The sequence below is a fragment of the Oncorhynchus gorbuscha genome, linkage group LG02 (genome assembly GCF_021184085.1).
Source record: "Oncorhynchus gorbuscha isolate QuinsamMale2020 ecotype Even-year linkage group LG02, OgorEven_v1.0, whole genome shotgun sequence".
NCBI lineage: Eukaryota > Metazoa > Chordata > Actinopteri > Salmoniformes > Salmonidae > Oncorhynchus > Oncorhynchus gorbuscha.
In genome coordinates this window covers 46,862,815-47,006,993 of record NC_060174.1, presented here as the reverse complement: position 1 = coordinate 47,006,993, position 144,179 = coordinate 46,862,815, and the positions used below count along the sequence as shown (strand labels likewise).

Sequence of the window (144,179 nt, the reverse complement as noted above, 5' to 3'; positions counted from 1 at the left end):
TGGACACAGTCAAAGAACCCTTTATGTTCTAGAGGGCACCTGTGTCTCTAAGAGTGTAGAATCTCATTATGGGTTGTTGACAGTGAGGTGTGGAATCTTCTGTGAGACAGGCCCGGTGGAGACAGATACCACTCACTCTTCAAGCTGTAAACAAATTCTCTCAGCACTAGTACTCTGCATTTATCCCCTTAACATTTCTCATCAGACTTAACAAGTATCTGACTTGAGGATGAACAAATCTAAAAAGGAGATAAGAAATACCAATAGGGTATAATAAGATGCCCTTGCTTTGTACCCCCCTCTCTCTCTTTTTAACATGGCTGACCACTGTGGCTGACCACTGTCCATCTCTCCATTGTCAGTGTCCAGAGGTTTTTCTCTTGTGTAATTACTGCTGATGGAACCAATTGATTGTGAAGGACCTTTCTCCCTCGCTCTGATTCTGCTATGGAGTGGGATTCTCTTTGTGCTTCTAATGCCCAATTGTCCCTGCTCCATGGGATTGTGGGAGGCAGCAGAGGGCGCAACACAATGACAGGGCCTGCTGGCTGGACACTCGCTCCAAACCAAAAGGTCAAAAGGTTAAGGGTTTATGACCAGAAAGCATTTTGTAAAACATGGGCCTGTTGTGTGGTTTTGGTGTTAATGAATAGTTCTGAGTGAGCCCAGTGTAGTTAACATTGGAATGGAAATAGCCTGGATTGGGCCCATCCAGCAGTCTTTCCTACATTACCTTAGCATGGTATCTTATACATTTAGATAGGGCAGCCAGTCGATATTCCATTGTGGTAGCCATTCTGGATGACTAATCGATGTCCCGTTCTAACGATTACAACTGACTAATTATACCCCAGCTGGTTGCCTCCCACAGCCCTCTATAGATTAAACTCTGTGTTTCCTACTCTGTGTGGCTGTGGCAGATGGATGGTATTATCCTGCATACGATTCTTGCTCACAGGACACAGAGAACATACGACGGTGGCAGACAGGACACAGAGAACTTACTGTTTTCGGTGTAGCGCATGCAGGTAAATGCCATTCCGCTCCGGATGCCATGGAGTGCTTTGAAGTTTGATTTTCTAAATTAGATTACCACTTTGCCCCTCCACAGTTGGCAATGTAAACAAATAGACCATCTATCAGACGATACACTGCAACACGCTTGGATATGATATACAACATACACTATATATACACACACACACAAAAGTATATGAACACCCCTTCAAATGAGTGGATTCGGCTATTTCAGCCACACCCAATCCTGACAGGTGTATAAAAATCGAGCACGCAGCCATGCAATCTCCATAGGAAAAACGTTGGCAGTAGAATGGCCTTACTGAAGAGCTCAGTGACTTTCAACGTGGCACCGTCACAGGATGCCACCTTTCCAACAAGTCAGTTCGTAAAATTCCTGCCCTGCTTCAGCTTCCCTGGTCAACAGTAAGTGCTGCTATTGTGAAGTGGAAACGTCTAGGAGCCAAGTGGTAGGCCACACAAGCTCACAGAATGGGACTGCATAGTATTGAAGCTCGTAGCTAGTAAAAATCATCTGTCCTCAGTTGCAACACTCACTAGCGAGTTCCAAAGTGCCTCTAAAAACAACGTCAGCACAAGAACAGTTCGTTGGGAGCTTCATGAAATGGGTTTCCATGGCCGAGCAGCCACACACAAGCCTAAGATCCCCATGTGCAATACCAAGCATCGGCTGGAGTGGTGTAAAGCTCGCCGCCATTGGACTCTGGAGCAGTTGAAACGGGTTCTCACCAATGAAGAATCATGCTTCATCATCTGGCAGTCCGACGGATTAATCTGGGTTTGGCGGATGCCAGGAGAACGCTACCTGCCCCAATGCATAGTGCCAACTAAGGTTTGGTTGAGGAGGAATAATGGCCTGGGGGTGTTTTTCATGGTTTGGGCTTGACCCCTTCGTTCCAGTGAAGGGAAATCCTAACCATGCAGCATACAATGACATTCTTGACAATTCTGTGCTTCCAACTTTGTGGCAACAGTTTGGGGAAAATCTTTTTCCTGTTTCAGCATGACAATGCCCCTGTGCACAAAGCAAGGTCCATACAGAAATGGTTTGTCAAGATCGGTGTGGAAGAACTTGACAGTTTGGCACAGAGCCCTGACCTCAACCCCATCGAACACCTTTGGGATGAATTGGAACGCTGACTGCGAACCAGGCCTAATCGCCTAACATCAGTGCCCGACCTCACTAACGCTCGTGGTTGAACGGAAGCAAGTCCCTGCAGCAATGTTCCAACATCTAGTGGAAGCCTTCCCAGAAGAGTGGAGGCTGTTATTAGAGCAAAGGGGGAGCCAACTCCATATTAATGGACATTATTTTGGAATGAGATGTTTGACGAGCAGGTTTCCACATACAGTGCCTTGCGAAAGTATTCGGCCCCCTTGAACTTTGCGACCTTTTGCCACATTTCAGGCTTCAAACATAAAGATATAAAACTCAGTTTTTGATTTGTTAAAAAAGTTTGAAATATCCAATAAATGTCGTTCCACTTCATGATTGTGTCCCACCTGTTGTTGATTCTTCACAAAAAAATACAGTTTTATATCATTATGTTTGAAGCCTGAAATGTGACAAAAGGTCGCAAAGTTCAAGGGGGCCGAATACTTTCGCAAGGCACTGTACCTTTGGTCAGGTAATATACCTGCTATCTACTTGTAGACATGCTCCCTTCAACTACTTTGTTTCAAATGGCAAGAGGCTGTTTCTTGTACTTGTACATTAGAGTACAGTGTGGGAAAAGGGTGAGATATAGGGTGAGAGTGAGACAGATGTGATGCTGAGACATGGGGTGGGAGTGAGACATGGAGAAAGAGGGAGCTATATGGTGACATTGCAGTGTGGGTTGTGTTACCTTGTCAAAGTCCTCCTGCGTGACTCTCATCTCCTTCCAGGTCTTATTGAGCAGCTGGATGCAGATGCAGAAGAGCTCGTCCAGCAGCTGGTCCTGAGCGAAGAAGATGGGGTGGTAGTCTGAACCTGTTTCTGAGGCTAGTGGTGAGTGAGTGAGTGAGTGAGTGAGTGAGTGAGTGAGTGAGTGAGTGAGTGAGTGAGTGAGTGAGTGAGTGAGTGAGTGAGTGAGTGAGTGAGTGAGTGAGAGAGAGAGAGAGAGAGAGAGAGATGAGCAGATAAGCTCACATTTTTCAGCATGTTTCCAAAAATATAGATTTAGAGTCAGATAAACTTGGATTTTTCAGCAAGGACATATACAGGATACTACCCTCCACAACATAACCTTCACTGCAAATCAGAACTCTAAACCCACAACCTGATTTTGGATTCATACTACCAACAATTATTATTTCCAAGCTATACAGCAAATGCTCTGGCAAACAAACAGAAACCTGAAAACACCATCCAACTTGGAACGGAGTAATGTTTATTCTGAAGCTACATTTAAAGCAAAGAAGAAAAATACATTAGAATGATATATTTTACTTTATAAGGACTGAATGCTAAGATAAAGCCTTAGCTAGGACAGAACATATCTGAATGAAACTTCGATTTGCACTGAGGTGTGAAGTGAGATGTGAGCTCAACAATGGCAGGAGAGTATCACAGCCTACCCCACCCAAATGCAGAGGCATCTGAAGCCCCCTCCCGCTATCCAGACCATCCCCTGGAATGGTGCAGAGCTATATTAACCAGACCATCCCCTGGCATGGTGCAGAGCTATATTAACCAGACCATCCCCTGGCATGGTGCAGAGCTATATTAACACACTGTCCCTCTGTTAAGAGGGGGTGGGGTGTTAGCGATGGGTGGAAACTCAGGATTAGACACAGAGGACTCGGAGTCAGCCAACGTCAACCTGTACAAGTCTGGAACAGTAATGGTACAGGGCATTCCCAAACAGTTTCAGCTGGACTTTCACATTATCAGAGAGGTAGCTCAGCAGGGTAAGCTCTCTCTTGAGAAAGATATCCCCACCCTGAGAGTGTCAGACCAGACCTCTTCATTATTCAACCCCACAGATGAGCAACCCCAAGAGGAATGTCAAACCTCCCAGCACAGAGTACTACCCCCTCATTGAAATGAAGGATAAATTCACCCAGCTGAAAGTAAGGCAGGTGGAGCTGGAAAAGCAGGTGAACACACTCCAGTCAGCACAAAAATATATATAAAAAAATAGTCCCTCTGAGCACCCCTCTTGTCAGCCACCCTGATAGCCCTCCTGACAACCCCCCCACACCCACTGAGGACATACATAAGACACAGATCGTACTCCTTATTGACTCAAACAGGACATATATACAAGAAAATGTACTTTTCCCCCAAACAGTGTCCAAACACCCAACGCACCCTAGACCTTCTGTCCAACAAGGTTCTCCTAGCCACATATTAATACACACCTTGCTACCATACAGCAGGTAAACGCAAGTATTTCCTGTTGACTATGCCTCAAAAGCAAATGTACACCTGGCCCAGTCTTTACGACCAGGTCCACCTATACAAGGCAGCAGTGCAAACATTTGTCCATACCCTAAAGGACGTCGCCCTCAACTGCAGCCCCATCACCTCACACAGGAGCAACAGACACCTCCCCCCTGACCTACATCCAGACACCACCCCCCTGACCTACATCCAGACACCACCCCCCTGACCTACATCCAGACACCACCCCCTGACCTACATCCAGACACCTCCCCCTGACCTACATCCAGACACCTCCCCCTGACCTACATCCAGACACCTCCCCCTGACCTACATCCAGACACCTCCCCCAGACACCACCCCCCTGACCTACATCCAGACACCTCCCCCTGACCTACATCCAGACACCTCCCCTGACCATCCAGACATCCAGACACCTCCCCCTGACCTACATCCATCAGACACCTCCCCCTGACCTACATCCAGACACCTCCCCCTGACCTACATCCAGACACCTCCCCCTGACCTACATCCAGACACCTCCCCTGACCTACATCCAGACACCTCCCCCTGACCTACATCCAGACACCTCCCCTGACCTACATCCAGACACCTCCCCCTGACCTACATCCAGACAACTCCCCCTGACCTACATCCAGACACCTCCCCCTGACCTACATCCAGACACCTCCCCCTGACCTACATCCAGACACCTCCCCCTGACCTACATCCAGACACCTCCCCTGACCTACATCCAGACACCACCCCCTGACCTACATCCAGACACCACCCCCAGACACCTGACCTACATCCAGACACCACCCCCCCCTGACCTACATCCAGACACCACCCCCTGACCTACATCCAGACCAACGAGACCTCCCAGACACCTGACCTACATCCAGACCAGCACCTCCCCTACATCCAGACACCACCCCTGAGACACCTCCCCCTGACCTACATCCAGACACCTCCCCCTGACCTACATCCAGACACCACCCCCTGACCTACATCCAGACACCTCCCCCTGACCTACATCCAGACCAGCGAGACACCTCCCCCTGACCTACATCCAGACACCTCCCCCTGACCTACATCCAGACACCTCCCCCTGACCTACATCCAGACACCACCCCCTGACCTACATCCAGACACCACCCCCTGACCTACATCCAGACACCACCCCCTGACCTACATCCAGACCAACGAGACCTCCCCCTGACCTACATCCAGACCAACGAGACCTCCCCACCTGACCTACATCCAGACCAGCGAGACACCTCCCCCTGACCTACATCCAGACACCTCCCCCTGACCTACATCCAGACACCACCCCCTGACCTACATCCAGACACCACCCCCTGACCTACATCCAGAGACACCTCCCCCTGACCTACATCCAGACCAGCGAGACACCTCCCCCCTGACCTACATCCAGACCAACGAGACACCTCCCCCTGACCTACATCCAGACCAGCGAGACACCTCCCCCTGACCTACATCCAGACCAGCGAGACACCTCCCCCTGACCTACATCCAGACCAACGAGACACCTCCCCCTGACCTACATCCAGACCAGCGAGACACCTCCCCCCTGACCTACATCCAGACCAACGAGACACCTCCCCCCTGACCTACATCCAGACCACAGATCAGAACGATACTCAATCATGAGGCATCAAAGCTAAAGGAACTGAATAATATAAAGAAATGCTATAAATGGAATGAAAGTAGTGTGGGAACCTATCAAAAAACAATTAGGCATCAACAAATTCAATCCCTTTTAGACAACTTCCTGGACAAAAAGTTTCACTATAATGGTGAAGGTGTAAACTTGGCAGTAGAAAACCTAAACAGTCTATTTGACCACTCAGCTTCCCTATCAAATCTAAACATTTCAAACAGAAAACTGAAGAAAATTAACAACAATGACAAATGGTTTGATGAAGAATGCAAAAACCTAAGAAAGAAATTGAGAAACCTATCCAACCAAAAACATAGAAACCCACAAAACCTGAGTCTACGCCTTCACTATGGTGAATCACTAAAACAATACAGAAATACACTACGTAAAAAGATGGAACAGCACGTCAGAAATCAGCTCAATGTAATTGAAGAATCCATAGACTAACCACTTCTGGGAAAATTGGAAGACACTAAACAGACAACACGAATAGTTATCTATCCAAAACGGAGACGTATGGGTAAACCACTTCTCCATTCTTTTTAGCCTTATAACAGAGAACAAACAGCAAAAACTAAAACTATTAAAGACTACCAGAACCCACTGTATTCTCCAATTACATTGAATGAACTACAGGACAAAATACAGGCCTGTGGTGTAGATGATCCTCAATGAAATAACAAAATATACAGACCACAACTTCCAATTGGCTATACTTAAACTCCTTAACGTCATCCTTAGCTCTGGCATCTTCCCCAATATTTAGAACCAAGGACTGATCGCCCCAATCCACAAAAGTGGAGACAAATTTGACCCCAATAACTACAGTGGGATATGCGTCAACACCACATGTACTAGCTCAGGTTGACTTACGGGGCTCTCCGATGCTTAGGATCTCACACAGGATGAGAGTCAGCTGGATACTGCTACGGGCGAATGGACACTCGTGCTTATCCTCCCTACTGCTGTTCTCCAGAACAAACTAAGAGACAGAAACAGAGAAGGGAGAGAAAGTGTCATGAAGATGACCTACCTACCTAACCTGCACCCTAACAAAAGACCCATGTTAGTCCCTTTAACTCCCTCCCACACCCTCCATTCCCTTGATTTCTCTTCCCCTCCCTATTTTCACCCTGCTGTAGGCATCGGGGTAGCGGGAGGCAAAGTGGGCCATGGTGTCTAGGGCCAGCAGGCCTGGAGGGGCCCGGAGCAAGTCCTGACCTGGGTTACTGTTGTTCTGGAGAGAGAGAGAGAGGACAGAACAGGGATAAGAACACACACGGTGTATGGTGGGAGACAATGAAGAACGGTATAGATAAGAATAAGACTCGGACAAGTTTAGCAACTGTGAATGATTAATAGTAAGTGATAAGAGTGGAATCACAAAGTCTGATAGCGGGGCAATTATATCAACCAGCAACGGTTGGTATAGATGAGAATACGACTCAGTTGAAAGCGACAGCTTATTGTTGACAGTAAGTGATAGACGAGGTGAGTGAAGAGACACAGAGGCCCAGTGAGTGGGACCGAATGAGGTGGTGGTAAGTGGAATCTCATGGAGTAGACTCACAGAGAAGCCCAGCTTCTTGAACTCCTTGGCGCAGAGAGAGCGTCGTCGCTCATGACTCAAGCTGTTCTCACTCTCCGTCTCAAAGGCCGCCTGCCGCAGGCCATGTAGAATCTCCCTCTGGTCCTGGAGGAGGAAGGGGGAGGACAAGGATGGGGTCGATAACAGTAGAGGGAGACAAAGAGGTAATGAGAAGGAGTATATATATATATATATATAAAAATAATATAAAAATAACTAACTAAGTGGATTTCAAGGATACTGATTCAGCACTTCTCATTAAACTCCTCTCTCCTGGAGTGGGTTAGAGACAGTTGTTTGCTGTGGTTGGTGGGGGGGGGGGTCATCTAACTCACCTGGTTGTAGGAGTCCAGGGGCATCCTCATGCGAGACTCCAGGTGGTTCAAAGTGAGAGACTGGAGGACGTACAGGTAATGGGCCATCTCATCCCCCACGGAGGCAGAACTATGGATGATGTTCTGTGGGTCACAACAAACCACGAGGAACAGGGTCAAAACAGAGCGGTATTTACTATGGATAAAATGACTGAAAGGAGGCAAAAAATAATAATAATTCTGCTATAACGACAATTGTATTTCCTCCAATTTGATATTCGAAAGGGAGCAATGACAGTCAGGTATCATTGCACTTCAATCTAGGAACATTCAAAATGGCTTTACCTTATAGATATACTGTCGAAGATGTTTCTTCCCTAGGAAGACAAACAGCTCCTGAAAAGCAGTAGTGTATGTTATTAATAACTGACAGTACTAGTGGTAATTATGAAATGCAGTTACACTACTTTCCCCACAAGGAGGCAGTAAAAGCTACTCGTTCACAAAACAGGTCAGGGGGAGGGACACAGCGGGTCCTTTGCCCCAGCTGCAGTGACATAATGGTCACATAAATCAGTCTAAAACCCTTTGTTTTGAACAGACTCACTCAGCCTGGTTAAACGGATTAAAGTGACTTGCACCTCACTCTGGAAACCAGGGCAGGCAATGGGGAAAGAAAAGAGAGAGAGATACCATGTTGTACCTGTCTGTCTGCATGTCCAGCTGTCTGTAGCAGAGCCATGAGGAGGGCCATGGCTTTGGTTTGAATCTGCTGGTTTGTCCTGGAATAAAGATAGTATGGGTGGGCGTATGAGTGTTGTTTCGACGATGAGTAGACTTCAGTCACTGGGCAAGCTTAAAATTGCATGTTTCAGAGTTAGATTTAACTGTAAAATGATTTGGAGATGGGGTCTCTATGTTTGTAAGCATTTACAGGAGGAACTGCGCGTCGTTCGTTGCCACCATGCTACCCATGGACAACACACACTTACACCTGCAGTTGTGAGAGCAGTCTCTCTAGAGTGACTTCCTGCTTGACCTGCTGGAAGAGGCTGCTGCTGCTCAGCACCATGCTCTCCAGGATGGCCAGGGACACCTGCTGGATGGATGCATCCAGCACCGTGGCATTGACGAAGCTGGCAATCTGAAAGGTACGATGAGTCAGACACCGGGTGAGATAGATACAGGAGGAGTAGCGTGGGAAAGAAATGGGATAACATGGGAATGGAATCGGTTGAAACTATGCATGATGACTAGTGGTCACCAGAGCTCCTACAGACATTTCTTCATGGTCAAAGATTACACACATGAATATTATGGGTCCAGTTGTCCAGACACAGATTAAGTCTAGTCCTGGCTTTAAATATCACTCTCAGATTATATCTGAAAGACCCTTTTAGTCCAGTACTGGGCTTAATCTATGTATTGGAAACCGAACCTAAATGTATTGTCTAATTCCTTACACATACATACAGTGGGGCAAAAAAGTATTTAGTCAGCCACCAATTGTGCAAATTCTCCCACTTAAAAAGATGAGGCCTGTAATTTTCATCATAGGTACACTTCAACTATGACAGACAGAATGAGAAAACAAAATCCAGAAAATCACATTGTAGGATTTTTAATGAATTTATTTGCAAATTCTGGTGGAAAATAAGTATTTGGTCAATAACAAACGTTTATCTCAATACTTTGTTATATAGCCTTTGTTGGCAATGACAGAGGTCAAACGTTTTCTTTAAGTCTTCACAAGGTTTTCACACACTGTTGCTGGCATTTTGGCCCATTCCTCCATGCAGATATCCTCTAGAGCAGTGATGTTTTGGGGCTGTTGCTGGGCAACACTGACTTTCAACTCCCTCTAAAGATTTTCTATGGGGTTGAGATCTGGAGACTGGCTAGGCCACTCCAGGACCTTGAAATGCTTCTTACGAAGCCAATCCTACATTGCCCGGGCAGTGTGTTTGGGATCATTGTCATGCTGAAAGACCCATCCACGTTTAATCTTCAATGCCCTTACAGCTGTAATCGCAGCAAAAGGTGGCGCTACAAAGTATTAACTTAAGGGGGCTGAATAATTTTGCACGCCCAATTTTTCAGTGTTTGATTTGTTAAAAAAGTTTGAAATATCCAATAAATGTCATTCCACTTCATGATTGTGTCCCACTTGTTGTTGATTCTTCACAAAAAAAAATACAGTTTTACATCTTTATGTTTGAAGCCTGAAATGTGGCAAAAGGTCGCAAAGTTCAAGGGGGCCGAATACTTTCGCAAGGCACTGTATGTATATATATGTATATATATTAGTCCTCCACTTCGTCTATAGGCGCCAATAGTTGAGGAACCTACCTTCTTGATGAAGACCGCAGAGACGTTCTCCCATGATACAATCCCATGATCCATCAGCTCCATGAAGCCTGTCAGTGTGTGGGCCATGATCAGAGGGGCCCTTACAAACAAAACACAGAACAGACACACACACACACACACACAAAACTCTTAGACCAGAACATTAGAACATCATTGAATACAACCTTGACATAGAAAACCATAGACAACACTGAGCATTTACACTGATTGGGTTCCAGGTACAGATAAGAAGACTAAACCAGACTAAACCGTCCCAGGCTGATACGTTTCCCCCATGTTTGGTACGAAGGTAGGCCATCATTGTAAATAAGAATTTGTTCTTAACAGACTTCCCTAGTTAAATAAAAAGATTAACAGAATGTGTTTCAAGTGGTATAATTGATTCGTGGGAAAGTGTGTTTTCTAAACAAGGCATGATGGTACATCGTCAAAAGCATGTCATCTGGCTCATATCCATGGCATCCCATTGGGTCTCTGATAAACATCTTAACCCCATCACTAGCTATGCAACACAAAGCTGAATATTCTTCAGAGCCAATTCTCCATACCAACTTGATGTCCTTTTTTGACTCACATAATGCAATTAAAGAAACCAATTACAGCTTCCTTGAATTCCTCCATAGTAACTATGCTAACAGTGTGAGGAAAAGGCCAGACTCAGCCCATACTTCACCCAGGAATGTGTTCCCACATGTGAGGAAATCACCTCATATCTCTTCACCAGCAACTATCAAAGCACAGCAAATATATGCACTTCCCCCCATCCACTATAGAAGGTTAGTTGGAGAGAGAGTGAAGGATTGTAGTGATATATGTTATTGGGGAAAATAAGACAAACTGAGACAAAGACTCAAAGAAACATTGAGACGCATTGACATATATATAGAGAGACATCGAGAAGGGAACTGACTCGTGAGCGTCCTCTACGATCTTCACCAGCAGAGAGTGGCCATTACGGCTGATAAACTCCTGAGCAAACGTGACATCAGTAGAGACGCAGGCCAGCTGCTTCAGCGAATCACAGCGCACGTCTGAGTCGGAGCTCTGGATGCCCTTGTAGAGGTCCTCGGCACAACGGCCCTACAACACGCACACCATAAAACCCCAGACAAAAGGATGGACGAAGTAGTTACACTGATAATGCAATTGTAATAGGCCTACAGAGCGTGCAGACACACACAGCCATGAGGGGATTATCTCTGTCAGGCTCTTGTTTGCAGACTCACCGGTGCCTTGGTCAGACGGAGAATGCAGCCATTCTTTATGTCCAGACGGTTCTAGAAGACAACGACACACAGTCATACAGGCAATAAAAGACCGACTTAGAAATGGCTTAGACTGATTACTGTTTTCAAACTGTACTAAGGGACATAATTATAAAGTGAGAGAGGGCGAGCGAGAGATAGGAGAGAGAGAGAGAGAGGAGAAAAAAGGGAGAAAAAAAAGAACGAGAGAGAGAGATGGAGTTTATTTAGTTTCAGATGAATAGCCCAGGAAATAGCTCAACATCTCTCCACAGACACCCACAAACGCAAAAATAGACTTGCTTTATAATTTGACACGCTATGACGCCATTGACGCGTGCAGCCCATCTGTTCTCTCATGAACTCCTGTGCGGTCTTATTCCAGTGTGTACACACTGGTTCACGTGCGTAAAAAACACATTTTGTTTGAATTGAGCTTTGGGATCAATATCATGCCAAGTGTATTGTGAACTCACAGCATGCATTTTGTATTTGTGTATCATGTTCTGTACAAATAAGTACCAATCCACAAATGTAAATCACCAATCCACAAACAAACACCTTTTGATTAGTATTTGTAAATCAATAAATTGCATTCGGATATTTTTATAACTGAAAATACGCAGGTCATTTCCAAGGGCCTCAAGTTAAATGACTGCCATAAAGACAAAAAGTTATCACGTGTAGAAAGCGAGTTGTAGTCGTCGTTTCCCTTGCTCTGCAAGGGCCGTGGCTTTTGTGGAGCGATGGGCAACGATGCTTTGAGGGTGACTGTTGTCGATGTGTGCACAGGGTCCCTGGATCAAGCCCAGACTGAGGCGAGGAGAGTGACAGAAGCAATACCATTACAAAGTCTGTGCCCATATCCTACACCTCACCTCTACCTTTTGCATGCCTCTTCTGGGGAAACGGATAGAGGCCTCAGGAGTACTTATGTCTCCATAATGCTCATCGTCTGTGCAACATAAGACAGCGGATGGATTATAATCCCTTACAATGTATGACATATCCTTCACATTTAGTGGTGCTATCATACTGGCCAGCTAATTCAACTAGTTGGGTGATTAAAGGGTGTTGCAAATATAGAGTCCTCTAGGGCTTCGATTATTTACGTTGGACGTACTATGGATACACATATGGTTACCATACTATCATTTATAGAAACTGCTTTCTATGGGTACAAAACTGTTTTATACAAATAACTTTCTACACGTGACAACTTTTTGTATTTCTCTTGTCATCAAATCCCTGACAAGTCAGGTGACCTAAGCGCTTCCAAATATGGAGTTGCAGGTTTGCCATATCTGTCATGTTTGCGCATATCTCTCCTATGTGCACATCGTTATGGCAGGCATTTTACTTTAGGCCCTTGGAAATTACCTGCGTTGCCCCTGGTCGAGGGGTGTGTTTGACCTCTCCAAAGGTCACCAGCATAGTTTAGCTCCAACAGCCACCCACACCCAGGTCACTGGCGTTGATGACATTTCAGACATCACTGGCATGACAGTGACATCTTCTACTATCAAGTTATAGTACGGAAGCTACACACTGAACAGCCAGAGAGACCGGTTTGTTCACAGACAGCCTCCGTGATCACAGTAAAGAAAGATCGATCAACTCACAGATTCAGTGATGTAGGTCTGAACACCGTCGGCATACTGGAGGGCGTAGTTATCAGGGCCCGGAAGATTCCACCTTAAAACAGTCATCATAGCCACTGTAACTACTGCAATAGGACAAAGTAGTTGCTTGAACTCCACAAGAACAGCATTAGACCAAATAGAAGGCGCTTTTTAAACATGAACACACTTACCCGTCACAAACCTCCTTAATTACGGCAGAAAGGGGCTTTTTCTGTCAGAAGACAAGCACAGGTGTGATCAATGAGTAGCTGGAAGTAGGAAGTGATTTAGATATCATGCCTTCATTTTGTAAACCACGGTGGAACTATAGTACACCAGTCCCATGACCCGAGCCTGCTGATCCTAGATAAACTCAAAGCTTTTACTTCCTCTATGCGGCTGACGAATGTATTTGAGGCAGCATGGAAATTCAGTGCATTGAATAAATAAGAGGCAAACTCCTCCAAAGTCTACACATCAATTGCCCTGTAATTTGTGGTATACATGGTGGTCAACCAATCAAATGTTTTGGTGTACTGTGGTAGACCTATCGCTGCTCTGTAATTAGTGATCTGTAGGGGGTCAACCAATCAGAGGTTTTTGGTGAGGTCTGGTAGTCCAATAGGAGTGATTGAAGGGCTTGCGGTTAGTTATTTTCTCCCATGAAATGTCTACAGAACCAGTCTGTTCACAAATCCTGGACATTACATTACAAAGTTAAGGGTCACTCTTTAACTCCAAGAACATTCTGTGGTACTGTTGAAGTACTAAACATCTTAATATCAAGTGTTAAGTACAGTACCAGTCAAAAGTTTGGACACACCTACTCTTTCAAGGGGTTTCCTTTATTTGTACTATTTTCTACATTGTAGAATAATAGTGAAGACATCAAAACTATGAAATAACACATATGGAATCATGTAGTAATAAAAAAAACAGTTAAACAAATCCAACTACTTAAATATTTGAGATTCTTCAGTTGCCTTGATGACGGCTTTGCACACTTGGCATTCTCTCAACCAGCTTCATGAGCTAGTCACCTGGATTTTTAAAAATTGTATCTTTATTTAACTAGGCAAGTCAATTAAGAACAAATTCTTATTTTCAATGACGGCCTTCCGGTTACTAGTCCAACGCTCTAACCACTAGGCCACCCTGCCGACCCTGCATTTCAATTAACAGGTGTGCATTGTTAAAAGGTTCATTTGTGGAATTTCTTTCTTTCTTAATGCCTTTGTACCAATCAGTTGTGTTGTGACAAGGTAGGGGTGGGATACAGAAGATAGCGCTATTTAGTAAGAGACCAAGTCCATATTATGGCAAGAACAGCTCAAATAAGCAAGGAGAAATGGCAGTCCATTATTACTTTAAGGCATGAAGGTCAGTCAATCTGGAAAATTATAAGAACTTTGAATATTTCTTCAAGTGCAGTCCCAAAAACCATCAAGCGCTACAATGAAACCAGCTCACAAAACGACCGTCACAGGAAAGGAAGACCCAAAGTTACCTCTGCTGCAGAGGTTAACAGAGGATACGTTCATTAAGAGTTACCAGCCTCAGAAATTGAACCGCTGTGTCTCTGAGACACAGCGTAAGTGAACGGATGATCTCCGCATGTGTGGTTCCCACCGTGAAGCTTGGAGGAAGAGGTGTGATGGAGTGGGGGTGCTTTGCTGGTGACACTGTCGTGATTTATTAAGAATCATGACACTTAACCAGCCTGGCTACCACAGTGATACGCCATCCCATATGGTGTGCGCTTAGTGGGACAATCATTTGTTTTTCCAACAGGACAATGACCCAAAACACACCTCCAGGTTGTGTAAGGGCTATTTGACCAAGGAGGAGAGTGATGGAGTGCTGCATCAAATGATCTGGCCTCCACAATCACCCAACCGCAACCCAATTGAGATGGTTTGGGATGAGTTGGATCGGAGAGTAAAGGAAAAGCAGCCAACAAGTGCTCAGCATTTGTGGGTACTCCTTCAAAACTGTCAGAAAAGCATTTCTCATGAAGCTGGTTGAGAGAATGCTAAGAGTGTGCAAAGCTGTCATCAAAGCAAAAAGGGTGACCACTTTTTTTGTGCCATTTTTCCTTCCCAATTTGTTGTATCCAAGTGGTAGTTACAGCCTTGTCCCATCGCTGCAACTCCCGTACGGACTCGATAGAGGCAAAGGTCGAGAGCCGTGCGTCCTCTGAAACACAACCCCGCCAAGCTGCACTGCTCTTTGACACACTGCTCGCTTAACCGGGAAACCAGCCACACCAATGTGTCGGAGGAAACACCGTATACCTGGCGACCGTGTCAGCGTGCATGTGCCCGGGCCCACCACAGGGAAGTCAGTTAAGAACAAATTCTTATTTACAAAGACGGCCTTCCAAAAGCCAAAAGGCCTCCTGCGGGGACAGAGGCTAGGATTAAAAATATTAAGAAATATAGGACGATACAAACATCATGACAACACTACATAAAAAGAGACCTAAGACAACATCGCAAGACACCAACAAATCACAACAGAGCATGGTAGCAACACAAAACAATGTACAAACATTATTTCATTCTGGTTTTGTTTCTGTGAACTCGATGTGCAGTTTCTGTAGAGATAAATCAGATCAAGGCTGAACTGTGCGATGTAGTTGGGAGTTGTAGTTTTCCAACAGGCCAATATTCTACACTGTGCTAAACTGAAGTGGTGATTAACTACAATGACCATAATCCACTGTGGGCCCACGTAAAACTTGTCCTGTCTGTGCGGAGACTGAGAGGGATCAAAAGCAGGTGCTTCACAAGCCTGAAAAGACGTGATCTAAGCGGTCATAAAAGTATGCCTTATCTACCTTGAAGAACAAATAAAATAGTGATAGACAGCATGGGCAGCAGTTCTATAGAGAAGTAACTTGGAATTAAATAAAGTCATCAAATATTTTATTAAAGTAAAGCAATATGAAATAGTAAATAAATGGTTAAGTGATACGCAGTAATGGGCAGTCAATACCATCATGGAACGTTTATTAATTGTTTTATTCAGTGTTGTTACAGCATTCAATCCATGATAACAATGACTGAGATTATCTTGAGGGAAGATCAAGGCGGAACTACATTATTGTGGACAGAATTGCAAAATCTCCACGAGACCTGGACGGGGTCTGAGGATAAAGTGAAGGAAATTATCTCTAAGAAATGTAAGACAAACCACAGGAAGATTGAGGTGTTGTGCGCCTACAGGATCGGGAAACCCTCCGCCGGCCCAGGTGACAGGCCCAGGCCGATAGTGGCCAAGTTCAAAGACAAGGTAGCTGTTCTGGAAAAGAGACAAGAATTTGAGAGGAACGTACATCTTCCACAACGAGGACTATCCTGAAGCTGTGCGCCAGAAGAGAAAATAACTTATCCACTATGACAGACACATTGTCCACCCTCCCTACCAACAGCCTGGAAGGGATGCCAGAGCCAAGCCTATGGGTTTGTAGCTTCAACCCCACAGCAAACACACACACTTACACAAACAGTTTATGGACTGCTTAATGTTTTTCTCTTGCTTTATTTGGTCTTTTACATATTAATGTCAATCTCTGAGAAGTACCCAGGAAAGGCCTGAAAACAGCCCATATTATTAATATATGTAGCCTTAGAAATAAGGTTAATGAAATCAATAACTCGCTAACATTCTTATATTAGCCATTTCTGAGACTCCCTTAGATAATTCATTTGATGATACTGCAGTAGCAATACAAGGATAACATCTATAGATGAGACAGCAATGCTTATGGGGGAAGTAAAAGTATTCACACGCTTTACTAAGTACTTTGTTGAAGCACCTTTGGCAACGAGTCTTCTTGGGTATAACGCTACAAGCTTTCCACACATGTATTTGGCTGTGTGCTTAAGGTTGTTGTCCTGTTGGAAAGTGAACCTTCGCCCCCCTCTGAGATCCTGAGCACTCTCTGCACTTTGATCTGTTTCTCTTTCCTTCGATCCTGACTAGACTCCCAGTCCCTGTTGCTGAAAAACATTCCCATAGCATGATGCTGCCACCATGCTTCACCGTAGGGATGGTGACAGGTTTCCTCCAGACGTGACGCTTGGCATTCAGGTCAAAGAGGCATTCAGGCCATCTTAGTTTCATCAGACCAGAGAATCTTGTTTCTTATGGTCAGAGTTCTTTAGGTACCATTGTGCAAACTCCAAGCGGGTTGTCATGTGCATTTTACTGAGGAGTGGCTTCCGCCTGGCCACTCTACCATAAAGGCATGACTGGTGGAATGCTGCAGAGATGGGAGAATCTTCCAGAAGAACAACTATCTCCACAGAGGAACTCTGGAGCTCTGTCAGTCAAACCGATTGCTTAGTTTGGCCAGGCGGCCAGGTCTAGGAAGAATCTTGGTGGTTCCAAACTTCTTAAATTTAAGAATGATGGAGATCACTGTGTTCTTGGGGACCTTCAATGCTGCAGAAATGTTTTGAAACCCTTCCCCAAATCTGTGCCTCGACACAGTCCTGTCTCAGAGCTCTACGGACAATTTCTTCGATAATATATTTTTTTAAAACAGGTCTGTAGGTGTAGGCAAGACCATAAGCAAATATGGATATGAGTAAATAATTAATTAGGGTGATTTTTCCACAAGTAGACAGGTATTTTCCTTTCCATGGTAGAAAGATGACCTATTTTTGCTAACTTTCTATTCAAATGTATTGTAGTGAGATCATTTATTTATTTCAGGATATGAATACAGAGTATGTCCACATCACCGTCAGACCATTTTATTGGTAAACTACCTGGTAATATAAAAGTTAGGGTTAGTATAGCCTTGTATAACCACCATTGAGCTGTAGGCTTAAGAGCGCATCGTGTTTATTCTTTAATACCGTAACTTACTTAGGCCTATATTTCAATACTTATATAGGCTACCGTTGTCACACCCGGATCTTTTTCACCTGTCCTTGTTATCGTCGTCACCCCCTCCAGGTGTTACTTGTTTTCCCCAGTGTATTTATCCCTGTGTTCCCTGTCTCTCTGTGCCAGTTCGTCTTGTATGTTTCAAATCAACCAGCGTTTTTTTCTTGTCCTCCCGGGTTTTGACCCTTGCCTGTTTCTGGACTCTGTACCCACCCGTCTGACCATTCTGCCTGCCTTGACCTCAAGCCTGTCTGCCACTCTGTACCTCCTGGACTTGGAACTGGTTGACCTTTTGGTCACGGACAGGCACTCGCTTGCCTACTCCTTTTTGGATTATTAAACATCTTAGACTCCAACCATCTGCATCTGGGTCTCGCCTTGTGTCATGATAACTGTATCAATCAATCATTCATTCGTTCATGCCATTACACAGCATATGGGTCATGCATGATGTCAAATGCGATCAAGCATACTAGTTTTAAAATCAAATAAAAGTGAATCTTGGAAAATGTGTGTAAACAATAAATAAAGCGTTCACAAATGTGACTGTTTAATGTTTGCTGTAAAAAAGGCTTTACAAAAAAAACACGTTTACAACAGACTCGCTGGTACGCTTCTAATGTTTTTAAGTGTTGTTTACATTGTTCAAATGGTCAGAAAAATGATATTGTAATCTAACAGCATAATATGCCGTGTTTGCTCCTTACCTTCTTTTTCTTGATCTCCAGTATTTTCCACAACTAGTCACATTTATTCCACAAGTCTGACTTCCCCTTTACCTCCTGAGCAACCAGTAAACATTCCCCCGTTTCGAGTTTATTTGTCACGTCCTCTGCATCCATTTTGCTGCCATGTGTTCGGAGTTTGTTATAACCAATTTATTGATGTGATTATGATACGCTATAAGTCAGGCCCAATTGGTCACGTGCATGCGATGCATACATGTGTCACGTAAAGAAAGCAAGGGTTGAGAGAATGTTTGTTATATCTGGAGTACTTCTCCTGTCCTATTCGGTGTCCTATTTAAATATTTAAATATTCTCTCTCTCTCTCTCTCTCGACCTCTCTCTCTCAACCTCTCTCGACCTGAGCGCTAGGACCATAACTCAGGACTACCTGACATGATGACTCCTTGCTGTCCACCTGACCGTGCTGCTGCTCCAGTTTCAACTGTTCTGCCTTATTATTATTCGACCATGCTGGTCATTTATGAACATTTGAACATCTTGGCCATGTTCTGTTATAATCTCCACCCGGCACAGCCAGAAGAGGACTGGCCACCCCACATAGCCTGGTTCCTCTCTAGGTTTTGGCCTTTCTAGGGAGTTTTTCCTAGCCACCGTGCTTCTACACCTGCATTGCTTGCTGTTTCTGTACAGCACTTTGAGATATCAGCTGATGTACGAAGGGCTATATAAATACATTTGATTTGAGTAACAGAACTTCTCAGTCAGAAATGGCTGTAATTATGTTGCAGCTTCAGCAACACGGACAGCGCGATAAACACTTGATGCACTGTGGTGGTTGCTGCGTGGTGGTCGCTGTTTACAGAGAGATTATTTCACTTATAACTTACTCTATCACAATTCCAGTGGGTCAGAAGTTTACATACACTAAGTTGATGGTGCCTTTAAACAGCTTGGAAAATTCCATAAAATAATGTGGCTTTAGAAGCTTCTGATAGGCTAATTAACATCATTTGAGTCGATTAGAGGTGTACCTGTGGATGTATTTCAAGGCCTACCTTCAAACTCAGTGCCTCTTTGCTTGACATCATGAGAAAATCAAAAGAAATCAGCAAAGACCTCAGATAAAAAATTGAAGACCTCCACAAGTCTGGTTCATCCTTTGGAGCAATTTCCAAATGCCTGAAGGTACCACGTTCATCTGTACAAACAATAGTACGCAAGTATCAACACCATGGGACCACAGAGCCGTCATACCGCTCAGGAAGAAGACACGTTCTGTCTCCTAGAGATGAGCATACTTTGGTGCGAAAAGTGCAAATCAATCCCAGAACAACAGCAAAGGACCTTGTAAAGATACTTCTCTACCTGTTTCCTCCAGTATCTATATCCACAGAAAAACTAGTTCTATATTGACATAAACTGAAAGGCAGGAAGAAGCCACTGCTCCAAAACCGCCATAAAAAAGACAGACTACGGTTTGCAACTGCACATGGGGACAAAGATCATACTTTTTGGAGAAATGTCTGATGAAACAAATATTTAACTTTTTGGCCATAATGACCATTGTTATGTTTGGAGGAAAAACGGGGAGACTTGCAATCCGAAGATCACCATCCCAACCGTGAAGCACGGGGGTGGCAGCATCATATTGTGGGGGTGCTTTGCTGCAGGAGCGACTGGTGCACTTCACAAAATAGATGGCATCATGAAGCAGGACAATTATGTGGATATATTGAAGCAACATCAAGAAATCAGTCAGGAAGTTAAAGCTTGGTCGCAAATGGGTCTTCCAAATGGACAATGACCACAAGCATACTTCCAAAGTTGTGGCAAAATGGCTTAAGGACAACAACGTCAAGGTATTGGAGTGGCCATCACAAAGCCCTAATCTCAATCCCATAGAAAATGTGTGGGCAGAACTGAAAAAGCATGTGCAAGTAAGGAGGCCTACAAACCTGACTCCGTTAAACCAGCTCTGTCAGGAGGAATGGGCCAAAATTCACCCAACATATTGTGGGAAGCTTGTGGAAGGCTACCAGAAACTTCTGGCCCAAGTTAAAGAATATAAAGGCAACGCTACCAAATACTAATTGAGCGTATGTAAACTTCTGACCCGCTGGGAATGTGATGAAAGAAATAAAAGCTGAAATAAATCACTCTACTATTATTCTGCCATTTCACATTCTTAAAATAAAGTGGTGATCCTAACTGACCTAAGACAAGACATTTTTACTAAGATTAAATGTCAGGAATTGTGAAAAACTGACTTTAAATGTATTTGGTTAAGGTGTATGTAAACTTCAGACTTCAACTGTAGTGGATTTGATTAAAATACATAGGATGTGTCTGTCTATGGAAAAATACACGTTTAAACAATCAATTGGTCGAAAGAACAGACAACTCTCGGTTTACCAAGGTTTTTTTCCGTCGGGGACAGCCCTAAAAGAAATGCTCTGCCTATATGACACCACACTCCAAAGGTTCTTTCCTTGATTATTGTCCAGTCATGTGGTCAAGTTCTTCAAAGAAAGACCCGGCATCTGGCCCAGAACAGAGCAGCACATCTTGCTCTTCATTGAAATCAGAGGGCTAATATAAATACTATGCATGCCAGTCTCTCTTAGCTAAGAGTTGAGGAGAGACTGACTGCATCACGTCTTCTTTGTAGAACATTAATGTGTTGAAAATTCCAAATTGTTTGCATAATCAACTTACACACAGCTCTGACACACACAGTTAGCCCACCAGACATGCCACCAGGGGTCTTTTCACAGTCCCCAAATCCAGAACAAATTCAAGAAAGCATATAGTATTAAATAGATCCATTATTATGGAACTCCCTTCCATCTCATATTGCTCAAATGAACAGCAAAGCTGGTTTCAAAAAACAGACAGAGCAACACCTCACAGCACATCTCTCCCCTATTCGACCTAGATATTTTGTGTGCATGTATTTATATGTAGGCTGTGTGTGACGTTTTTAAATGCTTGTAGTTCTGTCCTCTAGCTCTTCTTGTCTATTAATGTTCTTCATTATGGTAATGTTTCATGTTTTGTGTGGACCCCAGGAAGAGTAGCTGCTGCTTTCGCAAAAGCTCATGGGGATCCTGATAAAATAATAACTAATAATGCATAGTGCATGTTTAAAAAAAAACACTAAATTGAAAACAGCACTAAATCGCTCAGTATTATTTATTGCTGAAAATTGCAAACGTGTAGTGTATTTTGAGTAACTTTAAACGTTGACTTGATGTGCTCTAACAAAAAATGTATCAAAACAAAATATATCAACCCCTGCTAAAATGGATCAACCCCAACATAAATATATCAACCCCAACATAAATATATCAACCCCAACATAAATATATCAACCCCAACATAAATATATCAACCCCAACATAAATATATCAACCCCAACATAAATATATCAACCCCTGCAAAAATGGACATGAATTATTATCCACATAATAGTGAACATGTCCTGTTGCTGCAGGATTATTTTACTGCTGTAGCAAACTGGCTCAAATTAACATTCTACATTCGAAAATACTTTGTGCCAAAACCGCCATGTTTTCTTTACAGAGCGTGTAATGATCTTACCAGAGCTCCGACAACATACTGCATGACATCAACTTCACAGGCACTCGTATCTAGCGAACACCTTTTACTCAGCTAAGGCCCTGGTCTATTAACTGTTTGACATCATAAACAACCATTACATTAGCACCCTACTTTACTATGATAACTTCTCTATTGATAGGGTGGCATGTTTCTATGGCAGCAGCTGCTTCACAACTCTGAACACACTGCATCCATGCTGAGGTGCACTACCCCTTCATAAACCACATTATTAGCCCGCCCATCTCTGTCTTGCTACATAAACCACAGCTCTAATACAACCCACAGGCTGCAGTGCTGATTTCTACTGTAACTTTCCACTCAGGATTTGATAGTTCAGTAGGTTTTTTTTCTCCTTCAACTCTCTGACTCAGGCTCCTCTCCTGTGTGCTAATGCTTACCTGGTCCAGTTGAATGAGCTGAGGGTATGCCCCTGGCATCTGGATGGCAATTTTCACGATATCCTTCTGTTGCGGCATCTTGAAGTGTGTTTATAGGTCTCCTCCTAAGACGGAGACATAATAACCTTTTACTATCAAAGAATTCACACAGTAAAATAGGGGCTTCTGTAGGTTTCTGACCAGACCAGATCAGATCAGATCAGCATGGTCCTCGAGTCATGAGAGCTTCCATTTTCCAAATGAAACTTTATCTTCCTCTTTTACAAGTAGTATGTCTGTATTTTCTTCAGTGTGTACAGAGAACATGGCCCTTTCTGTGTATAGGACTACACACAATTGAAGGCCAGACAGACAGACATGCATCCAGAGGAAAGGAGACAGGCAAACTCTTTTCATGCTCTCCAGCACATATGGAAACACTAAAGTTTGTTAAACAATTTTGCACATGCTTCACCTGATGAAAAGGAAAATGTGTGTGTGTGTGTGTGTGTCTCCCATCCGCAGGAAATGGAAATAACCTACTTACAATGATCACCACCAGTGTTTTGGCTTTGATGGAAACTAACCTGAAACTTTTCTCACTCACTTCATATACTAATACTCTTGAAGCCTTGTGAGAGACAATGATCTCCTGACCCATAACATTCCTATGCAGTAGCCTAGTAGCCTATCCATACAAGGATAGGGTGAGGTGTCGATAGTGTAGGCCAGTGTTTCCCAAACTCGGTCCTGGGGCCCCCCTGGGTGCACATTTGCTTTTTTCCTCTAGCACTACACAGATGATTCAAATAATCAAAGCTTGAAGATGAGTTGGTTATTTGACTCTGCTATGTGGTGCTAGGGCAAAAACCAAACCGTGCACCCGGGGGGGAGGCATGAGAGTTTGGGAAACCCTGGTATAGGCTACATGACAGGCTGGCAGGGAAGTAGGTGTTTGGGTTTCCAAGGATCTCTCCCCTGCCTGTCCCAGCATGCATTGGGCTTGAGACTAAGTGGCTGTAACAAACATTTCACACCCGCTGAAGTTGCTAAACTGTGTACGCGACCAATAAACTGCTGCTACTGCAAGAGACAGAGGATAGAGACAGACAGAGAGAGAGAATGTGTGACCTCAACCTCATCAAATCAAATGTATTTATATAGCCCTCCGTACATCAGCTGATATCTCAAAGTGCTGTACAGAAACCCAGCCTAAAACCCCAAACAGCAAGCAATGCAGGTGTTGAAGCACGTTGGCTAGGAAAAACTAGAAAGGCCAAAGAAAGAAAGAAAAACTAGAAAGGCCAAAACCTATGAAGAAACCTAGAGAGGAACCAGGCTATGAGGGGTGGCCAGTCCTCTTCTGGCTGTGCCAGGTGGAGATAACAAAACATGGCCAAGATGTTCAAATGTTCATAAATGACCAGCATGGTCAAATAATAAATCTGGGACAGGTAGCACGTCCGGTGAACAGGTCAGGATTCCATAGCCGCAGGCAGAACATCGAGCACCTTTGGGATAAATTAGAACACAGACTGTGAGCCAAGCCTAATCACCCAACATCAGTGCCGACCTCACTAATGCTCTTGTGGCTGAATGGAAGCAAGTCCCCGCAGCAATGTTCCAACATCTAGTGGAAAGCCTTCCCAGAAGAATTGGAGGCCATTACAGCAGAAGAGGGGGGACCAACTCCGTATTAATGCCCATGATTTAGGAATGAGATGACCGACGAGCAGGTGTCCACATACTTTTGGCCATGTCGTGTATTACTGCTGTTCACTGTAACAGTGTTAGTGATGATTATAGTGAAGCACATCGTAATAGCGCCCATGACCATATAGGGCTATGCATTAATGTGTACTTTCGGGTATCCCTTCGGTTAGCCTGCAGAACTAACTGTGTCATGCCCCTTGACCCTCCGCCGGTCCCATTAGGGTGGGGAGGGGCGGGCCTTTAGCTTCTTGGAATTCCAACCCTGACAGACCTCCACCTACAACTGCCACCACACACACACACACACACACACACACTTTGAAGTCTGTTGACATCTGCACCACCAGTTGAGAAGGGCTATTACTGCCTGAGACTTTACATTCTGGGTGCTGGGCAAATGGCAGTTGTCTAAACACTAGTGAAAATTGATCCATGGGTCATGAGCCAGTCATTTCCTGGCGTGACTCATTTAAAATGCATATTGAAAGAGTCAAGCTCCCGAGTGGCGCAGCGGTCTAAGGCACTGTATCTCAGTGCTAGAGGTGTCACCGAAGTCCCTAGTTTGAATCCAGGCTGTATCACATCCGGACGTGATTGGGAGTCCCATAGGGTGGCGCACAATTGGCCCAGCGTCGTCAGGGTTTGGCCGGGGCAGGCCGTCGTTGTAAATAAGAATTTGTTCATAATTGACTTGCCTAGTTAAATACATTTTTTAAATTCAACTGGCGGTGCCGATGACAACAGACTTCAAAGTGTGTGTGTGGTGGCAGTTGTAGGTGGAGGTCTGTCAGGGTTGGAATTCCAAGAAGGCCCTCCTCCTCCTCCCCACCCTAATGGGACAGGCGGAGGGTTTTATGAGTGATCCTAGGAAATCAAATCTACATAATGAATAGTTGAATTCATGGTGGGTATTTTGGAAGTAGTTTTCATTGTATGCCAGCATCTGCTGTGAAATGGCTAATGCAGAGAAATGATTTAACATTCCATCTTTGCGAAATGTTTGGTAAGATAATATACTAATTTCTCTGCATTAGCCATTTCACAGCAGATGCTGGCATACAATGAAAACTACTTCCAAAATACCCACCATGAATTAAACTACTCATTATGTAGATTGATTCGATTTCCTAGGATCACCCATAAAAATTAGGGTGACTGATTAACGTTATATTGATAATGTCAACCCGTTTATTCTAGCTCGCTGTAGACACGGATAATGCTGTACTGGGCCCCCGGAGCTATTCGTACCAGGAATACTAAACATATTTGTTCCTTCTCGTTCGCAAAGTTTAGAGAACAATCAAAAGAAAATCTATATTTGAGTTGAACATTTATTTAGTTCTTACCTTTCTGAAAATAGAAGTTAGTGTCCTCGCGAAAGCCCAGAGTTCGAGAATGAAAGCATTTGCAATCCCTCCCTAGAAAGGACGACAATAATACGTGAGATTTATATTTTGAATTTGCGCAATCTTGGAGAAGGCTCCCCTAGGCGGAGAAATGTCTTTAACAAATTTCAAAAAGTAATTGATTATTTAAAGTTCCGGGTTGAGTCGAGTCACACCCGCCCCCCTGTAGGAAGAAGCGTGTACTGACCATAGATCGACCAGCCCCAACTTTTCCGACATAGTGGGTTTACTGTAAACGGATGTGCATTTAAGGGACAATTATTTGAAAAGCCTATAGAGCGCTCAAAAATGAGTACGGACAGGTTCAGAAACAACTAAAGTATTGTGCGATTTTTTTCTCCACATTGAATATTTCCAAAATGCAATTTATTTTTATTGGACTGATGTGAGATAGTTGTCCGGATTGAAAGATACTGTATATGCCATTTCAATTATATAGGCTACTAATCCCTAAATTATATTAATCTGGTTTCTGATAAACATTGCCTGTTAGATTATATTATATTGTGTTTTATAAGGAACAAAAAATATAAACGCAAAATGTAAAGTGTTGGTCCCATGGGTCAGGAGCTGAAATGAAAGAGCCCAGAAATGTTCCATACACACAAAAAGCTTATTTCACTCAAATGTTGTGCATACATTTGTTTAGATCCCTGTTAGTGAGCATTTCTCCTTCGCCGAGATAATCCATCCAACTGACAGGTGTGGCATATCAAGATGATTAAACAGCATGATCATTACACAGGTGCACCTTGTGCCCAGGACAATAAAAAAGTGCAGTTTTGTCCCACAACACAATGCCACAGATGTCTTATGTTTTAAGGGAGTGTACAATTGGCATGCTGACTGCAAGAATGTCCACCAGAGCTGTTGCCAGAGAATTGAATGTTTGGCAGTACGTCCAACTGGTCTCACAACCGCAGACCACGTGTAACCATTGCCAGTCCAGGACCTCCACATCCAGCTTCTTCACCTGCGGGAGTCTGAGACCAGCCCCCTGGACAGCTGATGAAATAAAGCCATTTTGTGGGGGAAAACTAATTCTGATTGGCTGGGTCTGGTTACCCAGTGGGTGGTGCAATGCTAACTGGTTGGAGTGTTGTAAAGTTCAATGATGTGAGAGCAGTTAGATACAGATTATCGTATTTTGAGAATATATTTTATACACCCAAATCGGTAATATATCTGACAGGTATACAAAATAAATGCTTTAGGGAAGGAAATAAAACAAAAATGAACAGAATGAAATTAAGAACAACTATTCTCTCACACTACATTTCCATAGTCACTGTGAAAGTATGTGGGGGACCAATTCTATTGAACACGGATCAGAGCAACATATACAAAGACAATAGACAACACTCAAAACGCTACCATACTTTATAGGAATTAATGATTGTTTTTCATGTACTTTTTTAACAGCTACAAACATTATTTTACATAGACTAAATAAAATATTTATATACATAATAATTGTAAGACAAACCAAGAGTGCCGCAGATAATGTTGTAAAGTGAGTGAAACGGGTAAGAAAAACAACAACGACAAAGGCAAGGGGACCAAGATGAATGATAGATGTGTTGCAGTTAATTCAATGTGCATTACACCTAAAACCCCTCAAAACCTTCGCTTATCCTGTCTTCGTCTGGAACCCTGGTTCACTATTGCGGTCTCACACATGTAGTTCATTACACATTTAACTCCACAAATGCTGGTAATACAAAATATATATATTCTCTATATACACAGAACAGTGCATATTTGATCAGCTGTGTGTGTACACATTCACACGTACTGTACGAGTGTGTTCAGCTGCCTGGGTGTCTCTGAATCCGTTGACACTGTGTTGATGAGGATCAGAACGCGATGATGACTGCTTTTGCCAGTTTGTAACCTACTTCAAAACATAGATGGAAGGAGGGAATATAGCTCATCACAGACCAGCATGAGAAAGGAATTTCACCAGAGAGATCATCAGTTCAGTTTGGAGAGGACAATATTTCTTTATCCCCCCTTTTCATCTAACCTAGAGCCACTACACCCTGAAACATTTGCTGCCAATGTTAAGTGGAACGATTTGGGTAAGAGAAAGAAGAGCATCAGACTAACACTTGTTTTTTTTTTGTTGTTTTTTTTACACAGAAAAATCTTCTAATACATAGGGATCCAAAAATAAAATCACTCATTTGTTTTTTTCCCATATAAAAATGGTCAACATGTTTTGTTCTTAGATTTCCTTACATAATACACTATTGGGAACTCAGCTCAGAGGTCAAAGATTAAGGATAGGAACATCAAAGAGGTCACAAAGGCCTTCGGTTTCGTCAAGGTTATAGATATAGTCGTGGTCACCCGGCGGGGGAGACAGACGGAGGAGTGGAGAGAACACTGGGAAAGAGAGAGACCGGTACAAAGAGATCAGGGAGGAGGAATGCATTTCTCAACTTGATATGCCAAGTATATCTCTACTGATCCACAAATCCAAATAAGCAGACGTGTATGCATGGCAACTTACCTTCTGAAGACATCAACTCCTCCAACAGGTCTGCACTCATGATCTCTACTCCGAGAGACAGTGTGAGAGGGAGAGATATGGGGGTTAGAATTAAAAAAGGTGCAAAACATATATTCTGGAAGCTATAATCTCAAGTAATTTCCAGCATTGATAACATTTGCCATGGAAAAATAACTCCCAATAGATTTCATCATTTGTGGAGGTGATCTTTACCTTTACTTGGGTCAAACATATCAGAAAGTTCTTTGGGGAAATCCAGCACTACAAACAGAAGACAAAAAACAGTCACTCACTCAATAACGTCAGAAAAGGATTGATAAAGAGTGCACACACTCCCTAAATAAACCTAGAATTTGATGTATATTTTGTAGTTCTGTGGTGTCCCCCTTGTATGATTTTGTACCAGGATAGAGAAGCATTATGCTCTTAAGGAAACAGCAGGTGACAGTTACGTTCTGAGGGGTCAGTCTTGATTGGTCCAAAGATTGCTGAAGATGAGGAAGAGAAGCCATCCAATGAGGCAGAGGACTGGAGAAGCTGGGTGTCCAACAGAGTTGTCGGTTGGGCAGTTGTGTTTGTAGTGGGTGTGGAAACAGTCAGTGTGCTGACGTTTTTGCTAGACACTGTAAAAGTAGGACAATGATATGATAATTACATTTTGCTGTCCTTCCAATGCTCAGATAAAGACAAGCATACTTTAAGAAGTCTGCCCTTTTTCAGACCAAATCGTACCTGCGGTGGTGACTGCCTGGTTGGTAGTAGCTGTGGAAGCAGGTGAGAGTGTGGCAGAACTGGGGTTGGAGGAGGGGGTCAGAGGCTGGTTGGGCTGGGAGGAGGCAGCAGGTGCTGGTTTTGGGTTTGCAGCAGCAGGCACTGTCAGGCTCTGGAGCATGTCCTCTGGTGGGGGGACGGGCAATACCACTGGAGACGGGCTGGACGGGTCCTTGTTTACTAGAAGAACCTCAATGGGTCCTGCTGAGCTCTTGAGACGGATCTGATACTTCTTCTGTCCATTCATTACCTGCCAACAGTCACTCAGAGTCAGACACATGGTAGAGGCACAGGGAACTCCCAACTCAGATTCTGTAGAGCTGCTGCTGGGTGTAAGCCTTTGTTTCATCCCAGTACTGACACTTGATTCATATAATCGTTGTCCAGACTGTGTTTAGTTGATTGCTTTTAAAAAGTATATTAGTGCTAGGCTGGAACAGAAGCCTGCACAACCAGTAGCTCACCAGAATCCAAGTTGGAGATACATGGTCAGAGGACAGTGAGACAAAGGGGAGAGTCATTTTTAAATCCCTTTCATAAACAGACCAAAATCCCACAAATTGATCATGCCTGCTGCTTTTGGTTTATCTGAAAGTAGTAGGGGGCAAAAAAAAGAATATGGAAAAAGAAAAGCCACCTAAACAGTGCCTAAAATGAACCAGCTAAATTCTGGTAGATTTTGGCATTGGCGGTTAAGATGACAATTTCACCTGCCACGTTGGTGGGTGTTCAGGGCGGGAAATTAACACCTGCCAAATACAGGTAGATTGTGATTGGTGGGTAAGAATGTATATTTCACCAGCCATGTTGGCAGGTGGTCAGAGATATTTTCCCCCCCATCCAAAGCACCAATGTAGAAGTTATCGAATTGACAAGAAAGGCTACTGAAGGGTGACTTTATCCTTATGTTCTTGGCCAGTTACATCGTTTTGTTCACATGCTAGGTTATTTTCCCAATGTTTGAGTTTGCTGCAAAGGACTGCTCCTAGGGAAGAGACCTCGCAGTCTGAGATTGTCATGTATTGTATTGTCATTTCTTGTCCCTGTGCTTTCTCTTCTCTTCGTTTCCCCCTGCTGGTCGTATTAGGTTTCTTTCTCTCTCTCTTTCCCTCTCTCTCTCTATCTTCCGTTCCTGCTCCCAGCTGTTCCTCATTCTCCTAACGACCTCGTTTACTCTCTCACACCTGTCCCCTATTTTGCCCTCTGATTAGGTCTCTATTTCTCTCTCTGTTTCTGCTTCTGTCCTTGTCGGATTCTTGTTTGCTTTGCCCTTGTTCCGTCCTGTCGTGTTTTGCCTTTTCTTCAGATGCTGCGTGTGAGCAGGTGTCTCTGTCCTCTACGGCCCGCGCCTACCCGAAGGGACCTGCAGTCTGTTGCCGCTAGTCCTGCAATTCTCCTCTACAACTAGAGGATTTATGTTTTCCCTGTTTGAACATCTCCTGTAAAGATTGAGGATTATGTTTTCCCTGTTTGGACATTAATAAACTCAGTTTCTGTTAAGTCGCTTTTGGGTCCTCACTCACCTGCATAACAGAGATTTTCTCCCCATCACAGACAAGTGCCAAAAGCACTCACAAACTTCTACAGATGCACAATCGAGAGCATCCTGTCGGGCTGTATCACCGCCTGGTACGGCAACTGCTTCGTTTACATACTCATCTCATATGTATATACTGTACTCGATACCATCTACAGCATCTTGCCTATGCCGCTCTGTACCATCACTCATTCATATATCTTTATGTACATATTCTTTATCCCTTTACACTTGTGTGTATAAGGTAGTAGTTTTGGAATTGTTAGCTAGATTACTCGTTGATTATTACTGCATTGTCGGAACTAGAAGCACAAGCATTTCGCTACACTCGCATTAACATCTGTAACCCATGTGTATGTGACAAATAAAATTGGATTTGATTTGAGTTACGACAATAACAGCCCGTCCCTTAAAGGAAGCAGAACATTTGTGTCTCACCTAATGACTCAAATATTAGGGGAACATTCTGCTTGATTAAGCATGAATCACTCCAAAAACCTTAAACTTTTCGTAATTTTCTATTAACCCTATCAGTCCCGAGACTAGGCTTGGGCGGGTATTTGGAAAAAGCCACGGTATGGTTTTTCAATACCAATACTTTCAAAACAATTTATTTTTAAGTTAAAAAAAAATTTAAAATGTAGTTATATGCAGTGTTCCTTCAGAAAAGCAGCATCACAACTTTGTTCATTTGCAGAATTGTTCTCGTTCACTTGTAAATGTCCACACTCACTGAAAATGACATTTGGTAGCTATTAGCAATGCTTAACTTTGAGCTCTCTTTGCAATTAGTTTATGTTCGTTTTCGCTCGTTAGCAAACAGCTTCTATGTGGTTTTGCTATTAATTTGTACTAATTTAATTAACATTCTGGTAATAGAGGCCCAATGGGCTTTCTAATCTTTTTTAGCACCCCCTTGTGTGCTAGGGCAGTAATATGAAAATCCTCCCAAACCTACCCAGACTTTCCTTTATCTGCATTTATCTCCCTTATATTTAGCCTCACAATGAACTGCTTATCCATTTTATTTTCAGGACAACCAGGTCGAAGTATAACACACAACAATTGGACATAAACTATTGCATTCATGAGTTATATTGAAAAATGTCAACAAAAAATAAGGACCGCCAAAGCAAAATCCTGATAAAAATGTATTTATGCAAGTACAGAAATGTGCTAAATGGGAAATTAATATTCACCTAGTCAACAACAACTGTGTGGAGTTGAGTTTGTGACAGCAACTATGTGAGCTTATTACAGTGTTATAGGCACTATATGCTACTTCTATGTCGAGGGAACCCCTTACCTTCTAACGACTCGTGTGGTTTGTGAGCTTTATAGAGCAAAACATGTGTGTTATGAGATTCTCAGCTTTTCATAGATGGTTTGAGCTACAAACTATTTGGACTCTGCAGATGCTTTTGTATAATAAAAAAAAACCCGGCCCAGGCCCCTTCGGGATCCGCCCGTGTCTCACAAACGCCGCTCTAGCTCAGCTCCCATTAAATGAAACAGACTAATGGTTGATATCTAGAGAAGAAATAGACCAATCCAAATGGTACAACCAAAAAAAATACAAATAAACTTCTAAGGGGTTAGATGTCCAAAACGCGCCGGCATTACAGTGGGAACTATTGGGTTATAACACACACAGCATTCAGAAAGTATTCAGACCCCTGGACTTTTCCACACTTTGATACGTTACAGCCTTATTTTACCCTGTACCCTGTACCTGTCCCGCAGGTGAGATGATCGGATGTACCGATCCTGTGCAGGTGGTCTGTACACATGGTCTGCCACTGAGAGGACGATCAGCTGTCCGTCCTGTAGCGCTGTCTTAGGCGTTTCACAGTACGGACATTGCAATGTATTGCCATGGCCACATCTGCAGTCCTCATGCCTCATTGCAGCACGCCTGAGGCACGTTCATGCAGATGAGCAGGGATCCTGGGCATCTTTCATACCATTCAAAGGTTTGGACACGTACTCATTCAAGGGTTTTTCTTTATTTTTTACCATTTTCAACATTATTAGAATAATAGTGAAGACATCAAAACTATGAATTAACACATGGAATCATGTTGTAACCAAAAATGTATTAAAAACAAATATTTTTGAGGTCATAATATTTGAATAACAAATATTTTAGATTACTCAAAAGTAGCCACCCTTTGCCTTGATGACAGTTTTCAACACTCTAGGACATTCTCTCAACCAGCTTCACCTGGAATGCTTTTCCAACAGTCCTGAAGGAGTTCCCACATATGCTGAGCATTTGTTGGAAGCTTTTCCTTCACACTGTGGTCCAACTCATCCCAAACCATCTCAATTGGGTTGAGGTCGGGTGATTGTGGAGGCCAGGTCATCTGATGCAGTACTCCATCACTCTCCTTCTTGGTCAAATAGCCCTTACACGGCCCGGAGGTGTGTTGGGTCATTGTCCTGTTGAAAAACAAATGATAGTCCCGATAAGTGCAAACCAGATGGAATGGCGTATTGCTGCAGAATAACACAGCAAAGACACAGCGGTTGGAATCAAACATCTAAAATTTGGACTCATCAGACCAAAGGACATATTTCCACCGGGTCTTATGTCCATTGCTCGTGTTTCTTGGCCCAAGCAAGTCTCTTCTTATTATTGGTGTCCTTTAGTAGTTGGTTGAATTGCTGCAAAGAAACATGAAGGCCTGATTCATGCAGTCTTCTCTGAACAGTTGATGTTGAGATGTGTCTGTTACTTGAACTCTAAGCATTTATTTGGGGTGCAATCTGAGGTTCTAATGAACTTATCTTCTGCAGCAGAGGTAACTCCAGGTCTTCCTTTCCTGTGGCGGTCCTCATGAGAGCCAGTTTCATCATAGCGCTTGATGGTTTTTGCAACTGCACTTGAAGAAACATTCAAAGTTCTTATAATTTTCCAGATTGACTGACCTTCATGCCTTAAAGTAATGATGGATGATCATTTCTCTTTGCTTATTTGAGCTGTTCTTGCCATAATATGGACTTGCTCTTTTACCAAATAGGGCTATGTTCTGTATACCACCCATAGCTTGTCAAAACACAACTGATTGGCCCAAACACATTAAGGAGAGAAATGCCACAAATGAACTAGTTCAGCCACACCGTTGCTAACAGTTGTATAAATGTTTGTTTTTTTATCAACACAGCAATGGACTCTCCAGTAGAATGGCCTTACTGAAGAACTCAGTGACTTTAAACATGGTACCGTCATAGGATGCCACCTTTCCAACAAGTCAGTTCGTCAAATTTCTTCCCTGCTGGTGCTGCACCGGTTAACTGTAAGTGTGGTTATTGTGAAGTGGAAATGTCTAGGATATTTTTATATATTATGGATCCCCATTACTCTTCCTGGGGTCCAGCCAAAATGAAGGCAGTAATATACATTATAATTCATTTTTTAAACATTAAGTGCGTGCCCTCCGGCACTACAACACACAGTCCAGGTGTACGTGTGTGTATACTGTGTATGTTATGTGTGTTTGAATAAGTGCGTGTGTGAGAGAGAGAGAGACTTCACAGTCCTCGCTGTTCCATAAGGTGTATTTATTTATTTAAATATGATTTTACTGCTTGCGTGAGTTACTTGATGTGGACTAGAGTTCCATGTACTGTGCGCCTCCCATAGTCTGTTCTGGACTTGGGGACTGTGAAGAGACCTCTGGTTGCATGTCTTGTGTGGTATGCATGGGTGTCCGAGCTGTATGCTAGTAGCTCAAACAGACAGCTCATGCTTTCACCATGTCAATACTTCTTACAAAACAAATAGTGATGACAATCTCTCCTCTACTTTGAGCCATGAGAGATTGACATGCATATTATTAATGTTAGCTCTACGTGTATATATAAGGGCAAGCCGTGCTGCCCTGTTATGAGCCAGTTTTAATATTCCCAAGTCCCTCTTTGCGGGACGTGACCACATGACTAGGCAGTAGTCCAGGTGCAAAACTAGGGCCTGTGGGATCTGCCTTGTTGATATTGTTGTTAAAAAGGTAGAGTAGTGCTTTATTATGGACAGACATCACCCCATCTTAACTACTGTTGCAGCAATAGGTTTTGATCATAACAGTTTACAATCCAGGGTTAACCCAAGCAATTAAGTCACCTCAACTTGCTCAATTTCCACATCATTCATTACAAGATTTAGTTTAAGTTTAAGGCTTAGTGAATCATTTGTCCCAAATACAATGCTTTTAGTTTTTGAAATAATTAGGACCAACTTATTTCTTGCCACCCATTCTGAAACTGACTGCAGCACTTTAAGTGTTGCAGTGATTTAATTTGCTGTGGTAGCGGATGTGTATAGTGTTGAGTCATCTGCATACATAGACACACAGGCTTTACTCAGAGCCAGTGTCAGGTCATTAGTAAAGATTGAAAAAAGTAAGGGGCCAAGACAGATGCCCAGGGGAATGCCTGATTCTTCCTGGATTATGTTGGAGGAGCTACCAATAAAGAAACCCTCTGTGTTCTGTTAGACAGGTAAGCTTTGATCCACAACATAGCAGGGGGTGTAAAGCCATAACGTATACGTTTTTCCAGCAGAATACTATGATCGACAAAGTCAAAAGCCGCACTGAAGTCTAACAAAACAGCTCACAATCAATGTCTCTCAGCCAATTCCGTGCATGTTGAATGCCCTTCCCTAATGATTTACTGTAAAATAGCATTGTATCTTGTCAAACACAAAAAGTTTACTAAAGGGGCTGATTGGTCAGCTATTTGTGCCAGAAAAAGGGTGCTTTACCATTCTTGGGTAGCGGAATTACTTTCGATTCCCTCCAGGCCTGAGGGCACACACTTTATAAACTTAGATTGAAGAAATGGCAAATAGGAGTGGCAATATCATCCACTATCATCCTCAGGAATTTTCCATCTAAATTGTCAGACCCAAGTGGCTAGTAATTGTTGATCGACTGATTATGTCACCTCTTCCACACTCACTTTACATAATTCAAAATGACAATGCTTGTCTTTCATCATTTGGCCAGTTATACTTGGATGTGTTTGATAATCTTGCAAACAATTGTTTTTTTAAGTAGTTGGCAATATCAGTGGGTTTTGTGATGAATGAGCCATCTAACTCAATGAATAATGGAACAGTTTTCCCTTCTGTCCAAAATTAAATTGAACTTTTTATGGCTGCAGGGGCAGTATTGAGTAGCATGGATGAAAGGTGCCCATATCAAATGGCCTGCTCCTCAGTCATAGTTGTTAATATTAGCATATTATTATTAGTATTGGATAGAAAACACTGACGCTTCTAAAACTGTTTGAATGATGTCTGTGAGTATAACAGAACTCATATTGGCAGGCAAAATCCTGAGTTGAAATCAAAACAGGAAGTCAGAAATCTGAGCTCCCCATTGAAATCCCCTTGAGATATGAATGATGTTGCACTGCCTAGGGGTTCCACTAGATGTCAACCATCAATTATAATGAGGCTTTTATGTTGTTGTGGGAGTGAATGAGAGCAGAATATATCAGATGTCCATCAAGCAGCCATTTTGTGATTGCGCTTTTTCCTCATGGTAGTTACCTGCGTTCCATTGCTCACGAAGACAAGAAGGAATACTCCGGTTGGAACTTTATTGAAGCTATATGTTAAAAACATCCGAATGATTGATTCTGTACTTAGTTTGAAATGTTTCTTCGACCGGTAATATCACTGAGTTTTTTGTCCGATTTAACACTGACCAGAATTAGCGTTTGAATATGTATACCAAATGCGCTAACAAAAGAAGGTATTTGGAAATAAATAATGGACATTTTTGAACAAAAACATTTATTTTGGATCTGGGATTGCTGGAGTGCTTTCTGATGTAGATCAAAGGTAAGGGAATATTTATCATGTCATTTCTTGTTTATTTTTCGCGCTGTGGTGTTTTTACTTTTGAGCGCCGTCTCAGATTATTGCATTGCGTATCTTTTTCCGTAAAGTTTTTTAAAAATCTGACACAGCGGTTGTATTAATGAGAGGTATATCTATAATTCCATGTGTATAATGTGGCTATGAAAAATCACTTGATTTCTTTTGGATCTAATGAATCTAAATAGCCACTGTAAACTCAATATTTTTTTTATATAAATATGAACTTCATCAAACAAAACATGCATCTATTGTGTAACATGAAGTCCTATGAGTGTCATCTGATGAAGATAAGTCAAGGTTAGTGATTCCTTTTATCTTTATTTCAGTTTTTTGTGAATGCTATATTTTGCTGGAAAATGGCTGTGCTTATTGAGGGTTGGTGGAGACCTAACATAATCGTTTGTAGTGCTTTCGCTGAAAAGCCTATTTGAAATGGGAAACTTTGGTGGGATTAACAACAAGAATAGCTTTAAAATTATATAAAACACATGTATGTTTTAGGAATTGTAATTATGAGATTTCTGTGGTTTGAATTTGGCGCCCTCTATTTTCACTGGTAGTTTGTCATATCGATCCCGGTATCGGGATTGACGCCATAACAGGTTTTGAGGTGCTCCAAAGCTTTTTAATCAGTCTTTATATACAGTTGAAGTTGGAAGTTTACATACACTTATGTTGGATTCATTACCACTCCACAACGACCCCAAGCATACTTAAAGTTGTGGCAAAATGGCTTCAGGACAACAAAGTCAAGGTATTAGTGGCCATCACAAAGCCCTGATCTCAATCCTATAGAAAATTTGTGGGCAGAACTGAAAAAGTGTGTGTGAGCAAGGAGGCCTTACAAACCTGATTCAGTTACACCAGCTCTATCAGGAGGAAGGGGCCAAAAGTCACCCAACTTATTGTGGGAAGCTTGTGGAAGGCTACCTGAAACGTTTGACCCAAGTTAAACAATTTAAAGGCAATGCTACCAAATACCAATTGAGTGTATGTAAACTTCTAACCCACTGGGAATGTGATGAAAGAAATAAAAGCTGAAATAAATCATTCTCTCTATTATTCTGACATATCACATTCTTAAAATAAAGTGGTGATCCTAACTAACCTAAAACAGGGAATTTTTACTGTGAATTTACTGTAAACTTACGACTTCAACTATCTTTCCATCTTTGTTTTACAGTATAGTTTCTTCTTTTTGTTCTGTTTATTCACATTATTTCTCAATTTGCAATAGGTTTGCCAATCAGTTATGCAGCCATACTTATTTATCACTCCTTTTTCCTCATCCCTCTTAACCATAAAATGTTTCAATTCCTCATCAACTCATGAGGATTTAACCGTTTTTACAGCCATTGTCTAAATGGGTGCATGTTAATTAGTAAATGGAGTAAGAAATGTCAAATATGTCAAGTGTAGAAAATACTTGTAACATCGTCATAGGAATCACTACAAAACCAGTTGTAGGACCTCATACACAACATTACATTTACATTTACATTTAAGTCATTTAACAGACGCTCTTATCCAGAGCGACTTACAAATTGGTGCATTCACCTTATGGCATCCAGTGGAACAGTCACTTTACAATAGTGCATCTAAATCTTAAAGGGGGGGGGGGGGTGAGAAGGATTACTTATCCTATCCTAGGTATTCCTTAAAGAGGTGGGGTTTCAGGTGTCTCCGGAAGGTGGTGATTGACTCCGCTGTCCTGGCGTCGTGAGGGAGTTTGTTCCACCATTGGGGGGCCAGAGCAGCGAACAGTTTTGACTGGGCTGAGCGGGAACTGTACTTCCTCAGTGGTAGGGAGGCGAGCAGGCCAGAGGTGGATGAACGCAGTGCCCTTGTTTGGGTGTAGGGCCTGATCAGAGCCTGGAGGTACTGAGGTGCCGTTCCCCTCACAGCTCCGTAGGCAAGCACCATGGTCTTGTAGCGGATGCGAGCTTCAAATGGAAGCCAGTGGAGAGAGCGGAGGAGTGGGGTGACGTGAGAGAACTTGGGAAGGTTGAACACCAATCGGGCTGCGGCGTTCTGGATGAGTTGTAGGGGTTTAATGGCACAGGCAGGGAGCCCAGCCAACAGCGAGTTGCAGTAATCCAGACGGGAGATGACAAGTGCCTGGATTAGGACCTGCGCCGCTTCCTGTGTGAGGCAGGGTCGTACTCTGCGGATGTTGTAGAGCATGGACCTACAGGAACGGGCCGCCGCCTTGATGTTAGTTGAGAACGACAGTGTGTTGTCCAAGATCACGCCAAGGTTCTTAGCGCTCTAGGAGGAGGACACAATGGAGTTGTCAACCGTGATGGCGAGATCATGGAACGGGCAGTCCTTCCCCGGGAGGAAGAGCAGCTCCGTCTTGCCGAGGTTCAGCTTGAGGTGGTGATCAGTCATCCACACTGATATGTCTGCCAGACATGCAGAGATCCGATTCGCCACCTGGTCATCAGAAGGGGGAAAGGAGAAGATTAATTGTGTGTCATCTGCATAGCAATGATAGGAGAGACCATGTGAGGTTATGACAGAGCCAAGTGACTTGGTGTATAGCGAGAATAGGAGAGGGCCTAGAACAGAGCCCTGGGGGACACCAGTGGTGAGAGCGCGTGGTGAGGAGACAGATTCTCGCCACGCCACCTGGTAGGAGCGACCTGTCAGGTAGGACGCAATCCAAGCGTGGGCCGCGCCGGAGATGCCCAACTCGGAGAGGGTGGAGAGGAGGATCTGATGGTTCACAGTATCGAAGGCAGCCGATAGGTCTAAAAGGATGAGAGTAGAGGAGAGAGAGTTAGCTTTAGCAGTGCGGAGCGCCTCCGTGATACAGAGAAGAGCAGTCTCAGTTGAATGACTAGTCTTGAAACCTGACTGATTTGGATCAAAAAGGTCATTCAGAGAGAGATAGCGGGAGAGCTGGCAAAGGACGGCACGTTCAAGAGTTTTGGAGAGAAAAGAAAGAAGGGATACTGGTCTGTAGTTGTTGACATCGGAGGGATCGAGTGTAGGTTTTTTCAGAAGGGGTGCAACTCTCGCTCTCTTGAAGACGGAAGGGACGTAGCCAGCGGTCAGGGATGAGTTGATGAGCGAGGTGAGGTAAGGGAGAAGGTCTCCGGAAATGGTCTGGAGAAGAGAGGAGGGGATAGGGTCAAGCGGGCAGGTTGTTGGGCGGCCGGCCGTCACAAGACGCGAGATTTCATCTGGAGAGAGAGGGGAGAAAGAGGTCAGAGCACAGGGTAGGGCAGTGTGAGCAGAACCAGCGGTGTCGTTTGACTTAGCAAACGAGGATCGGATGTCGTCGACCTTCTTTTCAAAATGGTTGACGAAGTCATCTGCAGAGAGGGAGGAGGGGGGGAGGGGGAGGAGGATTCAGGAGGGAGGAGAAGGTGGCAAAGAGCTTCCTAGGGTTAGAGGCAGATGCTTGGAATTTAGAGTGGTAGAAAGTGGCTTTAGCAGCAGAGACAGAGGAGGAAAATGTAGAGAGGAGGGAGTGAAAGGATGCCAGGTCCGCAGGGAGGCGAGTTTTCCTCCATTTCCGCTCGACTGCCCGGAGCCCTGTTCTGTGAGCTCGCAATGAGTCGTCGAGCCACGGAGCGGGAGGGGAGGACCGAGTCGGCCTGGAGGATAGGGGACATATTGAGTCAAAGGATGCAGAAAGGGAGGAGAGGAGGGTTGAGGAGGCAGAATCAGGAGATAGGTTGGAGAAGGTTTGAGCAGAGGGAAGAGATGATAGGATGGAAGAGGAGAGAGTAGCGGGGGAGAGAGAGCGAAGGTTGGGACGGCGCGATACCATCCGAGTAGGGGCAGTGTGGGAGGTGTTGGATGAGAGCGAGAGGGAAAAGGATACAAGGTAGTGGTCGGAGACTTGGAGGGGAGTTGCAATGAGGTTAGTGGAAGAACAGCATCAGGTAAAGATGAGGTCGAGCGTATTGCCTGCCTTGTGAGTAGGGGGGGAAGGTGAGAGGGTGAGGTCAAAAGAGGAGAGGAGTGGAAAGAAGGAGGCAGAGAGGAATGAGTCAAAGGTAGACGTGGGGAGGTTAAAGTCGCCCAGAACTGTGAGAGGTGAGCCGTCCTCAGGAAAGGAGCTTATCAAGGCATCAAGCTCATTGATGAACTCTCCGAGGGAACCTGGAGGGCGATAAATGATAAGGATGTTAAGCTTGAAAGGGCTGGTAACTGTGACAGCATGGAATTCAAAGGAGGCGATAGACAGATGGGTAAGGGGAGAAAGAGAGAATGACCACTTGGGAGAGATGAGGATCCCGGTGCCACCACCCCGCTGACCAGAAGCTCTCGGGGTGTGCGAGAACACGTGGGCGGACGAAGAGAGAGCAGTAAGAGTAGCAGTGTTGTCTGCGGTGATCCATGTTTCCGTCAGTGCCAAGAAGTCGAGGGACTGGAGGGAGGCATAGGCTGAGATGAACTCTGCCTTGTTGGCCGCGGATCGGCAGTTCCAGAGGCTACCGGAGACCTGGAACTCCACGTGGGTCGTGCGCGCTGGGACCACCAGATTAGGGTGGCCACGGCCACGCGGTGTGGAGCGTTTGTATGGTCTGTGCAGAGAGGAGAGAACAGGGATAGACAGACACATAGTTGACAGGCTACAGAAGAGGCTACGCTAATGCAAAGGAGATTGGAATGACAAGTGGACTACACGTCTCGAATGTTCAGAAATTTAAGCTTATGTAGCAAGAATCTTATTGACTAAAATGATTAAAATGATACAGTACTGCTGAAGTAGGCTAGCTGGCAGTGGCTGCGTTGTTGACTTTGTAGACTAGCTGACAGTGGCTGCGTTGTTGACACTACACTAATCAAGTCGTTCCGTTCAGTGTAATAGTTTCAACAGTGCTGCTATTTGTTTCCGTTACGTTGCGTTAAAAGAACGACAATAGTTGGCTAGCTAACCTAGAAAATCGCTCCAGACTACACAATTATCTTTGATACAAAGACGGCTATGTAGCTAGCTATGTAGCTAGCTACGATCAAACAAATCAAACCGTTGTACTGTAATGACATGAAATGAAAATGTGATACTACCTGTGAATGCGACCGGGTTGTTGAGTTCTATTCAGTAGACGTTGGCTAGCTGTTGGCTAGCTGTTGGCTAGCTAGCAGAGTCTCCTACGTTAAGGATGACAAATTAGGCCCAGCCTTTGGCTACCATATTGTGATCACTACATCCGATGGATTTGGATTCTTCTTTAACTTCACTTGGGTAGGGGGCATCATTCAGAATTTTGGATGAAAAGCATGCCCAAATTAAACTGTATGCTACTCAGTCCAATAATATAGGATATGCATATAGAGATAGCCTGTAGAGTTCTGTCCTACTATCCAGGTCTGTACCCAAACAATTTGAACTTCTACTTATAAAAATCCACCTCTCTGAAAACAAGTCTCTCACTGTTGCCACCTGCTATAGACCACCCTCTGCCCCCAGCTGTGCTCTGGACACCATATGTGAACTGATTGCCCCCCCATCTATCTTCAGAGCTCGTGCTGCTAGGCGACCTAAACTGGAACATGCTTAACACCCCAGCCATCCTACAATCTAAGCTTGATGCCCTCAATTCTCACACAAATTATCAATGAACCTACCAGGTACCACCCCAAAGCCGTAAACACGGGCACCCTCAAAATTATCATCCTAACCAACTTGCCCTCTAAATACACTTCTGCTGTTTTCAACCAAGATTTCAGCAATCACTGCCTCATTGCCTGCATCCGTAATGGGTCAGCGGTCAAACAACCTCCACTCATCACTGTCAAACGCTCCCTGAAACACTTCAGTGAGCAGGCCTTTCTAATCGACCTGGCCGGGGTATCCTGGAAGGTCTGACCTCATCCCGTCAGTAGAGGATGCCTGGTTATTTTAAAAAAATGCCTTCCTCACCATCTTAAATAAGCATGCCCCATTCAAGAAATTTAGAACCAGGAACAGGTATAGCTAGACAATCTGGACCCTTTCTTTCTAAAATGATCTGCCGAAATTGTTGCAACCCCTATTACTAGCCTGTTCAACCTCTCTTTCGTGTCGTCTGAGATTCCCAAAGATTGGAAAGCAGCTGCCGTCATCCCCCTCTTCAAAGGGGGGGACACTCTTGACCCAAACTGCTACAGACCTATATCCTACCCTGCCTTTCTAAGGTCTTCGAAAGCCAAGTCAACAAACAGATTACCGACCATTTCGAATCCCACCATACCTTCTCCGCTATGCAATCTGGTTTCAGAGCTGGTCATGGGTGCACCTTAGCCACGCTCAAGGTCCTAAACGATATCTTAACCGCCATCGATAAGAAACAATACTATGTAGCCGTATTCATTGACCTGGCCAAAGCTTTCGACTCTGTCAATCACCACATCCTCATCGGCAGACTCGATAGCCTTGGTTTCTAAAATGATTGCCTCGCCTGGTTCACCAACTATTTCTCTGATAGAGTTCAGTGTGTCAAATCGGAGGGCCTGTTGTCCGGGCCTCTGGCAGTCTATGGGGGTGCCACAGGGTTCAATTCTTGGACCGACTCTCTTCTCTGTATACATCAATGATGTCGCTCTTGCTGCTGGTGAGTCTCTGATCCACCTCTACGCAGACGACACCATTCTGTATACTTCTGGCCCTTCTTTGGACTCTGTGTTAACAACCCTCCAGACGAGCTTCAATGCCGTACAACTCTCCATCCGTGGCCTCCAATTGCTCTTAAATACAAGTAAAACTAAATGCATGCTCTTTAACTGATCGCTGCCTGCACCTGCCCGCCCGTCCAACATTACTACTCTGGACAGTTGTCTTAGAATATGTGGACAACTACAAATACCTAGGTGTTTGGTTAGACTGTAAACTCTCCTTCCAGACTCACATCAAACATCTCCAATCCCAAGTTAAATCTAGACTTGGCTTCCTATTTTGCAACAAAGCCTCCTTCACTCATGCTGCCAAACATACCCTTGTAAAACGGACCATCCTACCGATCCTCGACGACGTCATTTACAAAATAGCCATCAATACCCTACTCAATAAATTGGATGCAGTCTATCACAGTGCCATCCATTTTGTCACCAAAGCCCCATATACTACCCACCACTGCGACCTGTACGCTCTCGTTGGCTGGCCCTCGCTTCATACTCCTCATCAAACCCACTGGCTCCAGGTCATCTACAAGACCCTGCTAGGTAATGTCCCCCCTTATCTCAGCTTGCTGGTCACCATAGCAGCCCCCACCTGCAGCGCGCGCTCCAGCGGGTATATCTCCCTGGTCACCCCCAAAACCAATTCTTCCTTTGGCCGCCTCTCCTTCCAGTTCTCCTCTGCCAATGACTGGAGCGAACTACAAAAATCTCTCAAACTGGAAACACATCTCCCTCACTAGCTTTACACCAGCTGTCAGAACAGCTCACAGATTACTGCACCTGTACATAGCCCATCTATATTTTAGCCCAAACAGCTCTCTTCCCCTACTGTATTTATTTATTTTGCTCCCCATTATTTCAATTTCTACTTCGCACATTCTTCCACTGCAAATCTACCCGTGTTTTACTTGCTATATTGCATTTACTTCGCCGCCATGGCCTTTTTTTTTAGCCTTTACCTCCCTTATCTCACCTCAATTGCTCACATCATAGACTTATTTTTTCTACTGTATTATTGACTGTATGTTTGTTTTACTCCATGTGTGTTGTTGTATGTGTCGAACTGCTTTGCTTTATCTTGGCCTGGTCGCAATTGTAAATGAGAACTTGTTCCCAACTTGCCTACCTGGTTAAATAAAGGTGAAATACATTTGTTTTTAAATAGCAGCTCTTCACAAGAATGGGCATTTGGTGAGGCAGGTGAACCTGTAGCCATATTACTTCAACGGTAATTGACATGAGATCCTCTCTAAGCTTTACTGGAATGTAGCTCTAAACATAGACAGCAACACTACACCGGTTGGCATTTCTGTGTCTTCTATAGATGTTATAACCATGTATTTCTACCACTATAATCAAAAGGTATAATCCAAGTGAGTTTCAGAGAGTCTGTACATGAATGTCATCTGTTACTAGCAAGCCTTGAGCCTTTTACTTTCAGTTTTGTTCCAACAGCTTCAAAAATTATATTTGTTACTGAAAATATATTTCACAGCGTAAAATGAAATTGAGCAAACAGTGTAGAATTTTTACAACCAGGAAATGCGAAAAGGAAAAGCAAATTGGCAGGTAGGTAATACTGCAAAACCCAATCATACCAGCATCAGATATCTTATGGACATTTTCTGAAATTACAATGCAAAAAAATCCTATGTGTAGCACCTTTAAGAGTCCATGTTACTGCAGAAATGGACTCAACCGCACGAATACCCGGCCGTCCCATCTTCAGTCAGCTGTTCATTCTGCCGCCAACCTCAATTTTTTCGTTGTTGGGCCAATTAGTTTATTTTGACGTCTACAGTCAGTTAAGTCGGTTACACCTCCCTAATTTGAAATGCAAACAGCCCCTATGGTCTTACAACACCCCCCATTTGCCAGTTACCCATAAAAAGGGAAAATTAGCACACAAAAGTGGTTAAAAGGGGGCTGTTTGAAAGGTGATCATAAACATGGTATTTTTTTGTATAGGTAATAAACCATATCTTCTGAAATGGGTATTATAGTGCAAACACTTACAGACTCCGGTATGGGCACCTCCAACTGTGTGCCTGTGGGAGCACGGATTGCTAAGAGGGTGTCACCTGTGGAGACCAAACAGAGATGAGGTGAGTGGGAAGAAAACAAAACAAAACGAGGAAGCAGAATTTAAAAAAGGGGGAAAAAGGACAAACACAAGTATGAGAGAAATGTACCTTTGAATGCACTGCATAGGTCTTCGTGTTTTACATAAGCCATAGTGTGTTTGTGTTAAGGGAAAGAGTTTGTGTATATAATGTAAGAAACCTAGCAAACTCCTCGCTGATTTACCACATTTTTACAAATAGCCCCCACAAGTACTTATGTAGTGGCGTCTTTGCTAATGACATCAGTTATCACGGTTCTATTGCATGTATTAGAGATACCAGACAGAGAAACTTTGATCCTTTATAATTATGAATCTAAATAAACTAAATAATATCCCCAGCCTAAGCTTTCCTTTAAAAGATGCATGCCGGACCTTGAATTATCTCTAGAACTTAATCTATTTTATATATCTCTGGCAGACAAACACACCCAATTTTAATGCCTTGGAGTTAAATACAGAGAAAATCCTTGGTTCTCTATAGTACCTTCAGATCTCTTTGCTTTTTTCTAAAATGCTTTTAAATCAGCATTTTATCTCGACAGTAAGAAATGGTGGTTAAATTGACCCGTCAGTCAGTAAACTGTGCTTCCCTCTCCCAGCCTCCAGTTGGCTCTTTGGAAGATCGATCAACTTCTAGTGAATCTTTTTTTTTAACCTTCTACTTGGGATGTGCTAGATGCCTTGCTTAAGATTAATGCAAAAAATCCACTGGTTTGCCGATTTGCTGCAGATTTCTGCTCCCGATTGCGGAATCAGTAGCTAGGTTTCCATCCACTTGCATAGAAAGGTTGGATGGAAACGTGGTTAGTGACATTTTTAATCTGACCATTATCTCGGCGCTAACCACAAAGGTGGTTACCTCTCCAACCTACAGTGCATTCGTAAAGTACTCAGACCCATTGGCTTTTCCACAGTTAAGTTAGCCATATTCTAAAAATGTAATAACTAAAAAAATCCTCAATCTAAACACAATACATCTTTTTGAAATGTGTATAAAGTTTTTTACATAAGTATCCAGACCCTTTACTTACTACTTTGTTGAAGCACCTTTGGCAGCAATTACAGCCTAGTCTTCTTGGGTATGACGCTATAAGCTTGGCACATCTGTATTTGGGGAGTTTCTCCCATTCTTCTCGGCAGATCCCCTCAAGCTCGGTCAGGTTGGATGGGGAGCGTTGCTGCACAGCTATTTTTCAGGTCTCTCCAGAGATGTTCGAAGGGGTTCAAGTCCGGGCCCTAGCTGGGCCACTCAACTCCTGCGTTGTCTTGTCTGTGTGCTTAGTGATGTTGTCCTGTCGTAAAGTGAACCTTCGCCCCAGTCTGAGGTACTGAGCAGGTTTTCATCAAGGATCTCGGTACTTTGCTCCATTCATCTTTGACTTGATTCTGACTCGTCTCCCAGTCCCTGGTGCTGAAAAACATCCCCACAACATGATGCTGCCACCACCATGCTTCACCGTAGGGATGGTGCCAGGTTTCCTCCAGACATGACGCTTGGCATTCAGGCCAAAGAGTTCAATCTTGGTTTCATCAGAACAGAGAATTTTGTTTCTCATGGTCTGAGAGTCCTTTAGGCAAACTCCAAGCGGGCTTTCACGTGCCTTTTTACTAAGGAGTGGCTTTCGCCTGGCCACTCTACCATAAAGGCATGACTGGTGGAGTGCTGCAGAGACGTTGTCCTTCTGGAAGGTTCTCCCATCTCCACAGAGGAACTCTGGAGCTCTGTCAGTGTGACCATCAAGTTCTTGGTCACCTCCCTGACCAAGGCCCTTCTCCCCTGATTGCTCAGTTTGGCCAGGCAGAAAGCTCTAGGAATAGTCTTGGTGGTTCCAAACCTCTTCCATTTAAGAATGATGGAGGCAGCAGTGTTCTTGGGGACCTTCAACGCTTCAGAAAATATTTGTTACCCTTCCCCAGATCTGTGCCTTAACACAATCCTGTCTCTGACCTCTACGGACAATTCCTTCGACCTCATAGCTTGGTTTTTGCTGTGACATGCACTGTCAAATGTGGGTCTTTATATAGACAGGTGTGTACCTTTCCAAATCATGTCCAATCAATTGAATTTACCACAGGTGGACTCCGATCAAGTTGTAGAAATATCTCAAGGATGATCAATGGAAACGGGATGCACCCGAGCTCAATTTGAGTCTCATAGCAAAGGTTCTGAATAGGTATGTTTTTAATTTGTAATAGTCACTGAAATGTCTAAAAACCTGTTTTCACTTCGTCATTATGGGGTTGTGTGTAAATTGAGGGAAAAAAAATAAGTTGATAAATTATAGAATAAGGCTGTAACGTAACAAAATACAGAATACTTACCGAATGCAGTGTAATTGTTTGAAACATGAACGTTTTAAATACATGTCTTACGTTGCTTTAAAGTAGCCTATTATATCACTCTTTCCACATTTCTAACGGACAGTACCATTCAAAAGTTTGGACACCTACTCATTCAAGGGTTTTTCCTTTACATTTGTACTATTTTCTACATTGTAGAATGACTGTACGTAACCATAAACATCCATGGCTTTCTTAAAATCAATACAGAGAAGTATATATTTTTAAACCTGCATATTTTGCTAAAAGAAATCCAGGTTAGCAGGCAATATTAACCAGGTGAAATAGTGTCACTTCTCTTGCGTTCATTGCACGCAGAGTCAGGGTATATGCAACAGTTTGGGCCGCCTAATTTGCCAGAATTTTACGTAATTATGACATAACATTGAAGGTTGTGCAATGTAACAGCAATATTTAGACTTAGGGATGCCACCCGTTAGATAAAATACGGAACGGTTCCGTATTTCACTGAAAGAATAAACGTCTTGTTTGAGATGATAGTTTCCAGATTCGATCATATCACCAAAGGCTCGTATTTCTGTGTGTTATTATGTTATAATTAAGTATATGATTTGATAGAGCAGTCTGACTGAGCAATGGTAGGCACCAGCAGGCTCGTAAGCATTCATTCGAAAAGCACTTTCATACGTTTTGCCAGCAGCTCGTCGCTGTGCTTCAAACATTGAGCTGTTTATGACTTCAAGCCTATCAACTCTCGAGATTAGGCTGGTGTAACCGATGTGAAATGGCTAGCGATGGATAACGCTGCTTGGAGGGTGGCTGTTGTCGATGTGTTCCTGGTTCGAGCCCAGGTAGGGGCGAGGAGAGGGACGGAAGCTATTCTGTTACACTGGCAATACTAAAGTGCCTATAAGAACATCCAATAGTCAAAGGTATATGAAATACAAATCGTATAGAGAGAAATTATCCTATAATTCCTATAATAACTACATCCTAAAACGTATTACCTGGGAATATTGAAGTCTCATGTTAAAAGGAACCAGCTTTCATATGTTCTCATGTTCTGAGCAAGGAACTGAAACGTTAGCTTTCTTACATGGCACATATTGCACTTTTACTTTCTTCTCCAACACTTTTTTTTTCATTATTTAAACCATGTTTAATTTTATGAGGGTAAATTGATTTTATTGATGTATTATATTAAGTTAAAATAAATGTTAATGCAGTATTGTTGTAATTGTTATTATTACAAATACATTTGTCAATTTTTTAAACGTATTAATTTATTTTAAAAATCGGCCGATTAATCGGCAGCGGCTTTTTTTTGGTCCTCCAATAATCGGTATCGGTGTGGAAAAATCATAATCATTCGACCTCTAGAACAAACATTTGAGCGTAGCCTACTGCTTGTACGCATTGTTGCGCTTATAATGTGAAGAAATAATAGTTGATCAACATTTTAAGCTAAATGTTCTGATCTGTTGCATCAGACTCATTGTTTTTTTACATTGTTATTTTTATGTAGCCTAGGGCCTACCGGTTGTATGAATTTGGGATCCATCTTCCCACAACTTATCCTGAATCGGTTTGGAATAGGCTATTTCGTTCTGAACAAGCTGACCAATACAATAGGTAAACTTTTCTACTATGGGTTGATAATAGATTAACAGAGGCTAGTGATTTTTCAGTTCGTTACTGGTTCGTTCTTGTTGGCTGAGAAAAAGTCAAATGTGGACAGTCATTCTAACATCTTCAAAGTGCACATCAGAATTTGGTAACAAGGACCGCACATCGTTGCATCCTGGACTTGCATATTCTGTTAATATGAACTACCATAATTGAAATGTGATTCTGTCATCCTGAGCACCGTGGGTGGACACCCTAATCAGGTTATGCAGCCAATGTCTGGTAAATTCAAATGTTGCCGGTCAAATGTCCAGCGCCACATTTTCCTAATGGAAACCCTGCTTCCGCTGTGCCTTACTTCATTGTTAACTTACAGATTTTCGTGATATCAGACCCGATTTCAGGGATGGCCAACTCTGGAGATCCCTTTGAGCTCCACTTAGTTAGGTAAATCTGCTTTTAGTTTATTTGCACCTTACTTGTGGAATAGGCTCTCTAAAATTGGATGAATTGGTGCCTCTAGGACAATTCAAAGGGCTGATTGAGGACCTTTTTACTGAAGAATGTGTTTGTTTTCCATAATTGTGTTTTGCTTTTAGTGTATTGATGCGAATATTGATGCCTTTTTTATGTGTATTGATGTGTATGTAGGGCTCATCTGAGAAAGAGAATCTCAGCATGACTCCCTGTTGAAATAAAGGTTAGATAAAAAATAAACTATGAATTAAGAGCTAAGCATTGAGCAAGCAATCTGATCACTACCACATAAAGCAGTGGTCACCAACCTTTTGAGTCAAGATCACTTTGAGTCAAAATGCAAGCCGATATCTATCGCTCAGACTGAAAAATTATGGCTTAAAGAAACCTAAGCCTATTCAACATTAACCAATTAAAAACAGTACTGAATTCCCCTGCCAATGTTGTTCTTCTCAGACCATTTTGAAATTATATATATTTGTATTTATTTTTTATTTTAATTTAGGTATATGATCACACTGATAATCAATCATTTACTTGAGGCACAGCTAAGTGAGCATAAAAATGTGCTTTTTTGTTGTTACTGAACTGATGGCCTGCATCTGATAGTCAGTCGAGAGAAGGGAGCAGCGGTGAGACGGCCTCTCACCCGACTCACTGTCCCTCTGACGAGAAAAGAGGACAGTCTTCCAGCTCATGCTTAAACTCAAGTCGCACTGCATTATTTCTGCCTCAAGCACCAATTCATATTGTTACTCCAATGACTAGACAAAGTGAAATATTCCTTGATATTTAAAAAAAAGATACTGGCGCAGAGGTCTAAGGCACTGCAGATCCTGGTTCGATTCCAGGCTGTGTCGCAGCTGGCCATGACCGGGAGACCCATGAGGCGGCGCACAATTGGCCCAGCGTCGTCTGGGTTAGGGGAGGGTTTGGCCGGGGGGGCTTAATTAACTTGTCTCATCGCGCTATAGCGACTCCTTCTGGCATGCCTGCAGGCTGAATTTAGGTCATTAGTTGATGTATGTCCTCAAACACATTAGTGAGGCTGGTTTCCAGGTTAAGCAAGAGGGTGTTAAGAAGCAAGGTTTGGCGGGTTGTTTCGGAGGACTCATGACTCGACATTCGCCTCTCCCGAGCCCATTGGGGAGTTGTAGCAATGAGAGATAAGATTGTAATGTATATATTTTTAAAGATTCAAAAAGACAACCCGCTAATAACAACAATAATAACAGTACAAGCTTATCGGAACACTTTGCTATTCTCATTCATTGCCGCTGCAGTACTGGATGTAGCGCGTGGAAGTAGGAAGAATGTGCATTTCATGGCTTATAAAAAAAGTGTTGAGAAAGTGTTGACATTTCTAAATAACAATTTAAACATGACTTTACACAAAAACAGCAGCTCTTTGCTGTAGTCGTTGAGTCTCTCTCTAGTCATGTTTCTAAGAGTTTTGAAATCTCAATATCAACATTGCTGTCCTTTCGAGGCTTCTTTTTACAGTCTACGGCTCGAAGAAACTGTGCAGACATGGTGATCTGAGCTAACTGATTGGCCAGTGGTAGGCCTATAGGTACACTTCACCCGCTCTCTGACCGGAGTTCTACCTTCAGATACATGAAATATTTTAAAATGGGAACACTTTGCCTTGCCAGTACTAGGGCTGTTGAATCAAGTGCTACCACCAACAACACACAAAAAATCAATAGGAACACCAGGCTTTATCGGTTTTTACAGAAATGCTTTGGGGATCGACTAGGAATGCCTTGGAGATAGACTGGTTGGTGACCACTGATCTAAAGCATTTTAAGGTGCAGTGCACCTTAACCCATTTAATAAGCTTTGTGATAACTAGATAGAGGGATTGTAGTAAAGGATATGGGCTATTCTGTGAGTCGTCTGTAACGTTCTTGATGCTCTGCTGGACCCAGACCCTCTGCTGATCCAACTCGTGTTCCCTCTTGTCCAGATCATCCAGCTCTGCCTTCAGATCAATGAGCTTATCGGCTATCTCCCGTGTGTTACAGCCAGGACCAACACCCCTGGGGACAGGAAACACAGGTATCACAACGAGATGACACACACAACAACAACTGTCAAGAACTATGCATAGGCAGGAATGCAGAAAACTCCTTATGAGGTTACTTACAGTGCCTTGCGAAATTATTCGGCCCCCTTGAACTTTGCGACCTTTTGCCACATTTCAGGCTTCAAACATAAAGATATAAAACTGTATTTTTTTGTGAAGAATCAACAACAAGTGGGACACAATCATGAACTGGAACGACATTTATTGAATATTTCAAACTTTTTTAACAAATCAAAAACTGAAAAATTGGGCGTGCAAAACAGCTCGAGCTCAGTGAGGTTGGATGGAGAGCATTTGTGAACAGCAGTTTTCAGTTCTTTCCACAGATTCTCGATTGGATTCAGGTCTGGACTTTGACTTGGCCATTCTAACACCGGGATATGTTTATTTTTTAACCATTCCATTGTAGATTTTGCTTTATGTTTTGGATCATTGTCTTGTTGGAAGACAAATCTCCATCCCAGTCTCAGGTCTTTTGCAGACCCCATCAGGTTTTCTTCCAGAATGGTCCTGTATTTGGCTCCATCCATCTTCCCATCAATTTTAACCATCTTCCCTGTCCCTGCTGAAGAAAAGCAGGCCCAAACCATGATGCTGCCACCACCATGTTTGACAGTGGGGATGGTGTGTTCAGGGTGATGGGCTGTGTTGCTTTTACGCCAAACATAACGTTTTGCATTGTTGCCAAAAAGTTCAATTTTGGTTTCATCTGACCAGAGCACCTTCTTCCACATGTTTGATGTGTCTCCCAGGTGGCTTGTGGCAAACTTTAAACAACACTTTTTATGGATATCTTTAAGAAATGGCTTTCTTCTTGCCACTCTTCCATAAAGGCCAGATTTGTGCAATATACGACTGATTGTTGTCCTATGGACAGAGTCTCCCACCTCAGCTGTAGATCTCTGCAGTTCATCCAGAGTGATCATGGGCCTCTTGGCTGCATCTCTGATCAGTCTTCTCCTTGTATGAGCTGAAAGTTTAGAGGGACGGCCAGGTCTTGGTAGATTTGAAGTGGTCTGATACTCCTTCCATTTCAATATTATCGCTTGCACAGTGCTCCTTGGGATGTTTAAAGCTTGGGAAATCTTTTTGTATCCAAATCCGGCTTTAAACTTCTTCACAACAGTATCTCAGACCTGCCTGGTGTGTTCCTTGTTCTTCATGATGCTCTCTGCGCTTTTAACGGACCTCTGAGACTATCACAGTGCAGGTGCATTTATACAGAGACTTAAATACAATCCACCTGTGTGTAATCATCATCATTAGTCATTTAGGTCAACATTGGATCATTCAGAGATCCTCACTGAACTTCTGGAGAGAGTTTGCTGCACTGAAAGTAAAGGGGCTGAATAATTTTGCAAGTCCAATATTTCAGTTTTTGATTTGTTAAAAAAGTTTGAAATATCCAATAAATGTTGTTCCACTTCATGATTGTGTCCCACTTGTTGTTGATTCTTCACAAAAAAATACAGTTTTATATCTTTATGTTTGAAGCCTGAAATGTGGCAAAAGGTCGCAAAGTTTAAGCGGGCTGAATACTTTCGCAAGGCACTATACGTAACAGACCGCCTAAACACACTGATATCTTCAAGGGGAAAGGGTACCACCCAAGATTTACTAACAGAGCTCGTAATGCCATCTTCTGCATGTCCTTGACTTACTTCCACTGAATACTGTTCTTGGACTTCTTCTCGATCAATCCGATGCCTTCGAGCACATTCGTAATGTCGTAGATGCGGCGCTTCTGTCTTACAGCTAAGGTGTCTGCTGCCTGTGGGAGAGAGAGCGGTCAATGTTATTCATACATCAGTGTATAGAGCAATTTGGGGGTCCACTGACCAATTCCAGTGAGAAACAAATGGCATTATACATAGTAGATTCTATAACTAGCAAGGGAGCTTCACTATTTTTGAGCTGCAAAGTCACAAATAGTGGAGTGTCCTTTCATGCTTGTGTTCAACAAGCACTTACAGAAATAAACATATGGCTAGTGCTGATAACTGGTGGTTCATACCCATTGCTGCTGAGGATGACATCTATTCCGTTGTGGTCTGTCACACCCAGCCTAAACTAAACAAAACACATCCAGTGACCTAATAATTGAACCTAAATTAATGGTGACTTGCAGTTTGATTTCTCTTCAACATAGAAGTGTGTGTGTGTGTGTGTGTGTGTGTGTGTGTGTGTGTGTGTGTGTGTGTGTGTGTGTGTGTGTGTGTGTGTGTGTGTGTGTGTGTGTGTGTGTGTGTGTGTGTGTGTGTGTGTGTGTGTGTGTGTGTGTGTGTGTGTGTGTGTGTGTGTGTGTGTGTGTGTGTGTGTGTGTGTGTTCTAGCCCGAAGTACAGCACGCTATCGGCCATTCCGAGACAGTTGTTCTGAGATGAGATGATTCTCTGACGTCATTTCCGGTCACAATTTGCAGACTTGTTTTCGAGTTGCTGTGCGTTTTGTTGCCAACCTATTTTGCTACCTGACAACTTTACGGTTTGTACTTTTTAATTACCGTTTATATATATTTTTTTTCCCTCAACTTTTTCACTCCGGACGCTTTATCTGGACACGATTCGTCAGGACCTCCAACAGCCGAAGCTAAGTAGTAACATTAACATGATGCCTTCTAATTGCAGTCGCTGTACTCGCCTTACGGCGAGGATAGCTGTGCTACAAGCCCAGCTTCAGACGCAATCGTTAGGCAAGGGTAATTTCAGTGTAGGAAAGGATGAAACAGCGTCTGTGCCACCAGTAAGTACAGATAGTAGTATAAATCAGTCCCCGCAGCCGGAAACTTTCTCACGGTTTCTGGAAGGAAATACTGTAGGAACGCTCAACCGGTGTCGCTCATTCAGCCGACAAACTTTCAACCGGTTTTCCCCATTAAGCAGCGGGTCGGAGTCAGAGGCCGAGTCTTCTCTGGTCTCTACTCCTCCCGTTACGGGGTCTGAGACGCCGAAGCTTCCCACCATTAGCTCTGACAAATTGAAAACTCTAGTCATTGGCGACTCCATTACCCGCAGTATTAGACTTAAAACGAATTATCCAGCGATCATACACTGTTTACCAGGGGGCAGGGCTACCGACGTTAAGGCTAATCTGAAGATGGTGCTGGCTAAAGCTAAAACTGGCGAGTGTAGAGAGTATAGAGATATTGTTATCCACGTCGGCACCAACGATGTTAGGATGAAACAGTCAGATCACCAAGCGCAACATAGCTTCTGCGTGTAAATCAGCTAGAAAGATGTGTCGGCATCGAGTAATTATCTCAGGCCCCCTCCCAGGTAGGGGGAGTGATGAGCTCTACAGCAGAGTCTCACAACTCAATTGCTGGTTAAACTGTTTTCTGCCCCTCCCAAAAGATATAATTTGTAGATAATTGGCCCTCTTTCTGGGACTCAACCACAAACAGGACCAAGCCTGACCTGCTGAGGAGTGACGGACTCCATCCTAGCTGGAGTGGTGCTCTCATCTTATCTACCAACATAGACAGGGCTCTAACTCCTCTAGCTCCACAATGAAATAGGGTGCAGGCCAGGCAGCAGGCTGTTAGCCAGCCTGCCAGCATAGTGGAGTCTGCCACTAGCACAGTCAGTGTAGTCAGCTCAGCTATCACCATTGAGACCGTGTCTGTGCCTCGACCTAGGTTGGGCAAAACTAAACATGGCGGCGTTCGCCTTAGCAATCTCACTAGGATAAAGACCACCTCCATTCCTGTCATTGAAAGAGATCATGATACCTCACATCTCAAAATAGGGCTACTTAATGTTAGATCCCTTACTTCAAAGGCAATTAAAGTCAATGAACTAATCACTGATCATAATCTTGATGTGATTGGCCTGACTGAAACATGGCATAAGCCTGATGAATTTACTGTGTTAAATGAGGCCTCACCTACTGGCTACACTAGTGACCATATCCCCCGTGCATCCCGCAAAGGCGGAGGTGTTGCTAACATTTACGATAGCAAATTTCAATTTACAAAAAAAATATGTTTTCGTCTTTTGAGCTTCTAGTCATGAAATCTATGCAGCCTACTCAATCACTTTTTATTGCTACTGTTTACAGGCCTCCTGGGCCATATACAGCGTTCTTCACAGAGTTCCCTGAATTCCTATCGGACCTTGTAGTCATAGCAGATAATATTCTAATCTTTGGTGACTTTAATATTCACATGGAAAAGTCCACAGACCCACTCCAAAAGGCTTTTGGAGCCATCATCGACTGTCCCATGGAATAAATGTTGTGGATCTTAATGTTTTTCCTCATAATCCTGGACTATCGGACCACCATTTTATTACGTTTGCAATTGCAACAAATAATCTGCTCAGACCCCAACCAAGGAACATCAAAAGTCGTGCTATAAATTCACAGACAACACAAAGATTCCTTGATGTCCTTCCAGATTCCCTCTGTCTACCCAAGGACGCCAGAGGACAAAAATCAGTACTCAATTTAACCTTGCGCAATACCCTAGATGCAGTTGCACCCCTAAAAACGAAAAACATTTCTCAGAAGAAACTAGCTCCCTGGTACACAGAAAATACCCGAGCTCTGAAGCAAGCTTCCAGAAAATTGGAACGGAAATGGCGCCACACCAAACTGGAAGTCTTCCGACTAGCTTGGAAAGACAGTACCGTGCAGTACCGAAGAGCCCATACTGCTGTTCGATCATCCTATTTTTCTAACTTAATTGAGGAAAATAAGAACAATCCAAAATTCCTTTTTGATACTGTCGCAAAGCTAACTAAAAAGCAGTATTCCCCAAGAGAGGATGACTTTCACTTTAGCAGTGATAAATTCATGAACTTCTTTGAGGAAAAGATTATGATTATTATAAAGCAAATTACGGACTCCTCTTTAAATCTGCGTATTCCTTCAAAGCTCAGTTGTCCTGAGTCTGCACAACTCTGCCAGGACCTAGGATCAAGAGAGACGCTCAAGTGTTTTAGTACTATATCTCTTGACACAATGATGAAAATAATCATGGCCTCTAAACCTTCAAGCTGCATACTGGACCCTAATCCAACTAAACTACTGAAAGAGCTGCTTCCTGTGCTTGGCCCTGCTATGTTGAACATAATAAACGGCTCTCTATCCACCGGATGTGTACCAAACTCACTAAAAGTGGCAGTAATAAAGCATCTCTTGAAAAAGCCAAACCGTGACCCAGAAAATAAAAAAAAACTATCGGCCTATATCGAATCTTCCATTACTCTCAAAAATGTTAGAAAAGGCTGTTGCGCAGCAACTCACTGCCTTCCTGAAGACAAAAAATGTATACGAAATGCTTCAGTCTGGTTTTAGACCCCATCATAGCACTGAGACGGCACTTGTGAAGGTGGTAAATGAAATTTTAATGGCATCGGACCGAGGCTCTGCATCTGTCCTCGTGCTCCTAGACCTTAGTGCTGCTTTTGATACCATCGATCACCACATTCTTTTGGAGAGATTGGAAACCCAAATTGGTCTACACGGACAAGTTCTGGCCTGGTTTAGATCTTATCTGTCTGAAAGATATCAAATCAAATTTTATTTATATAGCCCTTCGTACATCAGCTAAGATCTCAAAGTGCTGTACAGAAACCCAGCCTAAAACCCCAAACAACACGCAATGCAGGTGTAGAAGCACGGTGGCTAGGAAAAACTCCCTAGAAAGGCCAAAACCTAGGAAGAAACCTAGAGAGGAACCAGGCTATGTGGGGTGGCCAGTCCTCTTCTGGCTGTGCCGGGTGGAGATTATAACAGAACATGGCCAAGATAATGCCCAAGATATCAGTTTGTCTCTCTGAATGGTTTGTCCTCTGACAAATCAACTGTAAATTTCAGTGTTCCTCAAGGTTCCGTTTTAGGACCACTATTGTTTTCACTATATATTTTACCTCTTGGGGATGTTATTCGAAAACATAATGTTAACTTTCACTGCTATGCGGATGACACACAGCTGTACATTTCAATGAAACATGGTGAAGCCCCAAATTGCCCTTGCTAGAAGCATGTGTTTCAGACATAAGGAAGTGGATGGCTGCAAACGTTCTACTTTTAAACTCAGACAAAACAGAGATGCTTGTTCTAGGTCCCAAGACACAAAGAGATCTTCTGTTGAATCTGACAATTAATCTTAATGGTTGTACAGTCGTCTCAAATAAAACTGAAGGACCTCAGCATTACTCTGGACCCTGATCTCTCTTTTGAAGAACATATCAAGACCATTTCAAGGACAGCTTTTTTCCATCTACATAACATTGCAAAAATCTGAAACTTTCTGTTCAAAAATGATACAGAAAAATGTATTCATGCTTTTGTCACTTCTAGGTTAGACTACTGCAATGCTCTACTTTCCGGCGACCCAGATAAAGCACTAAATAAACTTCAGTTAGTGCTAAATACGGCTGCTAGAATCCTGACTAGAACCAAAACATTTGATCATATTACTCCAGTGCTAGCCTCTCTACACTGGCTACCTGTCAAAGCAAGGGCTGATTTCAATGTTTTACTGCTGACCTACAAAGCATTACATGGGCTTGCTCCTACCCATCTCTCTGATTTGGTCCTGCCGTACATACCTACACGTTCGCTACGGTCACAAGACGCAGGCCTCCTAATTGTCCCTAGAATTTCTAAGCAAACAGCTGGAGGCAGGGCTTTCTCCTATAGATCTCCATTTTTATGGAACGGTCTGCCTACCCATGTCAGAGACGCAAACTCTGTCTCAACCTTTAAGTCTTTACTGAAGACTCATCTCTTCAGTGGGTCATATGATTGAGTGTTGTCTGGCCCAGGAGTGGGAAGGTGAACGGAAAGGCTCTGGAGCAATGAACCGCCCTTGCTGTCTCTGCCTGGCCGGTTCCCCTCTTTCCACTGAGATTCTCTGCCTCTAACCCGATTACAGGGGCTGAGTCACTGGCTTACTGGGGCTCTCTCATGCCGTCCCTAGAGGGGGTGCGTCACCTGAGTGGGTTGATTGACTGATGTGGTCATCCTGTCTGGGTTGGCGCTCCCCCCCCCTTGGCTTGTGCCATGGCGGAGTTCTTTGTGGGCTATACTCAGCCTTGTCTCAGGACGGTAAGTTGGTGGTTGAAGATATCCCTCTAGTGGTGTGGGAGCTGTGCTTTGGCAAAGTGGGTGGGGTTATATCCTTCCTGTTTGGCCCTGTCCAGGGGTGTCCTCGGGTGGGGCCACAGTGTCTCCAGACCCCTCCTGTCTCAGCCTCCAGTATTTATGCTGCAGTAGTTTGTGTCGGGGGGCTGGGGTCAGTTTGTTATATCTGGAGTACTTCTGTCCTATTCGGTGTCCTGTGTGAATCTAAGTGTGCGTTCTCTAATTCTCTCCTTCTCTTTCTTTCTCTCTCTCTCGGAGGACCTGAGCCCTAGGACCATGCCCCAAGACTACCTGACATGATGACTCCTTGCTGTCCCCAGTCCACCTGGCCGTGCTGCTGCTCCAGTTAACCGTTCCGCCTTATTATTCGACCATACTGGTCATTTATGAACATTTAGCCATGTTCTGTTATAACCTCCACCCGGCACAGCCAGAAGAGGACTGGCCACCCCACATAGCCTGGTTCCTCTCTAGGTTTCTTCCTAGGTTTTGTCCTTTCTAGGGAGGTTTTCCTAGCCACCGTGCTTCTACACCTGCATTGCTTGTTGTTTGGGGTTTTAGGCTGGGTTTCTGTACAGCACTTTGAGATATCAGCTGATGTACGAAGGGCTATATAAATACATTTGATTTTGATTTGATTTGATTTTGTACGTGTGAGTCTGAAACCGGGTTGTGGTTTCAAAACCCAAGTAACAGGTTGCTGGCTGACCAAATCCAGTTCATAACAATGTGCAGCCTTGCTTACTTAATTGAGTCTGCAGGGGGCAGAATAGAACAAGTAAGCTGGCTAGCCAACTTTTACATGTGTGTTGTGAACAACATTAGCGTGAGCAACAATAGTGGCATGGTAGTTTGCCTTCAAAATAAAAGTCCCCAATGGAAACGGATAAAAATTGTGGATTCATGCCACAATTGGACTCGAAAATGCAACAAAAAAATGGTTGGAATGCTATATAAAAATGGAACAATAGACAATTTGTAAAATGTATGTTGAAATCACACTGTTTGTATTAGATTCCAGAATTGCATTGAGGGGGGTGGCAGGTAGCCTAGTGGTTGGAGCGTTGGGCCAGTAACAAAGGTTGCTGGATCGAATCCGCGAGCTGACAAGGTAAAAATCTGGTGTTCTGCCCCTGAAAAGGGGCCTACTGTTCCCCAGTAGGCCGTCATTGTAAATAAGAATGTATTCTTAACTGACTTGCCTAGTTAAATTAAGGTTCAATTTAAAAAGATGACAAATATATTGCATTGTACAGCCATACCCATGGATCTTGGGTCCTTGTCACCCACAGATTCCAATTCTAAGAAGAGTGTCACACAAATATTAGTGTCGTAGCTCTTATCGTGGGACTTTAACTGTGGGAATCACCTTACTATTTAGACTATTGTGCGTATTGGAAATTCATATTGCAATGTATAGCCTATGGATCTTGGGTTCTTGAAATGGGGTATCAGCCTACCTTATGGTTCATGGACCCAAGATCCATAGGTAAGGCTATACATTGCAATATGAATGTTCAAAACACATAGGTTGACTGGTGAGCTTAATGTTACTCATTTTGCAGTGGTTTCAGAGTCCCGTACCATTTAATGGACCCAAGATCAATATGTAAGGCTGTACATTGCAATATGAATGTCCAATACACACAATAGACTGAATTGTGAGATGATTTCTCACAGTTAAAGTCCCGCAATAAGAGCTACGACGTGGATGTCACTAAGTCGACTGACACCAAATTTCATGAACCTAAGAGCCATAGGTAAGACTGTACATTGGTCCACCCACACAGGCAGCGTTGTGAAGAAGGCGCAGCAGCGTGTCTTCAACCTCAGGAGGCTGATGAAATTCGGCTTGTCACCAAAAGCACTCACAAACTTCTACAGATGCACAATCGAGAGCATCCTATCGGGCTATCAACGCCTGGTACGGCAACTGCTCCACCCACAACGACAAGGCTCTCCAGAGGGTAGTGAGGTCTGCACAACGCATCACCGGGGGCAAACTACCTGCCCTCCAGGACACCTACACCACCTGATATCACAGGAAGGCCATAAAGATCATCAAGGACAACAACCACCCGAGCCACTGCCTGTTCACCCCGCTATCATCCAGAAGGCGAGGTCAGTACAGGTGCATCAAAGCAGAGACCGAGAGACAGAAAAACAGCGATCAAGGCCATCAGACTGTTAAACAGCCACCACTAACAATGAGTGGCTGCTGCCAACATACTGACTCAACTCCAGCCACTTTAATACTGGAAAAATGGATGTAACAAATGTATTACTAGCCATCTTAAACAATGCCACTTAATAATGTTTACATGCCCTACATTACTCTTCTCATATGTATATACTGTACTCTATAGTATCTACTGCATCTTGATGTAATACATGTATCACTACCCACTTTAAACAATGCCACTTAATAATGTTTACATACCCTACATTACTCATCTCATATGTATACACTGTACTCGATACCATCTACTGCATCTTGCCTATGCTGTTCTGTACCATCACTCATTTGCAACTGCGACCTGGCCAAGATAAAGTATAGCAGTGTGAACAGACAGAGTTACACACGGAGTAAACAATAAACAAGTCAATAACACAGCGTAGGCGGCAGCGTAGCCTAGTGGTTAGTGTTGGACTAGTAACCGGAAGGTTGCGAGTTCAAACCCCCGAGCTGACAAGGTACAAATCTGTCGTTCTGCCCCTGAACAGGCAGTTAACCCACTGTATTACATCAAGGCCGTCATTGAAAATAAGAATGTGTTCTTAACTGACTTGCCTGGTTAAAGAAAGGTTAAAAAAAAAAATTAAAAGGGCAGTCTATATACAATGTGTGCAAAAGGCATGAGGAGGTAGGCGAATAATTACAATTTTGCAGATTAACACTGGAGTGATAAATGATCAGATGGTCATGTAGAGATATTGGTGTGCAAAAGAGCAGAAAAGTAAATAAATAAAAACAGTGTGGGGATGAGGTAGGTGAAAATGGGTGGGCTATTTACCAATAGACTATGTACAGCTGCAGCGATCGGTTAGCTGCTCAGATAGCAGATGTTTGAAGTTGGTGAGGGAGATAAGTCTCCAACTTCAGCGATTTTTGCAATTCGTTCCAGTCACAGGCAGCAGAGTACTGGAACGAAAGGCGGCCAAATGAGGTGTTGGCTTTAGGGATGATCAGTGAGATACACCTGCTGGAGCGCGTGTTGCAATCGTGACCAGTGAACTGAGATAAGGCGGAGCTTTACCTAGCATGGACTTGTAGATGACCTGGAGCCAGTGGGTCTGGCGACGAATATGTAGCGAGGGCCAGCAATGGTGGGTGGTATAAGGTGCTTTAGTGACTAAACGGATGGCACTGTGATAAACTGCATCCAGTTTGATGAGTAGGGTGTTGGAAGCAATTTTGTAGATGACATCGCCGAAGTCAAGGATCGGTAGGATAGTCAGTTTTATTAGGGTAAGCTTGGCGGCGTGAGTGAAGGAGGCTTTGTTGCTGAATAGAAAGCCGACTCTTGATTTGATTTTCGATTGGAGATGTTTGATATGAGTCTGGAAGGAGAGTTTGCAGTCTAGCCAGACACCTAGGTACTTATAGATGTCCACATATTCAAGGTCGGAACCATCCAGGGTGGTGATGCTAGTCGGGCATGCGGGTGCAGGCAGCGATCGGTTGAAAAGCATGCATTTGGTTTTTACTAGCGTTTAAGAGCAGTTGGAGGCCACGGAAGGAGTGTTGTATGGCATTGAAGCTCGTTTGGAGGTTAGATAGCACAGTGTCCAATGACGGGCCGAAAGTATATAGAATAGTGTCGTCTGGGTAGAGATGGATCAGGGAATCGCCCGCAGCAAGAGCAACATCATTGATATATACAGAGAAAAGAGTCGGCCCGAGAATTGAACCCTGTGGTACCCCCATAGAGACAGCCAGAGGACCGGACAGCATGCCCTCCGATTTGACACACTGAACTCTGTCTGCAAAGTAATTGGTGAACCAGGCAAGGCAGTCATCCGAAAAACCGAGGCTACTAAGAATATGGTGATTGACAGAGTCGAAAGCCTTGGCAAGGTCGATGAAGACGGCTGCACAGTACTGGCTTTTATCAATGGCGGTTATGATATCGTTTAGTACCTTGAGTGTGGCTGAGGTGCACCCGTGACCGGCTCGGAAACCAGATTGCACAGCAGAGAAGGTACGGTGGGATTCGAGATGGTCAGTGACCTGTTTGTTGACTTGGCTTTCGAAGACCTTAGATAGGCAGGGCAGGATGAATATAGGTCTGTAAGTTTGGGTCCAGGGTGTCTCCCCCTTTGAAGAGGGGGATGACTGCGACAGCTTTCCAGTCCTTGGGGATCTCAGACGATATGAAAGAGGGGTTGAACAGGCTGGTAATAGGGGTTGCGACAATGGCGGCGGATAGTTTCAGAAATAGGGGGTCCACATTGTCAAGCCCAGCTGATATATACGGGTCCAGGTTTTGCAGCTCTTTCAGAACATCTGCTATCTGGATTTGGGTAAAGGAGAACCTGGAGAGGCTTGGGCGAGGAGCTGCGGGGGGGGGGCTGTTGGCAGAGGTTGGAGTAGCCAGGCGAAAGGCATGGCCAGCCGTTGAGAAATGCTTGTTGAAGTTTTCGATAATCATGGATTTATCGGTGGTGACCGTGTTACCTAGCCACAGTGCAGTGGGCAGCTGGGAGGAGGTGCTCTTGTTCTCCATGGACTTCAGTGTCCCAGAACTTTTTGGAGTTGGAGCTACAGGATGCAAACTTCTGCCTGAAGAAGCTGGCCTTAGCTTTCCTGACTGACTGCGTGTATTGGTTCCTAACTTCCCTGAACAGTTGCATATCGCGGGGACTATTCGATGCTATTGCAGTCCGCCACAGGATGTTTTTGTGCTGGTCGAGGGCAGTCAGGTCTGGAGTGAACCAAGGGCTGTATCTGTTCTTAGTTCTGCATTTTTTGAATGGAGCATGCTTATCTAAAATGGTGAGGAAGTTACTTTTAAAGAATGACCAGGCATCCTCAACTGAAGGGATGAGGTCAATGTCCTTCCAGGATACCCTGGCCAGGTCGATTAGAAAGGCCTGCTCACAGAAGTGTTTTAGGGAGCGTTTGACAGTGATGAGGGGTGGTCGTTTGACTGCGGCTCCGTAGCGGATACAGGCAATGAGGCAGTGATCGCTGAGATCCTGGTTGAAGACAGCATATAATAATAATAAATAATAATAATAATAATAAATGCCATTTAGCAGACGCTTTTATCCAAAGCGACTTACAGTCATGTGTGCATACATTCTACGTATGGGTGGTCCCGGGAATCGAACCCACTACCCTGGCGTTACAAGCGCCATGCTCTACCAACTGAGCTACAGAAGGACCAGAAGTAGTAGTTGTGGAATTGTTAGATTACTCGTTGGTTATTACTGCATTGTCAGAACTAGAAGCACAAGCATTTTGCTACACTCGCATTAACATCTGCTAACCATGTGTATGTGACAAAAATTTGATTTGATTTGACATTGCAATATAAGCATGTCCCAATGCAATTCTGAAGTCTAATGCATCCAGTGTGAAAAACGTTTTTTTTTAGTTCAATTGTGGCATGACGACACTATTTGTATCCTTTTGCATCAGTTTCGATTGGGACTTTTATTTTGAAGGCGAACTACATTGTTGCTCACGCTAATGTTGTTCACAACACACACGTCCAACTTTTCGTAAGTTCAGAGGAAGGGCTAGGTAGCTAAAACAAGCTTTGAACTATTCAATGACCTCGTTAGACATACATAGAATAAACACTTGACACAACGTATCACTGATGAGCTGGCAACTAGCAATGCTAGCCACACAAGGTAAATTGACATCCGCGTGTCAACAACAAAGAGTGAAGCATGCTTACTGCTTTCAGATCTAGAACTCCATCCTTGGCCTCTTGTAGCAAAGTTACAAATTTTGTTGTAAGCAATCCTAGACTCTTCTCGTGTCGACTTGGGGTTTGAGGTTGAAGCGAATCTCCCATAGCTCCAAGTTCGGTTCTTCCCGACTCCAGTTCCATCTGATTACGAAGTCTTGTTCAGATCCGTAGCTAGCTGCCTCCCCGTTTAGTCCCGAACTCACTTGCTAGCCAACGTTAGCTAGCTTCAGCAGGTAGCTTCTATCACACGCCGTGTTTTGTTTGACTATATAAGGTGCTTTGCACGGTAATGGTAGGAGAATCCAATGTGGTCCAGACTCTTGACCTGTTAATCCAGAACAGGCCTTCAAAATATTTAAATGAGCATAAAGGCAGAAGCCGTTGCACACGCGAGGTATGCTGGGATGGTTTGGTTGAATTGGTTAGTGAAACTGAAGCTAAGGGGCCGTCTGCAAAATATGAGCTACCTAGAAAAACTACACTATAAAATGTAATCGATGTTTCTATTAAAACAGTTAGCGATATTTAATATTGCCTGATCACATCTGATAAATGAGACTATAATTCTACGCCTTTATGCGCAAATATTGATGCATTGTACAGCGGGCGGGTCCGCATTCCAGCCGGTGTCTATTCCACTCTGTTCCATCAAACTGCACAATCCACTGTCTAATCACATCAGCCCAGACAGACAATTTATAAACTCGATCTCCACAGTAAAATGCATCTAGACATTATCTCCATTTTGTTTTAGACTTGGAGTCGCCATAATAATTATTATGGCGTGTGGGATGCGGTTAATTAGGCTAATAAATTAGGATTAACTTCACAGGGTGGTGAAATTTACGGTGATCTTGATGCTCCTTTCCAATGAATATAGCCGTTTGACAAAGAAAAATATTATCGCTTTTATCCATAATAATCTCATAATGTAGACTAGCCTACCAGCACAGTTTACTTGTACTGTATCTGCAAACTGTTGGCTAGAGCGCACGTGCCAGAGACCAGAGTAGACACATTTGTTATTCATCACAACCGTTTTTGTGACACATATCGGTAGAGTTGAAAATGCCATGGAAACAGGTTGAATTTTAGATTTGTATTCGGTACACGAAAATTGAAGCGAAAAAGTACATGTGTGTATTACGTCATCACGCACTGATTTTTACTGGTGGGAAAACGTGTATATTTTCGAATATTCGCAGGAAAATTGGATGGAAACCTAGCTAGTGACAAGGACAAGTGTGATAATTAGAGTCGTCTATACAACACAACTAGTTTTTAGTGAAAATGTATGTTTAAACTTTGGACGACTGCGCGCATCCGTGTACGCGCATTCGCGCATCCGTGTACGCGCATGTATATAGCTTTGGAGAAGAGCAGAGCAGAGTGCAGTCACTTGCTGTGGTTGGAACTGAACAACAAGCATGTTGGGCTCGTTTGTTCTGCTGTGGATATGCATTTGCCTCCTCTTCTTTTTCTTAAAGGTTAATAGACCCCCAAACTTTCCTCCTGGTCCACAACCCATTCCAATATTTGGGAATCTGCTGCATCTGAGTTTGGGGAATCCTATGAAAGACCTGGAGAAGGTATGCCTTGTATAAAACTCTATTATGCTATTTTAACTCTCCTGAAGAATCAATAAGCATTACTTGGATGTGTCAGGTTAAATTAATATTTCCTTTTTGCAATATGAACATAACATCTATCAAACAATTGCATCTAAGCAACCTTTGCACGTATGTCTATAATTGCGTAATAAGTGGTGCTCTGTATGCTGTTTGTTTCCTGTAATCTTAAATCCATACTTTGATGTCCTTGGTATGACAAAGAACTGATTTTCTAATCACAGTTTTACTCAATTCAGCAATTTCATTAAAGGTACACTATGCAACTTTAATATTCTTAAAGGATTAGTTCACTAAATTTTTCATGTAAATGGCATGTTATATAGACTTTTTTTACATTTATTTATTTTATTTTACCTTTATTTTACTAGACAAGTCAGTTAAGAACAAATAATTATTTACAATGACGGCCTACCGGGGAACAGTGTGTTAACTGCCTTGTTCAGGGACAGAACAGTACCTTGTCAGCTCGGGGATTCGATCCAGCAACCTTTCGGTTACTGTCCCAACACTCTAACCACTAGGCTACCTGCTGCCCCAAAGGGTCTCTAGAAGAGTCCAGAGACTCTCTGGATAAGAGCGTCTGCTAAATGACTTAAATGTAAATGTAATGTAAATGTACTTTCGTTTTTGCGATTTCACTTCCACATCGCTCGTTCTGCAGTATTGGAGTTATGGAAAACATCAACAAAGGCTCCAAATACACCCTTTTAGAAATGACAAACCTCTCAGTAGATGTGGTACACAAGAAATTGTGTAATTCCGAACTTTATCAATTTTCACGACTTGAGCGGTTTCCCCCTACCAGCTGTGCTGCCCTGGTTACACGGAGAAGCAGCTAAGTTGCACAAATGGAATATAACTTTACAGATAATGTTTGGAATTACACAGTTCATGTTTTCCTGTAGCTCCCATACTGCAGAATGAGCAATGATGAAAGTTTATTGTGGTTGGGGATAGTTTGTCAAAACCAAATTAAATTACTAAAAAGGTGTCTGGACCATTCCATAACATGCCATTTACATTTTTTCTTTAAATCAGATTTGGTTTAAAAATAGTGAACAAATCCTTTAATATGTCCCATTCTGTAGTTGGCGAAGCGCTATGGGAATGTTTTCAGCCTTTATATTGGTGGAAGGCCAGCTGTGATTCTCAATGGGCTTGAATCTATGAAGGAGGCCCTGGTTACCAGGGCTGCAGATTTTGCAGGAAGACCCCAAGACCTTATGATCAACCATGTCACAGAAGGAAAAGGTAATATTATCAAAAAATACAGTACAGGACATTATCGATATCAACAAGAAAACATTTGAATCTATTACTGTGAAGAGCTCTATTCTGAAGCAACCTTTTCTTTCTATTTCATTTTCTTGCCCTTTAGAACATAACTATAATTTGATTGATATGTCAAAAAATACTGACCTATTGTAATAAACTATGCCAGGTGTCATTCTTTTGGACTATGGCTCCAGCTGGAAAGAGCATCGTCGCTTCGCCCTAATGACACTGAAAAACTTTGGTCTGGGGAAGCAGTCCATGGAGGAGAGGATTCTGGGGGAGATATCACACCTCATTGCACCCTTGGCGAAAAACGTTGGTATGAAAGTGGGGCATATAAAATTGTGTTTTGTTTTGTAGGAACATGGCCATTTAACAGATGTCCTTATACAGATTACCCTCTTGCTCAACGTTAAAGAGAACAAAGTATCTCTTATCAAAGTAATACTGTTATTTTTCCACAGGAAAATCCATGAACCCACAGGTTCTCTTCCACAATGCTGCATCCAATATCATCTGCCTTGTCCTCTTTGGGTCGCGTTATGACTATAACGATGAGTTTCTTAAGACCTTCGTGAGGCTCTACACTGAGAACGCAAAGATCGCCAATGGACCCTGGGCTATGGTATTATTCATAATTACAGCTTTTTGGTAACTGTATACTTACATAAAACAGCATAGAACTATGTTAATTACATTGCTTCCTGTAAATCACACCTTTTGGTTTGAAAGTAAATATGGATGGTAGATCGTTATGCAGGTTTCTTCTATTGACCCAGGTTTATAAAAACATGTAAAAGTCTCAACAACAAAAAAAATCACATTTTTACCAATCGACAGGTGGATTTTTATTTTGTCTAACTTTATTTATTGCGACAAATGATGATGGAAATGGTGTTTTTGCTAATAAATGATTGCCAAATAATTTTGAAGGTAACACGGGGCACATGCTGTCACCGCGTAACTAAAGCTCCACTCCACATTTAATTCTAAATGCCCACGCCTTGCGATATCAATGTTTTCAACTATACAAATAGCTTTTCTTTCAATAATGTCTCAATTGCTTCACCTTGCTTTTCTGGTTGGCTGGCAAGATTCACCATCCAATTATTTCAGATCTACAGGAGTGCAAGTTTCACCATGGCACGGACCGTGGCAATACATTGGCACATGAAAATTATTATACATGCCGGCTTTCATGGGCTAACTGAGACATTAAATAGATAGGTGGGAGGTCTTAAGGGCTATTGGCAATTTATTAATGTGCAATTTGCCTAACTGGGTAATGGAACTTCAAGTACTGTGTGTGTGTGTGTGTGTGTGTGTGTGTGTGTGTGTGTGTGTGTGTGTGTGTGTGTGTGTGTGTGTGTGTGTGTGTGTGTGTGTGTGTGTGTGTGTGTGTGTGTGTGTGTGTGTGTGTGTGTGTGTGTGTGTGTGTGTGTGTGTGTGTGTGTGTGTGTGTACAGTTGAAGTTGGAAGTTTACATACACTTAGGTTGGTGTCATTAAAACTCGTTTTTCAACCACTCCACAAATTATAGTTTTGTCAAGTCAGTTAGGACATCTACTTTGTGCCTGACACAAGTAATTTTTCCAACAATTGTTTACAGACAGATTATTTCACTTATAATTCACTGTATCACAATTCCAGTGGGTCAGAAGTTTACATACACTAAGTTGACTGTGGCTTTTTAAACAGCTTGGAAAATTCCAGAAAATTATGTCATGGCGTTAGAAGCTTCTGATAGGCTAATTGACATAATTTGAGTCAATTGAAGGTGTACCTGTGGATGTAAGGCCTACCTTCAAACTCAGTGCCTCTTTGCTTGACATCATGGGAAAATCAAAAGAAATCAGCCAAGACCTCAAAAATAATTGTAGACCTACACAAGTCTGGTTCATCCTTGGGAGCAATTTCCAAACACCTGAAGGTACCACGTTCATCTGTACAAACAATAGTACGCAAGTATGAACACCATGGGACCATGCAGCCGTCATACCGTTCAGGAAGGAGTTATACTTGGATGTGTTTGCTAATCGTTGAAGACGTGTTTCCGTCTCCTAGAGATGAATGTACTTTGATGCGAAAAGTGCAAATCAATCCCAGAACAACAGCAAAGGACTTTGTGAAGATGCTGGAGGAAACAGGTACAAAAGTATCTATATCCACAGTAAAACGAGTCATATATTGACATCCCCTGAAAGGCCGCTAAAGGAAGAATTCAACTGCTCCTAAACTGCCATAAAAAAGCCAGACCGGTTCAAAAAAGCCAGACTACAGTTCACATGGTGACAAAGATCGTACTTTTTGGAGAAATGTCCTCTGGTCTGATGAAACAAAAAGAGAACTGTTTGGCCATAATGAACATCATTATGTTTGGAGGGAAAAGGGGGAGGCTTGCAAGTCGAAGAACACCATCCCAACCGTGAAGCGTGAGGCTCCTTTACTGCAGGAGGGACTGGTGCACTTCACAAAATAGATGGCATCATGAGGAATTAATATTATGTTGATATATTGAAGCAACATATCAAGACATCAGTCAGGAAGTTAAAGCTTGGTCGCAAATGGGTCTTCCAAATGGACAATGACCCCAAGCATACTTCCAAAGTTGTGGCAAAATGGCTTAAGGACAACAAAGTCAAGGTATTGGAGTGGCCATCACAAAGCCCTGACCTCAATCCCATAGAAAATGTGTGGGCAGAACTTAAAAAGTGTGTGCGAGCAAGGAGGCCTACAAACCTGACTCTGTTACACCAGGAATGGGCCAAAATTCACCCAACATATTGTGGGAAGCTTGAGGAAGGCTACCCAAAACGTTTGACACAAGTTAAACAATTTAAAGGCAATGCTACCAAATACTAATTGAGTGTATGTAAACTTCTGATCCACTGGGATGAAATAAATAAAAGCTGAAATAAATTATTATCTCTACTATTATTCTGACATTTCACATTCTTAAAATAAAGTGGTGATCCTAACTGACCCAAGACTAGATTTTTACTGGGATTAAATGTCAGGAATTGTGAAAACTGAGTTTAAATGTGTTTGGCTAAGATGTAAACTTCCGACTTCAACTATATATATGTGTGTGTGTGTGTGTGTGTGTGTGTGTGTGTGTGTGTGTGTGTGTGTGTGTGTGTGTGTGTGTGTGTGTGTGTGTGTGTGTGTGTGTGTGTGTGTGTGTGTGTGTGTGTGTGTGTGTGTGTGTGTGTGTGTGTGTGTGTGTGTGTGTGTGTATTTGCGATATATAAGTGTATGTCTGTATGTATTTTAATCATGACGTCATTGCGTCCAGCTGTTTTCATCGACACAAGATAGTTAAATGGAAACGCACCCTAGCAGGCAATTGTCACATCTATTTTTTTATGCACACTTACGAAATGTCGACAAAAAAAATCACAGGAAAAGTTCAGGGAAGCATAGTTAATGGATGGTGCAATAGTAGTTCTGACTCATTACTTGGTCTTTCTCCACAGCTTTACGACACATTGCCCATGCTCCGACACCTTCCCTTGCCATTCCAGAAGGCCTTTCAAAATGCAATTTGTTGCAGACAGATGTCTCTTGGACTCGTCACTCAGCATAAGGAAACCAGGATTCCTGGGGAGCCAAGGGACTTCATTGACTCCTACCTGGATGAACTAGACAAAGTGTGTTCATTTTGTTTATGGGAGTTTAAGTGCTTAGATTAGCGGGTTTGACCACATCATCTATCATTATGACTAGCTGGTGCAGTGCCTTCAAAATCATCACAGTTTTCACCTGACACTGCTGTACTCTCCCCCACCAGAGAGGAGATGACGGATCTTCTTTTTCAGAGGCCCAACTCATAATGTACGTCCTGGACCTGCACTTTGCTGGAACAGACACCACCTCCAACACACTGCTCACTGCTTTCCTCTACCTCATGACCCATCCAGAGATTCAGGGTCTGTTTGCTTTATCTTCTAATGCTGACATTCAGAAAGTGTCTTTCTACTAATAGAGTTGTTGTATCTCATTCCTAAAAAAAAAGGTGTCAAGCAATTTTGATAAGCACTTTTGACTTAAGTCCTTTTGTTGACAAAATCCCTTCTCTTTGGTCTTCTCAGAGAGGTGTCAGCAGGAAATTGACACGGTACTGGAGGGGAAGGAACACGCATCTTTTGAGGACAGGCACAGGATGCCTTACACTCAGGCAGTGACCCACGAGAGTCAGCGCATCGCCAGTACTGTCCCCCTCAGTGTGTTTCATAGCACCACCAGAGACACTGAGGTGATGGGCTACAGGATCCCAAAGGTGAGAAACAGCAATACATCTAAAAATGTCTTGTCTTCTCATTTCAAAATCTCTAACATAATGTTCCTTATTTCTTCTCCACTTGGATATGTCTCATCCTCTCTCTCCATTTCTTACTTGCAGGGCACTTTGATCATTCCAAACCTTACCTCTGTGCTGTCTGAAGAGGGTCAGTGGAAGTTCCCCCATGAGTTCAACCCCTTAAACTTCCTGAACGAGCAGGGCGAGTTTGAGAAGCCCGAGGCCTTTATTCCGTTCTCTGCAGGTGAGGGATCGAGCAAAACAAAGTGCTTCACTGATGTTGTTGACATCATAAGACATAAAGGGCTCATACAGTTTGTTGTTGTTGCAGGGCCCCGATTGTGTCTTGGAGAAGGACTCGCTCGCATGGAGCTCTTCCTGATCATGGTCACTCTGCTGCGACGCTTCAAGTTTGTCTGGCCTGAGGATGCGGGGGAACCTGACTACACCCCTGTGTTTGGTGTAACCATGTCCCCCAAACCCTACAGACTGGGTGTTAGACTGAGAGGGAACTAGTTAGGAGGAAGCTATTCTAGACAGAGATCAAATAGAATTGGTGTAATATAACATGTAATATTATAATTATTCTACTTAATTCAACTATCTATATGTATTTGTGCTTAACACATTGTGCTTAACACTGACCAAGCATTATCACTATTGGAGACAGATTTTAAGACAGATTTTAAGATATTACAAGGGTCTTTTGTACAGCTGGGAAAAAAACACAGTTTATGATTTTTAATAGGTTCAAAAAGTTGTTTGAAAATACACTTGCACTTACGAGCTTAGATGGTTCTCGAATGAATAAGGTCTCTGCATATAAATATACTTACTTTATCATCCAACCATATCCCTGTCTTTTAAAATGCATATTGACGAACTTTGTAAACGGCTAATAATCAAGCTAGGCTTCCTCTAGAAACAGGACATGTTTGTCCTCTATAAATAGAAGACAAATTGTGCAAGCTACTTTTATGTCTGTTATAGATTATGGGGATATTATCAACGTGCATGCTACGGCATCAACACTTAAATCGCTGGATGCTACTTATCATTGCGCATTTAGGATTATTACGGGTGTTAGCTACAGAACTCACCACTGTGTTTTATGTCAAAATGTGCTTTGGACTTCGCTGTCCATGAGACGAGCACAACATGCTCTCGTGTTTGTCTATAAAGCACTTCTGAATAAACTACCTTCTCATCAATATTAGAATTAGAATTCCTAAAAACCAAGTCTCAAGTATGGATTACACTTGAGGCCCATGTGGTTTCCAGAGTTGGGTATGGCTGCCTTTTCCTGTTATGCTCCTTGCCTATGGAATAGCCTGCAGACTCAACTTAAACTTGAGACTCTTGTCCCACTTGCCCATTTTAAACATTTATTGGAGGATTTTTATTTTTGTATTGCCTGTAACAGTTTTGGGTAATGCAAGTTCTTGTGCTGTTAGGGGAATAACCTGTTAGGGGAATAACCTGTTAGGGGAATAACCTGTTAGGGGAATAACCGATGTGTAAATGTAATAATCTGCTAATGTATGTTTTTTGTGTTTTCTGTGATGATTTTGTTTGTCTTGTGCAATTTCTTAATCATTGTACCTGAACTGTATGTGTACACAGGGCTGTAAAAGAGACCTTGGTCTCAGTCTGTGTTCCTTGTTGAAATAAATGTATACTAATAGGCTTTCAGTACCAGTTTTATGGGATGGTACTTTCAAAACTTATTGTGGGAATCTGTGGCTTGATGAATTCTAAATAAAACATGTAATGTGGGATATTTTACTGCAGTGTACTTTATCAACACAGCACCTTTCACATAGTTCATGGACAGTGTATAATAGTACAACTTGCCTAGTTAAATAAAGGTAAAATAAAACTTAAAAGTTAAAGTCAGAAGTTTACATACACCTTAGCCAAGTACATTTAAACTCAGTTTTTCACAATTCCTGATATTTAATCCCAGTAAAAATTCACTGTTTTAGGTCAGTTAGGATCACCACTTTATTTTAAGAATGTGAAATGTCAGAATAATAGCAGAGAGAATGATTTATTTCAGCTTTTATTTCTTTCATCACATTCAGAAGATTACATACACTCAATTAGTATTTGGTCAAATTGCCTTTAAATTGTTTAACTTGGGTCAAAAGTTTCGGGTAGCCTTCCACAGGCTTCACACAATAAGTTGGGTGAATTGTGGCCCATTCCTCCAGACAGAGCTGGTGTAACTGAGTCAGGTTTGTAGGCCTCCTTACTCGCACACGCTTTTTCAGTTCTGCACACACATTTTCTATAGGATTGAGGTCATGTGCAGTTGCAAACGGTAGTCTGGCTTTTTTATGGCGGTTTTGGTGGAGTGGCTTCTTCGTTGCTGAGTGGCCTTTCAGGTTGTGTCGATATACACATGTTTGACTCGTTTTACTGTGGATATAGATACTTTTGTACCTGTTTCCTCCAGCATCTTCACAAGGTCCTTTGCTGTTGTTCTGGGATTGATTTGCACTTTTCACACCAAAGTGCGTTCATCTCTAGGAGACCGAACGTGTCTCCTTACTGACCGGTATGATGGCTGCGTGGTCCTATGGTGTTTATGCTTGCATACTATTGTTTGTACAGATGAATGTGGTACCTTCAGGCGTTTGGAGATTGCTCCCAAGGATGAACCAGACTTGTGGAGGTCTACAATTTTTTTCTGAGGTCTTTTTTTTGATTTCCCCATGATGTCAAGCAAAGAGGCACTGAGTTTGGAGGTAGGCCTTGAAATAGATCCACAGTTACACCTCCAATTGACTCAACTGATGTCAATTAGGCACAGTCAACTTGGTGCATGTAAACTTCTGACCACTGGAATTGTGATGCAGTGAATTAAAAGTGAAATAATGTGTCTGTAAACACTTTTTGGAAAAATGACTTGTGTCATACACAAAGTAGATGTCCTAACCGACTTGCCAAAACTATAGTTTGTTAACAAGACATTTGTGGAGTGGTTGAAAAACAAGTTGTAATGACTCCAACCTAAGTCTATGTAAACTTCAGACTAACTGTAGCTGCCAATAAGCCTGATAGATTTTTTTATCAGACCTGTAAATATTAACATAATGACAATGTTGAAAGTAAGTTAAAACATGACATGATTTCAATATCCAGACGTTGTTCTTCTGTGCGTGACAATAGGTGTTGAATCCTTAATACAGTTGAAAATGTGTAAATGGGGTTGTGTGACAAGGACCACGTTATGCCTTTAACTCAAAACTGGATCAAAATGGCTGCTATTTAATTGAATCAATTTGTGAAGATACAAATTTAATAAAACTATTTATAGAGCACATTTCTTACAAGAGATGCATTTCAAAGTGCTTAACAAATCAAATAAAAAAAGGTGTGAAAATGCAATAGTCCTAAGTTTTCTAAATGAGACAAATTAAAATACAATAACAGTAAACATAAATCTAATGAATTCAAATAAATAAATACATAGAATGAGAAAAAATAGATCACCTTTACTCCACACACAGAGACGCATACAAAGCTCTCCCTCGTCAATTCATTTGGCAAATCGGACCATAATTCTATCCTCCTGAATCCTGCTTACAAGCTAAAATTAAAGCAGGAAGCACCAGTGACTCGGTCAATAAAAAAGTGATCAGATGAAGCAGATGCTAAGCTACAGGACTCTTTTGCTAGCCCAGACTGGAACATGTTCCGGGATTCTTCCGATGGCATTGAGGAGTACACTACATTAGTCACTGGCTTCATCAATAAGTGCATCGATGACGTTGTCCCCACAGTGACCGTATGTACATACCCGAACCAGAAGCCATGGATTACAGGCAACATCAGCACTGAGCCTCCCTCTGCAACTGGATCCTGGACTTCCTGACGGGTTGCCCCCAGGCGGTAAAGGTCGGGGGCAACACATCCTCTGATTCTCAACACAGGGGCCCCTCAGGGGTTCATGCTCAGTCCCCTCTTGTATTCCCTGTTCACTCATGACTGCACGGCCAGGTACAACTCCAGCACCGTCATTAAGTTTGCCGATGACACAACAGTGGTAAGCCTGATCACCAACAGCGATGACGCAGGCTATAGGGAGGAGGTCAGACACCCGGCCGTGTGGTGCCAGGACAACAACCTGTCCCTCAACGTGAACAAGACAAAGGAGATGATTGTGGACAACAGGAAAAGGAGGATCGAGCACGCCCCTATTCTCATCGACGGGGCTGTAGTGGAGTAGGTTGAGAACGTCAAGTTCTTGGTGTCCACATCACCAACAAACTAACATGGTTCAAGCACACCAAGACAGTCGTGAAGAGGACACAACAACACCTACTCCCCCTCAGGAGACTATAAAGATTTGGCATCGGTCCTCAGATCCTCAAAAGGTTCTACAGTCACTGCCTGGTTTGGCAACTGCTCAGCCTCCGACCTCAACACACTACAGAGGGTAGTGCGTACGGCCCAGTACATCACTGGGGCCAAGCTTCCTGCCATTCAGGACCTCTATACCAGGTGGTGTCAGAGGAAGGCCATAAAAATGGTCAAACTCCAGCCACCCTAGTCATAGAGTGTTCTCTCTGCTATCGCATGGCAAGCAGTAACGGAATGCCAAGTCCAGGTCCAATAGGCTTCTAAACAGCTTCTACCCACAAGCCATAAGACTCCTGAACATTTAATCAAATGGCTACCCAGACTATTTACATTGCCCCCCCCCCTCTTTTACACCACTGCTACTCTCTGTTATTATCTATGCATAGTCACTTTAATAACTCTACCCACAGTGCCTTGCGAAAGTATTCGGCCCCCTTGAACTTTGCAAACTTTTGCCACATTTCAGGCTTCAAACATAAAGATATAAAACTGTATTTTTTGTGAAGAATCAACAACAAGTGGGTCACAATCATGAAGTGGAACGACATTTATTGGATATTTCAAACTTTTTTAACAAATCAAAAACTGAAAAATTGGGCGTACAAAATGATTCAGCCCCCTTAAGTTAATACTTTGTAGCGCCACCTTTTGCTGCGATTACAGCTGTAAGTCGCTTGGGGTATGTCTCTATCAGTTTTGCTCATCGAGAGACTGACATTTTTTACCATTCCTCCTTACAAAACAGCTCGAGCTCAGTAAGGTTGGATGGAGAGCATTTGTGAACAGCAGTTTTCAGTTCTTTCAACAGATTATTGATTGGATTCAGGTCTGGACTTTGACTTGGCCATTCTAACACCTGGATATGTTTATTTTTGAACCATTACATTGTAGATTTTGCTTTATGTTTTGGATCATTGTCTTGTTGGAAGACAAATCTCCATCCCAGTCTCAGGTCTTTTGCAGACTCCATCAGGTTTTCTTCCAGAATGGTCCTCTATTTGGCTCCATCCATCTTCCCATCAATTTTAACCATCTTCCCTGTCCATGCTGAAGAAAAGCAGGCCCAAACCATGATGCTGCCACCACCGTGTTTGACAGTGGGGATGGTGTGTTCAGGGTGATGAGCTGTGTTGCTTTTACGCCAAACATAACGTTTTGCATTGTTGCCAAAAAGTTCAATTTTGGTTTCATCTGACCAGAGCACCTTCTTCCACATGTTTGGTGTGTCTCCCAGGTGGCTTGTGGCAAACTTTAAACTACACTTTTTATGGATATCTTTAAGAAATGGCTTTCTTCTTGCCACTCTTCCATAAAGGCCAGATTTGTGCAATATACGACTGATTGTTGTCCTATGGACAGAGTCTCCCACCTCAGCTGTATATCACTGCAGTTCATCCAGAGTGATCATGGGCCTCTTGGCTGCATCTCTGATCAGTCTTCTCCTTGTATGAGCTGAAAGTTTAGAGGAACGGCCAGGTCTTGGTAGATTTGCAGTGGTCTGATACTCCTTCCATTTCAATATTATCGCTTGCACAGTGCTCCTTGGGATGTTTAAAGCTTGGGAAATCTTTTTGTATCCAAATCCGGCTTTAAACTTCTTCACAACAGTATCTCGGACCTGCCTGGTGTGTTCCTTGTTCTTCATGATGCTCTCTGCGCTTTTAACGGATGTCTGAGACTATCACAGTGCAGGTGCATTTATACGGAGACTTGATTACACACAGGTGGATTGTATTTATCATCATTAGTCATTTAGGTCAACATTGGATCATTCAGAGATCTTCACTGAACTTCTGGAGAGAGTTTGCTGCACTGAAAGTAAAGGGGCTGAATAATTTTGCACGTCTAATTTTTCAGTTTTTGATTTGTTAAAAAAGTTTGAAATATCCAATAAATGTCGTTCCACTTCATGATTGTGTCCCACTTGTTGTTGATTCCTCACAAAAAAATACAGTTTTATATCTTTATGTTTGAAGCCTGAAATGTGGCAAAAGGTCGCAAAGTTCAAGGGGGCCGAATACTTTCGCAAGGCACTGTACATGTACATATTACCTCAATTACCTCGACTATCCGGTGCCCCCGCACATTGACTCTGTACCGGTACCCCCCTGTATTTAGTCTCACTATTGTTATTTTGCTTCTGCTCTTTAATTACTTGTTCCTTTTATTTCTTATTCTTATTCATATTTTTTTTTTTTTGCATTTTCCAATTAAGAACATTCAAAACAAAAGTGAAAAGACATTAGACAACGATAGGACAAAGTGACAGTAACAGACGAGCTTAACAAAAATAAAAAATAATTATAATAATACAAACAAACATACAATAAGAAAAAAGAAGAAGAAGAAAAAAGAACGAGACATTGGATCACCTGCCGTAGGCTACATATTATACGTTACGTGTGAAACATTATGTGAGGATTATATATAGATTCAATCAATGAGATGTGGGGGGGAGATTCTCCATATAGTCAATAAAAGGTTTCCAAATTCTGTAAAATGTCTTTAACTTATTCCTCAAGCAGTAAGTGATTTTCTCCAAAGGGATACAACTATTAACTGGCAGGGAGGAATCCAATTTCCATTTCAAGGCAATACTGTCATGTTTTGTCATTTATTATCTTGTCTTGTCCCTGTGCTTCCCATTCTATTCGTTTCCCTCTGCTGGTCTTATTAGGTTCTTTCCCTCTTTCTATCCCTCTCTCTCCCCCTCCCTCTCTCACTCTCTCGCTCTCTCTTCTCTCTATCGTTCCGTTCCTGCTCCCAGCTGTTCCTATTCCCCTAATCAATCATTTAGTCTTCCCACACCTGTTCCCGATCCTTTCCCCTGATTAGAGTCCCTATTTCTTCCTTTGTGTTCCGTTCCTGTCCTGTCGGTTCCTTGTTTAGAATTCACCGTGCTGTGATTGTGTATCGCCCTGTCGTGTCGTGTTTTCCTCAGATGCTGCGTGGTGAGCAGGTGTCTGAGTCTGTCTGGTTCGAGTGCCTTCCCGAGGCAACCTGCTGTTCACCTGCTGTTCAAGATCGAGTCTCCAGTTAGTCCTCGTCATTTCGAGTGAAAGTTGTGTTTTTTGTTTGTATTCACTTTACTGGATTAAAGACTCTGTTTTCGCCAAGTCGCTTTTGGGTCCTCTTTCACCTGCATGACAGAAGGAACCGACCAAGGAATGGACCCAGCGACTTCAGACGCTCGTTACACTGCCGTCGAGATCCAAGGAGCCATGCTCGGCAGACACGAGCAGGAATTGTCTGCTGCTCGCCATGCCGTGGAGAACCTGGCCGCTCAGGTTTCCGACCTCTCTGGACAGTTCCAGAGTCTACGTCTCGTGCCACCTGTTACTTCCTGGCCTGTCGAGCCTCCAGAACCTAGGGTTAATAACCCACCTTGCTACTCCGGGCAGCCCACTGAGTGCCGCTCCTTTCTCACGCAGTGTGAGATTGTGTTCTCTCTCCAACCCAACACATACTCTAGAGAGAGAGCTCGGGTTGCTTACGTCATTTCACTCCTTACTGGCCGGGCTCGAGAATGGGGCACAGCTATCTGGGAGGCAAGGGCTGATTGCTCTAACAAGTTCCAGAACTTTAAAGAGGAGATGATTCGGGTTTTTGACCGTTCAGTTTTTGGTAGGGAGGCTTCTAGGGCCCTGGCTTCCTTATGCCAAGGTGAACGGTCCATAACGGATTATTCTATTGAGTTTCGCACTCTTGCTGCCTCTAGTGAGTGGAACGAGCCGGCGCTGCTCGCTCGTTTTCTGGAGGGACTCCACGCAGTGGTTAAGGATGAGATTCTCTCCCGGGAGGTTCCTTCAGATGTGGACTCTTTGATTGCTCTCGCCATCCGCATAGAACGACGGGTAGATCTTCGTCACCGGGCTCGTGGAAGAGAGCTCGCATCAACGGTGTTTCCCTGCTCCGCATCGCAACCATCTCCCTCCTCTGGCTCAGAGTCTGAGCCCATGCAGCTGGGAGGGATTCGCATCTCGACTAAGGAGAGGGAACGGAGGATCACCAACCGCCTGTGCCTCTATTGCGGAGTTGCTGGACATTTTGTTAATTCATGTCCAGTAAAAGGCCAGAGCTCATCTGTAAGCGGAGGGCTACAGGTGAGCGCAACTACTCAAGTCTCTCCATCAAAATCCTGTACTACTTTGTCGGTCCATCTACGCTGGACCGGTTCGGGTGCTACATGTAGTGCCTTGATAGACTCTGGGGCTGAGGGTTGTTTCATGGACGAAGCATGGGTTCGGAAACATGACATTCCTTTCAGAGAGTTAGATAAGCCTACGCCCATGTTCGCCTTAGATGGTAGTCATCTTCCCAGTATCAGATTTGAGACACTACCTTTAACCCTCACAGTATCTGGTAACCACAGTGAGACTATTTCTTTTTTGATTTTTCGTTCACCGTTTACACCTGTTGTTTTGGGTCATCCCTGGCTAGTATGTCATAATCCTTCTATTAATTGGTCTAGTAATTCTATCCTATCCTGGAACGTTTCTTGTCATGTGAAGTGTTTAATGTCTGCCATCCCTCCCGTTTCTTCTGTCCCTACTTCTCAGGAGGAACCTGGCGATTTGACAGGAGTGCCGGAGGAATATCATGATCTGCGCACGGTCTTCAGTCGGTCCCGAGCCAACTCCCTTCCTCCTCACCGGTCGTATGATTGTAGTATTGATCTCCTTCCGGGGACCACTCCTTCTCGGGGTAGACTATACTCTCTGTCGGCTCCCGAACGTAAGGCTCTCGAGGATTATTTGTCTGTGTCTCTTGACGCCGGTACCATAGTGCCTTCTTCCTCTCCGGCCGGGGCGGGGTTCTTTTTGTTAAGAAGAAGGACGGTACTCTGCGCCCCTGCGTGGATTATCGAGGGCTGAATGACATAACGGTTAAGAATCGTTATCCGCTTCCCCTTATGTCATCAGCCTTCGAGATTCTGCAGGGAGCCAGGTGCTTTACTAAGTTGGACCTTCGTAACGCTTACCATCTCGTGCGCATCAGAGAGGGGACGAGTGGAAAACGGCGTTTAACACTCCGTTAGGGCATTTTGAGTACCGGGTTCTGCCGTTTGGTCTCGCCAATGCGCCAGCTGTTTTTCAGGCATTAGTTAATGATGTTCTGAGAGACATGCTGAACATCTTTGTTTTTGTCTATCTTGACGATATCCTGATTTTTTCTCCGTCACTCGAGATTCATGTTCAGCACGTTCGACGTGTCCTACAGCGCCTTTTAGAGAATTGTCTCTACGTAAAGTCTGAGAAGTGCTCTTTTCATGTCTCCTCCGTTACTTTTCTCGGTTCCGTTATTTCCGCTGAAGGCATTCAGATGGATTCCGCTAAGGTCCAAGCTGTCAGTGATTGGCCCGTTCCAAGGTCACGTGTCGAGTTGCAGCGCTTTTTAGGTTTCGCTAATTTCTATCGGCGTTTCATTCGTAATTTCGGTCAAGTTGCTGCCCCTCTCACAGCTCTTACTTCTGTCAAGACGTGTTTTAAGTGGTCCGGTTCCGCCCAGGGAGCTTTTGATCTTCTAAAAGAACGTTTTACGTCCGCTCCTATCCTCGTTACTCCTGACGTCACTAGACAATTCATTGTCGAGGTTGACGCTTCAGAGGTAGGCGTGGGAGCCATTCTATCCCAGCGCTTCCAGTCTGACGATAAGGTTCATCCTTGCGCTTATTTTTCTCATCGCCTGTCGCCATCTGAGCGCAACTATGATGTGGGTAACCGTGAACTGCTCGCCATCCGCTTAGCCCTAGGCGAATGGCGACAGTGGTTGGAGGGGGCGACCGTTCCTTTTGTCGTTTGGACAGACCATAAGAACCTTGAGTACATCCGTTCTGCCAAACGACTTAATGCCCGTCAAGCTCGTTGGGCGTTGTTTTTCGCTCGTTTCGAGTTTGTGATTTCTTACCGTCCGGGTAGCAAGAACACCAAGCCTGATGCCTTATCCCGTCTGTTTAGTTCTTCTGTGGCTTCTACTGATCCCGAGGGGATTCTTCCTTATGGGCGTGTTGTCGGGTTAACAGTCTGGGGAATTGAAAGACAGGTTAGGCAAGCACTCACGCACACTGCGTCGCCGCGCGCTTGTCCTAGTAACCTCCTTTTCGTTCCTGTTTCCACTCGTCTGGCTGTTCTTCAGTGGGCTCACTCTGCCAAGTTAGCTGGTCATCCCGGTGTTCGAGGCACTCTTGCGTCTATTCGCCAGCGCTTTTGGTGGCCGACTCAGGAGCGTGACACGCGCCGTTTCGTGGCTGCTTGTTCGGACTGCGCGCAGACTAAGTCAGGTAACTCTCCTCCTGCCGGTCGTCTCAGACCGCTCCCCATTCCTTCTCGACCATGGTCTCACATCGCCCTAGACTTCATTACCGGTCTGCCTTTGTCTGCGGGGAAGACTGTGATTCTTACGGTTGTCGATAGGTTCTCTAAGGCGGCACATTTCATTCCCCTCGCTAAACTTCCTTCCGCTAAGGAGACGGCACAAATCATTATCGAGAATGTATTCAGAATTCATGGCCTCCCGTTAGACGCCGTTTCAGACAGAGGCCCGCAATTCACGTCACAGTTTTGGAGGGAGTTCTGTCGTTTGATTGGTGCGTCCGTCAGTCTCTCTTCCGGGTTTCATCCCCAGTCTAACGGTCAAGCAGAGAGGGCCAATCAGACGATTGGTCGCATACTACGCAGCCTTTCTTTCAGAAACCCTGCGTCTTGGGCAGAACAGCTCCCCTGGGCAGAATACGCTCACAATTCGCTTCCTTCGTCTGCTACCGGGTTATCTCCGTTTCAGAGTAGTCTGGGTTACCAGCCTCCTCTGTTCTCATCCCAGCTTGCCGAGTCCAGCGTTCCCTCCGCTCAAGCGTTTGTCCAACGTTGTGAGCGCACCTGGAGGAGGGTGAGGTCTGCACTTTGCCGTTACAGGGCACAGACTGTGAGAGCCGCCAATAAACGCAGGATTAAGAGTCCAAGGTATTGTTGCGGCCAGAGAGTGTGGCTTTCCACTCGCAACCTTCCTCTTACGACAGCTTCTCGTAAGTTGACTCCGCGGTTCATTGGTCCGTTCCGTGTCTCCCAGGTCGTCAATCCTGTCGCTGTGCGACTGCTTCTTCCGCGACATCTTCGTCGCGTCCATCCTGTCTTCCATGTCTCCTGTGTCAAGCCCTTTCTTCGCACCCCCGTTCGTCTTCCCTCCCCCCTCCCGTCCTTGTCGAGAGCGCACCTATTTACAAGGTACATAAGATCATGGACATGCGTTCTCGGGGACGGGGTCACCAATACTTAGTGGATTGGGAGGGTTACGGTCCTGAGGAGAGGAGTTGGGTTCCGTCTCGGGACGTGCTGGACCGTTCACTCATCGATGATTTCCTCCGTTGCCGCCAGGATTCCTCCTCGAGTGCGCCAGGAGGCGCTCGGTGAGTGGGGGGTACTGTCATGTTTTGTCATTTATTATCTTGTCTTGTCCCTGTGCTTCCCATTCTATTCGTTTCCCTCTGCTGGTCTTATTAGGTTCTTTCCCTCTTTCTATCCCTCTCTCTCCCCCTCCCTCTCTCACTCTCTCGCTCTCTCTTCTCTCTATCGTTCCGTTCCTGCTCCCAGCTGTTCCTATTCCCCTAATCAATCATTTAGTCTTCCCACACCTGTTCCCGATCCTTTCCCCTGATTAGAGTCCCTATTTCTTCCTTTGTGTTCCGTTCCTGTCCTGTCGGTTCCTTGTTTAGAATTCACCGTGCTGTGATTGTGTATCGCCCTGTCGTGTCGTGTTTTCCTCAGATGCTGCGTGGTGAGCAGGTGTCTGAGTCTGTCTGGTTCGAGTGCCTTCCCGAGGCAACCTGCTGTTCACCTGCTGTTCAAGATCGAGTCTCCAGTTAGTCCTCGTCATTTCGAGTGAAAGTTGTGTTTTTTTGTTTGTATTCACTTTACTGGATTAAAGACTCTGTTTTCGCCAAGTCGCTTTTGGGTCCTCTTTCACCTGCATGACAAATACATTTCTTGGCAATCGCTAGCAATATTTCTGTTAGCTTTATAGTATGGCTTTGCCTAAGATTGGTGTTAGTAAAGTTACCCAGTAGACAGACCTCCGGGTCTAAAGGGAATGCAACCCCGTGAATTGAGGATATGGTATCGCATACCCCCTGCCAGAAATAGTGTAGTTTTGAACACTGCCAAGTGGAATGGAGGAATGTTCCTTCATCTGAGCCACATCTAAAACATAGGGAGGAGATATCTGGGTTGAACTTGTGCAGTCTAGATGGGGTGATATAGAGCTGATGGAGGAAATTAAACTGGATCAGTCTCTGTCTGGAGTTCAATGTGGATGTAACCCCATCCCTGCATAGGTCACTCCATAGATCCTCATCAAGATCAATACCCAGATCTTTCTCCCATCTAAGTCGGGGTTTATCTAGCCCAGGCAGTGTTAGTCCTGACATAAGAGCATTGTAAACATGGGAAATGGTCTTGAACAGTGGTTGGTCTGCGTGGCAGAGTTGTTCAATAGGTGACATCTTAGGTAGGTTCCATTGTCCCTTGAGAGTCACCCTAATAAAGTTTCGTAGTTGTAGGTAGCTAAAGAAGTCCCTGTTAGGCAAGTGGTATTTCTGTTTCAGCTGATCAAAAGACATAAGAACTCCCTCCCCGTAACAATGTTCCAGAAGAGTGATCCCCTTATCAGACCATGGTCTAAAGTTACTATTCTGGAAAAACATAGGGATCAATCTATTGTTCCATAAAGGGGTTTTAGGGGAAAGGAATCCCCCTCGTCCAAACAGCTCATGCAGTTTGCACCATGCCAGGACAGAATGTATGATTAAAGGGTTGTCTGTGATGGTTTTTATAGATTTTCTGTCCCATTTGTAAAACAAATCAGCTCCAGTGTCATCATTTACCTCAAGTTTTTCAATGTTCAACCATGACGGAGAGGGACCATTGTCACACCTCTGAGCCAGAAACCTAGACTGTGCAGCCCAGTAGTACATTCTAAAATTGGGGAGGTTTAAGCCCCCTTGACTGTAATCAAGGGTCAGTTTATCCAGGCCAACCCTAGGGGTTTTGCCGTGCCAGATAAACCGTCTGGTCAGCTTGTCGAGAGAGGAAAAAAATGCTGCGGGAACAGGGATAGGGAGAGATTGAAACAGATATAGAAACCTGGGCAGGACATTTGTTTTAATTACATTGATTCTACCCAGTAGAGTGAGAGGTAAGTCCATCCATTTACAAAGGTCAACCTCCACCTTTTGCAACAAACTGGCCAGGTTGAGTTTATAGAGGTTGTTCAGATTACCATCCACCATTATGCCCAAATATGTGAAGCCCATAGGCGACCATTTAAAAGGAAACTTGTGCTTGATGGTATGATGGTCAAAGACAGACAACGGTAAGATTTCACTTTTATCAAAATTGACCTTATATCCAGAGAAAGAACTATAACACTGTAGTAGGATCTGCAAGTGAGAGGAAGTGTTCTGGGTTTGTTAGAAATAAGATAAGGTCATCCGCAAAGAGTGATAATTTATGGGTATGGGGGCCCACCTCAAAGCCATGTATGTCAGGGCACGTTCTAATAGCCTCAGCCAACGGTTCGATGGCGAGGGCAAAGAGGTGGGGGCTAATTGGGCAACCTTGTCTGTTCCCCCTATAAAGAGGGAAAGAGGAGGAAGTAATCCCATTGGTAGCAATCCTAGCTTTAGGAGATTTGTAGAGTGATTTTATCAAATTTACAAACACGGTACCTAAACCGAACTTTTCCAAGACGCGAAAGAGGTATGGCCATTCAACCCTATCAAAGGCCTTTTCAGCGTCGAGGGAGACTGCGACACTAGGTATTTTGTTTTTGTTAGCAAGGTGAATTATATCAAAGAACCTTCTGAGATTATTGGAGGACAATCTATTAATTATGAAGCCAGTCTGATCTGGGTTGACCAACAGGGGAAGACATGACTCCAGCCTCTTAGATAGCATCTTGGTGACCAGTTTACAATCTGTGTTAAGGAGAGAGATTGGTCAATAGGAGGCGCACTTTAGCGGGTTTTTCCCTTTCTTGTGGATTACAGTAATCACTGCTTGAGAGAAGGACTCTGGAAAGCAGTTGTCTTCTCTGGCTTTTTTAAGTACCTCCATAACGTAGGGGACCAACAGCTCCCTAAATTCTTTATAGAACTCTGGAGGGAAGCCATCCTCCCCAGGAGATTTATTAGAAGGTAAGGATTTAATGGCCTCCAACAATTCAGGAACTGAGAAGTGTTCACTCAGGTGCTCACTGTCTTCCCCTGACAAGCATGGGAGGTTGAGAGAGGAGAGAAAGGAGTCGATCTCTGATAGATTATCACTTGATTGGGAAGTGTAGAGGTCTTCATAGTATTTCTTAAAAGTATTATTAATTTCAGTAGGGTCGAAAGATATCTCATTAGTAAGAGTTTCTATGGCATTAATTGTCCTCTACTTTCCTCTGCTTTCAATTGACATGCCAATACTTTGTGAGCTTTCTCTCCAAGCTCATAATAACGCTGTTTTGTGATGGCCCTCTCAGCTTGATATGTGTTCAGAATATTATATTTAAGTTTTTTATTTACCAAAAGCCTGTATAGATCTTTAGTCGGGCCTCTTTGGTAGGTTTTCTCTAGCTCGGAGATTTCAGATTCAAGGGCACTCAGTTCCGCACCGTGTTTTTTCTTCAGCCCTTTAGTATAGGAAATAATCTGTCCCCTCAGATAGGCCTTCAATGTGTCCCAAAGAATGAAGCTGTCAGGAGCAGAGGGTTTGTTTGTCAAAGTAAAAATATTGATCTGCTCTTTGATGAATGCACAAAATTCAGGTTGCTTTAGGAGTGTAGAATTTAGTCTCCATCTATATGCTCCATTTACCTTGGTAGGAATGGAGATTGATAATACCAGAGGAGAATGGTCACTAAGCAATCTGGGGAGATACTCGACATCTAACACTCTATGAAACTTATTCATATTTCTTATTCTTATTCATATTTTTATTGTCATTTCTTCATCAAAGGGTGATGTTATCTTGCATCACTTGTAATCACAGTGTTACTGTGTTATATGCAATGTGTCCTCATGTGCCCTTTCCCAAGTAGTTGGCAGATCACTCTGGGAAGGTTTTCAGACTTTATATTGGTCGAAGGCCAGCTGCATATTCTCAATGGACTTAAATCTATGAAGGAGGCCCTGGTTACCAAGGCTGTGGACTTTACAGGAAGATCCCAAAACCTTATGCTCAACCACTCCACAAGGGGAAGGTCATAGCAACAAAAACTCTTCTATTTTTAGAATCAACCAGAAATATATTTAATAATTTAGAAATTATGCATTTTTTATTTACTGTGCAGAGCTCCTGAAACTACCCTCTGATTATAGTTTTTATTTTCTTCAAAATCTTATAATGTAAGCTGCTCGTCAGATTTTTAAAAATCCCCTCCCCAGGTTTCATTCTTTCGAAATAGGGCTCACACTGGTGAGAGCAACGTCTCTTCACCCTGATGACCCTGAGAAACTTTGGTCTGGTAAAGAAGTCAATGGAGGAGAGGATTCTGGAGGAGACATCATATATCATTGCACCCTTGGAGAAAAGTGTTGGTAGGAAAGTAGAACATTTAAAATGGACATGAATCTTTCTTTGTGGTAAACAAAAGTATCATATTAGTAATTTAACTGATTTCATCATTAATAAATACTACTATATATTTGTATTTTGTACAGGGAAAACCATGGACCTTCACACTATCTTCCATAAATCTTAATTCAATATCCTTTATCTTGTACTATTTGGGTCCCGCTATGATTATGGTGACAACTTTCTTAAGTTCTTTATTCTTATCTTCACTGAGAATGTGAAGATCACTAATGGACCCTGGGCTATGGTATTATACCAATTTAATAGGTTTATCACTTCATGTTAGTCAGATCTGGACTTAAAAGGATACTTCACCCAATTTGCATAATGGTTTCCTTGCCCTGTAATTAGTCTATGGACAAGGTAAGATAGCAATCCGTGCTTTGGTTTTGTTTATCTGGCCACTGTCTCCCAAAGTAAACATTTTTGCACATGTGGTACAAATCCAATCCAAACTGAGCATTTGGAGACAGTGGCCAGGTACACAAAACAAAAGTATGGATTCCTGTCTTAACTTGTAGACTCCAGTAAACAGATTGCCGTTGACATGGTCATTGAGCGTAAGAAGATCCGAGTTCCTAGTAAAACCAATGGACTTCGCTGACAGCTACCTGAATGAACTAGACAACGTGTGTGTGATTTTTTTCATGGGAGTTTAGGTAGCTTAAAGTAGCTGTTCACTGTTTCCAGATTTGTATGAAATATTACATATAATTAATTACAATATGAGTAAACTTGTCTTCCTTCCAAAATGTAAAAAATGTATTATGTTAAAAAGCAACTTTGGAAAAAAAAAAGCAACATGAATGGTGTGGCCGTACACAAACAATAAAATGGTGTTGGCAAATACCGGTCTCATTGGCCAACTTAGCCAATGAGACATCTGGCCAAAGTATGTGAGGTCACCTCATACGAGGAAATTGCAAGCAAGTTTTTAAAGTGTTTTTTCCCCCTGTAATTTATGCTTTGGCCACAAACACAAGAAAAGGATGAGTCACGGCCAACATTCCCTAACTAGCCATGCTAACTTAGCCAAGCTAGCATTGTCCAGCATGGTTTGTCATGTGGTTACTAGCAACAAAATAGCATGCTAGGTAGTCAGGGCCAGCTCCAGGCATAAGCAATATAAGCGGTTACTTAGGGCCCCTCTCAACTTACTATTGAGAGTAAGAATACACCAGGTGCAATTTCGAAATTTGGTTGTGCATCAACAGTTTCTCTCGTTATGTCAGTCACACAATTAGCTGACAATAGGCCATGTCAATTTTTTAGACCGGTAGTTAGTCTAGCCAGCTATCATTTGTTTTATATGTGTTTGACACACAGATGTGTTTTAATTTGTCATTTGTCGGGAAACATTTTCTTAAGTAAGTATATTTGAGTTATGTAATATATACACACAACATGAACAAAAGTATGTGGACACCTCCTCGTCGAAAATCTCATTCCAAAATCATGGGCATTAATATGGAGTTGGTCCCCACTTTGCTGCTATAACAGCCTCCACTCTGCTGGGAAGGCTTTCCACTAGATGTTGGAACATCACTGCGTGGCTTTGTATCCATTCAGCCACAAGAGCCTTAGTGAGGACAGGCACTGATGTTGGGCGATTAGGCCTGGCTCGCAGTCGGGTTCCAATTCATCCCAAAGGTGTTTGATGGGGTTGAGGTCAGGGCTCTGTGCAGGCCAGTCAAGTTCTTCCACACCGATCTCAAGAAACTATTTCTGTATGAACCTCGCTTTGTGCACGGGGGCATTGTCATGCTGAAACAGGAAAGGGCCTTCCCCAAACTGTTGCCACAAAGTTGGAATCATAGAATCGTCTAGAATGTCATTATATGCTGTAGCGTTAAAATTTCCCTTAGCTGGAACTAAGGCGCCTAGCTCGACCCATGAAAACAGCCCCAGACCATTATTGCTCCTCCACCAGACTTTACAGTTGGCACTATGCATTGGGACAGGTAGCGTTCTCCTGGCATCCGCCAAACCCAAATTCGTCCGTCGGACTGCCAGATGGAGAAGCGTGATTCATCACTCCAGAGAACGCGTTTCCACTGCACCAGTCTCCAATGGTGGCGAGCTTTACACCACTCCAGCCGATGCTTGGCATTGTGCATGGTGATCTTAAGCTTGTGTGCGGCCATGGAAACCCATTTCATGAAGCTCCCGACGAACAGTTATTGTGCTGATGTTACTTTCATAGGCAGTTTGGAACTCGACAATGTGTCACGCCCTGGTCGAAGTATTTTGTGTTTATCTTTATGTATTGGGTCAGGCCAGGGTGTGGCATGGGGTTTTTGTATTGTGGTGTGTTTTGTCTTGGGGTTTTGGTGTGTATATATTGGGATTGTAGCTAGTGGGGTGATCTAGCAAAGTCTATGGCTGTCTGGAGTGGTTCTCAATCAGAGGCAGGTGTTTATCGTTGTCTCTGATTGGGAACCATATTTAGGCAGCCATATTCTTTGAGTTTGATGTGGGTGATTGTCCTTAGTGTCCTTGTTCCTGTCTGTGTTAGTTTACACTAGTATAGGCTGTTTCGGTTTTCGTTACATTCTTTGTTTTATAGTGTTTGTCTTTTAGAGTCGTGTTACGTTTTTGTTCATTAAACATGGATCGCAATCTACACGCTGCGTTTTGGTCCGACTCTCCTTCACCACACCTAGAAAACCGTTACACAATGAGTGTTGCAACCAAGGACAGATTATTTTTACACGCTACAGCACTCAGCGGTCCCAATCTGTGAGCTTTATGTAGACTACCACTTCCCGGCTGAGCCATTGTTGGCCCTAGACGTTTCCACTTCACAATAACAGCACTTACAGTTGACCGGGGCAGCTCTAGCAGGGCAAAAAGTTGACAAACTGGGTTGTTGGAAAGGTGTCATACGCTTTCCAACAATCCAGTGCTCTCACAGATATTAACCTATTTTCAAAAATTCTGTCGTCCCGTCTCAGGTTTGTTAAAATACAATTATTCTCAGATAACCGCCGTCGTCTATTATATCTTACATGCTTCATCAGAAACCAAAGCTCCTTTGGCAGTTATACATCTTGATGCAGAAAAAGCTTTTGATAATTCTAGTCTATCATATCTTTGATCGGTTTCTGAACATATGGGACTCGGCTCCAATTTAATTAATATGATTAAAATACTATATACCAATCCCTCAGCCATACTAATGTTGTGGAAATGACCACCAGGGACACCAGAAGTCAATCTTAAATGAATCATTCTTTATTAACAGCAAGCTGGAGAGGCCACAGTCAAACTTAGATGCATAAAGTACGGGTCTGCAGTGAGCTTCTATGGGGCATTAGTCCCGTTAGTTCTCTTATATACTGCTTACACAGACAAGATACATAGGCATGGTTCATAGGTTGGTTCCTGCATGTGTCTGGCACCGTCTCCTATCTTAACTTATAGAACATATTCTGGGGGTTCTGCCAAAAGGTCTGAGGAGGGAGTCATGACCGTCTCCCCCAAATACCTCTACCCAGCACCTACAGGAACTCAGGATTTTATGAGACAATATGTACAGTTCAAGGCAGTCTCCAGACGATCCATTTTCCTCCACATTCCCTACTCCCTAAATGTAATGAGAACGACACCTTCAAACCCTTCATTCTGGGTTATACAATCGAATTAGTATGGTAATAGTATCCTAATAAAGGTTGTACTTCTATTGACTGGAGTGAATTTATAAAAAAATTAAAAATACACATACACAGCATGTTAATAACACTAGGCAAACTAAGCATAAAACACATGCTGCAGCGCATTTGGCAATTTGGGATCGCCAACTTCCAGGGATTCCAACCAAGTAGCAGTGGCAATGTATTTGGTGAGATCAGTCATATTAGAAGAGTGATCTGGGACAAAAGTACAACATTAATCGCCAATGATTGCACAAGTGCTCCCCATTGACCTGGCAAAAGATTGCCAAGAGCCTCTCTGTTTTGCAGAGCCAATTTACACAATTATTTTATTTCCCCATTCAATTGTTCCCGGGCATTTCGAGTAGCATTGCCAATTTGATCTAAGTCACGTATTAGGTCATGCAACTCCATACCCAGGGAAAACACACCAAAGTACCTGGAGATATGTGCCTAAGTGTGAGTGGTGTCACTTCTCATTCCAGGAGGTTTGTCGTCTCTTAAACGGATCCTTCAGATCTTCTCATTGTTTGGAACGGTTCTCATAGCTGTCACCACAAACCCAACAGAGCAAGCATTTGGTCCATTAAGATTCATAATACATTGTTGATCATAGTCTTAAAAGGCATTTTTCCTGCCAATGCTCTAGTGAAGTTAACTTCTGGGCCATTCCAGGCTTGCGTTTTGTTCCTTTGGTTCAGGACTCCTTCTACTATTACCATCTTCTAGGCCACTACTCTGGGCCTGCGTAGGTTCCTTTGCCTCGGGACTTACCTCACCCTTATAGAAACATTCTGTCTCAGCAACAGGCCCCCTTTGTACTTTGCCTCCGGCCACATATACACTTGCTCATAAATCATTCCATCTAACCAATTAATTGGTCCACTTATATAGTTATAAACATAGTAAAAACTTGCTCATGTCAATTAGTTAGTTACAAAAAATGTCAGTTTCCAACAATCCCTCATCTGGAACAATGGTCACTCACATGTTCCACACCACCTATAAACCATATTGACTTTCACAGGGAAGAGAGAGAACACATGTTATAACAGTTTCACACCAACCTTGATAACACTGAGATTTGGGCAAGGCTAGCACAAGCTACAATCTAGTGGCGTTCCTCACTGCACTCTGCAATTCCTCTTTTTCAATTGGCAGCGGAGGAAGAACGACAGGGGTAGAACATCAACAGGTGAAAAAGCATAAAGCCTCTGATTGCCCGTGTTGGTATGCCCTCTGTCACCACATTCTTCAAGAAGGTAGATCTTTCCCAAGAAGAATATGATTTAGCTGTGCAGGAAGGTGTCTTTGCATACCACACCATGCGACACAATCATAGTTACGCCATAGTGAGTAACGTGTTAGCAACATGGGCAACTACTTTGGTAACACCCGGACCTAGACCAGGTTGAATTTGTGTCCCTGTCCATTGATGCGTCAGTCATGGACATGTAAAGCTGCTGCCAATAGTAGTCAGATATTGTAAGATCATTTTTACATAATCTAAAAGATTGACATTGTCTCCTTTTAAAAAGGCAACATCAAAGTGAAGAGATCTAGAAGGCAGCAGCCACACTGCAGGAAAAATGCCCCAATGTGACCATCAATGAGGATGCATTGTTTGACAGGGTTACCGGCCTGCAAGAGTTCCTGAAGGGGGAATCGCTTGAAGAATGGAAAACATCTGAGACACAGTGGTTACCCACTTCGAAGAGAATGACATCCCACACACTAACCTGGCTAGATTAGTGTCTGTTGTCATGTGCTTACCTAGAAGTAAGGCACCAGTCAAGAGTGTTCTCCCAAATGAATGATATATGGACAGCAGCAAGAAATAGGTTCACTGTTCCTACCATCAAGGCCATGCTTATTGTGAAGACAAACATCACCCTCCCCTGCCAGGAGTTCATGGAGAAGCTGGCCAAAGACCGAGCAATCCTTAAGAAGATACATTCTTCTGAGAAATATACAGATTAGGTTGGTAGTATATTATGTATTTACCAATCTCATCATCATCTTATTTCTTTATTATGTTGTTATGTATTTCACATATACTATTGTCTCTTATTTCAATTTTGCTCATGTTTTCTTCTGCTCTTATTCTACCCAGACTACCAGGACCACTGAATGGCTGTTCAGATCGGACAGTTCGGTCTTGTCTGTAGTGTTTCTGTGTCACGCCCTGACCATAGAGAGCTGTTTATTCTCTGTGTTGGTTGGGGCGTGATAATGACTAGGGTGGGTCATCTAGGTGATTAATGATTTATGTTGGCCTGGTATGGTTCCCAATCAGACACAGCTGTTTAATGTTGTCTCTGATTGGGGATCATATTTAGGTAGCCATTTTCCCCATTGTGTTTTGTGGGATCTTGTCTACAGTTAGTTGCCTGTGTGCACACCAGTAGCTTCATGTTTCGTTTGGTAGTTTGTTGTTTTTGTTCCGTGTGCATTTATTAAAGGATAATGTACCTTGGTCCAATCATTACGACGATCGGGACATTCTGTAATATGCATTGTCTTGCAAAAGTATTCATCCCCCTTGGTGTTTTCCTATTTTGTTGCATTACAACCTGACATTTAAATGGATTTTATTTAGATTTCATGTAATAGACATACACAAAATAGTCCAAATGGGTGAAGTGAAAAATGACTTGTTTCAACAAACAAAAAAAAACAAAAAATTCAAACGGAAAAGTGGTGCATGCATATGTATTCACCACCTTTGCAATGAAGAGCCTAAATAAGATCTGGTACAACCAATTACCTTCATAAGTCACATAATTAGTTAAATAAATTCCACCTGTGTGCAATCTAAGTGTCACATGATCTGTCACATGATCTCAGTATATATATATATATATATACACACACACACACACACACACACACATATACACACACACACACACACACACACACACACACACACACCTGTTCTGAAAGGCCCCAGAGTCTGCAACATCACTAAGCAAGGGGCATCACCAAGCAAGCGGCACCATGAAAACCAATTAGCTCTCCAAACAGGTCAGGGACAAAGTTATGGAGAAGTACAGATCAGGGTTGGGTTATAAAAACAATCTGAAATTTTGAACATCCCATGGAGCACCATTAAATCCATTATAAAAAATGTAAAGAATATGGCACCACCAAAACTCACGGACCAGGCAAGGAGGACATTAATCAGAGAGGCAACAAAGAGACCAAAGATAACCCTGAAGGAGCTGCAAAGCTCCACAGCAGAGATTGGAGTATCTGTCTATTGAACAGAGAGTGGCCATAAAAAATCCATTGCTTAAAGAAAAAAGGCATGTGGGAGACTCCCCAAACGTATGGAAGAAGGTACTCTGGTCAGATGAGACTAAAATGTTGCTTTTTGGCCATCAAGGAAAACACTGTCTGGTGCAAACCCAACACCTCATCACCCCGAGAATACCATCCCCACAGTGAAGCATGGTGGTGGCAGCATCATGTTGTGGGGATGTTTTTCAATGGCAGGGACTGGGCAACCAGAATTGGGACTGACCAGAATTGAAGGAATGATGGATGGCGCTAAATACAGGGAAATTCTTGAGGGAAACCTGTTTCAGTCTTCCAGAGATTTTAGACTGGGACGGAGGTACACCTTCCAGCAGGACAATGACCCTAAGCATACTGCTAAAGCAACACTCGAGTGGTTTAAGGGGAAACATTTAAAATGTCTTGGAATGGCCTAATCAAAGCCCAGACCTCAATCTAATTGAGAATCTGTGGTATGACTTAAAGATTGCTGTACACCAGCAGGAACACATCCGACTTGAAGGAGCTGGAGCACTTTTGCCGTGAAGAATGGACAAAAACCCCAGCGGCTAGATGTGCCGAGCTTATAGAGGCATACCCCAAGAGACTTGCAGCTGTAATTGCTGCAAAAGGTGGCTCTACAAAGTATTGACTTTTGGGGGGTGAATAGTTATGCATGCTCAAATAAATAAAAAAAATCTTATTTGTTTCACAAAAAAAATATTTTGCATCTTCTAAGTGGTAGGCATGTTGTGTAAATCAAATGATACAACCCCATCTAAAAATCTATTTTAATTACAGGTTGTAATGCGGAGATCATCCGTTCACCTACTCTGCATCTCACAAAGACACGGCGGTTGGAACCAATAATCTCAAATTTGGACTCATCAGACCAAAAGGACAAATTTCCACCGGTCTAATGTCCATTGCTCCTGTTTCTTTGCCCAAGCAAGTGTCGTCTTCTTGTTGGTGTCCTTTAGTAGTGGGTTGTTTGCAGCAATTCAACCACGAAGGCCTGATTCACGACTCCTCTGAACAGTTGATGCTGAGATGTGTCTGTTACTTGAACTCGGCATTTGTAACGATGTTCGTCTGAGGAAGGTGTGGACCAAAGCGCAGCGTGGTAAGTGTTCATGTTACTTTTATTTAAACTGAACACAAAACAAAATAACAACCAAACTAAAATCGAGACATAAAAAAGGAACTAAGATCAGGACATGACAGTACCCCCCCCCCCCCCCCCAAAGGTACGGACTCCAGCCGCAAAACCCCTTAGGGGAGGGTCTGGGTGGGCATCTGGCTGCGGTGGTGGCTCTGGCGCGGGACGTGGACCCCACTCCACCATAGTCTTGGCCCACTTAAGTGGCGCCTTTGGAGCAGCGACTCTCGCCGCAGACCCCAGACTGGGGGCCCTTACAGTGGGCCCCGAATAGGCTGGAGACTCTGGCAGCACCGGACAGGCGGGAGACTCTGGAAGCGCAGGACAGGCGGGAGAACCTGAAGGGAGGAGGTGGAGAGACAGCCTAGTGTGTGGGGCTGCCACAGCACCCACCAGGCTGGGGAGACCTACAGGAGGCCTGGTGCGTGGAGGAGGCACCGGATGGACCGGGCTGTGGGGTAGCACTAGAGTTCTGGTGCGCAGCCTTGGCACCACTCCTCCAGACTGGATGACCCCTTTAGCCCGGACCCTCCAGAGTGCAGGCACAGGTTGAACCGGGCTGTGGGTGAGCACTGGAGATCAGGTGCATACCACTCGCACCTCTCCCTTAGGCTCAATGCCCACATTTGCCCTGCACGGAGACAGCACGCAGAGCCGGCGCAGGATAACCTGGGCCGAAACGGCGTACCGGAGACCAAACACGCTGAGCCGGCACAATACGCCCTGGCTGGATGCCCACTCTCGCATGGCACTTGTGTGCGCTGCCTACCTCTCGCTGCCTCCAGATCTTCCTTGGGGCGGCGATATTCCCCAGCCTGTGTCCTGGGTCCCTTGCCTTCCAGTATTTCCTCCCAAGTCCAGAAGTCCAAAACCCTCTGCTCCTGGTTACCACGCTGCTTGGTCCTTTTTTGGTGGTGGGTAGGTTCTGTAAGGATGTTCGTCTGAGGAAGGTGTGGACCAAAGCGCAGCTTTTATTTAAAACTGAACACAAAACAAAATAACAAAGAGAATGAACGAAAACTAAACAGTCCTGTCAGGTGCAGAAACACAAAACAGAAAACACCTACCCACAAATCATAGTGGGAAAACAGGCTGCCTACGTATGGTTCTCAATCAGAGACAACGATAAACAGCTGCCACTGATTGGGAAACATACCAGGCCTAACACTGAAATACAAAAACAACACATATAATGCCCACCTCAACTCACACCCTGACCAAACTAAAATAGAGACATAAAAAAGGAACTAACGTCAGGACGTGACAGCATTTATTTGGGCTGCAATTTCTGAGCCTGGTAACTCTAATGAACTTATCCTCTGCAGCAGAGGTAACTCTGGGTCTTCCTTTCCTGTAGCAGTCCTCATGAGAGACAGTTTCAATGCAACAGTCAGGTAGCACCCCTGAATGAGATTGGCGACTCAAATGGAAGAAGCTGTTACTTTGTAATAGACAAGCGATATGACATAACACAGCATGACAGAGCATAAACATTGCACAATATTTGCAGGTTCAGGAGTCATCATGATGAACTATGGACCTAGCTGGAGAGATCACTGTTGCTTTGCCCTGATGATCCTGAGAAATGTTGGTCTGGGAAAGCAGTCCAGGGAGGACAGGATTCTAGAGTAGATACATTACATGGCCAAGTATGTGGACACCCCTTCAAATCAGTCAATTCGGCTATTTCAGCCACACCCATTGCTGACAGGTATATAAAATCGAGCACACAGCCATGCAATCTCCATAGACAAACATAGGCAGTAGAACGGCCTTACTGAAGAGCTCAGTGACTTTCAACATGGCACCGTCAAAGAATGCCACATTTCCAATGTGGTAGGCCACAAGCTCACAGAACAGGACCACCGATTGCTGAAGCTCGTAGCGTGTCCGTGGTTGCAACACTTAGTCCGAGTTACAAACTGCCTCTGGAAGCATCGTCAGCACAAGAACTGTTCATCGGGAGCTTCATGAAATTAGTTTCCATGGCCAAGTAGCTGCACATAAGCCTAAGATCACCATGCGCATTGTCAAGCGTTGGTTGGAGTGGTGTAAAGCTTGCCGCCATTTGACTCTGGTGCATTGGAAGCGCATTCTCTGGAGTGATGAATCACACTTCACCATCGAAGTCGGATGAATCTGGGTTTGGCGGATGCCAGGAGAACGCTACCTTGCCCCATGCATAGTGCCAACTGTAAGGTTTGGTGGAGGAGCAATAATGGTCTGGGGCTGTTTTCATGGTTCGGGTTAGGCTCCTTAGTTCCAGTTAAGGGAAATCTTAACCCTACAGCATACAATGACATTCTAGACGACTCTATTCTTCCAACTTTGTGGCAACAGTTTGGGGAAGGCCGTTTCCTGTTTCAGCATGACAATGCCCCCCGTGCACAAAGCAAGGTCCATACAGAAATGGTTTGTCGAGATTGGTGTGGAAGAAATTGACTGGCCTGCACAGAGCCCTTGGTCTCAAGGCATAATCGCCAAACATTAGTGCCTGACCTCACTAATGCTCTTGTTGCTGAATGGAAGCAAGTCCCCGCAGCAATGTTCCAACATCTAGTGGAAAGCCTTCCCAGAAGAGTGGAGGCTATTGTAGCAGCAAAGGGGGGACCAACTCCGTATTAATGCCCATGATTTTGGAATGAGATGTTCGACGAGCAGGTGTCCACATACCTTTGTTCATGTAGCGTACATGTCTCTTCACCCTGGGAGTCAGTGTCCACAAAGCGACGTAGCAGGCTGTCTAGCTCCCGCCTATCCTTTCTTTGGATTGGTGTATACATCCCCTTATTGTAATCCTTTTTTAAATATTTGATGAGTGTTGTTGATGTCAACCGCCTGTATTCAATGGAGAGATGCTATGCTACTATAGCATCATGTCATGAATATGCATAGCCATCTCGAGACCACTCCGATATATATATTTTTAAAGTAAAATCGCATTTTATTGGTCACATACACATGTTTAGCAGATGTTAATACGAGTGTAGCGAAATGCTTGTGCTTCTAGTTCAGACAGTGCAGTAATATCTAAGTAATTTAACAATTCCACAACAACTACCCAATACACACAAATCTAAGTAAAGGAATATGAATATGTACATATAAATATATGGAGGAGCGATGACCAAGCGGCATAGGCAAGATGCAATAGATGGTATAGAATACAGTATATACATACTGTATGAGGGGCGGCAGGTAGGCTAGTAGTTAGAGCATTGGGCCAGTAACTGAAAGGTTGCTAGATCGAATCCCTGAGCTGACAATCTGTTGTTCTGCCCCTGAACAAGGCAGTTAACCCACTGTTCCTAGGCTGTCATTGTAAATAATAATTTGTTCTTAACTGACTTGCCTAGCTAAATAAATTAGTAATGCAAGATATGTACGCATTATTAAAGTGACTAGTGATCCATTTATTAAGTGGCCAATGATTTTGAGGGTATGTAGGCAGCATGCCTCTCTGTGTCAGTAACGTCTATTTAGCATTCTGATGGCCTTGAGATAGAAGCTATTTTTCAGTCTCTTGGTCCCAGCTTTGATGTACCTGTACTGGCCTCGCCTTCTGGATGGTAGTGGGGTGAACAGGCAGTGGCTGGTGATGTCCTTGGTGATCTTTTTGGCCTTCCTGTGACATTGGGTGCTGTAGGTGTCTTGGAGGGCAGGTAGTTTTCCCCCGGTGATGCGTTGTGCTGACAGCACCACCCTCTAGAAAGCCTTGTGTTTGTGGGCCTGTGCAGTTGCAGTTGCAGTACCAGGCAGTGATACAGCCCGACAGGATGCTCTCAATTGTGCATCTGTAAAAGTTTGTGAGGGTTTTAGGTGACAAGCCACATTTCTTCAGCCTCCTGAAGTTGAAGAGGTGCTGTTGTGCCTTCTTCACCACACTCTCTGTATGGGTGGACCATTTCAGTTTGTTGAAATGGTCCACGTGTAACATGTCCTACTTATATGTCAGTACACTCATAACAATTTAAGCATTCCGAAACTTATATTTGATCAAATAAACATCATGTAGAAAATAAGCCATTCCTTTTTTTATGACCTATTCGACACTCTCTCCGTTACCTCAATACAAAAACTCATTGCTTGGTTGGAAAAACATTAAAAAACACCACCTGCTGGAGGGATTTTCCGCCGAGTAGGCCATCTCTCTTCCCCTCTGATTATATAAAACAACTGGACTTCAGTGCGTTCAAGACAACTTGGAACTCGGGGAAAAACAAGAGCTCCAACTGGGAAAACGTGTCTTGAAAGGTCATCCAACTCGGAATTCCAAGTCGGAAACTCTGGCATCTTTCTAGAGCTCCGACTTTCCGACCTGAAGATTACTGACATCATGATTTGATAGAATTCAATGCAATTCAACGTCGGGTTTCCAGGCAATGATGTGACTAGCTACCGTTAGTGCTTTGGTAAACGATTTTAAGTTATGAATGCTATGTAGCTTGCAAGTTATGAACGCTATGTAGGTAGCAAGTTAATAACCCGTAACTAGCTAGATTAATAAGAATCTTTGATAGTGCGTTTTTTTTAACGTGATATTTAATCCTACCTAACCAGCCTGCATTGTTGGTTGTTGTGGGGGTCTGATGATCCTTGTTTCCTGAAGACAGAGGGCAGCGACCCTCTCCAAAGCTTCCTGCAGTGGTGTGAAGGGTGGAAACGCAACAGCAAGGAATCACATTCAATATCCAGAAAAAGTATAAAGACATTGTCCACAATAAGTAAAAAGCCCTCCACTTCACAGACCTAGGTGTATTGGGGGTGAATCTGAGCTGACTTCTGTGCATTCGGTGTTAATGCTTATTATTTGATATTTTCCTCCTGTCAAGTATAAAATGTATGTATATTGTTAATGCAGCATAATTGACAAAGTTGATCATACATCCAAAATATAAGATACAATATATGATTCTTATGCATAGGGTTGCAAAGGAAGGGTATTGCCACGTATACTCCCTCTCTGGCTTCTAGGTCGTCAGGCTGCTGATTATCCCGCACACGTGTCACCATCGTCTTGCGCACCTGCGCCTCATGACACTCATCTGGACTCCATCACCTCCTTGATTATCTTCCCTATATCTGTCACTCCTCTTGGTTCTTGATTCTGTTTTCATGTTGGTGCGTTGTTTGTGTTCCGTGTTCATATTTTATTTTATTTATTAAAACACTCACTCCCTAAACTTGCTTCCCGACTTGCTTCCTTTATATATATTTTTGCACACTTTTATTTATTTTACCCTCTATGTCTTTGTTGTAAATGTTTTGGCACCAAACTGGTAGCAGTTGAAAAAATGTTAATGGTTTGAAGAGTTGCAGAGTTATAAATAATGCCATTGTTTTTTTAATTAATTATGCAATTTTCTCTTGAACCATATGGTCTATCCACTAAAAACTCAAACACATGGACAATATGAACACCGATATAAAGAATAAATACTATATGTGATTTTTTTAAATGAAGTTATTCAAATATAAATGACCAAAGTTAGATAGATTGCCATCTCTTAATAACACAAATTACAGAAGGTTCCAGTAACTTTGGTAAATTGCCGGTACCTTTGCAACCCTACTTAAGCACAATTAAGACCCATATTGGGATACATTTTAGACACACCAACATATTGCCAGTAAAAAAATAAACCGAGTCGAAACTGGCTAGAATAGCTATTGCAATTAATATTTGCAACGTGAGCTGTTTTGGGGGAAACAGGTTTGTTTCTGGCACCATACATGCAACCCAGATTCTCCATAATATTCCTTTTAAAAGCCACTCCTGTGATTGGGTGATGATTTCTGCACATCAAACCCCTCTTGTGTGATTGAGCGATTTGTTTCCACACACCACACCCCAGGTGAGATCAGTGTCTTACTATACAGTATAAGGAAAAAGAGGTAAAGCAAATTGTTCGTGACTGCTGGCTATATCACTTGGTCCAGAGAAACTACAAGTTATAGTTCAGTGGTAACCCGTGTTTATTTTTACTGCCAAACCCACAAGTCCTCCAGTGGAGGTCATGTAAATATATCTACAACCTGAAATAAGGGTTACAGCTGTTTAAATTTGACATATCCACCTTTTCTCTCTTTTCTGTCTTTTTAGAGGTTAAACAGTCAACATTGCTTGTGTCCCAAAACATGGCCAATCACTCTATGGAGTGGAGGTGATTTACTTCTAAAGATTTTGAAAAGGAGTGTCCTATGTATGTTGTCCATTTCGGTGGTTACTGACAGAAGTAACAACTGTTTTGACACTTGTACTGTAGTGCTGTGGATATGCTTCAAGTGCTTTCCGTTTGGGTCTGAATACAATCCCATAATCCACTGTTTCTCATTTCCTTCCTTTCTTTTACTCTGCAGTTTCCAGGAGCCCCTGAATGAGTGCCCCAATCCCCCCATGATGGTGGCCATTCGGTACATGTTAAACCTTGTTAAACCAATCACAACGGCAATCTGGAGTACACACCTATATGTAAAAAACTACAGTTGATATTCTGTAAACTGATCTTATGTAGTGGGTTTAAAGCAAGAATACAATATGTTATGCTGTGATGATATGTCCCTTTCTCTCCTTTCTCTCTGCATCTACAGGAGTATTTGAAGATTGTGTCCATGTAAAGTACCCAGAAAGGAGAGGAAGTCTTCAACACGTATGGTCAGATGGCCAACTGGCAGCTCCTACACATGATTTGCCGAGCCAGATCAAAGCAACAGCAACGACACTGCAGACATACCCTTGTCCAACATATACAAAGCAGATGTGCAAGGTGACTGTAACACACTGAACACACAGACGGATGAGTAGGGGTGGATAGAGACACCTGACACATTTTTTTCCAAATACACTACACGTAAATATCTTCACACTGAATCAACACAAATAAGAGACCACATTTCTAAATGATCCTGAGTACTTCACATCTCCTTATGGTTTTCCATTGACACTTTAAATCAGTCTGTCTTGTCCTATCCTGTGCTTCCCAATCCCAGTGACTGAGTCTGAAGCTAAACAGCACCTCTTGGTGGAGAAGTGGAGTTTTGGCATGAGATGGAAATTGTGGGAGACAAGGGAGTCTTCATCTTTGGAAAGTCAGGGTCCCTCAACTAAACAGCACTCAAGGTAACCATGACCAAAACATAACCATAGTAACTCACTCGAGTGCAGGCAGACTTATATTTAAGACTATCCGGTTTGCATTGGTGTTTGCCTCTCTCCCTAGATCCTGTGCAGGTCAGTGGAGGAGTTTGAGGACTTTAGTGATAACGAAGGCTGGGAGGAGGCAGAAGACGACGATGAGGAGAAAATGTTGCAGGCACTGTCCAACGAGGGCCTGCCAAGTCTGGACCCTCTGTGGAGGCGTCTAGTGCACGCTTCAGTCCCTTTAATACTGGACCCATTTGGGGAGGACATGCAGAAGGACAAGGTACTGCTGAAGGATAAAGATGGCCATGCTTAACTGAGTAGCCGGGAAAGGAGGGCACTGCAAGTCCGCTACGGCCAAAAGACTATCCTGCACCAGCTTCTGGAGCTCACTGTCACACCCTGACCATAGTTTGCTTTGTATGTTTCTATGTTTTGGTTGGTCAGGGTGTGAGCTGGTTGGGCATTCTATGTTACATGTCTAGTTTGTCTAGTTCTATGTTTGGCCTGATATGGTTCTCAATCAGAGGCAGGTGTTTGCCATTGTCTCTGATTGGGAACCATATTTAGGTAGCCTGTTTGGTGTTGGGTTTTGTGGGTGATTGTCCTTAGTGTCTTGATGTCCTTGTTACTGTCGCTGTGTTACTTTGCACCAGTATTAGGCTGTTTCGGTTTTCGTGGTACGTTTATTGTTTTTGTATTTGATTCGTGTTTACTTTGTTTCATTAAACATGGATCGCAATAGCCACGCTGCATTTCGGTCTGTCTCTCCTTCACCTAAAGAGAACCGTTACACTCACCAAACCCTGAATTACCACTCAATCCATCCCAAAGCACTCACTGATTTGTAGAGACATCTTCTCAAAACAAGCCTGAAGGAATTAATAAGACTATTTGAATAAAGCTGGCCAGTGGCTCTATTTTAACTGAACATATTTGGAAAAGAGTGATTTTACTGTATACTGTATCCTTGTGAATTTGTATGAGACTGATGAGCATGTTTTTCTTTAAGAGCCCCCTATAGACAGTTGGGTAAGTACTGCTCCATTTCCTTCATGGGTCATTAAGTTACCCAAACCTGCAATGGACCCTCTTACAGCCCTGCTACACTATTGCTAAATATTTTTTATAACTACCCAAGATAGACCACAGCCTGTCGTTTCCAAAAGAGCCTATTGGCGCATTCTAGCATGTATCTGCATTTGAACGCCTACTCTGAAATGCATGTGCAAGAACTCAATCAGGTCTTTCAATCCTTTTTTAAAACTTTGTATACCTTAATGCAACCTACATCACGCAATGTGGTACGGATCTGCTGTTTTTTTAGACCTTATAACTGGAAACTCCATCAGCCGCTAGCCAGCTAATTAGCTACTAGCTATTTAGTCATTGCTAGCCAATGCTAGTGATCTTTACCTTTAGCTCGGACTACAGCCGCTTTAAAAAAAATCTAATTTAATTTGTCACATACACATGCGAAATGCTTGTGCTTCTAGTTCCGACAATGCAGTAATAACCAACGAGCAATCTAACTTAACAATTCCACAACTACCTTATACACACAAGTGTAAATGGATGAAGAATATGTACATAAAGATATGTGAATGAGTGATGATACAGAACGGCATAGGCAAGATGCAGTAGATGGTATCGAGTACAGTATATACATATGAGAAGAGTAATGTAGGGTATGTAAACATATAAAAGTGGCATTGTTTAAAGTGGCTAGTGATACATGAATTACATAAAGATGGCAAGATGCAGTAGATGGTATAGAGTACAGTATATACATATGAGAAGAGTAATGTAGGGTATTAAACATTATATTAAGTGGCATTGTTTAAAGTGGCTAGTGATACATTTATTACATCAATTTTCCCAATATTAAAGTGGCTGGAGTTGAGTCAGTATGTTGGCAGCAGCCACTCAATGTTAGTGGTGGCTGTTTAACAGTCTGATGGCCTTGATCGCTGTTTTTCAGTCTCTTGGTCCCTGCTTTGCACCTGTACTGACCTCGCCTTCTGGATGATAGCGGGGTGAGAAGGCAGTGGCTCGGGTGGTTGTTGTCCTTGATGATCTTTATGGCCTTCCTGTGACATCAGGTGGTGTAGGTATCCTGGTAGTTTGCCCCCGGTGATGCGTTGTGCAGACCTCACTACCCTCTGGAGAGCCTTACGGTTGTGGGCGGAGCAGTTGCCGTACCAGGCGGTGATACAGCCCACCAGGATGCTCTCGATTGTGCATCTGTAGAAGTTTGTGAGTGCTTTTGGTGACAAGCCGAATTTCTTCAGCCTCCTGAGGTTGAAGAGGCGCTGCTGCGCCTTCTTCACGATGCTGTCTGTGTGAGTGGACCAATTCAGTTTGTCTGTGATGTGTATGCCGAGGAACTTAAAACGTACTACCCTCTCCACTACTGTCCCGTCGATGTGGATAGGTGGGTGTTCTCTCTGCTGTTTCCTGAAGTCCACGATCATCTCCTTTGTTTTGTTGACGTTGAGGTTATTTTCCTGACACCACACTCCGAGGGCCCTCACCTCCTACCTGTAGCCATCTCTTCGTTGTTGGTAATCAAGCCTACCACTGTAGTGTCATCTGCAAACTTGATGATTGAGTTGGAGGCGTGCATGGCCACGCAGTCGTGGGTGAAGAGGGAGTACAGGAGAGGGCTCAGAACGCACCCTTGTGGGGCCTCAGTGCTGAGGATCAGCGGGGTGGAGATGTTACCTACTTTGCCTTATCTCAGCTCACTGGTCACCATAGCAGCACCCACCCGTAGCACACTCTCCAGCAGGTATATTTCACTGGTCATCCCCAAAGCCAAGCCACCTTTCCTTCCAGTTCTCTGCTGCCAATGACTGGAACAAATTGCAAAAATCACTGAAGTTGGAGACATATCTCCCTCACTAACTTTAAGCGTTAGCTGTCAGAGCCGTTTACCAATCGCTGCAGCTGTACACAGCCCATCTGTAAATAGCCCATCCATCCAACCAACTACCTACCTCATCCCATATTTGTTTTTGTTTTTCTGCTCTTTTGCACACCAGTATTTCTACTTGCACATCCTCATCTGCATACATATCACTCCAGTGTAAATTGCTAAATTGTAATTACTATTGGTCTATTTATTGCCTTACCTCCTTACTTCATTTGCACACACTGTATACACATTTTTGTATTATATTACAAACTGTACGTTGGTTAATCCTATGTGTAACTCTGTTGTTGTTTTTGTCGCACTGCTTTGCTTTATCTTGGCCAGGTCACAGTTGTAAATGAGAACTTTTTCTCAACTGGCCTACCTGGTTAAATAAAGGTTTCAAAAAATGAAACGTTTTTAATTCTCCCACTGCCAGCTACTGGGCGTCCTCCCATATTTATTAGTGAGTGGAAACGCCAACGGGATGCTTCACATGTATACATCCGGTGAAATATCTATCTCATGGTTCTATCTGTGCTATAGCCATCGGGGTGTCCGGTATTGCCATCACCCATCTCTGAAATCAATGAAAGCTGCTATCGTGCTTGTGTTGCGTCACGTCCAATGGCAGCGTCCAAGCTCAAGAACTGCCAAGGCTCAAATTCGATGGCTACCGCGTGCGTTCATTCTATCTTGTGAATTGAAATAATTACAATTAAAGTTGATTTTGGTTGCATATGGCCTGGACTACACACCGCTGCTTATTGTATTACGATTTTTAAGTCAAGAACAAACTAGCTAGCAGAAACTTGTTAGCTACATTGCATTGACTATGTTCACAATGTGAACAAAAGCAACTTGCAGTGGTGTTAAGTACTTTTAGGTAGTACTTTAAAGTTTTTTACATCAGTAGTTTTTTGTACTTTTCTGTACTTTTTACAACATTTACTCCAGGCTGTATCACAACCGGCCGTGATTGGGAGTCCCATAGGGCCCAGCGTCATTTGGGTTTGGCCGGTGTAGGTCGTCATTATAAATAAGAATTTGTTCTTAACTGACTTGCCGAGTTAAACTATTTTTATTCAACCATTATTTAACTAGGCAAGTCAATTAAGAACAAATTCTTATATATACAGTTGAAGTAAGAACTTTACATACACTTAGGTTGGAGTCATGAAAACTTGTTTTTCAACCACTCCACAAATTTCTTGTTAACAAACTATAGTTTGGGCAAGTCGGTTAGGACATCTACTTTGTGCATGACAAGTAATTTTTCCAACAATTGTTTACAGACAGATTATTTCACTTATAATTCACCGTATCACAATTCCAGTGGGTCAGAAGTTAACATGCAGTAAATTGACTGTGCCATTAATCAGCTTGGAAAATTCCAGAAAATTATGTCATGGCTTTAGAAGCTTCTGATAGGCTAATTGACATCATTTGAGTCAATTGGAGGTGTACCTGTGAGTGTATTTCAAGGCCTACCTTCAAACTCAGTGCCTCTTTGCATGACATCATGGGAAAATCAAAAGAAATCAGTCAAGACATCAGAAAACATTTGTAGACCACAAGTCTGGTTCATTCTTGGTAGCAATTTCCAAACGCCTGAAGGTACCACGTTCATCTGTACAAACAATAGTACGCAAGTATAAATGCCATGGGACCATGCAGCCAACATACCGCTCAGGAAAGAGACAGGTTCTATCTCCTAGAGATTAATGTACTTTGGTGTGAAATGTTCATATCAATCCCAGAACAACAGCAAAGGACCCCGTGAAGGTGCTGGAGGAGACAGTTTCAAAATTATCTATATCCTCAGTAAAACGACTTCTTTATCGACATAACCTGAGAGGCCGCTCAGCAAGGAAGAAGCCACTGCTCCAAAACCACCATAAAAAAGCCAGACTACGGTTTGCACATGGGGACAAAGATCATACTTTTTGGAGAAATGTCCTCTGGTCTGATGAAACAAAAATAGAACTGTTAGGTCATAATTACCATCATTATGTTTGGAGGAAAAAAGTGGAGGCTTGCAAGTCAAAGAACACCATCCCAACCGTGAAGCACAGGGGTGGCAGCATTATGTTGTGGGGGTGCTTTGCTGCAGGAGGGACTAATGCACTTCACAAAATAGATGGCTTCCTTGAGAAATTAAAATTATGTGGATATATTGAAGCAACATCTCAAGACATCAGTCGGGAAGTTAAAGTTTGGTCGCAAATGGGTCTTCCAAATGGACAATGACCCCATACTTCCAAAGTTGTGGCAAATGGCTTAAGGACAACAAAGTCAAGGTATTGGAGTGGCTATCACAAAGCCCTGACCTCAAACCTATAGAACATTTGTGGGCAGAACTACAAACTTGACTCTGTTACACCAGCTTCTGCCAGGAGGAATGGGCCAAAATTCACCCAACTTAATGTGGGAAGCTTGTGGAAGGCTACCTGAAACGTTTGACCCAAGTTAAACAATTTAAAGGAAATGCTACCAAATACTAATTGAGTGTATGTAAACTTCTGACCCACTGGGAATGTGATGAAAGAAATAAAAGCAAGGAAGACCGATACTCTTGCCATTCTCTCAACCAGCTTCACTTGGAATGCTTTTCCAAAAGTCTTGGAAGGAGTTCCCACATATGCGGAGTACTTTTTGGCTGCTTTTCCTTCACTCTGCAGTCTAACTCATCCTAAAACATCTCAATTGGTTTGAGGTCAGGTGATTGTGGAGGTCATCTGATACAGCACTCCATCACTCTCGTTCTTGGTCAAATAGTCCTTACACAGCCTGGTGTTTTTGGTCATTGTCCTGTTGACGAACAAATGATAGTCCCCAAGTGCAAACCAGATGGGATGGTGTATCACTGTAGAAGCCACGTTGGTTCAGTGTGTCATGAATTGTTACTAAATCAGTGTCACCAGCAAAGCACACCCAGTGGTAGTGGTTTCATTGCAGCAATTCAACCATAAAGGACAGATTCAGTTTCCTCTGAAAAGTTTGAGATGTGTCTGTTACCTGAACTCTGAAAAAATAAATTGGGCTGCAATATATTGCTGATTTCTGAGGCTGGTAACTAATTAACTTGTCCTCTACAGCAGAGGTAACTCTGGGGCTTCCTTTCTTGTGGCATCCTCATGAGAGTCAGTTCAATCATAGCTCTTGGTTTCGGCAAATGCACTTGAACATTTGACATTTTCCATATCGACTTACCTTCATGTCTTAAATGGACTGTCATTTCTCTTTGCTTATTTGAGCCGTTCTTGCCATAATATGGACTTGGTCTTTTACTAAATAGTTCTCTTCTGTATACCTCCATACCTTATCACAACACAACTTAAGGAAATAAATTCAAAATTAACAAAGCACACCTGTTAATTGAAATAAATTCCAGGTGACTACCTCATGAAGCTGGTTGAGAGAATGCAGGGTGTGCAAAGCTGTCCAGGCAGAAGGTGGCTACTTTGAAGAATCTAAAATATATTTGGATTTGTTTAACACTTTAGGTTACTACATTTCATAGTTTCTCATCACTATTATTCTACAATGTAGAAAGTAGTCAATAAAAATCCTTCAATGAGTAGGTGTCTCAACTTTTGCATGGTACTGTAATATTCATTTGTACCCCCCCCCAAAATGAAAAAAAAAAAACTTTGAAAGACTTCCATGCCCCTCCGTTCTCAAAACAATGTGCTGTGGAGTAGTAGAACTTCACATTGACAACGCAACCCTGATAGAAACAGCACCGCAACATAGTGGAGCTGAAGTGTGATGAGGCTGCAGCTGTGGAGTGAAATGCTTATCCTTTTACGTATTGTAATTACTAATTTACTATGTTTTACATAAAATGAACAAACAGTCCAAAGTAATTTCTCATCAGCATGAAAACAAAAATGCAGTTCAATTGTTTAATGCGTTAACTACAGTATGCATACATACAGGAAATAAGTAGCAAGAACTAAAGGCAACTATAAAGGACTACAAAATACACACGGACCAATACATTTACAAAACATTCAAAATCCTTACAAAATGGGCTGTATTGGTCCTTTTGTTGTTCTGCAATTTGGATCTTTGTACAAATTTTAAGATTTAATTCGCCATCTTAAATTTTCCACAATTTTACAAGTGCCGGGGAGAACCTCGAACCCACTATTTAAAATGGAAAGACCATTGCCCCCACCACACCCCAAGTAGATCAAAGGAGTGAACCCATGAGAGAATCTAGTGCACTGCCTTTCTTTTCCCACTCAACAAATAAAAAATAAAAAACAGCCCTCTTTATCCACTACCGTTTAAGCCTCTGAATGCAAATAAATCAATCATCAAATATGCAAAAATTAAATCTGTAGGAGGGAGACAGCCAGGGACCTTTGGTAGTGACTGAATGTGTGTGTACACGTCGTCTTTACACGTTAGATCATTTGTTGGACACTACATTCACATATCTGCTCGTACTATCAAGCTCTCCATCTCCCTTTTAATATTTACATCGAAGCATAAAAATATTAAACAGCATGTCCAAATAACTTCTCCATAGCCAGGGCAAAACAAACTCTTAGATCCATGAGCAGCAGTCAAACTTCAAAATCAGCATTGCCAGTTCATCCAGTGCTAACAGTAATGTAGGGGGGCATCTGTGGGGTGGGTTCCAGGGATGGAGGGTTTGGCCCTATTATCTCTCCTGCAGGCTGGCTGACTAACTGGCACCAGTGCCCTCCATCACCTGCTGAGCCTGCTTTTGCCCCATGCAGCACTGAGCCACTGACTGGAACAACCTGAGAGAGAGAGACAGCGTAGGGTGTTTAATCCAAGTCCTTCCATTGCAGCAATTTATCTTAGAATGTGTATGATATTGATTTTATTAAAGCAGAGCATGAACACACATCGTGCTGCTAACTGGTTATCCTCCAGCTACTACTCTGCAGGTGAAGTCATCTCAGCTGAGTGAAAAGCCAACTCTGGTAGAGAGTGAATGAGCACATACTTCTCGATCTCCGGGGCACAGTGTACAAAGTCGTGGCTCCAGAACTTGAAGGCGGGATTCTTGATGAGCTCGATGAAGGTGATGAGCAGTCCCCAGGGATGAGGCCGGTTCACAATCAGCCTCTCCAGAAGAACCCTGCAAAGAGGTGCAAAATCCAGTTAACAAAGACACTTGGAAAGGAAACTGATCCATAAAAATGTAGGTAGTTCCAATGTCTTCAAATGCAATTGTTCTTTGTAGAGAAGCAGATTTACCTGGTAATCTGCTCCTGGATTGCCTCAGTGTTGGCCTCAGCAAACAGGTACAGCATGGTGCAGCTGAAGTAATGGGTGTGGCTGTTTGGGTAGCGCAGCTGATTGGCAATGGCATTCAGGAAGAGATAACGCCCTGGGAACAGAGAATGATGAGAATAACACACAACAACGAAGAGAGAAAACTGTATGCATGCGTGTGCGCTCATCTTACCCTCAGTGTCCAGGTCCACAGCCAGGTTCTGGAAGATGTCCATGTGGGCTGAGTGAGTGATGGTGCTCATGGAGGGGGTGCTGCCCTTGTTGTGGATGTGTGCGATGGCCTGGGTTCCCACATACAGCACCAGAGCGTTGATCAGCTGGATGTTGTAACGGTTGCCTGGCTCATTTGACACCTAGAATAGGTTTGGAGGGTAAAAAGGAGAACAACATGTAAAACCCCCAACACTTGCAATTGAAGGAGACACTCGTTTTATTTCCAGATTGAGTTGCCTGGAACTAAATCTACAGACAGACGCACTGAAAACACCCAAGTACAATGACACTTCCGATACAACGCAAGACAAGTCGACATTTGAACATTTGCGCAAAGACTCAAAACTTAACCTGTTCTAAAGATGTGTCGTTGTGCTGCAAATACTTCCAGGGACCCAGAGTGGCGCCCCCTACCTGCAGATTGCTGCGGAGCTCAGAGAGGAAGGTGACGGGGGAGCGTGTCTTCAGGTACGAGTCCAGATCCTTCTTGAACTGAGAGGGCATCACTCCGGTGAAGTTTGTGAGGATGCGCGGCGCAATGTTGATCTCGCTGAGCATGTCAACCTAGTAGACAAGTGAAAAATAGAAATAAACATTTACAGAAAAAGACCAAACAAATTGCAGTGTAATGAATTTAGAGTTTCTCATCTGCTGTACCTTCAGATTGGGAGTGAAGGGGTCTGGAAGCCTCATGTTGCGTGGGAAGGCACTCAGAATCAGGTTGCGGAGCTGGATGCAGTTGGGTGGGATGACGTCGCAGAAGCCGTAGTGGTAGTCACACAGGAACTCTGGGAAGTCATGCAGTAGGACTAGAAGGACACGCAGGGTACCCTGAGGTCAGAGGAGAAACATTCCGGTCAAATCCAAGTCATAGTCATGTTACTAATGGTGTCAAGGGAAAGAAACATTATGAGCTGTTTCCAAACCTTGTAGAGGATTTGCATAGGTTTGTTAAGCTCAACATTCCTCAGGAAGGGCGCCAGGTACTTGAACAGATCAATGAGAAGTTGGGCATACATGGGCCAACCCTAAGAGAAGATAAAACAGGTTGTCAATGGTTGCTATTCAGTACCAAACACATCCACCCAAACATGGCACCGTCTTGTCACACATCAGTGACTTCTCCTTGCCTTCTGCTGTGGGGTGTGCGCCAGCATCCTGGCGATGAAGATACGGTGAGAGATCAACTCCAGCCAAGCGTAAACAAAGCCAGGGGCTTTGGTAGGCCTCAGGATGTGGAAAGTGTTGCTGTGGAAAAAAATAACAAAATAGAAACATGGAAAAGGTAGACAACTCAGTATAGCTGAGCACCACACATTTACAGTTAAGGAAAGTGAGCTTTAAGACATCCTGACAATCAGTGATAAATACCCCCAGTGAAAACCAATCATAGAATTCTATGCTGTATTCCACAAAGAAACATTAGATCTCCTATGGCTTTTCTAACAGGCATTTACCAGAAGGCGGTGAGGGTCTGGAAGTTGATGGTCTCTAGCACGTGCTCGGGGGCATTGAGCTCGAGCAACAGCATGATGAAGATGCGGTGGTAGGGCAACTGCTGGAACTCAGTCTGCCTCACATCATGGTCCTGGATCAACACTCCAACCACAATACCTAGAACCTGAGAACAGTCAAGGGACACATTGATGAGTCCAGTAATGTAATTTTCCAAGAGCCTTTATCGGAAATCTGTGAAGGGTTTTAAAAGAAAACTCAGAACTATGAACTGCGTTGTCAGTTTGATGATTTCAAATGTACGGTTGTCTTTCCGAGATATCTTTACAAAGCAGAGCTGATTCTACAGACTCCATGGTGAGGAGCCTCCTGATATTAACCTTGTTGAGCAGGTTGATCTTGGTGACAGTGTTGGTGGCCTCTCCGGAGTGCTTGACCAGCAGGGCGATGAGGCGCACAAAGGCATCCAGGTTATGGTAACACTTGGCTCTGATGATGGCGGCGCTGGCCGCGGGGTTGTGCTGCTGCTCGGCCTGGGCGCGGTAGCTAATCTCCACACACATCTCCGTGCACAGCCGGAAGAAACGAGTGATCAGGTCATCGGTCTTCAGAATGCCCTGCTGGTGCATCTGGGGAGGACAGTAAGTACAGTAGTGAGAATGGCCATATACGTCTGGTCATCCATAATAGTTAAAATTGCGTACATTTTACTAAGATAATCTTAGTATGAATATTGATGTACAGTCTCATAACACTGCTGCTGGGTGCAGTAGTTTGGAAGAAAATGGAGTTGCTGCTATGTGCACTGCTCTAGCACTAAGGCCCCACTGTGTCAAGGCCACAACTGGAGCTGTGCTCGTGTTGTGAAGGCAAACAGTGCTCTGACTGGCTTGGAGGAGACAGGTGGTCGTCATAAGGCAAAGACTGTGAAACTAAAATAAAGACAAGTGTGTGCTGTCCTGTACCTGGCCCACAAAGGCAGAGAAGGCCTTGGTGCTGTCCCGGCCGGCGGCTGCAGAGTGGTACAGGTTGACCCATTCCCTCAGCAGGTACTCAGCCTTCTCCCTCAGGCCCGGTGGGTCGTCGTACTCGGATGCCTGGGAGATGCCAGAGTGCATCATAAAGTTGGGTCCTCCGTGGGCCCGGTCGATCATGGCCTCGTAGTTGGAACGGACCACGTCCATCAGCTGAGGAAGCCTTGAGGTAAAAGGACAGATATACATCAGTTAGAAAGAGCTAGAAACGCATGTACACCAACCACACATCTCCAGGGTCGTATTCACAACACACAAAATGGAAAACTGACAGACAAGCACGGGACTAACTGAACTAGTCCATTAAGAAAAGCCCATTTTAGTTTCCCATTTCAAAAGGTTTTGCTAGAGTGTGCACTAAAGAACACGACCCAGACAAAAAAAAAAAAAATTCGGACAGAAAAGGACTTACCCCTCAGGTGCGTTGGCCCTGGAGTGGGCGCTGGTTCGCATCAGAGTCTCGATAGTGTGGAACAAGTCTGCCTCGGTAATGTGGCTCACACTGCGCTCATCCACCAACAGCAGCTTCACCAGCTGCATGGCAAACGCCACCGCCATGTAGTGCAGCCCATTCTCCATAGACTGGACAGAAACACATGGTTGTAAGACACTGACACAGGTACAAAACACACTAAGCCCATTACACAGTTTTATAGAATTGAGACGGACTATTCAGATTGAGTTGTGCACCCGAAAACAAACATCGCAACCCTTAAAGGTGTGCGTAGTGGTGTTTACCTGTGCCAGGTGCAGGTCGTACTGCTGCATGTTGACCAGGTGGTTTCTGATCAGCAGCTCCACAGCCTCCACGTTGTACTTGTACTCATCACGGCACTCAATCAGGCACCTGGAACAGATCAAACATACCCCAAAAGTTAACAAAAATCGATGAGTTGATTTAGTTTTCCATCCCCATTAAAGCCAAAAAGATTCCCATGAGTTGGTTTTATGGGGGATACCAACCTGGTAATCTGCTTGTTGCACCACAGTGGCCCGTATGCCCGGCCGTCCTGGAGGGCTTTGAGCACCAGCAGGTGGCACTCTCTGTACCGCAGAAGCAAGTCGGCATCGGCACCACTGGTAGCATCCAGCAGACCCTCCACAGCCTGGAGCGAGAGAGACAGTTAGTAGAAAAGCTTTTCTACTGAGACCTAAGCTACTTGTCTATGCATGCATGCATTTCCAATGTGGCTGTGTGAGAACTAGTCCCTGACCTTCTGCAGCAGGCCCAGAGCGGCGATGCCATCCCGGGAGTTCCTGGCTAGGGCCACAGCCTCCAGTAGGCTGCGCAAAGCCTGGGTCTGAGGGTTCATGGACAGCGCTGGAGGGATGGCGTGGAGGTGCTGCTCCAGGTCTGCCATGCACTTGTCATAGATCTGAGCCACGTCGTCCGTGGCCCATGCCTGTTGCTGTAATAAAACACAGGAGAGATACATTCATATGGTACTTGAGTAACATCCTTAACCTTAAAATAAGGTTGGGTTATGTCAAGATAGCAGCAAATGCAATATTGGTGAGTTCTCTTCCAGGGCCAAAGAGCCTTACCTTCATGGGCTGGGCAAGGAATCCTGTGGGCTGAGACAGGTCGTTGCTGGGTAGGAAGCCTGGAACATTCCGGGCAAACTCTTCATACACCGCCAGCTGTTTGGGGTCTACGCCTCCAACCTGTGTCAGAAATATCACTCAGTAAATAGTCCAGATGCAAAAGCAATGTTTGATATCCCATTCATGAAATATATATTTTTAAATTCATGTCTGACTATACCAATACTAGGAAAGAAACCAATGGAGTGCTCACCTTGAGTCTGATCTGCTCTGGCATGCGCTCAGCCTGGTAGGTCAGCACAACGGGGTCACAGTAGCGACGGCCCTCCTGACGGGCATGCTTCCTCAGCTCAAACTCCTACAGGAGAGGAAGGGTACAGGTACAACAGTCAGCCATTAGATAAAGTACTGGACAGTATACAGACAAGAGTAGCATCCCAGTGAGAACAAACGTGCCTATAACTAAACTCACCGTCGCCAGCCTCTTGTCCATCTCTGGGCCAGCCTTCTCCACTGCAGTCTTCTGGATGAAGCAGCAGGCCAGCTCACAGTTGTCCTGGGCAACCCTGGCAGCAGCTTCCTCCATCATCTCTCTCTGCTGGGGGGTGGGGGCCTGGAGGGGGACAGGAGCAGTTATAAGCAAGAACACTAATAATATTTTATATAGCTCTTCGTGCATGTGAAATGGGAGAATGAAGATGACTACCCTGAGGGCAGCGGCAAAGCTGTTCTTCAGGTTGGTGGCGATGCTCATGAGCAGGGGCTCCCGGCAGGTGATCATGGCCATGCCGGCGGTCAGGTTGCGCATCATATGATGAGCTGCCACACGCATGCGCGACTCCTCCGAGTCCAGAGCAAAGTCCTTCCTGACGATCTGCTCGCAGGTGGTCATGGCAATCTTAATGGAGCGGTCCACTACGGGGTGGACAAGCTCTTGCACAGCCCGCTCAATGGACTGTCTCACACACTGCTTGAGCTGAGGGTGGGCTTGAAGCAAGGGGATCTGCAGGGAGCGAAGTGTTAGTACCGCCACAACTCAAGACTTACCATGTGTATTCGTCACAAGGTGTTTGAGTGACGGTGCTACTTACGTTGATGTTGATATTGATGTGAGGGGCTAGCCCTGCAAGGGCGTACACATTGATGTCATGATAGCTAAACTGCGGGGTAGGGGGCCCAGTAGCTGAGCAAGTGGTGGTTGGGGCGGGAGTGGATGGTGCAGCTGCAAATGGAAGAAAGTCTCCTGTTGGTTACAAAAACACTATTGTGATTAAAATACAGGGGGAAAAAAAGAGCTCAAGCGCAGCGGCTTGAACAAAACAAAAAAGAAACTGGTTAAATGTTCTTGGCCAAACACTACAAATCCAGGTTGTCATTCTACATTCAAATGATGGAACTTAAGATGGGCTAAAATCTTATTCAACAATTGTGATTTAAATATTAACATTTCAATATACATGATGACATTCAGATTAAACAAACATTTGAAATAAAATTGATAGAAAGATATCCACACACCGACAAGGGGCATCCCAGTTTGAAAGTGCTGGATACCTGTGCTAACAATAGGGATCATTTCTTCAGGGGGGCTTGGCCTCTTTCTTTGGTGCAGAGAGCTGCTCATCCAGACTCTTCAACTTGTCTTTGTCTTTCAGCAGGGTGCCAGGCTTCAGGTCGTTGATGTCCAGTGATAAGTTCTTACACAGCACCTCAATCTCAAACTTTAAGTTCAGCTGTAGTGGGGAAAGAGGCACAATGACAATCAGTATGTGTGAAGTAAAAAAAAAACATGTTAAAAACATGTCAATGCTGGTGGATGAAAGAGAAGGGGTTCCCGGACCTTTAGATCATGTTCCGTATGCAACTCTGCCAGAACATTCATGATGGCCATGGTCCAGGGATTCTGAGGTCGGAAGATCTGAGAAAACATTTAACCTGCTCTTAAAAAACAATGAAATAAGGCATAACAGAAAAGAAAAAAAAAGTGCAAATACATAATTCCAGTGGGCATAAATAATGTACCCAGAGAGCCATTTGGTCCAAAACAATGTTTAACCAAATAGTATTTTTATGGAGCAAAAATAGCACACATACTTTGCGCCTCTTTGCTTCTTCTGGAGATGGGCTATAATACTGCCTATAATGGTCTACATCATCTAGTTCTGGCTGGCTCCCTGTCTGCTGCTGTAGGTATTCTGCCTGGAAGGACTGGCTCCCTGTCAGCTCCGGTAGGTACTCTGCCTGATGGGACTGTGTCAGTCTTAAGCCCATAGTTTCTCTTGACCATGGGACATGACCAGGAAAAACTAGTACCTAGTTCAACTCCAGACCCAAACATATTGTCTGTTGGATTGGCTGTCTCGCTATTCCTGTAGGTCCTGCCTGCCGGGGCTGGCTTTGTCTGTGTTGGGCCTAAGCTCACTTTGTCATTATCACTTTGATAACATTGCTAAAGATGTTCCCTAGAAATTAAAATGTGAATTCAGATACCTATTGATACATTTGAAAATGCTTGTGAGATGTGGTCTTACCACACTACGCAAACTGGATTCCAGGACTTTGGCCACAAACGGGACCACATAGAGTAGCTCCTGCTGCCCCTTGACATAGGCTTCCAACAAGAGGGATTTCACCTCCAAATCCTTAAAAAAAGTTTTACAAAAAAGGCAGGATAAACAACAAAATACCATCTAGGGGCACAGTTACAGGCATTTGGTGGGAGGAAAACAAATGGAAAGTTCTATACAGGTCAACATTTAAAAGTGAGGAAATGTACTCACCGTGTACAGGATGGGCTTGTTTTTAGCCAGAGTGATCATGCCAAGCCAGTGGCCCAAATTCTTCAGTAGGGATCGATCAGAGAAGTTTGCAGCTGCCTTATCAGAGGTAAGGAGAACCTGACACATGGAGAGAAAAGGCTAGTGTTAAAGTAGCTCTCTTAAATGTGATATGAGTTTACACATTTTCCATAAATGTTGTTTAAGTGAATAATCACACACCTTGATGTTTCTGTAAGTTTCATTTAGGACCATTTTGACAAACTCAGGGTTCTTCAGGGTGTCTAAAAAGTTGGAATATAGGCTGTGGAAGTTGGGCTCGATGCTGACCCTTTTCATGACAAGATACTGGGAAACCCAGGGCATAAACTCCTCTTTCACAGTTTCCTTTAACTCCTCGACCTTGGGAGTTGGATGAAAAGACACAAGCATTTGTCAAATTACAGAAATGTATTTAAATTGACCAAAACCAAGATGTTTAATACAGTAAGCAAACAAAAATGTATCTCTACGGCCCACCTTCTGTGTCATGTTGGATTGTGACAGGTTATTGAAGATGAAAGCAATTTTCTCTTGAACATTCTCTGGGGGTTCCACAATCCTCTCAGTTTGGTCTGTTGCTACTAGCAGAGTGTCAATGTTTGTGGTGTTGATGGAAGGCTGAAATTAATAGATTAGAATATAGACTCAGAACAAAATGCTTTACAATCTACTAACCTCCACTTTGGAAATCATTATTTTACACTACCTCAAATTCCCATAAAAGTATTACTTAGTGCATTCTTGCCAAACAATCACAGTATATTAATTATGTCTTCAATTCTCATTCTCTTATACCTGCCCCATTTACTTGAAAAAAAATGTGTTATTTCCTGGCTTTTGTGGGCAAGCGTGCACACAAAAAAGAGCGACATATCGTTGTACAAATTAGGGAACCCGCCTCACGGAACTGTTTAATGTTGCCATTGACAATGAAACTATAGAAACGCAGTAAACAAACACAGAAGCACTAGGTCGCTGGCGTCATTTCACATGGCCAGCTAAAAGCATAGGCATATATGGTACAATTGTCTCAGGTACTCACCGGCACATCCTTCTTGAAGCTGCCAGGGGTAGGTCGGGTGATGGTAGTGGTTTTGGCGACAGTGGTGGTGGCGGTAGCTGTGGTGACCAGGGTGCTGGGCTGTCCAGGCTGGGGGGCTTTGGGAGGCTGAGACTGGGCCTGAGCTTGAGCCAACGCCAGGCTTCCAGGGGTGGTGATGGATCCTTGCATCTTCACTGGAGGATCCCGTGACTGTTGGCCATACTCGATATACTGCACGCACAGGATATTCGAAAGTGCCAGAGCGAGAGACTTATTTATCGTGAAGTAGGATCCGCACCTCTGGCTAAGGTGGTGCGGAGATCAGTATAAAAGAAAAGGTACTTGTACAGATGAACGACAAATTGTCTCACAAATACACAGGAAATCCAATTACCTCTTGCAAATGAAGGGGGAATTGCAGAAAGTGGCCGATCGAGGCCAAGTGCTGACAATATTGGGGATAGTCCTTCAGCCTAGAGAGAGAGATCAAATTACCCTTACAGCAGATCATAGATCATTTGAATCATACATGCACAACATTCTATAGTAACAGCAAGTCCATACCTATTTTTGAATCTATCTAGAGCAGCGATTCCAAAGTAATACATTTTGGATCCAAATGGCTTCCTTAAGGCTTCAAGGACATATCTGAGGGCCAGTCCAAGGGCCATGTAGGTGACAAGACCCTTCTCGATGATCCCCCCGAACAGGCAGGCGGTGATGTGCAGCTCCTTGTCGGGGTACTGGGGGAAGAAGCGGTACTCCTCAAACAAGTTCCTCAGCATACAGTTAAAGACCTCCCGCTCTCGCTTGATGGTGGAGTCCTTGAACCTCTGCAACATCTCCAGCACCTGCAAAGAGGGGCACCATGGCTTAAACAGCTGTCAGCTTGAGAATAAACACCATCACTAGGTCAGTGCCTGAAACAACTGCAGACTATTTTACTCAGGGACTCACCTCATCCACAGACATGGTGGGGTGCGGAGGGTGGTTGTATATGCGCTGGAAGTAACTGTTAGCCTCATCGTCAATCTCCTTACTAAAGTGCTGGTTAGCCTCGGGCCACACCTGAGATAAGTCAGCTGGGAAAAAGGTCAGACTAAATCAAACACTGCCATAGAAAACCCTTTGAAACTACTATTGAAATAGTTACAATCGCAGCAAATAAAACATTTTCCAAGTAATTCAAAACAAGCTTAGGACATTTTTCACTTTCAAACCAATAAACACCACACAAAAAAAACATATGTACAAGGATTGTACCAAAAATCCAAGTTCAAAATCCTGTCAATTAGGAGCATAGGAATTTGCCAATTTGTGTTTAATGGAAGACTGACCTGTATTTCCTCTGATTCAATGTGTGAAAGACACTGTTTTTCTTCCCAGATTGTACTCAATGTTTTTAGATGAGAAATGTTAAAGCATTTGTAATTAACTCCAGTAAAACCACATTACTTCAAGAGCCCATTAGGAGATATTAAGAGAACGTTTTGGGAGGAAATACAGTTAAGGCGCCTAGCACACTCAGTCACACCACCACCACTTACAGGCCTTCATCTTACTCTGCTGAAAGGTGGTCGGATTCAGGCCCGGTGTGCTCATCTTCCTCGTCCCAAACGGATCGCTGCTCACCGCTGGCATTCCAAGACCAGAACCAATGCCTGATCCCAGCGGACCTAGACAAAAGAAACACACGTGTAGTCCTCCATTATATTGTAATCAAAACACTATGAAATTATCTCTATGGCAGTTTCTCTACTCATACCTGTGTTACCTAGCTGTGAAGAGAGGCTTCCAATCCCCCCAAACGGTGTGCTGGGGTTGGGGTTGGACAGTGGAGGGAAGGCCTTAGCTGGGGACTGGGGGTTGCTGAAGGCAGAGCCCAGCGGGGTAGGGAAGCCCTGCATGCTCTGTGTGTGAGAGGTGGCAGAGCTGCTCAGGTTCAGTGAACCCATGGCTGTCAGGGGATCCATCTAGAACACAGATGGAACAAGTGTAAATTCAGGGGATGATGAAAGTACAATGTTTCTAGCCGATACACATTACCCAATAACAGTGTTAGAGAACATAGATGCAATGCCCTTCACCTGGAGAGGAGACACCGATACCTGCACAGGGGAAATGGCGTCTAGGCTGCTGGTGCTGGGAGCACGTCCCTTTGGCATGACCCCAGGTGGTGGCTGGCGGGCTTTGTTCATGACGTTGCTACAGTTGGCAACCATGGTCAAGATAGTCTCAGAGAGCTCTTGAGACACACTCCTGAAAAATACATCAATTATTTAACTAAATGACCGTGTTTAGAAAGATAATTGATTTTAAGTTCATGTTGTATTATGGAACCTAGACCTTTTGGCACAACCATTTAATATGATTGAAGTAATGAAAGGGAGCATACCAGTCACAAATGTGATCATAGGTCTAATGACTCAACCTCTGATGGAAACACGGAAAACTCACCCGGCACAGGACTGCAGACAGCCCAGCATGGTAGCCATCGTTTCCGGGGGGAGCTGGGCGCTTTTGGGCTGGTCCTTCTCTGGGGCCAGACCACCCATAATAGAGGGACAACGCCTCTTCAGGAACGTTACACATGCCTGGATGAAGGGCTCCTAGAACGGCAAACAGGTAAATAACTGTCATACACTATATCCAAGTAACCTTTGTAGCAATGTGCATGTATAATTGTTGTAAATTAAAGGCTCAACTCACGCCACCCACCCCGTGCTCTCGGATTTTGTCAGTCAGCCATTTGTCAAGTTTGAGGTATTCACGGCGAGAGGCAAGTGCAGCAAGGTCAATAACAAAGGCAAATGGAGTACCATTTAGCAGCATTGAAAGAGACTGAAAAACAAGAGGAACAGTTTGGATTTTGCAACACAAAAAGTTTGCAACGTGGCCTTGTACAAAACTATATCAAAGTTGTCATATTTCCTTAAGAGCAGCCCTGATATCTACCTTCAAGTCCTGGGCCACATCCAGGATGCGGGACAGCTTGGCCTGGTCGTACTGCTCTCCTCTCATGTACCACTCTGCCATCGAGTGCATGATCAGCTGGCGGATAGAGGGGGGACTGGCCCTGTCCGTGCCACGCGTAGTGCAAGATGATGGCGGAGTTGGGGTGGTTGCCCAGGAAGATGGGCATGAGGGTGGAGATGAGCTCGTGGCGCAGGGTGTGCCAGGAGGTGCTGATCTGCAGCAGCGCCAGCACCAGCATGTCAGGACAGTGTTTGATGGGGAAACTGAAGAGCTGCTTCACCTGCTCGTACTGGCCCACCTCAGAGAGGCGCAGGAGGCTCTCCACCAGGTCCAGGCTCTTCCTGTGCGGAGAAAAATCACAAACAAAGACCATCAGAAATGGCATGACATTTGACTAATAATTCATGTAAAGGAGTATCTGGAACTGTGGCGGTCAGGAGGGCTGTGTTTCACGCACCAGGTGGCTATCTCCCTGTTATCGTCCTCGGGTGGCGCCTTCAGTATGTCGATGGCTACGGTGTGGCAGGGATAGTCAGCGAAGCAGAACACATCTGGGCTCATGAGGGAGTGCTGAATGAATGACAGCTGGAAAGGAGGGGAGTGAGAAAGGTCAGGAGGGCTGAGGAGGAAGTCCAGCGGTAGGACAAGTGTGTGGTCATTTTTACACAACTATGATCCCCTCTTCCTTACCTGTCCCTCAGCATGCTTCCAGGGCCGGTAGATGAGGTCGACAGGGAACACTTCCATACCCAGGCCCCTCTGGATCCCATACACCACCATCTGAAGTCCCTTACTGTCCCGGATCATAAAGCCAGGGTGATCGAGCTCGTAGGTCACCTCTTTGAAGTTCAGATTGGGGTTCTTAAATACAAAAAGGAAATGTTATGTACAAAGTATAAGAATGGCCAACTGAAGGGGAATATCAAGTAATTCCACTATAACTTACAACTTCTTTGACCACGTCAATCAGAACTTCTACATTCCAAGTGTGGGCCTGAGAACCATCACTTTTGTCCTTTCCATCACTCCAAATGCCACTGCCGGGAGCAGAGATGGACTGAGGAAGATGTAAAGAATGCATTAGTATATAAAGAACAGTTACAGGATTCTTTTTACAGAGCTTTGAGAAGGTTTATTAAGTTACTATCAAGTCATCCCTCACCTGTAGGGGGATTCCATCAGACAAGCCAGAGTGGGTACGAGCCATCATCCCCAGGACCCTGGCCACCTGGCTGGCAGTAACCTCTCGTACCCCATACTGCAGAATGATGTTGCGGCATTCATCAAGGCTGAGAAAGAGCAAAACGGTTCATTAACAGGGGTAACGGTCATTCAATTCCTTCTGTTGTGGTGGTCATGTATGACACGAAAAAGGACTCAATAAATTGAATTTGTCATGGGAATTTCCGTTACTAAATAATCACCTTGCACAAAAGCCATAGCCAACTTCCTGCATGAACTCTGCAAGAGAACTCTCCATCATGGTCTTGGCTAACTCTCCCGAGTCTGGCAGAATCCTGTCCATCAGAATGTCCCGTTTTTCAGGGTACAGCAGCGGTGCAAGCACCACAGGGCAGCGCGCCTGCGGGAAATCTGAAACACAGACAGCGTTTAACTGATAGGGCAAAAATGTTGTGAATGAAGGAAGAGTATATTACCTCTGGAAATAATTTACATTTTCCGTCAAGTAGCACGTCCCTCACCTCTGCACAGTGTCTTGAGGAAAGCGTCAATCTGCTCTTGTCCGACGCCACTGGCTCCCTTCTGGCCAAAGAGAAGATGGGAGAGGAGCAGGTGCAGTACCTCTATGGCAATATCTTGGAAGCCACCTTCCTGGTTAACGCCAAGGTCAGCGTCCACGTACGAGCGGAGGAGATCAGGGAGCTTTTGTTTGACGAACTGCGCGGCTAAAAACAGATGGGAAAATATTAAAGAAATACTTGCTTAGATACCGTAATTACAGAATAACTTGAGCCCCCCCAACACACAGATAAAACATTGCACGTTTTCAAGTCAGCTGGTATAGTCAAAAGATTAAATATAAAAATTTACCAAAACCACGAAGGTCTGCGTTGCACGAATTGAGCAAAGCAAGGCCAAATATCACCTTGGGGGGAAAAAGACATTATTTTTTACTGCAATAAATGTTTTTATCTGATAACATACGTTTCCATACAGACTTAATTCTCTCGAACATAACTACTTACTTCTTGAACCTTGCTTAGCTTGAGAACTTTACTCAACTGAGTGAACAAGTGGGCCGACGGCTTCAAACTCTGAAAATGATAAAGGTTGAGAAAACATTCAACAGTTATTCTGACGCAGACAGTAATTTTGGGACATGAAGCAAGGCATAACTTGGACCCACTCCATCACTGCAGAAAATGTACACTGTCTTTGATTTGCAGAAATCTTTTACAAAGGTGAGTGAGAAAATAAGCACATATGCCTCCTACCTTCTGGTAGTGCAAAGGATTGTCGATGGCGTAGCAAAGTGTTGAAATAAAATTAGGCTTTGAAATCAGTGAAACACACTCCTGGATCAGAAACTGTATCACGGGCAAGTGGACAAACAAAGGTAAAAGGGAGAGGGAACATAAAATAGGTTAAGGACAAAATAGGAATGCAGAGTCAATTTCTAAAACAATAAGGGAAGACAAACTGACAATATCAATGACGATTAGGAAACCTACACAGTGGTGCGTTCAGAGTTCACATATTCCTAGAGCTGTGATATCTAAGCATTTTCCAGTTCATAAGAGACCATTAATCCTCAGAGCTAAATCAGTTGAAGTCTAGCCACTGGTATAATAAGTGTTACTAATCAAAAAATTACCTGATGAAAATCTTTGCCACTGCTTTTACCATCACCACTGAAATCCACATGGGAGAAGAGACAGCGTAATAAATGCCTGTCCGCCTCAGGGCCGTGACGATTCACAATCTGTTGGGACAGAAAACACATTCACCAAAAGAACAGGTTGGCTGGCACTGCCAAAATATTATTGACAAGATAACTCAGACCTAATGCAATTCTGAACCACAGAATTATATTTGTTTTACAATCATTTCTGAAATGTGATATCAAATAAAAATGTGTCTATCTACATCATCAAATCTACTTAGCTATAGCCCTGAAAAACTCAAAATTTGTGAAAAATGTGTACTGTTTTGTAGTGTCCCAACTACAAAACAGGAAATACAACAAAAGAAAAGGACAATTTGTGAGCATAATACTACATGCTACTCACATGCTGTATTTCCTGCTGGCTGGCTCTGTAGTTTTTTTTTGTTAAATTGTCCACCAGGTAGCTGATTTGAGACAAAGCCAGCGAGAGCGAGTCAAGATTCATTGCTGGTTGGGGCGGAAGCAGGCGGCCGTGCCCGGCGCAAAATCACCATTATTCCCCTTTAGTCACTTCAGTGATAAGATACTTCTGCCCCCCCCCAGGTGTGAAATGTCTGTTTTAAAACAAGCTTCGTCTGTCAATGGATCTTGATACAAGGTAAAGTCCCTCAGTGCAAAATCAAGTTCAGCATCTGAAAATAGCCAAGAGAGAAAAGTAGTTAATACAGTTGCAATCTGCAATACAGTTCTACATATAGAAACAGTGTGGTAAATTGTTCCAAAATAATGGAGCAAATACTACACACTTATATGATCAACTGGGTTTGTAAATACCAAAAGCGCATAACGACGTACAACTGCCATGGGTAATTAACCCCGTTGGGCCTACTACTCACCTGGAGTAATCCTGATTCATACGCCTGCGCAACACTAAACAAAACAGAAACATAGCTAGCTACCTTTAAACTGACAGGTAATTAAGTCACCATGACAGTTTGCACAAACAAATGATAAATGTTCGCCAAAACTCTTTCCCAACGTCGCTCTCGTATCAGTGTCACGAGAGTCGGGCCTTGACTTCTGCACACCCACTACTCCCAGTTCAATCAGCATCGTGTGAGCTGATATTTATGCGGATGATTAACTATCTTTATGTTCTACACTTGCAACACATGGTTAACCAATCAATAAACAAGCTAAAGTCGTTGTGAATTTGTTTACTTTATTTGGCTAGCTAATGCTAGTTATAGTAATTACAAACGTTAGATATGTTTTCAGTGTCCTAGCAATAATGCAAATAGTCAGCTACTATAGCTTAGCGAGACAATACTAACGGCAACTAGCTAGCTAAATTAACAGTAGCTTGCGTGTGTGTAATCTAAAAACATTTTTTTTCCCCGTAACCGTCCACGTAGCCGGGTTAACGTTAACTGGCAAAAATAAGGTTAGCTAACAGATAACTAACGTTACCGCTAGCTATCTTGGGCAACATAACTTGGCTCACGTTAACTAATAATACCAACGGTCACGTTAGCCATGATTGCTAACTGAAGAATTGACCTGACCACACACTAGCAAGTATAATTTGTTAACGTTAACCATCTGACAGTAACAAGCTAACTTACCCACTGAGACAAAGAGCTAGCCAACTAACGGTAGCTAAGCACATTTTGCAGCTAACTTAGCTAGATGTGACCAACGTCAGCCAGGCTACAGACAGTAACGTTAACTCTCAGAAGGCCGTAATGTTAGGCTGTTTTCTGTAGCTGGCTGGTTAATATCTGGTACCGCTGCAAATCCAACAATTATATACAGTAAAACCTAACGTTAGCTCACTGATCAATTTAGTAGCGAGCGATTATGCTATTGTCCATGAAAATAGTCAATAAAATATATAGTTACAGTACTAAGTTACTAGTATTACTGAGTAGTTCGTTACGTTAACCGAATGCCTAGCTAACTAATTAGCTAAATGTAGCTACCGTTAGCTAACTGGCTAGGTACATGACCTAGCCATGTATGGCTAGGTAGCGCTAACGTTAACTAGTTATAGTACTAGCAAAGATACACTAACGTTACTAGTAGTTAGCCAGATCAGACGTTGGCGTGAACATGTCGTTGTCAATGTGCACCATCTACGGGATATACATAATTACCGTTAACGTTAGCTAACTTAAATATGACTGGACATTTTTACTAGAAAACCAACTCTGCTTTTTGACATGGGACCATCAAACATAGCTAACGTTAGCTGCAAAGACAAGTTCAGCCAACGCTAGCCAGTTTTTAATTTTCTTAGCGAACGTTACAGTAGTTAGCTATGACGCCTAACGGCTAGTTGCACAATTGCTATCTTACTAATGTCTTAATTCGAATAAATATCCCCGATTGTTAAAAAACACATATCAAACTTACCATGGTTTCTAAAATGTATTTGTTATGTTCATTCCTTTTGGTTTCTGCGCCCAAACTTGATTAATTAAAAGGGTTGCTCTCCTTCCAGTTCGGTTAAATTTTTCAAAATAAAATGGCGACTGTCATCTCCGCGCGCACACAGTGCAGTCTGCACTTTAGTGCTCGAGCCCGGGCTCGCGACGCCATTGTGTTGTTCTTCTTCTTCTTCGGTGGAGTTTAACAACATCCAATATGTTGCATTACCGCCCCCAACTGAACTATAGTAAAACCCATTACACTTTGTCATTCAAAATGGAAAAAGGGGAAACAATAAAAAATGCATATATTTTTTAAATCACCCTACACTCATTATTAAAACCCAACAACATATTCCACTACTTTAAACCTATCTGATCCTACTCCAGGCCACTGACTTGAGAGGACGGACACTACCACTCAACACATCCTGTAACTCTTCTGAAGTTAAATCTTGTACCCCCAGGTACTTCTCTGCAGCTGCCACCACAAAATCTATTTTATGTGACTTATGCCTCGATCACACTAACAGCTTATTGTACATTAATTTCTAATGGAACTCTGCGTTTGCCTTGCAGCATTGCGTTGCAGAGGCAGTTGCAGTGCGTTCTGTGTGGTGCATACCTTGTATTTAACATATGCATCAAACTGTATGCGTAGACAGCTTGACAGAAATGGTAGCAGAAGGTAAATGTTGAACTTTTGTTGCACACAAAGATGATGCTGCGTACCATTTTGTACAATGTGATCAGTGTGATCAAGCCGTTACATCCATCTCTGCGGCATAGTTGGTAACCATTTCTATGAACACTAAGAAGCTAACCTTACTGAAACATATCACTCATTGGCCTATCCCTATGTTCTAGCACAGACCTAATATTCACAGGGTTCCTCTCAGAATCTCTTACCCTTGAACCTCCCTCTACTTTCTTCACTGCCTCAGCATGCGGAATCTTCTGCACTACTCTGACCCTGGCCACCTCAACCTGCCTCTCTGACCCTGGCCACCTCACCCTGCCTCTCTGACCCTGGCCACCTCAACCTGCCTCTCTGACCCTGGCCACCTTAAACTGCCTCTCTCTCAGTTGACACACACAACTTTTCCTACCGAAACTTAACATTATTCTGTCCCATGTCCTCTTGCACACTTCCCAAATCTTGGATTCTCCCTCCTACATACTGCTGTGACATGCCCATAAACATGACACCTGTAAGACTGCAGTGGATTCAGCACAAAAGCTCTAACAGCATAACTCATATATCCTAACATTACTTTATCAGGTAAATCCTCTGAATCAAGCTCAAAGAACAGACTCCCCTCTGTTTCACCACGCTCCCAACTGGACCTGCGTCGCACCAAACGATGGGAGTCACAAACACCAGGAATCTGCAACTTAAATTGCTCCACCTCCACACTTAACGCCACCCCAGTAATCACTTCTTTCAATGGTGCCCTGTACCTAAGTGCATAGTAAGATACTTTCCCCAAGTTGCGTCGTACGGTGTGCCTGCTCCCTCTGATCTGAAGAAACACAAACAAACATCACAAGTCCACTTTGGGTTACCTTCGCCGACTCAACAGCACCCACCCTCTTTTCCACCTAACCTTAAACCACCCATGGATCAGACAAAAGGCCTGGTTCCACCCTCTAGAAAAATCTCACTCCCACTGGGCTAAACATATCTTTATCATAACCATGTCCATCAATGCAAGGCTTTCCAACACCAATCTTCCTCAACATACCCTCTCCCTTGTTATTGCTAGCTTCAACAGATTCAAACCTATCCTCTGCCTCCCTCAGTCTTTTCAACCTTCTCTTTCTTTCCCTCCAATCCCCCTCCCTTATCCAATTACCAGATTCCTTTAAAAAATATTTAAATATTTTTTTTAAATAAAATAAAATGTATTTACAAATCCCTTCTTACATCAGCTGATATCTCAACGCGCTGTACAAAAACCCAGCCTAAAACCCCAAACAGCAAGCAATGCAGGTGTAAAAGCACGGTGGCTTAGAAAAACTCCCTAAAACCCTTTTAGCCTCCTCGTGAGACATGCTAAGCCCTGTACTCCTTCCACTTCAAACTCAAGCCATCCCACCATAGATGTGCATGGCATGCTTCCACATGAGCACCAGCAGAGAGGAAGAGAGAGGCCCAACTGGTGGATAATCTGTCTCCCTCCAGCAAGTGGCGTTTTTTTCCCGCTCACCAAGCGAGGAATTTTTTATGGAGGTCAATGAGTGTAATGGCTTATTTTGCTGTGTGGCTTCATTGATCGAATATACGTTTCTTCGTGCTTAAGTTGTTACGAGTGTACTGATAGAAGTAGGACACGTGACACAATGGAAACTTTATATTGGCGTTGTCTCGAGATAGCTATGCATATTCATGACATAAGGCTATTAGCATAGCGTCTCTCTCCATTGACTACAGGTGGTTGACGTCAACAACCCTCATCGAATATTCAACAAAATATTACAACAACGAGATGTATCCACCAATCCAAATAAAGGATAGGCGGGAGCTAGACAGCCCGCGGCGCCTCCTTGTGGACAACGACTCCCATTGTTTGGGAAAGAGACACGTACATGTCAGTGTGTCCATTGTCTTTGGCACCAGAGAAGAAGAGGCGAAACGAGACGGATAACTGGACCCAAAATCTGTTTTCTTCAGCAGGTGTCAGTTTCACTTTCCGATCTGTGGCTTTGGCTTCACACTGCACACGCACTACCCTCCCCTGTGCGCAATAAAAAACCACACAACCTTACCCAAAGCAAAAAAACAAGTTTGACAACCCTCCCCCCAATTTTGCACAACTCCGATATAAAGTGTTTTTTCTCAAAACTGCCGGGATGTCACATGTCCTACTTATATCAGTACACTCATAACAACATAAGAATTACGAAACTTATATTGGATCAATGACGCCACAAGTGGCAAATTAGCCATTCCATGTTTTGTTAACCAAATTCGACACTCATTGACATCCATACAAAACTCCTCGCTTGGTGAGCGGGAGAAACAATGACAGGATGTTCTAGTGCTCACTGCTCTTAGTGGCTTTTATTTACAATGTTAACAGATGTAGGACGAGTTGGCCAACAAACGTTGTACAGAAGAAAAGAAACAGGACTTTGACAAAGATATGAACAAATCAAATATATTCTCAGTGTAAACTATTCCAGCAACAACTCTTTGCCTGTAACAAAACTCAGGTATGGCTCGACTCTAGCCAACCTGTTACCTGACCAGCCTGCTCTTTTCCCAGGCAAAGGCCAACTGAGCAGCTAAGTACTCTTTCCATGAACTTCCTTACACTAGAAATGTTCCATCATGATTGCCCCAATATACATTTCTACCATCATTTACCATGGACATACTGTGCATTCAGAAAGTATTCAGACTCTTTAACTTTTTCCAAATGTTGTTACGTTACAGCCTTATTTTAAAATTGATTAAATCCTTTCCCCCCCTCATCAATCTACACACAATAGCCCATAATGACAAATCATAAAAAAAACGAAATATTACATTTACATAAGTATTCAGACCCTTTACTCAGTACTTTGTTGAAACACCTTTTGCAGCAATTACAGCCTCGACTCTTCTTGGGTATGATGTTACAAGCTTGGCATAACTACAGTACCAGTCAAAAGTTTGGAAACACCTACTCATTCCAAGGTTTTTCTTAATTTTTTGCTATTTTCTACATTGTAGAATAAAGGTGAACACTATGAAATCACACATATGGAATCATCTAGTAATCAAAAAAGTGTTAAACATATCAAAACATATTTTATATTTGAGATTCTTCAAAGTAGACACCATTTTCCTTGATGACAGCTTTGCACACTCTTGGCATTCTCTCAACCAGCTTCATGAGGTAGTCACCTGGAATGCATTTCAACAACAGGCACCACCTTCCAGTTCAAGTGAGTCCAAAAATGTCTTATATGCTGCTGCATAAATTATGTAATATGCCAGGGAGATATGTATATTATAGCTAAGAAAGTAATAATAAGTGTATGTTGTGTAGTAAGCTGTTAATAGCCCATGTGCCTCACCATAATAATTAGGTAACCTTCCCCCTCATAACTAAGCCTACTGTTCTGACTTGATGGTGCACATGTAGCCTATAGCCTGTTTTAGAGAAATGTAATCATTGAATATTGTAAGAGCTTTCATTGTCTGCTTATATGTCCCCTTTATTTATGCTACAGTTCTGACTTGGTGTACAGGGAGATTACGGCCCATGTTCTGAATTTTGTTGCTGTACATTTCAAAAGTACTGAACAAGTAGTTATATTGATTACGTCCTTCCTAGGTCACTCATTAGTCCTGAATTCACTCCATGGTGCTGAAATGAAAGGTCTGCTGTTGGGACAGCTTTATGTTGGTCCTAACAGTATGTGGGCAAAGTTTGTCACAGTTGTAGTGCAATGCATGTATTGTTTAGTGTTGTGTTGTGTCATGTAGTGGCTTTGCTGTCATGCATCAAAAACATTTTATTTGAGTATGCCCCACCAAGATTTACATGCTAAAATCAGCACTGGTCGAGAGTAGACCCACAACTGATCCGAATCAAATTAAACATTCCAATCACAAGACATTTGCACCGTTATTTAAATCACATTTTCACTGTAGCCGAGAATGTTCCCTAGCAAAAAAATATTGCCGTTTTGAAACTGCAGTAAAAGTTCAGTAACTGTAGTCGACTGGTATTTTGGACACAGTTTTTTATTTATTTTATTTCACCTTTATTTAACCAGGTAGGCTAGTTGAGAACAAGTTCTCATTTACAACTGCGCCTGGCCAAGATAAAGCATAGCAGTGTGAACAGACAAGAACACAGAGTTACACATGGATTAAACAATAAACAAGTCAATAACACAGTAGAAAAAAAAGAGTCTATATACATTGTGTGCAAAAGGCATGAGGAGGTAGGCGAATAATTACAATTTTGCAGATTAACACTGGAGTGATAAATGATCAGATGGTCATGTGCAGGTAGAGATACTGGTGTGCAAAAGAGCAGAAAAGTAAATAAATATAAACAGTATGGGGATGAGGTAGGTAAATTGGGTGGGCTATTTACCGATGGACTTTGTACAGCTGCAGCGATCAGTTAGCTGCTCAGATAGCAGATGTTTGAAGTTGGTGAGGGAGATAAAAGTCTCCAACTTCAGCGATTTTTGCAATTCGTTCCAGTCACAGGCAGCACAGAACTGGAAGGAAAGGCGGCCAAATGAGGTTTTGGCTTTAGGGATGATCAGTGAGATACACCTGCTGGAGCACGTCCTACGGGTGGGTGTTGCCATCGTGACCTGTGAACTGAGATAAGGTGGAGCTTTACCTAGCATGGACTTGTAGATGACCTGGAGCCAGTGGGTCTGGCAATGAATATGTAGCGAGGGCCAGCCGACTAGAGCATACAGGTCGCAGTGGTGGGTGGTATAAGGTGCTTTAACATTATTCCAAGATGGCGTAGCAGTAAGTAAGTCCTGTCGTCCTGTCCCCTTTATATATCGCGTCTTTTTCGTTTTTTTTTACATATTTATCTTCGCATACCTCTTTAAAAACATTTTGCTAAATCTAAGCTTCCAAATACTCTCCTGCAACCCGCCTCACCCAATGTAGCTATTTTTCCTAAAGTATTTATATTTACTTCGGAACCGAAACCCCTCAACTGAAGCTAGCCAGCTAATCCACCAGCTATGCTAGCGGTCTTCAGCTAACCGGTCATCAGCTAACCTTTAGCCCGGAAAGCTCTCGCCAGTTCGAACAATGCGACTCTAACCAGAGCATAACGGACCTATTTATTTTCCATCCCCGGATTCCCACCGCAAATGGAACATTTTTCAGCTGGATCTTCACAACTAGCTATCTAGCTAAACTGCAACCCCGGATGATTACCCCTGGCTAGCGTTTCCACCCACTTAGCTTGAAACTAGCCCGGCCAGAGCACCTGTAGCACATCCCTGCTACCCTGTCTAGCCCGGGCCTACGAACTGTTAGCTTGTTAGCACAGGCCTGCTAACCGTCTGAATCGCCGCGTCCCAAACACTCTCTGGACCCATATTTACTTTCTATCTCTTTTTGATTTTTAAATTGTTTATACCTTCCGGAAACCTGCCTCACCCATTGTGATACGGAATCGCTATTATTTTTAATCTTTTAGAACACACTCAAGAACCTCCAGACGCTAACCAGCTAACTAGCTACAAGCTATTTAGTCATTGTTAGTTTTTTTTTAAACCTGGATAACACTCGCCAGTCCAGCTTCCCTGCCCATCCACCGCTGCCCCCTGGACACTGATCTCTTGGCTACATAGCTGATGCACGCTGGACTGTCCATTAATCACGGTACTCCATTCTGCTTGTTTGTTTTCTGTCGGCCCCGTTGCCTAGTCAACGCCATTTTACCTGCTGTTTGTTGTGCTAGCTGACTAGCTGTTGCTGTCTCACCTACGGTTTTAGCTAGCTTTCCCAATTCAACACCTGTGAATACTGTATGCCTCGCTGTATGTCTCTCTCATATGTCAATATGCCTTGTATACTGTTGTTCAGGTTAGTGATCATTGTTTTAGTTCACAATGGAGCCCCTAGTTCCACTCTTCATACCCCTGTTACCTCCTTCGTCCCACCTCCCACACATGCGGTGACCTCACCCATTACAACCAGCATGTCCAGAGATACAACCTCTCTCATCATCACCCAGTGCCTAGGCTTACCTCCGCTGTACCCGCACCCCACCATACCCCTGTCTGCGCATTATGCCCTGAATATATTCTACCATGCCCAGAAACCTGCTCCTCTTATTCTCTGTCCCCAACGCTCTAGGCGACCATTTTTGATAGCCTTCAGCCGCCCCCTCATGCTACTCCTTCTCTACTCCGCGGGTGATGTGGAGGTAAACCCAGGCCCTGCATGTCCCCCAGGCACCCTCATTTGTTGACTTCTGTGATCGAAAAAGCCTTGGTTTCATGCATGTCAACATCAGAAGCCTCCTCCCTAAGTTTGTTTTACTCACTGCTTTAGCACACTCTGCTAACCCTGATGTCCTTGCCGTGTCTGAATCCTGGCTCAGGAAGGCCACCAAAAATTCAGAGATTTCCATTCCCAACTATAACATCTTCCGTCAAGATAGAACTGCCAAAGGGGGAGGAGTTGCAGTCTACTGCAGAGATAGCCTGCAAAGTAATGTCATACTTTCCAGGTCCATACCCAAACAGTTCGAACTACTAATTTTGAAAATTACTCTCTCCAGAAATAAGTCTCTCACTGTTGCCGCCTGCTACCGACCCCCCTCAGCTCCCAGCTGTGCCCTGGACACCATTTGTGAATTGATCGCCCCCCATCTAGCTTCAGAGTTTGTTCTGTTAGGCGACCTAAACTGGGATATGCTTAACACCCCGGCAGTCCTACAATCTAAGCTAGATGCCCTCAATCTCACACAAATCATCAAGGAACCCACCAGGTACAACCCTAACTCCGTAAACAAGGGTACCCTCATAGACGTCATCCTGACCAACTGGCCCTCCAAATACACCTCCTCTGTCTTCAACCAGGATCTCAGCGATCACTGCCTCAAGCATTTCTCAACGGCTGGCCATGCCTTCCGCCTGGCTACTCCAACCTCGGCCAACAGCTCCGCCCCCCCCCCCCCCGCAGCTCCTCGCCCAAGCCTCTCCAGGTTCTCCTTTACCCAAATCCAGATAGCAGATGTTCTGAAAGAGCTGCAAAACCTGGACCCGTACAAATCAGCTGGGCTTGACAATCTGGACCCTCTATTTCTGAAACTATCCGCCGCCATTGTCGCAACCCCTATTACCAGCCTGTTCAACCTCTCTTTCATATCGTCTGAGATCCCCAAGGATTGGAAAGCTGCCGCAGTCATCCCCCTCTTCAAAGGGGGAGACACCCTGGACCCAAACTGTTACAGACCTATATCCATCCTGCCCTGCCTATCTAAGGTCTTCGAAAGCCAAGTCAACAAACAGGTCACTGACCATCTCGAATCCCACCGTACCTTCTCCGCTGTGCAATCTGGTTTCCGAGCCGGTCACGGGTGCACCTCAGCCACACTCAAGGTATTAAACGATATCATAACCGCCATCGATAAAAGACAGTACTGTGCAGCTGTCTTCATCGACCTTGCCAAGGCCTTCGACTCTGTCAATCACCATATTCTTATCGGCAGACTCAGTAGCGTCGGTTTTTCGGATGACTGCCTTGCCTGGTTCACCAATTACTTTGCAGACAGAGTTCAGTGTGTCAAATCGGAGGGCATGCTGTCCGGTCCTCTGGCAGTCTCTATGGGGGTGCCACAGGGTTCAATTCTCGGGCCGACTCTTTTCTCTGTATATATCAATGATGTTGCTCTTGCTGCGGGCGATTCCCTGATCCACCTCTACGCAGACGACACCATTCTATATACTTTCGGCCCGTCATTGGACACTGTGCTATCTAACCTCCAAACGAGCTTCAATGCCATACAACACTCCTTCCGTGGCCTCCAACTGCTCTTAAACGCTAGTAAAACCAAATGCATGCTTTTCAACCCATCGCTGCCTGCACCCGCATGCCCGACTAGCATCACCACCCTGGATGGTTCCGACCTTGAATATGTGGACATCTATAAGTACCTAGGTGTCTGGCTCGACTGCAAACTCTCCTTCCAGACTCATATCAAACATCTCCAATCGAAAATCAAATCAAGAGTCGGCTTTCTATTCCGCAACAAAGCCTCCTTCACTCACGCCGCCAAGCTTACCCTAGTAAAACTGACTATCCTACCGATCCTCGACTTCGGCGATGTCATTTACAAAATGGCTTCCAACACTCTACTCAGCAAACTGGACGCAGTCTATCACAGTGCCATCCGTTTTGTCACTAAAGCACCTTATACCACCCACCACTGCGACTTGTATGCTCTAGTCGGCTGGCCCTCGCTACATATTCGTCGCCAGACCCACTGGCTCCAGGTCATCTACAAGTCCATGCTAGGTAAAGCTCCGCCTTATCTCAGTTCACTGGTCTCGATGGCAACACCCATCCGTAGCACGCGCTCCAGCAGGTGTATCTCACTGATCATCCCTAAAGCCAACACCTCATTTGGCCGCCTTTCGTTCCAGTACTCTGCTGCCTGTGACTGGAACGAATTGCAAAAATCGCTGAAGTTGGAGACTTTTATCTCCCTCACCAACTTCAAACATCAGCTATCTGAGCAGCTAACCGATCGCTGCTGCTGTACATAGTCTATTGGTAAATAGCCCACCCATTTTCACCTACCTCATTCCCATACTGTTTTTATACTGTTTTTATTTATTTACTTTTCTGCTCTTTTGCACACCAATATCTCTACCTGTACATGACCATCTGATCATTTATCACTCCAGTGCTAATCTGCAAAATTGTAATTATTCGCCTACCTCATGCCTTTTGCACACATTGTATATAGACTCCCCCTTTTTTCTACTGTGTTATTGACTTGTTAATTTTTACTCCATGTGTAACTCTGTGTTGTCTGTTCACACTGCTATGCTTTATCTTGGCCAGGTCGCAGTTGCAAATGAGAACTTGTTCTCAACTAGCCTACCTGGTTAAATAAAGGTGAAAAAAAAATGTAGTAACAAAACGGATGGCACTGTGATAAACTGCATCCAGTTTTCTGAGTAGAGTATTAGAAGCTATTTTGTAGATGACATCGCCGAAGTCGAGGATCGATAGGATAGTCAGTTTTACTAGGGTAAGTTTGGCGGCGTGAGTGAAGGAGGCTTTGTTGCGGAATAGAAAGCCGACTCTAGATTTGATTTTAGATTGGAGATGTTTGATATGAGTCTGGAAGGACTCAGAATAACTGCATTGTATACTACACAATAACTACAGGGGGGGGACTGTTATTTTGGACGCAGCATTTGCAGGATTGTCATGTCTGCTCCCTCTCCGGTGTCAAGGTCACCAGGCTGCTCGTGATGACACCTGTCACCATCGTTACTCGCACCTGCGCATTATCACTCACCTGGACTCCATCAGTTCCCTGATTACCTTCCCTATATATATATCACTCCCTTTGGTTCCTTCCCCAGGCGTTATTGTTTCTGTGTCATGTCTGTGCGTCGTCCATGTTTCTTATTTTGTATTATGTTGTGTTTAGTTATTAAAACACTCATTCCCTAAACTTGCTTCCCAGCAATTCAGTGCACATGTTTACAAGGATACCGTAGTTATTCTGCACCCTCTGACTGAAATCTTTTTTTCGTAAGGGTTGTACTCACTTGAAAACAATAAAGCAATTATTCATTGCATTGTGGTGTTGTAGGCTCATTTAGATAGGGTAATTGTATTGTCCCTTAACAAGATCAATAAGGGAGATTTTGTGTGTCTCGTCTTCACTGTTCCTTCATGTGCAATGATGCACCTGGCCTCTCTGCTGCCTATCAGCTATTCCTATTTGTTATTGTCGTTCATATTTAAAAAAGCATGTAGCTTTGAATGTCTTTGTGTGGTATGATCACTAAACTCAGCAAAAAAAGAAAAGTCCTCTCACTGTCAACTGCGTTAATTTTCAGCAAATCTGTTGTTCTGCCCCTGAACAAGGCAGAATTTGTTCTTAACTGACTTGCCTAGTTAAATAAAGGTTAAATAAAAATTATATACATCTTTGCTGCCGACCAGTAGCGACGAATTTACGGATTCTACTTGTAGAATGGCAATGCTCATCAATGGCCAACAACTTGACTTTGAGCCAATCAGAGAGCGCAAACCACCACATGGGTGAGCCAACAAAAAAAAGAAAAAAAAATGTTATTTTCTCCATATATCTACGGATGAGCCAGTCACAGAGTTTCTAAACCCAGATACGTAACATCGCGAGACTTTCGGGAACGCTTGCCAAAACAGACCAGGCGGATGTTTGGGGTTTGAGAAATCAATGAGAGGAGTGAAATTATTCCTTAGCTGGCAAATTTCTCGAAATCGAAAGGCACAGCCTAGATTCGAGACAATGTCTAAAGTATTTAAACATGTTGTTATTCCAACCTCGGGATAGTGACAAACATACACGTTTTAATTTTCGTGAAAAACAACCAAATCGAATGAGTGCCTTTAATTTGACGGTTTGCACATGCGTAGTTTGGTGCGAGACGACTGTTAGACCCAATGGCATGTTTTCCGAGTTTAGCTAGACAAGGTCGCCATGACATCGCATACATCGGTGATCGGGTATTTCTATTGGAGGAGCAGTTTCTGTCTATATTCACACTACTGTCTTTGAGTCAGTCACACGTCATATGTAATGTGGGCTATGGGATGGCAGCATGCTAAGAGCACAGAGGCAATGCACACAACACCAAATACTTCCTCCAAGCTAGCTAACTACGGTAACTAATATTGACATTAGAATTACATCACAATGGATTAACTAGTTTCCACGAAACAGCTTTCTGTGTTAGCTGCCGAGTTGAGATTATGAAGAGTGAATTAAAATTTTCTTCATCTTGCAACGTAGTTATCGAACGTTAGCTGTGGCCATCTGGCTAGTATCAAGAAGGGTTTTCTTCAAAATAGCAATATTTACACAGATAGCTTCGAATCTAGGTCTGTCGCGATTGACATAGTCTATTTATTGTGGTGTCGAAAACGCAAACCATGATATTGAAGTGCTCGAAGTCAGTGTGCTTTGTTCGGTTGCATTGGCACAAAAATCAAATAAAAATCATATTTTGCAGATGTTATCGCGGGTGTAGCCGGGGTAGGCCGTCATTGTAAATAAAGATGTGTTCCTAACTGACTTGCCTAGTTAAATAAAAACATTAAAACGTCCTGGAGGGCAGGCAGTGTGCCCCCAGTGATGCGTTGGGCTGACTGAACCACCCTCTGGAGAACCCTGCGGTTGTGGACATTGCAGTTGCTGTACTATGCAATGATACAGCCCGATAAGATTCTGGTGAAGAATTTATTCAGCCTCCTGAGAAGAAAGAGGCACTGTTGTGCCTTCTTCACCACACTGTCAGTGGCACGCCGAGGAACTTGAAGCCTTTCAACCTCTACACTGCGGCCCTGTCGATGTGGTTGGGTGCATGCTCCCTTTGCTCTCTCCTGAAGTCCATGATCAGCTCCATCATTTTGTTGACATTGAGGGAGGTTATTTTCCTGGCATCACTCCGCCAGGGCCCTCACCACTTCCCTGTAGGCTGTCTCGTTGTTGTTGGTAATCAGGTCTACCACTGTTGTGTTGTCTGCAAACGTCATGATTGAGTTGGAGATGTGCATGGCCATGCAGTCATGGGTGAACAGGCAGTACAGGAGGGGGTGAGCACACACCCTTGTGGGGCCCCTGTGTTGAGGATCAGCGTAAAGGAGGTGTTGTTGCCCACTTCCACCACCTGGGGTCAGCCCGTCAGGAAGTCCAGGACCCAGTTGAACAGGGCGGGGTGCAGACCCAGGGCCCCCAAGCTTAGTGATAAATGCTGAGCTGTAGTCAATGAACAGCATTCCTACATAGGTATTCCTCTTGTCCAGATGGTATAGGGCAGTGTGCAGTGCGATGGCAATTGCATCATCCGTGGATGTGTTGGGGCGGTACGCATATTGTAGTGGGTCTAGGGTGTCGGGGAAGGTGATATGATCCGTAACTAGCCTTTCAAAGGACTTCATCATAATAGAAGTGCGTGCTACCGGGCGATAGTCATTTAGTTATGTTACCGTAGCTTACTTGGGTACAGGAACAATGGTGAACATTTTCAAGCAAGTGGGAACAAAATACTGGGTTAGGGAGAGATTGAATATGTCTGGAGACACTCCAGCCAGCTGGTCTGCACATGCTCTGAGGGCTTGCCTAGGGATGCCGTCTGGGCCAGCAGACTTATGAGGGTTAACACGCTGAAATGTCTTATGTCGCCCATGGAGAACAAAAGCCCACAGTCCTAGTGAGCCATGGTGGCCCACGGCAGTGGCAGTGTGTTTTCCTTGAAGAGGGTGAAGAATGTGTTTAGCTTGTCCGGGAGCAAGGTGTCGATGTCCATCATGTGGCTGGTTTTCCCTTTAGAAACTGTGATTGTCTGGAGTCCTTGCCACATTCGTCTCGTGTCTGAGCCGTTGAATTGCGACTCCACTTTGTCTCTGTACTTACGTTTTGCTTGTTTAATTGCCTTAAGGAGGGCATAGCTGGACTGTTTGTACTCATCCATGTTCCCAGTCACCTTGCCGTGGTTAAATGCGGTGGTTTGCGCTTTCCATGTTTTTTGGTTTGGATAAATTATACTCGTCACAGTGGGAACAACATCCTCTATGCAATTCCCGATGAACTCAGTCACAGAGTCAATGTTATTCTCAGACGCAACCCGGGAACATTAAATCAAATTTTATTGGTCACATATACAGTTGAAGTCAGAAGTTTACATACACTTTGGTTGGAGTCATTAAAAATTGTTTTTCAACCACTCCACACATTTCTTGTTCAACTATAGTTTTGGCAAGTCAGTTAGGACATCTACTTTGTGCATGACAAGTCATTTTTCCAACAATTGTTTACAGACAGATCATTTTACTTGTAATTCATTGTATCACAATTCCAGTGGGTCAGAAGTTTACATACACTAAGTTGACTGCCTTTAAACAGCTTGGAAAATTCCAGAAAATTATGTCATGGCTTTAGAATCTTCTGATATGCTAATTGACATAATTTGAGTCAATTGGAGGTGTACCTGTGGATTTATTTCAAGGCCTAACCTCAAACTCAGTGCCTCTTTGCTTGACATCATGGGAAAATCAAAAGAAATCAGCCAAGACCTCAGAAACAAAATTGTAGACCTCCACAAGTCTGGTTCATCCTTGGGAGCAATTTCCAAACACCTGAAGGTACCACGTTCATCTGTACAAACAATAGTATGCAAGCATAAACACCATGGGACCACGCAGCTGTCATACTGCTCAGGAAGGAGAGGCGTTCTGTCTCCTAGATATGAACGTACTTTGGTGCGAAAAGTGCAAATCAATCCCAGAACAACAGCAAAGGACCTTGTGAAGATGCTGGAGGAAACGGGTACAAAAGTATCTATATCCACAGTAAAACGAGTCCTATATCGACATAACCTGAAAGACTGCTCAGCAAGGAAGAAGCCACTGCTCCAAAACCGCCATAAAAAAAGCCAGGCTACGGTTTGCAACTGCACATGGGGACAAAGATTGTACTTTTTGAGGAAAGGTCCTCTGGTCTGATGAAACAAAATTAGAAAAAAAAGAAAGTCCAGGACCTAATTGCATAGGGCGGGTTTGAGACCCAGGGCCTCCAGCTTGATGATGAGCTTGGAGGATACTATGGTGTTGAATACTGAGCTGTAGTCAATGAACAGCATTCTTACATAGGTATTTCCCTTGTCCAGATGGGATAGGGCAGTGTGCAGTGTGATGGCGATTGCATCGTCTGTGGACCTGTTGGGGCAGTATTCAAACTGAAGTGGGTCTAGGGTGGCCAGTAAGGTGGGGGTGATAGGATTCTTGGCTAGTTTCTCAAAGCACTTCATGATGACAGAAGTGAGTGCTACGGGGTGGTAGTCATTAAGTTCAGTTCTTTGCCTTCTTGGGTACAGGAACAATGGTGGCCATCTTGAAGCATGTGGGGACAGCAGACTGGGCTAGGGAGCGATTGAATATGACCGTAAACACACCAGCCAGCTGGTCTGTGTATGCTCTGAGGACGAGGCTAGGGATGCCGTCTGGGCCAGCAGCCTTGCGGAGATTTACACGTTTTACTCAAATCGGCCAGGGAGAAGGAGAGGGGTGCAGTCCTTGTTAGCGGGCTGCGAAGGTGGCACTGTATTATCCTCAAAGCGGACAAATAAGGTGCGTAGTTTGTCTGGAAGCGTGACGTCGGTGTCAGTGACGTAGCTGGTTTTCTTTTTGTATTCCGTGATTTCCTGTAGACCATGCCACATACGTCTCATGTCTGAGCCGTTGAATAGCGACTCCACTTTGTCCCTGTACCGGCATTTTGCTTGAGGGAATAACTATGCTGTTTATATTCAGCCATATTCCCAGACCTCTTTCCATGGTTAAATGTGGTGGTTCGACCTTTCAGTTTTGCACGAATGCCACCATCCATCCACTGTTTCTAGTTAGGGTAGGTTTTAATAGTCACAGTGGATACAACATCTCCAATGCACTTCTCACCGAATCAGCGTATAGATCAATGTTGTTCTCTGAGGCTGACCGGAACATATCCCAGTCCGCGTGATCAAAACAATCTTCCGATTGGTCAGACCAGCATTGAATGGTTCTAGTCACTGGTACATCCTGTTTGAGTTTCTGCCTATAAGACGGTAAGAGGAAATGGTGTCGTGGTCGGATTTGCCGAAGGGAGGGCGGGAGAGGGCTTTGTATGCATCGCAGAAGTTAGAGTAGCAGTGGTCGAGTGTATTACTTCTGCGCGTAGTGCAATCAATATGCCGATAGAATTTAGTTAGCCTTGTTCTCAAACATGCTTTGTTAAAATATGGTTTCCAGTTTACATAGTGAAGTTCATTGAGGGCCGTCTTGGTGTCTGCTGGAGGGGGAATGTACACAGCTGTGACGATAGCTGACGAGAATTCTCTTGGGAGGTAATATGGCCGGCATTTGATTGTAAGGAATTCAGGTGAGCAGAAGGACTTGAGTTCCTGTATGTTATGATTACACCCTGAGTCGTTAACCATGAAGCATATACCCCTGCCCTTCCTCTTCCCAGAGAGGTGTTTATCTCTGTCGGCGCGATGCATGGAGAAGCCTGGTGGCTGAACAGATTCCGACATAATATGCCGAGAGAGCCAAGTTTCCGCGAAAGAGAATGTTAAAATCTCTGACGTCTCTCTGGACGGCAACCCTTGCTCGAATTTTGTCTACCTTGTTGTCAAGAGACTGGACATTGGTGAGTAGTATACTCGTGCACATCGCCCACCGCTCCCGTCTATGGAGCATGACCAGGAGGCTTCTCCGTCTGCCCCTTCTGCAGCGTCGTTGTTTTGGGTCAGCTTCTGGGATTAGATCCATTGTCCTGGGTGGTGGTCCAAACATATCCCAGTCTGCGTGATCAAAACAATCTTGAAGCATAGATTTCCGACTGGTCAAACCAACGTTGAACAGTCCTTACCACGGGTACTTCCTGTTTAAGTTTCTGCCTATAGGAAGGGAAGAGCAGAATGGAGGCGTGATCTGATTTGCTGAAGGGAGGGCAGGGAAGGGCCTTGTCGCTGTCCTGGGGAGCAGCAATGTTCAAGAATACTTGATGAGCAGGTCGCGCAGGTGATGTGTTGATAAAACTTATGTAGCATTTCCC

General features: G+C 43.7%; 4 protein-coding genes and 1 pseudogene across 5 annotated transcripts in view; 2 read left to right on the top strand and 3 right to left on the bottom strand.

Annotated features, from left to right (window-relative positions):
• The window catches only part of LOC124003232 (engulfment and cell motility protein 3-like), a 33,062-nt gene extending 6,884 nt beyond the window's left edge, over positions 1-26,178 (bottom strand). Inside the window, exons 1-16 of one of the 2 annotated variants that reach the window (XM_046311333.1) lie at positions 26,120-26,178; positions 25,873-25,944; positions 22,835-22,938; positions 13,419-13,459; positions 13,228-13,300; positions 11,588-11,638; positions 11,272-11,441; positions 10,341-10,440; positions 8,984-9,135; positions 8,695-8,773; positions 8,337-8,387; positions 8,013-8,135; positions 7,660-7,782; positions 7,222-7,326; positions 6,963-7,071; positions 2,886-3,022 (exon numbers count right to left, since the gene is read on the bottom strand). In XM_046311333.1, the coding sequence (XP_046167289.1) occupies positions 2,886-3,022; positions 6,963-7,071; positions 7,222-7,326; positions 7,660-7,782; positions 8,013-8,135; positions 8,337-8,387; positions 8,695-8,773; positions 8,984-9,135; positions 10,341-10,440; positions 11,272-11,441; positions 11,588-11,638; positions 13,228-13,300; positions 13,419-13,459; positions 22,835-22,912 (1,392 nt within the window). In that variant the 5' untranslated portion in view covers positions 22,913-22,938; positions 25,873-25,944; positions 26,120-26,178. The other variant, XM_046311325.1, reaches the window with a different exon arrangement.
• An 894-nt stretch (positions 26,179-27,072) lies between these two features.
• Positions 27,073-65,529, bottom strand: e2f4 (E2F transcription factor 4). Its single transcript, XM_046311282.1, has 10 exons — positions 64,882-65,529; positions 53,543-53,652; positions 51,673-51,834; positions 45,456-45,499; positions 45,280-45,344; positions 29,180-29,468; positions 28,900-29,070; positions 28,661-28,708; positions 28,448-28,492; positions 27,073-28,320 (listed from the first exon to the last, which is right to left on the bottom strand). Exons 1-10 carry the CDS (start codon positions 65,035-65,037, stop codon positions 28,205-28,207), a joined length of 1,206 nt encoding a protein of 401 aa, XP_046167238.1. The 5' UTR covers positions 65,038-65,529; the 3' UTR covers positions 27,073-28,204.
• Positions 65,530-66,138: 609 nt separating this feature from the next.
• LOC124003192 (cytochrome P450 2F2) lies at positions 66,139-73,880 on the top strand. Its single transcript, XM_046311272.1, has 9 exons — positions 66,139-66,485; positions 67,616-67,778; positions 67,969-68,121; positions 68,267-68,427; positions 71,279-71,452; positions 71,593-71,731; positions 71,894-72,081; positions 72,205-72,346; positions 72,434-73,880. The coding sequence occupies exons 1-9, from the start codon at positions 66,324-66,326 to the stop codon at positions 72,616-72,618; spliced, it is 1,467 nt and encodes a 488-aa protein (XP_046167228.1). The 5' UTR covers positions 66,139-66,323; the 3' UTR covers positions 72,619-73,880.
• Positions 73,881-93,104: 19,224 nt separating this feature from the next.
• LOC123990294 lies at positions 93,105-103,717 on the top strand (annotated as a pseudogene).
• A 6,402-nt stretch (positions 103,718-110,119) lies between these two features.
• Positions 110,120-128,011, bottom strand: cnot1 (CCR4-NOT transcription complex, subunit 1). Its single transcript, XM_046311259.1, is given in 50 exon segments — positions 110,120-111,003; positions 111,213-111,347; positions 111,467-111,599; positions 111,678-111,858; positions 112,070-112,282; positions 112,376-112,549; positions 112,645-112,746; positions 112,849-112,966; positions 113,176-113,339; positions 113,554-113,802; positions 114,139-114,370; positions 114,620-114,789; positions 114,946-115,054; positions 115,171-115,313; positions 115,422-115,616; positions 115,753-115,872; positions 116,006-116,110; positions 116,225-116,365; positions 116,459-116,755; positions 116,844-116,974; positions 117,307-117,340; positions 117,342-117,485; positions 117,593-117,670; positions 118,284-118,394; positions 118,533-118,649; positions 118,752-118,931; positions 119,049-119,189; positions 119,614-119,853; positions 120,008-120,086; positions 120,178-120,464; positions 120,571-120,695; positions 121,161-121,289; positions 121,379-121,586; positions 121,722-121,872; positions 122,071-122,222; positions 122,332-122,454; positions 122,569-122,679; positions 122,681-122,930; positions 123,047-123,174; positions 123,280-123,450; positions 123,536-123,646; positions 123,752-123,878; positions 124,014-124,182; positions 124,293-124,496; positions 124,642-124,696; positions 124,797-124,865; positions 125,046-125,138; positions 125,426-125,533; positions 125,841-126,129; positions 127,853-128,011. Coding segments are annotated over 49 exon segments (7,188 nt in total). The 5' UTR covers positions 125,943-126,129; positions 127,853-128,011; the 3' UTR covers positions 110,120-110,924.
• Positions 128,012-144,179: the final 16,168 nt, after the last annotated feature.

What these genes read in the sequence shown, in the direction of transcription:
- e2f4 (XM_046311282.1), bottom strand. Translation starts at nt 65,037, where the DNA reads ATGGAACTGGAGTCGGGAAGAACCGAACTTGGAGCTATGGGAGATTCG. An exon ending in CCTATGCAGTGCATTCAAAG is followed by an intron (nt 45,345 to 45,455) that starts GTACATTTCTCT and finishes TGGTCTCCACAG; the next exon opens with GTGACACCCTCTTAGCAATC. An exon ending in TATGTTTGACCCAAGTAAAG is followed by an intron (nt 28,493 to 28,660) that starts GTAAAGATCACC and finishes CTCTCGGAGTAG; the next exon opens with AGATCATGAGTGCAGACCTG.
- LOC124003192 (XM_046311272.1), top strand. Translation starts at nt 66,324, where the DNA reads ATGTTGGGCTCGTTTGTTCTGCTGTGGATATGCATTTGCCTCCTCTTC. An exon ending in ACCCTTGGCGAAAAACGTTG is followed by an intron (nt 68,122 to 68,266) that starts GTATGAAAGTGG and finishes ATTTTTCCACAG; the next exon opens with GAAAATCCATGAACCCACAG. An exon ending in GACCCATCCAGAGATTCAGG is followed by an intron (nt 71,732 to 71,893) that starts GTCTGTTTGCTT and finishes TGGTCTTCTCAG; the next exon opens with AGAGGTGTCAGCAGGAAATT.